At 44.6% G+C, this 144,179-nt stretch overlaps 1 pseudogene; it reads left to right on the top strand.

The window, feature by feature from the left end:
* The first annotated feature begins 24,357 nt into the window (after window positions 1-24,357).
* Window positions 24,358-24,475, top strand: LOC126109968 (5S ribosomal RNA; annotated as a pseudogene).
* Window positions 24,476-144,179: the final 119,704 nt, after the last annotated feature.

The following is a 144,179-nucleotide window of genomic DNA, read 5'->3' as shown; positions in this document are numbered from 1 at the left end:
CTACTAGCTGACAATCGCGGCATTTCCAGATGTATTGATTTTGTCAATTTTCTATTAGAAACTAAAACTAACAGTGTTTGTAGTGAAGTATCGAGAAAGTTTAATTTTCATGTATTCACGAAAAAACCTTTGAAAATAACGAGAGGTGCACGAAATGTGTTACCATTTTGTTTTTGAATATAAACTTTATTGTCAATACAATCTGAAAGGAACATATACTAGAATGAAGAGCCGTCCATGGAGATCTGTTCTAACTCAGCACTTGCTCAATATGTCCACCATTTCGTTTCCTAACTTCCTTCAAACGAACACTGAAGTTAGTGATTACCCTACGGCACATGTCTTCCGTAATTTCACTGCAAGCTTGAAGAATAAGTCTTCTGAGCTCCATTAAATCACGTGGACGTTCCGGGAAAAATTTTTCTTTTAGGTACCCCTAAAGAAAAAAGTCACATGGATTGAGGTCTGGGCTATTGGGGAACCGATTTTGTGAGTCATTGAAACGACCTGGAAACCTGGGTGAAATGATCCGCATGTCGAAATCTTGTGTAAAAATTCCAACGCAGTGTTTGCAGTATGTCGCCTTGCTCCATTTTGCATGAACCACTGCTTGTTGAACGGCAAGGCAGTAGCAAGAAGCTGTGGAATGAAGCTATTGCGAAGCATGCTCAAATAACGCTCGCTGTTCACAGTTTCTTCAAAGAAAAAGGGTCCAATAAGTCCGTGACTGGAAATTGCTGCCCACGCTGTAATCCTCCGAGTATAATGTTGTCGTTCATGAAGCACTTGTGGGTTTTCAGTGGCCCAAAAGCGTACATTTTGTTTGTTAACCACACCGTCTAAATGAAAATGCGTCTCGTCTGGAAACCAAATGTTGTTGAGAGTTTCTTCCCTGTCCTCCGCCCACTGCTGCTTGTGTTCTTCAGTGAGCTTCTGTGCACAGGTCATCTTGTATGGGTACATATGGAGGTCACTTTTAAGAATACGTTGAACGGAGCGTCTGGATATTCCCAGTTGCACTGCTGCCTTTCTACACGATTTAGCGGGACTTCTCTGTACCGCAACTCGTACCGCTTCAATATTCTCTGGCGAACAAACAGGCTTAAGCCGAGGTCGCTTCGCTTCCAATACTGTTCCTTCCTGTACAAATTTATCGTACAACCTGTGGATGGTCTTCTTGCAAGGGGCCCATCGTGTGTTAAACTGTTGTCGAAAACGTCTGAGTCACAACAAGGCTTTTCGTTTCATGAAAAAGTAACACAATGGCCGATCGTTGCTGTGTCGTCAGTCTTCCATTATCAGCCATTGCTGCTTAGTAGTCTCCTAGTGGCAGTATCGTGAATTACACGTCATTTTGTAACTCATTTGTTTTTCCAAGCTCTGCTGGTACTGCTGTAGAGATCCCAGCGGGATATCTAATGTGCGTCGTAAATTGTGAAAGAAACAATTGGTAACACATTTCGTGCGCCACCCTGTATGAAACAGTCTCACAACGAAAAATGCACACTGTAAAAATATAGAACTGCAGTATCCAGATTGAGAAACATGCTTCGCGCGTCTACAACGTGATTTTGTCAACGTCTCTACGGCAACGCATCTTCGTAAGTCTATAAACGGCTATACGTTTTCGCTTACAGCGACTCGCACTCCGCAGTTGAAAGCTATCAGAGATTTCCTTAATTCGACTGTAGGAGTGTCTTAGTAGTAATGAATGAATGTATTAAACCTTAATGCACTATGCGGCGTTTTTTCACGTATCTCGCTGTTTATGACGCCGTATGCCCTGAAGTATGAGTGGTACCATGATACACTTTTGTAGGTGCTGTTAGCGGGATGTGCACATATCTATCTCACGAATTTTACTGCGAGTACAGTTAACAGCAAAGAAGTAATACGTTTCAACTTCACGCATTATGCGGCAGTTTTTCACTTATCGCAGTGTTTATGACGTCCTATCTCCTGAGCTATGTTAGCTAGGTGGTTCATAACCTGACAGCTATTGTCGCCTGACAATAGAGGATGGGAGTACAAAATTTGATGGAAATCGGTTAAGTGGTTATGAGGTGTGGAAAACCCACACCTACATATCGCATTCATAGGAAACAAGGCTTTACCTCCATCTTCACCTCTGGCGATCGTGGCAATCAGTCGCGATCACTGAATAACAAACAACATTGCGAGACGTTCCGCCTACGGCTCGTCAGTGTAGAGATGGGCAAACTCGTACATTCCTGGAAACTAGTTCATTGCTGATCGTTCTTTTTTGGGAACCGTTCATTTTTACTCGTTCACCGTTCACTTGTGCTTGGTATATGGTTCTTATGAAAAACTGAAAACTAGCAGTGTAGGTGACTGAAGGATGGAGGGAACAAACAGGGGGCACTTGTCTCCTCCCTGGAGTATAGAGTTTTTATTCATTACAGAACTCTTACACAATTTTAGAAGTAATTTCTGTGATTCTGCAGAACCTCTCGTTTAGCCAACTGTAGCCTTGTGTGGCTGATCGCAGGGAAATAATATAGGGTGGTGCACGGAAAACCGGCCCCGAGTACAAACTGCTCGCCAATTACGGACAATGTGTTGCCCTTTACGAGCAGGTACAACAAACAGACAAACATGTAATAATTAGGCAGTGAAGAAATAACAAGCTAATGCAAGCAACAATTGCGAAACAATCGATGACGATCTGTAGAGAGCTGGAGAATAGAACATGAAAATCTCACGCGACGCGCATGGGCAATAGCTCATGTAGTCCTGTAAACCTGTCGGTGACTGTTTCCCAACTTAATAGACCACAAGTGTCTTGTGTAAAATTCTTCCACTACATATCTGTGCTACGTTGTAAACAATAATCGTTTACATCCTTTATATACTTCACGTTGTCTCTGAGTTCGTAGTCGAAGTAGAGACTTTGTGGAAGCATAAAATAAAATGTAGTTTTCTCATACTTGCGTCACACGCTTAGTAAAAATTAGGTTTTTATCTTGCATTATTAAAGTTAATGCAGCAATAATAATAATAATAATAATAATAATAATAATAATAATAATAATAATAATAATTCGCAGTAATATAGTTTCTGGTTTGGAAGCTCTTTCTGAACAAATGTGTTTGAGATAATAAGTAAATACGATTTTATGGCAATCTATGTCTTTTCAACCCCCCCCCCCCCCCCCCCCCCCCATGAACCATGGATCTTGCCGTTGGTTGGGAGGCTTGCGTGCCTCAGCGATACAGATAGCCGTACCGTAGGTACAACCACAACGGAGCGGTATCTGTTGAGAGGCCAGACAAACGTGTGTTTCCTGAAGAGGGGCAGCAGCCTTTTCAGTAGTTGCGAGGGAATGATTGACTGATCTGGCCTTGTAACAATAACCAAAACGGCCTTGCTGTGCTGGTACTGCGAACGGCTGAAAGCAAGGGGAAACTACGGCCGTAATTTTTCCCGAGGGCATGCAGCTTTACTGTATGATTAAATTATGATGGCGTCCTCTTGGGTAAAATATTCCGGAGGTAAAATAGTCCCCCATTCGGATCTCCGGGCGGGGACTACTCAAGAGGATGTCGTTATCAGCAGAAAGAAAACTGGCGTTCTACGGATCGGGGCGTGGAATGTCAGATCCCTTAATCGAGCAGGTAGGTTAGAAAATTTAAAAAGGGAAATGGATAGGTTAAAGTTAGATATAGTGGGAATTTGTGAAGTTCGGTGGCAGGAGGAACAAGACTTCTGGTCAGGTGACTACAGGGTTATAAACACAAAGTCAAATAGGGGTAATGCAGGAGTAGGTTTAATAATGAATAGGAAAATAGGAGTGCGGGTAAGCTACTACAAACAGCATAGTGAACGCATTATTGTGGCCAAGATAGATACGAAGCCCACACCTACTGCAGTAGTACAAGTTTATATGCCAACTAGCTCTGCAGATGACGAAGAAATTGAAGAAATGTATGATGAAATAAAAGAAATTATTCAGATAGTGAAGGGAGACGAAAATTTAATAGTCATGGGTGACTGGAATTCGAGTGTAGGAAAAGGGAGAGAAGGAAACGTAGTAGGTGAATATGGATTGGGGCTAAGAAATGAAAGAGGGAGCCGCCTGGAAGAATTTTGCACAGAGCACAACCTAATCATAGCTAACACTTGGTTTAAGAATCATGATAGAACGTTGTATACATGGAAGAACCCTGGAGATACTAAACGGTATCAGATAGATTATATAATGGTAAGACAGAGATTTAGGAACCAGGTTTTAAATTGTAAGACATTTCCATGGGCAGATGTGGACTCTGACCACAATCTATTGGTTATGACCTGCAGATTAAAACTGAAGAAACTGCAAAAAGGTGGGAATTTAAGGAGATGGGACCTGGATAAACTGAAAGAACCAGAGGTCGTACAGAGTTTCAGGGAGAGCATAAGAGAACAATTGACAGGAATGGGGGAAAGAAATACAGTAGAAGAAGAATGGGTAGCTTTGAGGGATGAAGTAGTGAAGGCAGCAGAGGATCGAGTAGGTAAAAAGACGAGGGCTAGTAGAAATCCCTGGGTAACAGAAGATATATTGAATTTAATTGACGAAAGGAGAAAATATAAAAATGCAGTAAATGAAGCAGGCAAAAAGGAATACAAACGTCTCAAAAATGAGATCAACAGGAAGTGCAAAATGGCTAAGCAGGGATGGCTAGAGGACAAATGTAAGGATGTAGAGGCTTATCTCACGAGGAGTAAGATAGATACTGCCTACAGGAAAATCAAAGAGACCTTTGGAGAAAAGAGAACCACTTGTATGAACATCAAGAGCTCAGATGTAAACCCAGTTCTAAGCAAAGAAGAGAAAGCAGAAAGGTGGAAGGAGTATATAGAGGTTCTATACAAGGGCGATGTACTCGAGGACAATATTATGGAAATGGAAGAGGATGTAGATGAAGATGAAATAGGAGATACGATACTGCGTGAAGAGTTTGACAGAGCACTGAAAGACCTGAGGCGAAACAAGGCCCCCGGAGTAGACAACATTCCATTGGAACTACTGACTGCCTTGGGAGAGCCAGTCCTGACAAAACTCTACCATCTGGTGAGCAAGATGTATGAAACAGGCGAAATACCCTCAGACTTCAAGAAGAATATAATAATTCCAATCCCAAAGAAAGCAGATGTTGACAGATGTGAAAATTACCGAACAATCAGTTTAATAAGCCACAGCTGCAAAATACTAACACGAATTCTTTACAGACGAATGCAAAAACTAGTAGAAGCCGACCTCGGGGAAGATCAGTTTGGATTCCGTAGAAATACTGGAACACGTGAGGCAATACTGACCTTACGACTTATCTTAGAAGAAAGATTAAGGAAAGGCAAAACTACGTTTCTAGCATTTGTAGACTTAGAGAAAGCTTTTGACAATGTTGACTGGAATACTCTCTTTCAAATTCTAAAGATGGCAGGGGTAAAATACAGGGAGCGAAAGGCTATTTACAATTTGTACAGATACCAGATGGTAGTTATAAGAGTCGAGGGACATGAAAGAGAAGCAGTGGTTGCGAAGGGAGTAAGACAGGGTTGTAGCCTCTCCCCGATGTTATTCAATCTGTATATTGAGCAAGCAGTAAAGGAAACAAAAGAAAAATTCGGAGTAGGTATTAAAATCCATGGAGAAGAAATAAAAACTTTGAAGTTCGCCGATGACATTCTAATTCTGTCAGAGACAGCAAAGGACTTGGAAGAGCAGTTGAACGGAATGGATGGTGTCTTGAAGGGAGGATATAAGATGAACATCAACAAAAGCAAAACGAGGATAATGGAATGTAGTCGAATTAAGTCGGGTGATGTTGAGGGTATTAGATTAGGAAATGAGACACTTAAAGTAGTAAAGGAGTTTTGCTATTTGGGGAGCAAAATAACTGACGATGGTCGAAGTAGAGAGGATATAAAATGTAGACTGGCAATGGCAAGGAAAGCGTTTCTGAAGAAGAGAAATTTGTTAACATCGAGTATTGATTTAAGTGTCAGGAAGTCGTTTCTGAAAGTATTTGTATGGAGTGTAGCCATGTATGGAAGTGAAACGTGGACGATAAATAGTTTCGACAGGAAGAGAATAGAAGCTTTCGAAATGTGGTGCTACAGAAGAATGCTCAAGATTAGATCGGTAGATCACATAACTAATGAGGAAGTATTGAATAGGATTGGGGAGAAGAGAAGTTTGTGGCACAACTTGACGAGAAGAAGGGATCGGTTGGTAGGACATGTTCTGAGGAATCAAGGGATCACTCATTTAGTATTGGAGGGCAGCGTGGAGGGTAAAAATCGTAGAGGGAGACCAAGAGATGAATACACTAAGCAGATTCAGAAGGATGTAGGTTGCAGTAGGTACTGGGAGATGAAGAAGCTTGCACAGGATAGAGTAGCATAGAGAGCTGCATGAAACCAGTCTCAGGACTGAAGACCACAACAACAACAACAACAACATGTCTTTTCAAATGGAGAGGTACCGCTTTTCCTACTGAGTCAAAATGACCCACAACCCGCTTTTTTTTCCAAAGAAACCAAACTATCAGGTGACGCAAATTGGAAACAACCAAACTTAAAAATAATTAGAGCCTTCCTAAATGTAATGTCTTGTATATGAAAGATACACGAAAATAGTTTTATACGAATTTTCTTACAACAAAAATTAAGCAAATTATTGAAAGTTAGCTGCTAAATCCAGTCTATGAAACCAAAAAATACATAAATAACAAAATAACTTGCCTTATGTCTTCTGCTGTTCATCGATATAATGAAGTGAGCTGATATGCCCTTTTGTTACCTGAAAAGACGTACCTATTACATACAACGTAATATTTATGTAATTTATGTAACTATAAAATACTGGACGCTGAATAGCCAGAAGCAAGTGCAAGAACAGTTTGGAACACATGTAAAATTGGCGAGGGCAGTGAACGAACGAACAACTGGATACTTAACTAACTAGAAGCAGTCGGCAGTGGAACTGAGACAGGTGGTCATGCGAAGAACGACGAGTGCGGCCGAGGGAGACCGAGACTGAGACGAGCACGCGACCGAGGCTGGAACGAGAACTGCCGAAGTGACCGCCGCACCCGAAGTGAACTAGTGAACTATGAACCGATCGTTCCTCGTTCCCGGGAAGTGTAAGTAAACTGCCGCGACCGAAGTGAACTATGAACCGATCGTTCCTCGTTCCCAGGAACTACTGTAAGTAGACCACTGTGACCGAAGTGAACTATGAACCAATGGTTCCTTGGAATTCGTTCCTCGGTCCTTTCGTTCATCTTGGTGAACCATTCCTTTGCACCCGTTCGTTCGCGAACTACCAATCTCTACGTCAGTGTACAAGTCACATTTGCTGCCGAAGGGGTGGCCTAGTTGCAGGCGCTGGCGCCTATACCTTCGACACTCTGTAGCGTCGTTGGATGATGTTTCCGGACACGGATTGCTATCCTCTATTTGTTCCTCAAGACATCCTCTACAACCTCTCCAAGTTTGTCACAACATTTCTTGTACATCCTGTGTAGTGACAGGCCACGTAACATTCTTGTAAGAAGAAGCGAAGTAGAGAGGAACGAGTCGGGAGGTTTCAGTGTCCCCTGGACGAGTGCATACTTTTACTAAGGCACGCAAAAGCTAGGAAATAACCCGAGGCAGTTTCGCGGAATGCAGCAGTCGCCGTTGAACTTGAAAGCGGGTCACAGCCGTCCCTCGCACGTTATTTGCGGCTCCGCCGAGTGATATTTTCCGCTAAGTAACGGCGCCGTAGCGTTGCGCTGCATTAGCGTCGCGGATCGGAAGTAAATCTCGTCCTGGCTCTGCCGTATCGACCATCAGCTATTACCGGCTGCGATGTGACTGCTCCAACCTCGGGGCCCCCCCATAACAGGCAATTCTCGTTATCGTTACAGGTCGTACTACTGTCAGTAGCAGGCACAAATCTTCTGACGATCTAACTTACCTCTTTCTCCTCTTTTCTTTCCTTTTGCTTTCTTAACTCCTCGCTCTTTACTTATCTCAGATGTACGTGTGTTATTTCTGTTACCCGCAACTACGCGGAAGAAAGGAGTGGCAACGGAAACGCACATGAAATCGATGCACAGTGTCTAGGCCAACATCGTTGACGTTAATCTGCTGCACAATCGTACGACACTTTTTACGCTCAAGTTCAACGACCTTTTTGGAGAACGAAAATATTTCTCCTATAAATAATCCACAAACAGGGATGTGGCGAAGCTCTGGCCGTGCATCAGTTACACATTGCCGTAGGGAACAGCGACCGAGTTGATGCTGCACCCCCAGTCAGCACGTATGCATTCGATACTGTTCGGCACTGCCATTTAGTGAATAAAATACCAGCTTACCGAGTGTCGGACCACATTTGTTACTGTACTCCGTAGTTCCTGACTCATGCAACTCGAGGGGTTGTTCTCAACGATATGTAATCGGCAGATGTGAAGGTATTTTCTGGACGTGACCAGGCAAGTTGTAGACCGCCCTCTCTGTTTGCAGTATGAAGAGTGTTTCTCTACTATAGGAAAGTACGAGAGGAGCGAGTAGCGTATAATAAAGGAAGCAAATAATCCTAATACGCGTAAGTCCGGATATGAAATCTGCGTGTGGCATATTTGGCAGAGAATCCTCATCTGTGGAATTCGGCCCGGCGGCTTGGGCGCAAATAATAACACAACTGAATACAACACAACACACACACACACACACACACACACACACACACACACACATATATATATATATATATATATATATATATATATATATATATATATATATATATATATATACTTAGGAAACATAAGCACATAGAGTTAGCCTAATTTACAAAGTACGCCTAACTATACGAATGTAAAGCAGAAAACAACTGTGCAACATATCCATACCTGACGAAAAAGGTCTTCGACTACTCATATCACGCAATTTCATGTGATGGTGCACTCAAAATCGCTAGCCATTCATCAAAACAAAACAAAAATTATGGTTTCTGAAGAGCACCACTGAAGCGTACACACTACACATGAAGAGAGACTTATTTACAGAAGACCTAATTAATGAAACCAATAATCGTCGTCCATGGAAGTCAATGAAAAAACTACACTCCTGGAAATTGAAATAAGAACACCGTGAATTCATTGTCCCAGGAAGGGGAAACTTTATTGACACATTCCTGGGGTCAGATACATCACATGATCACACTGACAGAACCACAGGCACATAGACACAGGCAACAGAGCATGCACAATGTCGGCACTAGTACAGTGTATATCCACCTTTCGCAGCAATGCAGGCTGCTATTCTCCCTTGGAGACGATCGTAGAGATGCTGGATGTAGTCCTGTGGAACGGCTTGCCATGCCATTTCCACCTGGCGCCTCACTTGGACCAGCGTTCGTGCTGGACGTGCAGACCGCGTGAGACGACGCTTCATCCAGTCCCAAACATGCTCAATGGGGGACAGATCCGGAGATCTTGCTGGCCAGGGTAGTTGACTTACACCTTCTAGAGCACGTTGGGTGGCACGGGATATATGCGGACGTGCATTGTCCTGTTGGAACAGCAAGTTCCCTTGCCGGTCTAGGAATGGTAGAACGATGGGTTCGATGACGGTTTGGATGTACCGTGCACTATTCAGTGTCCCCTCGACGATCACCAGTGGTGTACGGCCAGTGTAGGAGATCGCTCCCCACACCATGATGCCGGGTGTTGGCCCTGTGTGCCTCGGTCGTATGCAGTTCTGATTGTGGCGCTCACCTGCACGGCGCCAAACACGCATACGACCATCATTGGCACCAAGGCAGAAGCGACTCTCATCGCTGAAGACGACACGTCTCCATTCGTCCCTCCATTCACGCCTGTCGCGATACGACTGGAGGCGGGCTGCACGATGTTGGGGCGTGAGCGGAAGACGGCCTAACGGTGTGCGGGACCGTAGCCCAGCTTCATGGAGACGGTTGCGAATGGTCCTCGCCGATACCCCAGGAGCAACAGAGTCCCTAATTTGCTGGGAAGTGGCGGTGCGGTCCCCTACGGCACTGCGTAGGATCCTACGGTCTTGGCGTGCATCCGTGCGTCGCTGCGGTCCGGTCCCAGGTCGACGGGCACGTGCACCTTCCGCCGACCACTGGCGACAACATCGATGTACTGTGGAGACCTCACGCCCCACGTGTTGAGCAATTCGGCGGTACGTCCACCCGGCCTCCCGCATGCCCACTATACGCCCTCGCTCAAAGTCCGTCAACTGCACATACGGTTCACGTCCACGCTGTCGCGGCATGCTACTAGTGTTGAAGGCTGCGATGGAGCTCCGTATGCCACGGCAAACTGGCTGACACTGACGGCGGCGGTGCACAAATGCTGCGCAGCTAGCGCCATTCGACGGCCAACACCGCTGTTCCTGGTGTGTCCGCTGTGCCGTGCGTGTGATCATTGCTTGTACAGCCCTCTCGCAGTGTCCAGAGCAAGTATGGTGGGTCTGACACACCGGTGTCAATGTGTTCTTTTTTCCATTTCCAGGAGTGTATTTAATATGTTTCCGTGCCAGTCTGCGTCTTATCTGACAAAACTAAGCTTGTTAAGGAAGCCACTCTTTCGGATGGAACTGAAGGGGCTTAGCATATAAAGTATTTTTGACCAATTTCTGACAAAGCACCTGTGATATTTGTGGCTACCGATTCAGATATTTACGAGATCACACTTCCATCCGAAATGTGGTTCATCGAGGTACTGTTGTAGCTCGTTGGTCGGAAAAGCTTTTCTTGATCCAAACACTCAGGGAGTAAGGAGAACGTACATTCCGCCTCATACTTGGGAGCAGGGAGTGGTAATTTCCACCATTCTCATACAGTGCTGTCACCAAACGTGTTCGTTTTGCACCTCCTACCTAACACTTGGAGTAGTAGAAATGACACTCGGAAGTGACAAGCTTTCAGGAATATGCAGTATAAATACGCTCCTCTTCAAATCTTGAACTCAGTTGTAGTACTGGATACAAAATTAAATGAAGTCCACTGTAAGACGCTTATTGGAGGATTGTGGAAACTGGTAGAAGCTGGAATGGGCAGAGTATCTGCTGATGAGAACTGTAGAGCGTATGATGCAATGAAAGACAGATAATAAAATATATCGCTTCCGATATTCTCTATTTAATTTCAGTTACTCACGGTAATGGTAACTGTCGTAAACATCGACGAGATGTATCGATATTTATAGGAAATAATATCGAAATTTTGGTATATCGATATTTTATGCACCTCCCTATCGCACAACTTATCACGTAGTCCGTGCAAGTCCATACTGCACTTGAGGAGAAACACACTGCAACAAGTGTTCCACATGGACAACGTTCATGTGAGGGAAGGCTTCTGGATATCTCCTCATCAAAGCCTGCACACCTTCAAAAATCCCAGGCGTGTTGCGAATGCAATGCCAACCATCCACAATGTGTTCCTGTAGTTAATCGGCACTATCGACAGGGTTGGAATACACTAAAGCTATTAAGTATCAATGGTTCAAATGGCTCTGAGCACTATGGGTCTTAACATCAGTGGTCATCAGTCCCCTAGAACTTAGAACTACTTAAACCTAACTAACCTAATGACATCACACACATCCATGCCCGAGGCAGGATTCGAACGTGCGTCTGCAGCGGTCACGCGGTTCCAGACTGAAGCCCCTAGAACCGCACGGCCACACCGGCCGGCCTGTTAAGTATCGACGGCCGTTGTGGCCGAGCGGTTGTAGGTGCTTCAGTCCGGAACCGCACTGCTGCTACGGTCGCAGGTTCGAATCCTGCCTCGGACATGGATGTGTGTGATGTCCTTAGGTTAGTTAGGTTTAAGTAGTTCTAAGTCTAGGGGACTGATGACCTCCTCAGATGTTAAGTCCCATAGGGCTTAGAGCCATTTTTGAAGTTCCGCTGGTTGGTGCTTAATTAGTTTGTTGTGTGACATATGCCTCAGAAAATTTCGCAGATTGTACAAAATATTAGTGTGTGGTATGTCAAAGCCATCTCCAAATATTACGTTAAGAACTTTTGTGCGATGTATCAAGTGTTTCAATGTAAGGGAAATAAATGTGTTCTGATACTGATTTTTTATACTTCTTTCCATATTGCCATGCTGATAAAATCATTCTAAAATTAAATTTTTAATCCTAAAAATCCTAGATTCACATGAAAACACGGGTATAGTTAAGTACATGTTCCATTTCATCAATACTCAAAATCGGTCAGTTTAAAATATGTTTTCATGTTGAAAGTGTAGTATAGAAGACAGAATTTTCCCTTTTATTTTTCAAGTATAGACTAAATTAATTTGGACCATGAAACGGTTAAAAAAAAGCAGGGAACAGCTCGGGAGAAAATCTTGCGAGATGCCTGCATCCGGAAGAGTAAGTCTGTCAATCTTGCCGGCAGGTATTGCCATTGCTGCTCTAGCTGTGTCGACCGTAAAGCTCTCCTTGACGCCGGTACCACAACTGACCCACGTTTCATCGAAAGTGAAACCATTCCGTCGTTCTTCAGCACATGGATCTGTCTGAAAAATCAGCATCCTCCCACAGTTGTGTATACTTTCTCCCTCAACAGCACGCAGCGGTGAAAATATCTGCGGTGGAAGCTCAGGTTGTACATTACGGCAAGTAAGCAAGTGCGACTGTCTTTAAAGACTTGCTTCCTTAACAGTGACGTTATTTGCAGGCTGTCTGAACTTCCCTTGCCGGCCGCGGTGGTCTAGCGGTTCTGGCGCTGCAGTCCGGAACCGCGGGACTGCTACGGTCGCAGGTTCGAATCCTGCCTCGGGCATGGGTGTGTGTGATGTCCTTAGGTTAGTTAGGTTTAAGTAGTTCTGAGTTCTAGGGGACTTATGACCTAAGATGTTGAGTCCCATAGTGCTCAGAGCCATTTGAACCATTTGAGCTTCCCTCTTGTGACAATAACTATAAACACGGTGATCCGCTTGTCCATATAATATTTCTTTTCCGGAGTTTGAAACTTCGATAATTTTCCTCCTCCCTCTTGTTTCTTCAAGATTTCTGTTTCCGTCTTCACAGGAATTCTTTTTTATATTAAAACTCGCAGCAGTTCTTTCGATCACCTTGTTTACGGAAAGAACTAGTCCTCCATTTAGTTTTCCTCCCTGCAAGAAGGCGACAAAACGACGCAATCCGTTGGCCACGAGGGTGACGGTCAACTATTCCACTGAGTAACACTGGACTGACTTGCTTCTCACATTGTCCAGTATCACACAACTTTCAGGAAAATAAAATATTAACTGCCGCAACCGCGAGAAGTACCCTTGTCTGCGTACTTGACGCTACTTCTGCTCGCTGAAGGTGGTAGTGCCACGTTTTTATCGTCCGACCACAGAATCAGATAATTCAGTAGCGTTAAAGTAAGTTTTCTAAATGATCCTGGCGCCAAAGGATTATGTATGTAGCTATCTATGTGTATACTGTGGTGAGAACGCCCTTTGGGCAGCTTGAGAAAGAATCCAAAATGAATGTAGCGTAGGCGTTCTCTGAAGGGATCGCGGAACGGATTTAGACAGCCACTTATGGATAACGCCAACGGTCACTTCACAACTCCTTTTCAATTTACCGAGTCAGGCTTCGTACTTCGGGCAATACGGATTGTTAGAGACCGGTTATGGCTGTAAAGAAGTTGTGTATTGATACAAAGTTGCATAACTTCGATTCTGTTTAACAAGGCATCTTCTTTGATTAGCACTAATATCATATCCTCAATTCTTTAAGGAATCAAACTCCAGTGTATAAAACAGCTTGATGTCGAAGTTGTACACTACGAACAAAAAATATTTAGAAACCGATAAAATATTTTCTTTTGATTGTTCTGTGGAGCTGTGACCGAGAAAAAGTTTACAAAACATCTGAAATTATGAAACTTCCTGGCAGATTATAACTGTGTACCCGACCGAGACCCGAACTCGGGACCTTTGCCTTTCGCGGGCAAGTGCTCTACCATCTGAGCTACCCAAGCACGACTCACGCCCGGTACTCACAGCCTTACTTCTGCCAGTACCTCGTCTCCTACCTTACAAACTTTAGAGAAGGTCTCCTGCACTCGATATTGCCCATTTGATATCGATTTATCAGGGAAAAGTGTAGCCGTTATATATAATGATATAAAACTTCCTGGCAGATTAAAACTGTGTGCCCGACCGAGACTCGAACTCAGGACCTTTGCGAAAGGCAAAGGTCCTGAATTCGAGTCTCGGTCTGGCAAACAGTTTTAATCTGTCAGGAAGTTTCATATCAGCGCACACTCCGCTGCAGAGTGAAAATCTCATTCGAGATCTGAAATTATGTTTTAAGTTTGTTGGAAATCGCTAAATACTCTTAATCTCAAGTACAGTATGAATATAGTCTGCGTGATTTGCGTATCAAAAGTTACGCTACCTCAAGAGATGCACTCAGTTTCTAACTTAAATACTTGTCTAATGGGGTTAAACCTTCTAGGAGATCATGACAGCATTTTAAAGTTTTACATTATGTCAATAACCACATGAAATACTGAAAAATCACCGTTTGTTGTTCCTCTAAATTGTGAGGCAGATAGTCTGCAATGGGAACATGGTTATCAGGTGAGCACCTTGGCCGTTTAATAATACAGGTTTGTGGCTGTCACAACGTGGTCCATGCAGTGTTTTTATAGGTTTTAAATAATCGTATTTCATATAGAGGGCGTAACGTGTGTAAGTGCAGATATTTCTATTGGCACCTGCCAATGGTGTATTACTGAACAACATTACATCATCAGTATTAATTTAATTCTAGGCTAATAGCTATAGCTATTTGCAGAAGCACGTCTGTAGATGAGTCAATAGCTCCCAATACATGTGGAAAGAGCAAGCCATTAGTGATTGCTTTCCTCTGAGCAGCAGGTCAGCTGTTAAAATTCTGATGCATGGATGCAAAATGGTCAGTCTAAACTGTCAGGCGTATTCCAGTTTCTGTGCAGTTACGGCCATGCAGAAAACATCAGATCATAAAGTTTATGACGTGTTTGTGGGAAGACTGTTCGACACAGAAAATACAACCAATGCACATATAGAAATACCTGCACTTTACACACTTTACATCCTGCATAAATTCCCAATCTACAGCATTCCTGTCTCTGCCAAGCATCTCAAGGCAAATAGTGGGATCGTCCCTCTGAGCGCGGTCGATTTCCGCCTCCAACCGTCCCCAACCCAAGCTTGTGGCCCATCACAAAAGACACTGTCGTCGACGGGTAGGCAGACCCCCGATCTTTGTTTGGCTCTCGCCTCTCAGTGCTATGTACCGTCGTCGCACTCTGGTTAGCACCTGTAGGTGCTGTCAAAGCAGCCTACAAGAACAGTAACGAAGATTCTGCGCCAGTCCCCGTCATCAGTGAGGCAAAAGAGAACGAGCTCTTCAGCAAATATTTCGGTATCTGATACCGGTTGGTCACAGCCGTGTGACATAAACTTAGGGGTGATTTTCGATAGCAAATTTAGATCGCTGTTGCGATACTATCGACCACTGGGCACCCACTAGCAGCACGGGCTCGTTCCCTGGTGCTTGAAATGCAGTTACCCCCTTTATCTGGCCGTATTTAAGAGCTGACACGGAATCCCGGGGGTACCGTCCCGCGTTGTTTCTTTTTTGTTTTCCCGGCCTCCACTTTGCGCAGAGTTACGCCAGCACGAGAGCTGATTACTCAGCGGACGTTAATGGAGCCGGCGCGTCGCACTCTGCAATTACTGTCGCCATTTCTGCCCCCGGCTAATCCCGCGATCTGCGCCGCTGGCGCCAGCAGAAGCCGCCAGTAAATCCGGCGCCGGCCATTAACACCCCGGCGTCCAGCCGCCCCCCGCCGTCTGACCACCGGAGGCGTCCGGAATCTGGCTGCGCCGCGATGGACGCCGATCCCTCGGCACAGCCGCCCCCCTGCCGGACGTTCCAGTAAAGCCTCTCCTTTCCCTCCCGCACCCTCACCCTTTATCTCCGCAGGCTCTCGGTGTATTCATAGCTGCACAATGGATCTGTTGTTTGCTTGCCCCCTCGTGCGCGCGCCCCGTCCCTCCCCCGCCAATCATACTGCGTGCTCCCATCTCTCGACATACTGCCTCCCACTCCACACCATGGGAGCCGGGCATCAAGCATTTTGGAGAAGATACTGCGATAGATTCGTTCCAGCAGTGGAAAGAGGCATCCATGGCAGACATCAATTTGCTACTAAAGCGATGATGAACTTTTTTCCGCTCGGGGACTGGATGTTGTGTTATCCTCACTTCTGTATCGTCATAACTGACATTCCACGATTAAGATGGCTGTATAGGCACATGTAGAAAGTCAGAAAAAATGACAATAAAAATTTGAACCAAAATGGTATGTAGGAATAACAAGAAGCGAAAACAGTAGATAGAAAATAAATAAAGGAATTAGCACATGTAATGCGTAAAATGAAACATAGAAAATACCGGGCAGCGACGGAATTAACACAGAGCTGATTAAATACCCATCTCCCACAGTGAAATCCAAGTTCCATAACTATATTAACAGATGCTGGACAAATAAAAGTACGAGGCGTCTTTTTTAAGTGAGTACCGTTTTGAAATTAAAAAAAGAGGTGCTAAGATATCTCAATAATTTTACTTTTACGTGAAAGCCTGTACCTTAATCTACGCACTGACGCCATTACAGTCTGATTCTTCCTTGTTTACGTTGTGTACTGAGTGTTTAAGATGCCTCCGATAATCGTGAGTCCCGCCGACTGTGAAGTACGGGCTGTTATAAGATTTCTTAGTGCTAAAGGCCTAAAAGCGATCGATATTCATCGCCAGATCTGTGCAGTTTACGGAGAAAACATTATGCGTGATGGAATGCTAAGAAAGTGGGTGAAAGCATTTAAAGATGGCCGCACAAATGTGCATGATGAGCAATGGAATGGACGTCATTCGGTCGTTAATGAAAGTTTGGTGCAGGAAGAGGACAATAACGTGAGAGGAAACAGACGCTTTACTATTTCCTCCTTGAAGGATGACTTTCCTAATGTTTCTCGTAGTGTTTTGTTCAAAATGTTCAAATGTGTGTGAAATCTTATGGGACTTTTAATGCTAAGGTCATCAGTCCCTAAGCTTACACACTACTTAATCTAAACTATCCTAAGGACAAACACACACACACACACCCATGCCCGGGGAAGGACTCGAACCTCCGCCGGGATCAGCTGCACAGTCCATGACTGCAGCGCCTGAGACCGCTCGGCTAAACCCGCGCAGCTAGTGTTTTGTATGGCATTGTGACTGAGCACTTGAATTACCGAAAATTGTCCGCTCGTTCGGTAGCGAAGATGTTGACGGATGCGCACAAAACCAAACGTTTAGACAGTGCATTGACTTTCCACAACAACGGTGATAATTTCTTAAGCCAAACTGTTACGGCGATGAAACATGGGTGGCCTACGTCACACCAGAATCAAAGCAACGGTCCATGGAAGTTGAGCAAGGGCATCGTTTTGCTGCAAGACGATGTCCATCCGCATGTGGCGAATCAGACCAAAGATCTCATCACATCTTTTCGATGGGAAACTCTAGATCATCCTCCGTACAGACCCGATCTTGCGCCCAGTGACTACCATCTGTTCCTGCACTTGAAGAAACACCTGAAGACGATGACGAAGTCGAAACAGTGGTGATGCAGTGGTTAACAAGTCAAGCGGCAGACTTCTACGAGGACGGTATTCAAAAACTGGTACAACGTTATGACAAGTGCCTCAATATTGACGGAAATTATGTAGAAAAGTAGATTAAGGTACAGGCCATCATGTAAAAATAAAATTGAGATATCTTAGCACGTCTTTTTTTTAAATTTCAAAACGGCACTTACTTAAAAAACACGCCTCGTACCAAAGGACTGGAAATTAAGCAAGGTTAGTGTTTAACGTCACGTCCACAACAAGGTTTTTAGAGACGGAGCACAAGCTCAGATTAGGGAAGGATAGGGACGGAAATCGACATTACTCTTTCAAAGGAAGTCGGCAAGACTCAGCACAACCAGGAGCACCTCCGAAGATGTCCAACGTAGCTTTGGACGAAACGCCAGAAAGAGAAGAGTTCCATGGACCACGGGCATACAACCCGGAAGAACTCTTGGCAGGTGAAACATCCGGTCGTGAAAGCCTTCACTGTGTGATTAAAGGAACCATCCCGGCATTTGCCTGAAGCGATATAGGGAAATCACGGGAAACCGAAATCAGGATGGTCGGACGTGGGCTTCAAACGTCGTCCTCTGGAATGCTAACCACTGCGCCACCTCTCTTAGTGTGTAGGGACTGGCAGTTGACCATGGAAGTAAATAGCAGTAGTGCACTACGTGTAAATAGTCGAAGAGATGCCGACTGTTCGATAACGGTGTTGGTGAAAATCACCGGAAACAGTAACAGCCGTAAAATACACCATCTGATCAAAATGTCTGTAAAGGGAATTTTCCAGTACGAGGGACGCTGAATGAGTAATGCAATACTTTTCTCGGCCAGTTTCGGTTCAAAATATGAGGTACTTATTGTGGGACATCGTGGAATATTTCCGCTTGAGCCACTATAGTTTCTTGAAGTTCCGATGGGTGGCGGCACTATACGCAGCGTGCACAGTGGCGTCCGTAACGGAGGTGTGTTCCAAGGAGAGTGCTGTCGTTCAATTCCTTTTCGCGAGAAACCAGAGCGGCACAGATATTAATCGGCCCTTGCAGACTTTCTACGGAGACCTGGCAGCGTACAAAAGCACGGTGAGTCGTTGGGCGAGGTGTCTGTCGTTATCGCAACAAGGTCGCACACATGTGTCTGATCATCCCCGTCCTTGCCGGCCGCACGCCGCTGTAAATCCTGTGATGTTGGAACGCAAGGACACACTCATCCGGTATGGTCGACGTATCACGATCAAACACCTTGCTGCACAACTGGACGTCTGGGTTGGTAGCGCTGACACACTCGTCTGCCAGTTTGGGTACTCAAAGGTGTATGCCCGCTGGTTTCCTTGCCGCCTAACAGCAAACCTTTAAGAGTAACGAATGGCCATCTGTGCGGAGTTTCTTGCACGTTACGAAGTTTATTGTGACTGTTTCTTGTCGAACATCGTCACAAGCGATGAAACACCTGTTCATGTCTTCGAACTGGAAACAAAATAGCGTCCATGGAGTGACGGTATACCACTCCTCTTTCGGAGAAAATTTTTAAGCTGCACCTTGAGCTGGTAAAGTACTGGCGACGATGTTCTGGGCTACTGAAGTGGGTATTGTGTTTCGTTTTCTCCGTCATGGGGCAACGATCAGCTCTGAAGTATACCGTGCTACTCTCAGGACACTGGAGGTACTATTTCACTTTATTTATCGTCACAAGAATGCAAACGAATTTCACGCAAGGCGCTGAGAGGCGCTGAGAAGAGTTCACAAAATATCGCTGGGATGTTCTCCCTCATCCACCCTATAGCCGGGATCTCCCATCTGTCTCGCCCAATGAAGTGTGTACTCCGCGAGAAGTAGTACGTCGATGATGGGGTGGTTACCGATGCTACAAGACGAACTGTGGAGTGGTACCATGCGGGTATGCAGGCCCTCCAAGCAAGGTGGCATAAGGCCGTCGCATTCAAAGGGGTTATATTGAGAAATACGGTTTATTGTCCAAAAGAGCGGGGAATAATATGGTGTATTGGAATCCTGAATAAAACCAACCCGCTTTCAGAAAATAAAAGAATGTGTTTTATTACTTGTTGAGCACTCCTCGTACATGCCACGAGAGGCGGACCTAACAGCATAAAACGAAGCGGGGAGTGTTGTGTTGTCAGTAGAGAAGCAGGAACAGAACTGTGGGTAGACCACTGGAGTTCTGCGATTTCGAACGTCATTGGATGACACCTGAGTAAATAATCCAACAACTTTTCTAAAAGGTTCGCAGGAGAGCTTCTGTAAAGTTTGGAAGGTAGGAGACGAGGTACTGACAGAAGTAAAGCTGTGAGTACCGGACGTGAGTCGTGCTTCGGTAGCTCAGATGGTAGAGCACTTGCCCGCGAAAGGCAAAGGTCCCGAGTTCGAGTCTCGGTCGGGCACACAGTTTTAATCTGCCAGGAAGTTTCAACTCTTCTAAAGTTGACCGAGTCGGCTGTTGGTGATGTGGAGTCGGGTGGAAACGCTAAGGAACAAACCACAGCTAAACCTAGGGCAGGGACCATCGAGCATTGCGCAGGTTGGTTGTAAGAAAAAGTCACATGAAATCTGCATAGGGATCACTCGTCAGTGCCAAAACGTTACCAGCTGTGCAGCTAGCAAAGTGACTGTGCGTAGGGAATTAAAAAACAGTGGGGTACAATGGTCAAGCAGCACCTCCTCCGAGATGCTACTGCAGGCGGGTGTAAAAATAAACCTGCGCAACGGAGAATAACAAACGCTAAAATGAAGATTTGGCCCTGTCTGACTACCCCCTGAAGCAGATCTTAGGATCTCTTAATGGACGTTAACATATAAATTACAACCTAAACATAAATGAATGATTAAGGCATCTAATACTACTAAATGAAAAACGTTGTCCCTGCTTGTATATTTATTGTAGATTTAAAAAAAACCTTTATATTACAAAGTTTACATTTCCTAAATAAAATTACTAATCAATTGCCCAACTCTGCCCCTTGTTATGACTGCCACATGTAATATCAATAACGGGAAACGAGTGACATCATCCACGTACCAAACACTAGAAGACACCACTTTCAAAGATAATCTACGGTGGTGTGGAACGTCAGTGGAAATAAACTAACGTGCTCGCAGCTGTTTAGCTTTTATAGCCCTAATAAGCCGAAGCAATTTGCGATATCGCCATATGTACTGCGTCCGATGCGTAGAAGTGATGGATCTCGTTCTCGTCTGTGACGATGGAAGAACTCCAGCCACAAATAAACTCTTTCAAACACTAGGACGGCAGAAGGCGGCCCTCTGACTAATATATTCTAATACTGCCCTCTCTTCTAGTGTTCTACAGACGAGAAACGCGAACTCCCCACCACAAGGACGGAGTTCAGATAACGTCTGAACGTAAGGACAGGCAGAGGAAGTGCTCTCAATTAATGAACGCTGCGTACTCAACGACGACTTCCAACCCGGACATGAAGTCCAGAAACGTATAGGTCCGCAACAGCAGAGTTCCTAACCATTCTAACTATAAAATCTCCTGAGAGGAAAGAAGAGCTAGTCAGTCTGTACCAACAAAAACTGATACTGAGCGACTGTCAGACCCGGGCGCTCAAAACGGAAGACCTCTTCTCTCCACCGCTGGTTTCCCAGCAAATCTTGGCTCCTCTGCCTCGTAACTCACAAGGCGAATCATATTTTCGAAACAATGGAATATTCTCCCTCTCTAGAGATTCTTCCGAACGCCGACCAACCATATTTTAGTCTTTTGTCGTCCAGAGCGGAGAGTTTGCGAGGAAAAACCTATACTCGTACAATGGTACGCTTCTGAGTAAAAATCCAAGAAAATAACCCAGCCTGCGTGGTTTCCGAGGTTCCGCTTTGTTGAGTGGTACTTAAGTAAATAAATTAGTGAAATCAAAGTGAAGTAGAAATTAGAATATAAATGAAAAACTTGGTTTAATTTAGAGAGTTACATACTGGCATTCAGCGGGCAGAACAGCAGAACAGAAGAGAGAATGACCGTGAAGTCAGCAAGTTCCACATAAGCGGGCGCTGTCAATTTAGCCGTCAGGGCATCGCCCGACCGGCTCACGTGTTTCTCAGTTGTCGCATGTGAGCAAAGGCCCTCGCCTACATCCCAAGAGCCAATGACCGACGTTAAGAAGAATCTTCGAGAAGCTCTTCAACGTGACAGAAGAGGCAATGGCCGTGAAGTCGTTCACCTCCAGTGAACTGAAGTGAATAAATACGCGAGACGCGGTGGGCCCGACAGATGAAGACGAAGACGAACGAAGACGAGAGACGAAGAAGACGAAGAATTGAAGAAGCGTAGCAGTAGTTTTCAGTCAGTTTCGATGCTGAAGACCGTCATGCAAGAAGAGACTGCATCATACACAGACGCACCAAGTCCGCCGCTGTAATGGAATACCAAGCAGCAGCCTCGGCGCCAGAAGACAGAAGTTAAAAGGTATTTGAAGTCTGATTTTTACGTACCCGGGTGACTCGTGAGGACGGGAAGGAGACGGCCTCACATCAGCAGTCACCTGTGAGCTGGGATGAAGACCTGACAGCCGAAGACTGGCAAGCGGGAGTCCGTTGTTCGAGTCCGGGACACTGGCCTTCCCCCGCCGCGCCACACACGCGGCCGCTTAGAGAAGAGAAACACTGGGACGCCACATCCAAGGTATCACCATCCGATGCACGACTTCGCTCGCAATAATTAAACGGGCCACCTCGCGCTGCGCGTCTCCAGTCAGCTGGGCGAGACGGCGACACGAGATACACACCGCTACGCGTAATCAGACGCCGCTGCCGCCGCCGCTGCCGCAGCAGAAGGCTTCGCAAACGACACAGCTGCCGTTCTCCGAGCCAGAACATCGAGTAAGGAAGCAGTTGTACGAAACTTGAAATAAAAGTTATCTTATGCAAAATGCTCTTTCATTCTACCTCATACCCGAGCCAAGGAAGAACCCACCCTGCCCACATGCTGTTAACAGAGAAATGTTAATTTATTTAATATTTTCACCCTGACAGAATGCTTTAGAATGCTCATCCTGACAATTGACAGCATCAAAAGAGAAAACCCAGTTACATTTAGTGTCACAACTGTTACAGCTTCTTCGTTCCTCTCACCTGCGTCCAAGATTTTCAGCGTTCGGAAGTATTAACCGGTTATCCTTCCGGCCCCTACTACAATAGCGGCCGGCCGCCACCCCACTGTGCTCCAGAGCTCAGGTGCCACGGCGACCGTCTAGCTACTTGCAGTGTTTAATCAGAACCAACACCTGTGCGGGCCTTCCACCTAGAGCTTGAGTTCTGCCTGCCGTTTCATCTCCACTGGCGTTCCAACCTCTACTAGGATAGGCCATCATTCATTACGCCGTTTTTGTAATAAAGACACTCCGTCACCTATTATGCAATAAGCGTTAACAATTATTTACAAGACGTACGTGACAATGTCAGTCTGCTTTATATATTCATATATACGATGTACAGCCTATCACATGATACCTAATTGTGTTTGTAGATTACGGCAAAGTATGTGGATGAGTTCCTGTAAGGTGCAAAATTATAGCCACCTTACACTTGTAAGCCTCAGATTTTTACAATCAGTTCTAAACAACGCCTTATGTGCTGTACTGAGCGGCGGTGTTTTGCGGTGCGGTGCGGTGACTGGAAATGAGTCACTTATTAACGAAACTCTGAGTAGGGTAGCATATGAGAACATTTTACAGCAATGTGTACAACAGAGGAACACCTCACAGTGCACCCTGTCGTAGCGCATAGTCATCGTGCGAAAGATGAGCTAAATATGTGATCCGTTTGTTGCATCCTTCCGCTGCAGAAGCTGGTGGCAGTTGGGAGAGAGAAGGGGGGCAGGGTGCTGGATAGAGGTGTTGTGTTTCGCGATTAGCAAGTATATTGCGCCGCAGCAGTAATGATATAATATCCATTTCGCAACGCGTGTCAATGCTTTACGCAAATAGATAACGTTACTACTTGTTGTTCATTTCGCTAATGGGGAGCTGCATTATCCATTTGTACTAAACAGGACTAAACACGTAATGCTTCTCTGCTAACGCCAGCGGGACATATTTCTAGAGCCGGCCCACCGCCGAGCCTGACAACGCCAGAATAGGATTGACTGAAATACGCTCGCACGTGCGCTAACAGTAGCAATATACGTGACGTAGGACCCTTCCGACGTTTCCCCCGGCGGGGAGTATGAATGTCTGGAGCCACTTCTGCTCCAGCAATAACAGCAACGCCCACCCGGCGGTAGAGCTCTTATATCGTTAGGCGGGCGGCGGCCGCTATTAATCTTGGTTAAGGAATTTCCTGCCAGTGGGTGTGAGTAATGGGGTTGGTCGGCCGCCATAACAGGGGGAAGGGAAGGGGGGGAGGGGATGACTTAGGGTGCAGCTGGCGCCCGTGGGGACGTCGCACCGACTGGGGGGAGTGGGGAAGGGTTGCGCTCCATCACTGGCTGCCAGCAAACCAAACAGTTCAGCGCTCACGAAAAAGGAACCTCCATTTCAATCGCTATCGCTGGAATTAGGCTGTAGAATGATGTACTGTCCCGGTGAGTGAGTCTACGAACGCTGTCTTCCTGTAACATTGAGCGATGTGTATAGATATACTGCCAACAGATTTGCCGCAGTGGTAACAGCGGTCGGCAACGGCCTTGCCGCAGTGGATACGCCGGTTCCCGTCAGGTCACCGAAGTTAAGCGATGTCGGGCGTGGCCGGCACTTGGTTGGGTGACCATCTGGGCCGCCATGCGCTGTTGCCATTTTTCGGGGTGCACTCAGCCTCGTGACGCCAATTGAGGAGCTACTCGACCGAATAGTAGCGGCTCCGGTCAAAGAAAACCATCGTAACGACCAGGAGAGCGGTGTGCTGACTGCACGCCGCTCCTATCCGCATCCTTATCTGAGGATGACACGGCGGTCGGATGGTCCCGATGGGCCACTTGTGGCCCGAAGACGGAGTGCGTTTTTAACAGCGGTCCCCGTCACACCACCGAAGGGAGTCGGGCATGGCTAGTACTTTGATGGGTGACCGACTGGGTCTGCTGGCAGGTGTGGCAAGCAGGGTGCAATCATCCACTGTGACGCCGCCTGAGGAGCTGCAATTAAGACTACAGCTATGAAAACTGACAATGGCTGGCAGAGCAGTGTGCTCACCACATGCCCCTCCGTATCTGCACACGGTGACGCCTATGGCCTGAGGATGACACGGCGGCCGGTCGGTTCTGTTGAGCCTATCGAGGCCCGTACGGAAGGAATATATGTACACTACACCACGGTATATCTACACTGAAATCGAGGAAGGTTTTGAATCTTAAACCATTAGTGTCCTGCGTTGCACCGGAGGGCAAGTGACAGGACTGGAATTTACTAATTTTTCTGACAATAATAAACTACTGTATTCTCTATGCGCTCATTTTAGGATTATTCAACATCTGCCCTTTCAGTTTTGTGTTAGTAGATGTGAGAAGCAGACCACTACCGATAACAACTGTTGGTTTAAATGAAACATCTTTTCTACTCTCAAACTCTCATCACACCATGTATAACAGTTGAAATAATTTGTCATTTAGGTTAAAAAACTGTAAATAGTTCCTTAATAAATCAAGTATACATGTCATTTATTGATATTTATAGAAATTATTTGGTTCACAGGGAAATGTGTTATAAGTTTAGCGTTACATGAAAGGAACGCTAAATACTAATGAGAGCATTTCAATTATTTTTACTTCAGTTTCGACAACTTATTTCCAACTTTTAATTTTATAATTTTTCTTAGAGAACACTGGGACGGGGAGAGAAAATCGTATCCTACAGAACTGTAGGAGTAGATTAGTGTTTAACGTCCCGTCGACAACGAGGTCATTAGAGACGGAGCGCAAGCTCGGGTGAGGGAAGGATGGGGAAGGAAATCGGCCGTGACCTTTCAAAGGAACCATCCCGGCATTTGCCTGAAGCGATTTAGGGAAATCACGGAAAACCTAAATCAGGATGGTCCGAGACGGGATTCAACCGTCGTCCTCCCGAATGCGAGCAGTGTGCTAACCACTACAGAACTGCCCCTTTGAAAGAGGGAAAAGAAAATAGGGAAAGATGAAAGAGGGGCTAGTTATTTTCTGCCACACAAATGAAAAATGGTAGGTTTCTGTGTAAATGGTACGGTAAGTCCCTTGTTTCTGCATCACCAAATACAACTTGTGTAAACAAAGTAACAAATATTAAAAGACAATCTCAATGGTCAAAGAGACACAACGAAGGTTCTCGACCTTCCAGCCTGACAGCATAGAAGAAGGATGTGCGTGGAACTGATTGAATGGATCAAAATGTGAACCAGCACAAGATAGATATCCATAACACGAAGCGATGCTGCGCTCATACCAGTTGGTTACTCCTCGCAATGCCAGGATTCTTTACCGCAGAAATGGAAATACAGTGTTTCACGCATATTTTACAGGAGAAACTGTACAAGTGTACTTCAGGACACATGCGACAGCGCCAAAGGGACCTGGACGAACACTGCAGGTGAGCTCCAGATTCTTGAAACGAACCATCCGATTGTAAAAATTCAGCAGTTCAAATGAAGACGATATTTTGGAATAAACTGCATGACGTTAGCACGTACCTAGGGCAAGAAACGTAGTGTGGGGCTCTGGTTGAATGTTTTGGGACTTATTTTACCAAGTAATTTATTGCTTTTGTTTCTGATTCCTAATCTGTACTCGAGTTTAATTTATTTCATTCTGTACAAAAATATGTAAACTTTGCACATAAATGCACGAGGTTTTGCTCTCAATAGTGCTTACCATTACATTTATGGTACGCTACATTATATAAAATTAGAAAGTAAACACTGCTTTTCCATTTTAAACGCTTCCTTTTCAATATAACGAACAAGGCGAATGCAATAAATGAACAAAAATTTAATTTGAGCAGTAACGAGTCAAATAACCGAGGGCACTTTTTGTGCCGTAGATTATGAAACTATGAGATAGAGGATAGAGCGAGATGCATTTGACAGAGCACTGCGAGACCTGGGTCGAAACAAGGCTTCTGGAGTAAACGAAATTCCATCAGAACTACTGATGTCCTTGGGAGAGCCATCCGTGACCAAACTATTCTATCTTGTGTGTACGGTTTGTCAGACAGGCGAAATACCCTCAGACTTCAAGAAAAATGTATTAATCCCAATTCCAAAGAAGGCAGATGCTGGCAAGTGTCAGTACTACCGAACTATCAGTTTCATTAGTCGTGGATGCAAAATACTAACACAGATTCTTTACAGAAGAATGGAGAAACTGGTAGAAGCCGACCTCGGGAAAGATCACTTTAGATTCCACAGAATTGTAGGAACACACGAGGCAGTACTGACTCTATGACGTTTCTTAGAAGATAGGTTAAGGAAAGGGTAGCCATGTTTGAGGGGAGAGTGAGACAAGTGTGTGTCGTATCCTCGATGTTATACGGTCTGTACTTTCAGTATGCAGTAAAGGAAACCAAAGAAAATTTTGGAGTAGGAATTAAAGTTCAGGGAGGAGAAATAAAAACTTTGAGCTTTCCCGATGACATTGTTGTTCTGTCAGAGACAGCAAATACTTGGAAGAGCATTTGAAAGGAATGGACAGTGTTTTGAAAAAAAGATATAAGATGAAAGTCAGGAAAAACAAAACAATGGTAATGGAATGTGGTCCAGTTAAATCAGGGGATGCTGAGGGAATAAGATTAGGAAACGAGACGTTACAAGTAGTAGACGAGTCGTGTTATTTAGGTAGTAAAACGACTGAATATCGCCAAAGAGAAAAGGACATAAAAAGTAGACTTGCAATGCCAAGAAAAGCGTATGTGAAGAAGAGAGACTTGTTAACATTGGATAGAGACTTAACTGTTACGAAGTCTTTTCTGGAGGGATTGGTCTGGAGTGTAGCCTTGAGTGAAAATGCAACATAGACGATAAAGAATTCAGATAAGAAGAGACCGAAGCTTTTGAAATTTGATGCTACAGAAGAATGCTGAAGACCATATGGTTAGATCACGTAACTAATAAGAAACTACTGAATAGAAATGAGAAGAAGAGAAATGTGTGGCACTAACTGACTAGAAGAAAGGGCTAATTAATAGCGCACGTTCTAAGACATCAAGGGATCACCAATTTAGTACTGAAGGGAAATGTGGTGGGTAAATATCGTAGACAGAGTGTACGAGATGAATATACTAAGCAGATTCAGAAGAATGTAGGTTGCAGAAGTTACTCGAAGATGAAGAGCCTTACACAGGATAGAGTAGCACGGAGAGCTGCTTAAAAACAGTCTTCGGATTGAATGCAACCACCACCACGTCCACCACCAACATCAACAACAACAACTCATTAGACTGTTGATTCCATTCAACAGGTCTCGTAATTTTTCCTCACTTTCACTGAGGATAGCAATGTCATCAACGAAACCACTTATAATCTCTAGATCCTGAATCTTAGATCTGCTCCTGAACCACTGTCTTAGTCTCGTCGTTGCTTCTTCGATGTACAGAGCGAATAGCATGGGAGAGCTACTGCTTCCTTGTCCAAAAAGCTTTCGAATCCCAGCACATCTTTATTGCTCTTTCGTCCGTTCTTTAGTCTCTCTTCCCTTTGGTTCTTATATATATATATATATATATATATATATATATATATATATATATCACCATACCTTGCACCAATTTATCTGAGAATTATATTTCTAACGCATTTTTAGTGGGAATGTCACGGATTTTGATAAATTCCCCTATATTATCAAGACCATCGTTAGAAGTGTTTCCTAAAGCCAAAGTGCTAGTCATTTAACGGATGCCTACTCGTGGTTTAGCTTACAAGATTTAAAATCTGTAGAATTTAAGAAGTCTGAGGTAGCGAAACTTTTACTTCAGTCATTTCATGTGAAACAGCTTAATTTCCCAACATTTTCCTGTACGACTCATGGATTTCTGTGAAATTTTATGTGAACATTCGCACATGACCCCGATGAAGAACTGATAAAGTTTTCACGTTCGTGGAAGTATTACAAACCGAGATACAGTCGTCCGTTTAACTCCATGTTCGACTTTGCGCTGAGTGTATCTCGAGCAATATTTTGTTGAAAAATATGGAATTTTGCGTCCAGTACAACTTTAGGCGTTCTCTTAAGAATACCAAAGAAAATAATTTGTCCGCAGCTCGTGGTCGTGCGGTAGCGTTCTCGCTTCCCGCTTCCGGTTCCCGGGTTCGATTCCCGGCGGGGTCAGGGATTTTCTCTGCCTCGTGAAGACTGGGTGTTGTGTGATGTCCTTAGGTTAGTTAGGTTTAAGTAGTTCTAAGTTCTAGGGGACTGATGACCATCTATGTCAAGTCCCATAGCGCTCAGAGCCATTTTTGAAAATAATTTCGAAGCTGGGCTTCTTATACCTCAGGGACTCACGGTGCATCGTTAGCCCATGTTTGAAATTAAACCCACTGTTTTGTGGGGGAGGGGGGGGGGCTTAAAATACGTTGCTTCGAATGAGACTGGTTTTGAAGCTTCCGTGGAAAGCGGTATCTGTAAAAGAAAGGTCGAGAGTACTCTGTTTTCATCTTTTCACAAAAGTCACGTTTTCGACGAATTTGTAGATTATTGGAACAAGTAGGCGAACGTAATTTTTCATTCTACATCCTTCTGCTACCGAGCTATTGAATATTAAGTTTCATGATAAGCATGCTTTTTATCCTCAAGATGTAAGAATCCGATGGTTATATTTTTTCGTTTCCAACTTTCATTCAAACTGTTCAGTACTATTGTTAGCCCGCGTTGGATAATCAAATACGCTCTTTTTTGTATTTAACACTATGATCTTTTTGATAATCCTAATTCGAAAAGTTTTATAAAATATGGTTCTGTACAAAATCAGGTCGAAAATATCGTCTCGCATTTTTTACTCATTTACAAAATCGTCAACTTTCCACTTAATTTATTCACTATTAAAAAGCAGTACCTAAATTAAACTTTATATCTGGTATCCTTGTCTTGTTAGGTTACTCTCGAAAAGTGTCACGTTCGCAATACGTTTAGTCCCTGAGACATAAGAATCCAAAGTTTCAAATTATTTGGGTGGTGATTGTTTGGGGCTATCTTGTCTAATCTTTTCTGACTAAAAATGGCTTGTAAAATTCTTTTCATTACTATTCTTAAGAATGCGCATAAAGTTGTACAATAACGCAATATTTCATTTCTTTCAATAAAATATTGTCAGAGATATAAGAGCTCAAAGTCGCCTGAAATTCACGTTCGCACTGTGCCAAGTGGCGCGTGGAGTCAATCAGTTGACTATATCTCAGCCGGTATGGCTTCAACGAACGTAAACCTTTAGCATTGTTCATCAGGGTCATGTGCAAATGTTAACATAAAATCTGAACGAAATCTGATATGGTCGAGTAGGGAGGCCTAGACTGAGTTGACATCGACGGCCGTTTATTTTATAACTGGTATCGATCTATACGGCCATCACCAAATACGTCCAGAGAAATACTGAAGAGATGTTTCTCTGGACATACCTCATGATACTACTGTACATGAAAACTGGTACTACAGCAAAAAGGAGCCTGTGATCGAGACATTCCAAAATTTCCAAATTTTACATCTTGGATTGCTGTCCATACAGTGTGTGATTGTGTCCCATTCACGAAGAAGGCTTGCTACCAGATCCAACATGTCTACAGGGGCTCAAAAGGTTCAAATGGCTCTGAGCACTACGGGACTTAACATCTGAGATCATCAGTCCCCTAGACTCAGAACTACTTAAACCTAACTAACCTAAGGACATCACACACATCCATGCCCGAGGCAGGATTCGAACCTGCGACAGTAGCAGCAGCGCGGTTCCGGACTGAAGCGCCAAGAGCCGCTCGGCCACAGCAGCCGGCTGTCTACAGGGGGAGCTGCAGCAAGTGATCCTAGACGTGGTGTCATCTAAGACACTGAAGTATGGTCTGGTGTGTCCCAGTGGAGCATAAAAGGACTGACTGTTGCCCGTTCAGTTACACAGTACAGGCCTTCCACAACCGACTATTTTCTGTAGTTCAAGAAATAGCCCATTACTCAGTAGTTTATTAATTCTAGCGTGATGCGAGATAGCGCCTCAACTTCGTATCTTTTGACCATCGCACGAAACATGAAAACGCTAGCACAGTAACGAAGGTCAGAACTGCGATATATTGAATAGGAAAAAACTGTGAGGTCGTGCTCGTGAGCTGATTTTGTATTATATCTGATGCCATTTACTTTAGCGGCACGACTGTGTTTCTTGCAGCGGGTGCGAGGGATCCTGTTTCTAATACTTGGAGTACTTAGGTGAGGCAATGCATCGACATCCACAGGTGTACCTCTGTGAATAACTAGAAACTCGTAGCAGACTGCAAGGTACTGGAATTTGTTCTCGTTACATTCACAGATTGAGTGCAGAAAGAATAACTGCTTGTACGTCTGTGTGATGGCTGTTACTGATTTAATATTATCTTCACCGTTTCTTACCGAGCGAGGTGGCGCAGTGGTTAAACACTGGACTCGCATTCGGGAGGACGACGGTTCAATCCCGCGTCCGGCCATCTTGCTTTAGGTTTTCCGTGATTTCCCTAAATCGCTCCAGGCAAATGCCGGGATGGTTCCTTTCAAAGGGCACGGCCGACTTCCTTCCCTGTCCTTTCCTAATCTGATGAGGCCGATGACCTCGCTGTCTGATCTCTTTCCCCAAAACAACCCTCACCGTTTCTATGGGATAGACAGAGCAGCTCAAAATTACTCCTAGTTTTTACCCCGAAAAGTAGTTCTTGAGGTTTTCACTGCGTTTTTCCTTGGGTGTCTGCCATATTTTTCACTGTTTCTGTCACAGTCCCTCTCTGCTCAAATAAGCATGTGACCACGTGCTTCGACCTCGTTTATTCATTTGCCTTACGTTGTCTTTCAGTATGGACTGGCATCTACATCTAGATACATAATATACAAGCCTCCATGCGGTGCATGGTGGAGGGAACTTTGTACCAATACAAGTCATTCCCCCGCCTGTTCCTCTAGAAAACAGAGCAAAGCAAAAAGACTATCTATATGCTTCCGTAAGAGCTCTAGTTTCTTTTACATTTTCCGTGCGGTCCTTTCGCGTGAAGTATGTTGGTGGCAGTGAGCCGCAAATGCCGATTTTCTAAATTTTCCAGATAGCGTTTCGCGAACGTCTTTCCTCCAGGGATTCCCATTTGATTTCACGGAGCAGTTCCGTAATACTCATATGTTTACCAAACTTACCGGTAACAAATCTAGCAGCACGCCTCTGAAATGATTCGGTGTGTTCTTTTAATCCGACCTAGTAGGAATCCCAAACACTCGATCGATACTCAAGAACGGGTCGCACAATTGCTCTATACGCGGTCTCTTTTCACTTTCCTAGAATTCTCCCACTAAACACAGGCTTTGGAGTGTTGCGCCTAAATATTTAATGGACAAGGCTGTGCCAAGCAGTACATCGCTTATACTGTTGTTGCCGTTGTTGTTGTTGCCGTTGTTGTTGTTGTTGTTGTTGTTGTCGTCTTCAGTCCAGAGACTGGTTTGATGCAGCTCTCCATGCTACTCTATCTTGTGCAAGCTTCACTATCTCCGATTAACTACTGCAACGTACATCCCTCTGAATCTGCTTAGTGTATTATTCTCTTGGTCTCCCTCTGCAGTTTTTAACCTCCACGCGTCTATCCAATTCTCAATCGGTGATCCCTTGATGAATCAGAAAGTGTCCTACCAACCGATTCCTTCTTTTAGTCAGATTGTGTCACAAATTCCTCTTCTCCCCACTTCTTTTCAGTACCTCCTCATACTGATACTACGAGTGTAAATCAATTATTACCCGCAATTTAGTTATATTTCTGTTTACTTTGGTAGTAATGTCGTTTTATGTTGATGACGCATGCTTTGTCGTTATCGCTGACGTACTGTTAATCATAGCTGCTCCGTTGTCTATTTGCACCAAAGAAGAGCAACTTTGAGTGATCCTTTTTCTGTGGTCGGAAGGCATATTAGAGGCATAAATTCATCAAAGACTTTCGATACTGTACAGGAACAGTGTTTCGCCATAACGGAGTGTCAGCGAATGGATTGAAAAATTCCTAAATGGTCGCGTAAGTGTTACGCACAATGAAGGTGCTGGTTGACCGTTTACCGCCACAAGTGAAGAAACCATTGAGCGTTCACGTGAAGTGATTCACTTGGACGATTAACTATTGACGAAGTGGCACATCGTCTGCAAATTAGTCACGGTTCTGCCTACGAAATCATCCACAACAGACTTGGGTTTCACAAATTTTGTGCAAGACGGGTCCCAAAACAACTGTCTCAGTTGCATAAACAAACGCGCTTGGGCATCTGCATAAAATATTTGGATTGCTACGGTTACGAAGGGGTCAACTTCATAGACAGGATCATTAGTGGTGACGAGACATGGATCCATCATTACGAGCCGGAGAGTAAACGGCAGAGTATGGAAAGGAAACATCCTAATTCGCCGTGCAAGAAAAAGTTCAAGACCCAACTACCCGCAAGAAAACTGATGCTTGAGGTGTTCTGAAATGCACAAGGTCCAGTACGGAACATTATGGGGAAAGGGGCACACAGTGAGATGCTTACTGCCATGCTAAAGCCTGCAATTCGAAGCAAACGACGCGGATTGCTGTCAAAATGTGTTGTGTTGTTGCACGACAATGCACGTCCGCATACTGCTGCCCACACTGCTGAAAGACTCCAGAAACATAAATGTGGAGGACTGGATCATCCTCCATGTAGCCCCGATTTTTCCCCGTCTATCACTTGTTTGGTCAACTCAAACAGGCATTAAGGGGCCGTCGGTTTGCCTCGGAGGAAGCAGTGAAAGAAGCGGTGCATTCCTGGCTAGCAGCTCAACCGAGAACCTACTTTTATGAGGGCATCAGGTAGTAACGATGGACCAAGTGCGTTCAAACGCAAGGAGACTATGTCGAAAAATGATATTCTTGTAAGTGTCCTATTTGATTAAAATAAAGTTTTGTAACTATTTTACGGATAATAATAGTCTTACCCTCGTGTATTCGAACATAACAGGACGGTTTTTCCAACGTATCTGCATAAATTTACATTTTTGTACATTTAGAACAACCTGTCTTTCATCACATCAAATACAAATTCTAGATCTACACCATAGGCCGCAAGCCACCTAATGGTGTGTAGCGGAGGGTGTTTCTGGTACCACTAACCAATCCCCCAATCACGTTCCGCTCGCGAATGGCGCGTGGGAACTATGTCGGTATGTCTCTGCATTGGCTCTAATTTCTCCTATTTTCTCATCGTGGTCAATATGCGAGTTGTATGTGGGAGGTAGTAATATGTTGTCCCACTTTTTCCGGAAAGCTCTCTTTCGAAATTTCAACCACTTGATAAGGAACCCAGACTGACTAACGGTTCTCAAGAATGGGTCGGTTGTGAGTCACTTCCTTTGTCGATGAGTTACACTTTCCCAAGAATCTACCTATGAATCTAAGTCCGATATCTGCATTCCCTACTATTTATTTTATGTGGTCATTCCCCTTTAAGTCGCTCTGGATAGTAGGTCTCTGAAATTTTACCGTAGATACTGACTGTTTCCAGCAGTTTCTCATCAGCAGTGTAATTGCACAGTAGTAGCTTTCATATCGTAGGTATTCGCAATATGTGTCGATTATTTACGTTTAGGGTCAAGTGCCAGAGCCTCTTCGGAAATATTGTTCTTGTTTCCAGTACTAATCCCGTGAACTGAATCACAGAACTGAAAGAGCGATATGGTTCTTATGACAAATTTTGTTTTTGTTGTAGTCTTCAGTCTCAAGACTATTTTCATGTATCTCTACATGATACTCTATCTCGTACCATCCTTCATCTCCGAATAATTACTCCATTCTTCATCCATTTGAACCTGCTTCAGCCTGTCCATTTCCCTCTTTAAATCCTATAACGTTTGAATGACCTTACACACCACTCTCCGATCTGTACAGTTCCAGGTTTGTTTTTTCTGATGACGATATTGTACAGAGCAGTCCCCTCCCAGAGATCTGAATGAGTGACTACTTTACCTCCGTGATATTTTTAACCAAGAGGCTATCATCGTCATTTAACCATACAGAAGAGATGCGTTGCCTCCTCCTGTAGTTTCCCCTCATTTTTAGCCATTCGAAATACCAGCTTATGAAAGCCATGTTGGGTGGTATTGCAAGACCAGGTAAGTCTACCATCCAGTCTGAAAAGACATCTGCCCTCCTCAGGAACAATAAGTTTGTCTGGCGTCTCAGTAGATACCCTTCCGTTGTGGTCGCACCTAATATATCGCTGTCGGTATCGCAGCAGAGCTAAAGCCACCCCACCATTGCTTCACGGGAGGACAAATTTCGTTAAAGAATATATGCACTGAGCTGACGAAGATCATGGAACAGCGATATGCACGGGTACAGATGCCGACATTATCGCGTACACTATGTGTGAAAGGGCACTGCACCGTCGGAAATGTCATTTATACTTAGATAATACACATGAAAAGGTTTTCGACGTGATTATAGCCACATAACAGGAATTAACAGACTTTTAGTTAGAGATAGACGCGTGGGACATTCCATTTGGAAGTCGTTAAAGAGTTCAACATTCCACGATTCACAGTGTCAAGTGTGTGCCGACATACCACATTTCGGGCATTACCTCTCACCACAGAGAACACAGTGACCGACAGCCTTCACTAAACGACCGGGATCAGCTGCGCTTGCGTAGAGTTGTCAGTGCTAACAGACAAGTAACCCCGTGTAAAATAACTGCAGATATCAATGTGGGACGTAATATGAACGTATCGCTAAGGACAGTGCCACGAAATATGGTTTTAATGGGCTATGGCAGAGGACCACCGACTTGAGTGCCTTTGCTAACTGCACGACATCTATCAGTAGGCTGTTTAGGTTTTTATGTTGGTAACGCCACTTAGTGCTCCGTATGAAAATCGTTGACTGCGCTGTGTGCAGTCTGTGGCTGTCTGGACTCATTGTTGGAATATTCGCTAGTGTAGCGTTGGGCAGTTGGATGGTAATAGCCAGTAGCGTTGGGCAGTTGGAGGTGAGCCGCCAGCAGTGGTGGATGTGAGGGGAGAGATGGCGGAGTTTTGAGAGCGGATGATCTGCAAGTGTGTCCGCCAGAAAAAGGAAATGTGTAAAGATGGATGTCCTGAACTGATACATATATTATGACTTTTGAACACTATTAAGGTAAATACATTGTTTGTTCTCTATCCAAATCTTTCATTTGCTAACTATGCCTATTAGTAGTTGGTGCCTTCAGTAGTTAGAATATTTTATTTAGCTGGCAGTATTCGCGCTCGCTGTACTGCAGTAGTTCGAGTAACGAAGATTTTTGTGAGGTAAGTGATCCATGAAAGGTATAGGTTATTGTTAGTCAGGGCCATTCTTCTGTAGGAATTATTGAAAGTCAGATTGCGTTGCGCTAGAAATATTGTGTCAGTTTAGTGATGATCAAAGTAAGTAAAGAGAGAACTGAGTAAGTTCAGTTTTGCTCAGCTGTTTGAAAATCAAATAACGTAAGAGTTTTTCCAGCACTGCCATTCGTTACATACAAAGTGGAAGTTTCACATCGCCTGCAGCGCCTCTCCTGGGTTCTTGACCATATCGGTTGGACCCTACACTACTGGAAAATTTGGACTGGTCATATGAGTCCCGATTTCAGTTGGTAACACCTGATGGTAGGGTTCGAGTGTGACGTCGGAGCCATTGACCAAGACGTCAACAATGCACTGTGCAATCTGGTGATCGCTCCATGGAAGGGACTGGGTTCTCGGGTACGACTGAAGTGATCATTGACTGCAAATGGTTATGTTAGGCTACTAGGAGAACATCTACAGCCGTTCAATAACTTCATTTTTATGGAAGTCAATTCACCATGTCACTGGGCTACAGTTATTCGCGAATGGTATGAAGAACATTTTGACAGTTCGAGCGAGTGAATTCGCCTCCTACATCACCCGTTATGAAACCCACAGAACTTTTATGGGACGCAATCGAGAGTTCAGATGGTGCACAGCATACTACAACGGCAACTGTTGCGCCATTATGGACGACCACAGAGACAGCACGACTCAATATTTCTGCAGAGGGTTTCCAGAGACTTGTTGGGTCTATGCTACGTCGATATGCTGTCTGCGATGCGTGAAAGGAGGTCTAACACAATGCTAAGAGGTATCCCGTAACTTTTGTCACGTCATCGTGTGGTGGATAGCAGTAGTTAGTTTGCAAAGGCATTTCAGCAGGCTTGTACAAGGTGTCTTAGGTTTTTATCCCCCCAAAAATTCCTGTAATAGTGTTATGGACCTGGTGTTTGGCTCGATGAGTAATTTCAAAGTGTGAATGTTAGGCATGGGGGATTACTGCTTCGAGCCGAGGGGCCAGGAAACGAAATCCTCTCGTCGTCGTTACACACTGCGAAGTCGTGCAAGCTGTTGTTCATCGGTTTTGTAGATGGCGTCTTTTCCGAGGATGAATAACCAATTTCGACAGAGCTATGAACAGGCACTGGAGGTTTTCAAACAATAATTGTCTTGGACGGTTCAGCTGCCGATCTCGTTTGTGTGTGTGTGTGTCCAGAGACCGCACATTACTCATCTAGACGCCGGTGTACGGCCTACACAGTCTCTGGGTTATTCGATGGTCGGTGAAAACGTAGATACAAACTTCAATGTGGCAGCCTTTTCGCAATCAAGACAAACGTAAAAACGCACTATGTTTTCTTTTTTTTCGCGTGCTTGTGCATGCAGAACGTACAGTAATACGCCGTATCTTGCAGCGTGACAGGGTGACTTACTACTAAAGTGCAAGAGGCGCCCGTAATGCATACTGTGCTCTCGAGATGCAAAGAGTTCTCTACGACAGTTGTTACACCTAAAGTCTGCTCCGTAAAATCCATCTTTCCGTCGCACAATACTGAACGTCAGAGAGTAGAGACTTAACGCATGCAAGTTCTACGTCGTACGCAGAATGTGTTGAGTCGTTCTGTCGTAGTCTTCACCTTGAGGTGTTATTCTTTTGTGCTTAGGAATGGCCCGCATTCGCGATGCTCTGTTACGCATATTAAAGCACTGAGAGACCAGCAAATTGCAACCAGTGTTGCTATATGAGAGTAATGTCGTGAGATGTTGCCAGTAGCCTCGTACAGCACAAAGAACTCAAATTCCGTGCGATCTCTAGAGTCCATATGGAAGAGCGGGACGTATGACAAGGTCGCGTGGTTTGCTTGATTCTGTGGGAACAGTAATGTACGGTGATCAGCGCCAGTGTATTGCATGAAGTGAGATAAAATGACGGGGACAAACATTTACAACTGGTAGAATCATATCTAGTTGTAAATGATAGCAAAATAAAGCAAGCTAGCGAAAATACGATTGTAAAAGGTAGCGACTGTTCTCGTGAGTGTCTGAGCTAAGCAACTTAACGTGTGATGTTTTGTTTCGGGTCCAGAGGACTGTCGCAACGTCGTGATGATATGAATGAAAGGTGATTCCTGTAAACGAGCAAGTTGGTGCCCCCAAGCCAAGCAGGCATCTCTGCATGGAGCTATTAAATATCATGAACTCCCTCTCAAGGATATGATACCAGTGTTCAAAATACGACTGGCCTCGGACTGGCAAGAAAAATGGTTGGTTCAAATGGCTCTGAGCACTATGGGTCTTGACATCTGAGGTCATCAGTCCCCTAGAACTTAGAACTACTTAAACCTAACTAACATAAGCACATCACACACATCCATGCCCGAGGCAGGATTCGAACCTGCGACCGTAGCGGTCGCGTGGTTATAGACTGTAGCGCCTAGAACCGCGCGGGCACTATGGCCGGCGGACTGGCAAGAGAAATGGCTGCGGATATCTAAAACGAAAGACAGTCACCATGCACTAGTTCACGATTCCAAGAGTACCACGGCATAAAAAGGCAGAAGCATCAAGAATCTTCATAGCAGTTATACCCTGAAAATCCAAAGAAACTGGTACACATGTCTAACGTCGTGTGGGGCCCACGTGAGCACGCAGAAGAGCCGCAACACAACGTGGCATGGACTCTTCTGATGTCTGAAGTAGTGCTGTACGGAATTGACACCACGAATCCGGCAGGGCTGTCCATAAATCCGTAAGAGTATGAGGGGGAGATCTCTTCTGAACAGCACATTGCAAGGCATCCCAGATACGCTCAGTATTGTTCATTCCTGGGGAGTCTGGTGGCTAGCGGAAGTGTTTAAACTCAGGAGAGTGTTCCTCGAGCTACCCTGTAGCAATTGTGGACGTGTGGGGTGGCGCATTGTCCTGCTGGAATTCCCCAAGTCCGTCGGAATGCACGATGGACATGAATGGGTGCAGGTCAACAGAAACGATGCTTACGTACGTGTCACCTGTCAGAATCGTATCTAGACGTATCAGGGGTCCCATACGACTCCAACTGCACACGCTCCATACTGTTATACTGTTAGAGAGCCTCCACCAGCTTCAACAGTCCCTTTCTGACATGCAGGGTCCATGAATTCATGAGGCTGTATCCATACCCATCCACGTCCATCCGCTCTGTACAATTTGAAACGACACTCGTCCGACCAGGCAACATGTTCCCAGTCATCAACAGCCCAATGTCGGTGTTGACGGGCTCAGGCAAGGCGTCGTGCAGTCATCAAGGGTACACGACTGGGCCTATGGCTCCGGAAGCCCATATTGATGATGTTCCGATGAATGATTCGCACGCTCACACTTGTTTATGGCACAGCATTGAAATCTGAAGCAATTTGCGGAAAGGTTGGACTTGTCACATTGAACCATTCTCTTCATTCGTCGTTGGTCCCGTTCTTGCAGGATCTTTTTTCGACCGCAGCGATGTCGGAGATCTGATGTTTTACCGGATTTTTGATACTCACGGTACACACGTGGAATGGTCGTACGGGAAAATCCTCACTTCATCGCTACCTCGGAGATGGCTGTGTTTCACCTCTCGTGCGCTGCCTGTAACACGACGTTCAAACTCACTTAAATCTGAATAACCTGCCACTGTAGCAGCAGTAACCGATCTAACAAATGCGCCAGGCACTTGTTGTCTTATATAGGCGTTGCTGACGGCACCGCCGTGTTCTGCCAGTTTACATGTCTCTGTATTTCAATACGCATGCCTGTACCAGTTTCTTTGGCGCCTCAGTGTAGCACGGCTGAAACTTAATCATTGGAAGTTCAACAGACACCTCTATCGACTAAACCTAAACGCCACCAATCTGTCTGCGTAGAGGAAGAAGACCCTAAGCGCATATACCTGCTATGTCTCCAGAACACGTATCACATAATCGGTCTTAGAAGTACCCTTCGCGCTCTTCGTCACCAGTTCCCAAGCTGCGTCCAAACGTTGTTAGCATCCATCAATAAAAGAACCTATAGGGTACTGTACGACTTCGTCATCATTGCCAACGTCATGATATAGCTCCCTGCACTGCTAATCTAAGGCTCTTGCTACTCAGAATGCCTGAGGAATACCAAAGCTCAGTTAACTAGCTACATTCACACGCAGCGGAATATGAAACACTTAACCTCTAAATGTATGCCGCTATGTACCTCTTTTATGTTCTTGCACGTGTCTGAATACTGGTGTATCTATACGTAAGTCTGTAATAGCCGAATCTGGCTCTCTTAAGCTCTTCACCTGTTCTGTCTAGATGGTACTTTTAAGCCTCAGTAAATTTTAAATTCTCTGTCCGCAGCTTTCGAAACAATTCTTGCAGGACATACGAAAGAACATGTTTCTGTTAATTTAGATGTGTAGTCGTTAGTCTGGATTAAATTGGGAAGATCCGAAATGTGTACCAAGGGCGATTTATGATTTCTTATTGTGTTACCAGCACGATTTTTGTAGCGTACTAGCTCTGGGCATCATGTGTTACATTTTCGTCTTGTTTACTCGTTTCAGAATACTATAGCTGAAAAACTTGTTTCATGTCGGAATCAGTGCCTTGTTAAGCCTACGAAACCTAGTACCAGTGTACGACTTAAACGAACGTCTACTTTCAATTACGTATTAAAACAAACTGTAACCTGTAATATAACATTTTCACTGTTGAGGCGGCGATGCGGGTACGTTCCGAGAGCAAATTTAAAAAAAAAAAGCTCAGTTGAATACAGATGCGGTTCCTTTGAAAATAAAACACACACACACACACACACACACACACACACACACACACACACGCACGCACACACACACACACACACACACACACACACACACACACACAAAGAGGGAAAACAGACAAAACACCAAAAATCTTTCTCCTTTTTCCTGGCTTTTATTCCGGATTTTCGCGGATGTTCGTTTTCTGATTTGTCAATGTTAGTGGGTCGCCGGACCCACTTCCTGTCGCCAACCTTTTCCTCCCCTAGACGGAATTTGTGTGGCCCAGATGTCTCAGAATCCTGCGTGAAAGTGTGCGAACGTTTTCTAAATATTTGCAAAGAAGTTTACAAAAATGTTCATGCACTGTGCGGAATATTTAAGTACGTGCCGCCCTAGTCGCCCTAGCGGTTACTGAGGCGGGATGGCGGTAGCAGTGGAATATTCACATAGTGGGATGTGGGAAACCTCGTAAAAACCACATCCAAGCCTCCAGGCACACAAGCCCTCGTCGTTGATCCACCGGGCGGATCCGATCAGGGGCCAGTGCGACTCCCAGAATGACGCAAGCCGATGGTAACGCACATGGCTATCCTGGCGGGTCCCTAACAAATATCAATAAAACACGAAATGTGGGAAGTGAAACTTAAAAAGGAACTAGAGAAGCCATTCATGATAAATAGCCACTGGAATCCGGCCTGCAAGCAATGTACGAAGAAGTTCAGGCACTATGCGTAATTTTCAAGTACGTGCCGACCTAGTCATGTTATCAGTTACAATGCAGAAAGTATAACATACTTCGTTCCATGGATATTCGCATGTAATCCACAGCTTTTACATGACTTGAGTCCTTGAGCCACTGCACCTTGACGGAAATTCTCGCAGCAATCTTTTGCAAAGTATTCCTGTACAGCTTCTACCAACTGGCTTGGTGCGTTGTCGTCTTGAACAGACGCGTACTGCATTGCCAGATACAAACACGGCTGAAAAGGCACTGCTATACCATCATGTAATCATGTTTTCCCCTATGCACTCCCTGAAGTCCTATTGCTTAGCTGCCAACATGTCTCACTCCATGCGACTGCCTACACCTGCGGAAGCTATCAATATAATGTGTGAACAGTCCCGATTCTCGTGTTAATAGCATCAAACACACATACAGCAACCAACCACGGGTAGAGTCGAGCGTTTTTTCAAGAACAACGCATTACCAAAAGCGCATATAAAGGTCGTTTTATGCGACCCGCAATTCTATATCTGACCCTCAAATACCACGTGCGAGATTTTCATATTCTCTAACTTGCCTCGCGTAAACTATTACTCCCACAGCACATTTTTATAGGAAATTTAATGTTGTTAAATTTTGTACTGAGATTCGTTTTCGCTGGAGGCCACGGTTTTTGAGTTATTCAAGAGGAACACAACCATAACCTCCGACCGCACCTCCACTGCCCTCACTCATCGCCCACCAGGCAGGATTTATAGTATGTTGTTCGTGGCACTCACTCCTACCACTATACAAAAATTTTCGACTGCATGAACTATTCGCGACATTTGACCTTTTTTGGTCTGTCTTCATTGGGGTACTACACTCCAGCGTAATCGGCTATTTCGTTAACACTATAAATTTAAACATACCTGTAAGGGTAATCAACGAAAACACACTTCCGTAAACCTTACTCTAAAGCTAATTACGTTGACAATTCGAGCCAAAATTAACCCTTACAAGCACAGTAGATTCATAGTCAGAAGGCCCGTACGTCGTTAAAATTCGCGAAATTGTTTGGTAAAATTTAGACTAGCGTCAATTTTGCAATTTGTAAGAGCTCGATTAAGCCAGTGGCGTAATGAATACTAGAAATCCTGACCGGTAGGGGCTGAATATTGGGGTGGGGCTGCGTTTGAAGGTGACTTTTGTACGTTTTTGTTTAAAAGATCTACAACTATGGCCTCTAGCGAAAACCATATCCCAGCACAAAATTTAACAACATCAAATTTCGTACAAAAAGGTCCTGTTCATTTTTTCTACAGGGCTAACATTTTCACACACAGCAAACCGAAAACCTCGTGCGTGGTTTTTGGAGGCCAGATACAGATGAGTGGGTTCCATGAAACGACATCGACAGAGCTAGCTGAATCACACTGTATAGAGACGCCATAGAGATTTTACAAAAATCACAATAATTTTAATAAAAAATAACAAGGTGTTAAGTTAAATAAAATGTAGAAGGGACTTTATGGCAATAAAATGACAGTCGAATGGAGCAACCAGCATCACGTGACGAACAGTTGTGCTCTCTGTCCAGCTCTATGAACGCGGGGACCCTCGGAGCCGGTGAAACAGTTGCAGTTTTGGCTCCCTGTCAGCTCGGATGTGTTTAGCTGAAGTTTGAAACAACATATACAAGAACTGAAAGACGACCAGGCTTCGTGAGTACATCAACTACATTCATTTGCTCGTGTCATCTTGTACACTGTTACCCGAAACATACAAGCTGGTCAGACTTAGTAATAGGTGATGGTCAAGCAAGTTATTACAATAACACACAGCTAGAAAGTACTATTTAGCCGCGCTCATAGGCACAAAGGTGTTTTTAAGCTGTGTCATGTTGAACTGTGACTAATACCGTGATGTTAACATATAGTATACGCTGTCTCAAGACTCATCAACACTTTTCACTGCAACTGCACTCCACAGTTTCGGAACATAGACGTTACGTGAAGACAGAAATAGATCTCATTAATAAGACACGTTCATCTAGCAAATTACATGCTTCAGGAAAAACGCGCAAAATAACACGGGAACATCGATTGTAAGAAACATAAAAAATAAAAGGTCCAGTGTTGAAAGTTAGCGAAAGCTAACTGGAACAACATTTAATAATTAACACGTCCATCTGTACTTCATCTATGTTACAAAATAAGACAAAACCTTCTGATGATGCTGATCTATCGGGCAATCTAGTTGGCGGAGAGCAAGCAAAGTGGGCCCGCAATTTCTGTATTAAATTTATTACAACTCGTTTCCTTTCAACGATTGTCACACATATTAACTGGCGAATTGTTGGCTGCAGACTACACAGCAGAAAAGAAATGTACACGTCAGCTATGCGTCTAATGACGCAGGGTTGTTGTCTAAGCAACTTTTATCGCATAGTGTCTGTCTTAATCAAAGATCAGAACTCAATAATATCTTCTACGTGTAAGCATTTTTGTTATAGCTCTCGTGGATACTATAATATATGTTTATTCCTCCAGCTGGAGGAATTTCTTCATTTTTAATATAAATTTATACCAGCTGACGTCCCACTGTCCTCCATTTCAACTATGGGTGTACGAAGATATATGTATCAGCATGGATTTTTCCACTCACCGTCAATGGATGAAGGCATTCCAGAGATCAGCGACTTACCTGAAACAGAAAGAAATACTAATTAGAAGTCCTGTTTTATTGGAGAAAGATTTCTGACTGTAAAGGGTCATTTATTAGAGAATACCAGTTTTATCGTTAACCTTGGTGTACTGAATGGAGTAAACCGTTGCGTCAAAAGAATGCAGACTTGAAATTTTTTCAGGATTCCTTGATATAACTGCCGTCAAAAATGTTGTCATTGAAGGTTGTGGGTACTGAGAATGCGTAACATTTCCCAGAAGAATCAACGCGACGTTCTTTTATAGGGACTAGGGAGAACTCATGAAATACTTCGGAACTTGAGCAGAATGCGAATCTGAAACCTTACCCGCCTGGACGCAGATCTCAATATACGTACGCACAATATCCTCGACAGAGCCTTTTACTCGGCATGCATATATATATATATATATATATATATATATATATATATATATATATATATATATATATATATATATATAAGCGCGCTATCAAAAACCTGTGAAATCGGCTAGAACCTCAAATATTTACACAGATAGGAGAATACCAAGGAGGGTTCAGAAAGAGAAGATCATCTAGTGAATAGTTCTGGTGCCTAAGAACAATATTGACAACAAAGAAGTCGAGGAACACCACGATAACATTCGTAGACTTCAAGAAGGCCTACGAATCCATAGATGAACACTCTTCTACACTGGAAGACATGAAGGTGGGCAACAAAACCAGAGAGCTAATCCAGGAAACGTTAACAAAAACAGCATCCAACATGAAGTTTATGGCACAGATCACGGAACCATTCGAAATCAAGGCAGGAGTGAAGCAGAAAATGGCCTGTCACCCATTCTCTTTCAACTCGGTTTTGGAGAAAATAATCAGGATATGGGACAAAGGGGGTAAAGATGGGGAGGCACAGAGATAGAACTGTCAACATAAAATGTCTGGCCTTTGTTGATGGTGCAGCCGTCATAGAAAATAGCAGAAAAGAAGTCAAGGAAGGTATAGACACATCTCACTCAAAGAGGACTACGAATCTCTCACCAAAAAATGGATACGAAACCCACAGACAGGCAAAGTATGGAAAGATAATACAAGTAAATAGTTTCAAATACCTGGGGGACATTGTACAGAAACAGGAATGAACGCAACACCCAATGAAGAAAGGATCACAAAACTACAAAAAGCATACAAACTTACATGGAATCATTGCAGGATAAAGAGTATTGCCATCAATGTCAAATCAAGATACAACAGTACAGTAGTCTGACGAGATGCCTTGTATGTCTCAAAAACGACAGTATTCAAGGGAAGACCCAAAATTAAGGTGATGGAACAAGAGGGGAAAATACTGAGAAAGATCTACGTGTATGGGCCAGTTCAGAAGAGGGTATCTGGAAAAATGGACCGACAAAAGAATTGTGTGAAATGACAGACGATTATAAACAACATCAGGAGAAGAAGGGCAAAGATCTGTGGACACATGCATAAGATGAACGAAAATAGATTGACCAAGAAAATTGTTAACACAGTGACAACTAATAAAATGAAAACCAACTGTGTAAAGGAAACCGTGGAAGACCTCAAAAACCGAACATCTCAACAGGGGACGCGATACGAAAAATACAGAGACAGAATGAGGAAACAGAAATTTAAGCAAATGCTCAAAGAGAACAGGAAAGAAGTGGACAGAAGAGAGGAAGAAGAAACACGGTGAAAATATGAGAAATTTTTGATAAGAAAAAAAAGAGACGTAAAAATACCATTGAGTTTTAGCACTCTCCTTAATGGGGAATTAAAGTTAACAATACATATATATTCGGTCAACAGATGTGTTCTGCACCTCTAGTGAATCTCCTACTGTTGAAGTGGTACCTTCATCTACCGTCATGCTGTCATTTCGCAAATTACAGACTTCCAACGAAGAGAAACTATCAATCTACTAGGCATACTGTTGTGTACATAGTTCCGCGTAGCCAGCGCGTACACAACTTTCCCACTAGAGCCCGCCCCGCTAAGCACAACAGCGCAGGCGCAGCGCTCGTCCGTCTCCGCACTACGAGATGGCGCTGTTTTAGAGACGGACCAAATTCTGCTTCCGCCGATCCGTGTATTAATATGTAACGCAGCCAATGAGATTACTGCTAACGTAGAACCTTTTCTCCTCGCGGATCACACTCGTGCAGTGATACCTGAACGCGCGAGGTATTATAACGAGTGTACAGACTTCCGATCAGTCAGTATGCACCAGTCTGCATTAGTCTGTAGTCAAGTTTCAGTCTGCGCCTAATAAGATTATCGTATTTCTGTACATAGCCATGAAGATAAATGAATAGACACTTTGTCAACTATCAGAGATATGCGAGAATAAGATTAACGTGCCTAGACCAATGGAACTTCAGATTGTCAATTGTAAATAGCATCCAGAACCAAGTTAAGTTATTTTTATGCTTGTTATTTTAATAAATGTGTGTGAAAATTAATCTAGTTCTGTTTAAAGTTGGTCACCGTCAATCTGCTACTCTAAGCGTGCAAGTGGCATTTCTTTCGTCTGACCTAATGGCAGAAGATAAACACGCCACGATAGGACCACGAGACATATTGCTGACACTCGCCTACTTCGGTAGAGCGACAAGTCAAATAATCTGCTGGTGTGTGTACCGAAGGTCTTACAGTATGCACACCACACATACACTATCCAGTCAAAAGAATAGAAAGTATGAAGACACCTGTTACTACACATTAATGTGGTGTGTGCCCATCCCATGCGTTTATGATGCCTTGAACTTCGCTGGCGACACTTTCAATGATGTCGTTGAACGTCTGTGAAGGAACTGCAGTCAGTATTATTCTCAGGAGCAGAAACCAGGGAAGGTAGTGTTGTTGTTTACATTAGCAGGTGGAAAAAACAGCAGACAACTAACATAAACAACAACAAATGTAGCATAAATGTGAACAGCGGTTCGAAGATTGATGTGTCGCTTCGACACTGGTGTCGGCGATACTTGTGTACATAATTAGCATCATTAACAGTAGGTTGTTGCTGTTTTCTTCTTTGCCAAATCAACTTGTATTTCGAAGACGGCCACAGTCGCAAAATTTTGAGTTTTCGACTGAGTAGCAGGAACAATGTTTTTGTTCCGAGTCCCATTAACCCTGAGGCACTAACTTTTATTTGTGGTAAGACAAGCACAGAAATACAACATTAGCTTTTTAAATAGTAGAACTGTAATCTGCAAAATCCACATCTGATATCTTTTTAATTTGGAACTCCAGAGGGAAACACAGAGTGGCAGAAAGACCGTGCGCCATCTACTAATGCATGTTTGAAAGACTTTCTTTCAGTTTCGGCACCAGGATCAAGTCTAGGGACATGCTGCAGAGTCAAGAGCTGCTATGCCTAGGGGCAAGGGGGTGTCGCAGCCCTGACCCCCTACCTCTCGGCAAAATGATACCTGCAGTGTAGTCAGCTGGTCTGCTTTCAAGTGAATAATTTAAAAGTCAGTATTATCAGGCTTTTAACAGGTCCGGAACTGGAATCACTTTGTGGCTATCTACAAGTCGTCACTTGTCTTCCAAAATATTAAAAATACTAAATACTCCACTGGTTTCGCTCCCCCCTTCCTACAAATCAGTGCATGGGCGCCCTTCAACAGAATACCGCACTGGAAAAGTGTTTTGTGGAAGTAACTGCGCTCGGACCTTTTCCCATCTGCACTCTTAAATTGTTACTGTCTTCCAATATTTCTCGAAGACTTGGGACTATCTGATTGGGGAAAGGTAACAAAAACGGACTATCGAGGAATAACATGCATGGATACCCATGAGAGTTCAGACACTATTCAGATGTGAAGGCTAAACTAGATCACACATATTGAGTGTCCATTTTATTTTGTAAAATTATTGTGTATTTCGCTAAACTTAATCGCAAGAGTATCGAAGCCGGATCTGAATGTAGTAGTTACTTCATTTACAAAATTAAAAAAATTGAAAAAAAAGCTTTGCGTCAGCAGTGAGGCACTGACGGTTATCCACACGTGCTCATTACAACGTACATCAAAGGATGGCTGCAAAAAAAAAAAAAAAAAAAAAAAAAAAAAGTTATCGATAAAGAAGTCTCGTGCGGGTGACCATTACGTCCGCAGCAGACGCCCGATATTAAAAGCAATATATATATCGCCGTGTGTAATTCACGCTCGTAAAGCGATACCCGTAACTGGAGCGCCATATCTTGCACATCGGCCTTTTTTATTTGCTAAGTTATTGGCGTGATTACAAAGCAGGCCTCTGACCGGCTGGCGCGTCTGTGGCGAGCGCGGTTATTAAAAGTCGTTTACCACGGGAGGATTGGCGACCCTGCCAGGACACTCTGCCTAGCTAGCTGGCTGGCTGGCTGGCTGGCCCGCCAGCCGACCGACTGCAGCGCCGCACTCCGGCGATTTATCCAGAGAGGAATCGACAGCGAAATGAATCTCGCCGCTTATTAGATTTTGATTCCCGGTTAATTGGCTGGCGCCCCCGTACGGCCGCAGTGCCGCCTTCGTTCCCCGCGCGGGCTGCCGCCGTTAATTAAATAATAAATTCCTTTCTTGCTGGGCGGGACTTGCGGTGGCAGCGGCCAGGAAATACGTGGGACTCGTCCGTCTCTGTTCTCTTGCCCTTTCTTTCTTTCTTTTTACCTCTGACTCTCCTGTTCTGTCGGTGGTTCTTTTTCATTAGTATCCTGCCGTTCGCCTCCTCGCTTTGTTTTAATAACGAGTGCGTGAGTTACGCACAGGGCGAGGTTCGTGTTGTGTCCAGCCGAGTAGGCAGGAGACCTCTGACGAGGTGGTAGCGTGGCACTGTTAGTGGCGGGCCACTCCCTCGTCCAGAAAATGCAGCGAGACAGCAAGTGGATGACGCTGTCTCTTGAACCCTCACACCTGAAGCATGATTTACACCAGTGCATATACTAACGAACAGGCGTCGAACGAGCTTTCTCACAGGTAGGCAACAGTGAACCAACAGCATTTGGTAGTGATCGGTTGGCATTCGAAGGTGGTCTATCGCATACCTCTGGTTGTCGGACTTGCAGCGAACCATCTGGCATGATGTAACATGAAAGGTTGACAGAAAAAAAAGACAAAAATGATACAAGAATGTTAGCTTTAAGTATTGTAACTAAGGCAGAGGCCCACAGCACAAGCCACTCTCGTCAGTCGATTAAGAGGCAATTCACATTGAGATACCGCTTAACCCACCAGGGTAGCCGAGAGCGCTAACGCGCTGCTTCCTCGACTCGGGCAGGAGCGCCGGCCCCGGATCGAATCCGCCCGGCGTATTAACGACGGCGGCCGGTGTGCCGGCCAGCCTGGATATGGTTTTTAGGCGGTTTTCCACATCCCACTAGGTGAATACTGGGCTGGTCCCCACGTCCCACCTTACACGACTCGTAGACATTTGGAACTCATTCACACTATTTCCCAATTTACACTAGACACAGACAGCTGGGATACACTACTTCCGTCCCGGAGGGTACAGGGTGGCGGCAGGAAGGGCATCCGGCCACCCCTTAAAATTAACCGTGCCACTTCCGTCCTTAACCCTGCCGACCGTGCCCACAATGCGGGATAAAGGCAGTAGCAAAAGAAAGAAAGAAAGAAAGAAAGAACACATTGAGCCACTGCTTACTTCATGGGCACTGATTGAGGCTTGGAGGTAAGAAGCGACGCAGCCACGTATGATCTAAAAGGAAACAGCCTCAAACGCCCCATATAGAGGCCCTCAGACTCCAAGCAAGGCAGAGTTCTGCAATTCCAGCCATCGACGGCAGCCTCGGATGGACGAGCCTACAGCAATGCCACGTACGTGAACGGTGAGACTCAGGTAGTTTTGTGAACTGAGGACGACTTGCAAAGCCTGCCTGTGTGTACCTCTGAGTCAGAGTTACTGCTTTCCACGGTACATTTCTCCCCGCCATATCCTTTCTTTCAGGAGTGGTAGTTCTGCAAGGTTCGCAGGAGAGCTTCTGTAAAGTTTGGAAGGTAGGAGACCAGGTACTGGCAGGTGTGAAGCTGTGAGGACGGGGCGTGAGTCATGCTTGGGTAGCTCAGACGGTAGAGCACCTGCCCGCGAAAGGCAAAGGTCCCGAGTCCGGCAAACAGTTTTCATCTGCCAGGAAGTTTCTTGAATCTTTCTTTTACTTCCGTCATTGCTTCTTCGATGCATAAATTGAACAGTAGGGGCGAAAGATAACATCCGTGTCTTACGTCCTTTTCAATTCGAACACTTCGTTCTTGGTCTTCCACGCTTATTGTACCCTCTTGTTTCTTGTACATATTGTACCCGTCTTTTTCTACAGTTGACCCTTCTTTTTCTCAGAATTTCGAACACCTCGCACCATACTACACTGTCGAACGCCTTTTCCAGGTCCACCTATGCTCTGAACGTATCTTGCCTTATCACCCCTCCTGCCTTATTTGTTCTCAAATTGTCCAAAGCTCTTTTATATCCTGCTTGTAATACTGGATGCGCAATCTCTTCTTTGTCGACTCCTGTTATTTCTTCTATCACTTGATCAGATAAGTCTTCCCCCTGACAGAGGCCCTCCATGTACATTTTCCATGTATCCGCTGTGTCCTCTGCCCTTAACACTGACATTCTCATTACATTCTTAATTTTCCGCCCTTGTTTTCAATTTTACTAAAGTTTGTTTCGACTTTTCTACATGCTGATTCTCTCCTTCCAACAGTCATTTCTTTTTTGATTTCTTTACATTTTTTATGCAGCCATTTCCTCTTAGCTTCCTTGCACTTCCTATATATTTCGTTCGTAAGTGACTTGTATTTCTGTTTCTGAATTTTCCTACACATTTTGTACTTGCTTCTTTGGTCGATCAATTGAAGTTTTTCTTCTATTACCCACAGATTCTTCGCAGTTACCCTTCTTGTACCTACATTTTTCTTTCCACCTTCTGTGCCCTTTTTCGTGATTTCCACCACTCTGCAACTGAACGGCCTACTCAGCTATTCCTTATCACTGTGTCTATATCCTCATATAACTTCAACCATATCTCTTCATTCCTTAGTACCTTCACTTCTTGGCGCATTACGTCTTCCTGACTAGTCTGTTACATTTCAGCCTGGTCTTCATCGTTACTAAATTGTGATCTGAGTCTATATCTGTTCTTGGGTACGCCTAACAATCTAATATCTGATTTCAAAATGATTGCCAGTCGCTGACACTTTCCTCAATGACCTATTCAGCAATTCGCAGACTGCACACATTTTTCAACACTGTCGGGCACCTCCATTGCGACCTCACGTGGCAGCTATTTTACCTGGATCCCTGTGTAGTAGACGGATCTACAGGGTGTTACAAAAAGGTACGGCCAAACTTTCAGGAAACATTCCTCACACACAAATAAAGAAATGCCTCTGAACACTATGGGACTTAACATCTATGGTCGTCAGTCCCCTAGAACTACTTAAACCTAACTAACCTAAGGACATCACGCAACACCCAGTCATCACGAGGCAGAGAAAATCCCTGACCCCGGTGGGAACACAAATAAAGAAAAGATGTTATGTGGACATGTGTCCATGTTAGAGCACATTTTAGTTTGTTCTTCCACCTACGCTGAATGGAGCACGTTATCATGATTTCATACGGGATACTCTACCTGTGCTGCTGGAACATGTGCCTTTAGAAGTACAACACAACATGTGGTTCATGCACGATGGAGCTCCTGCACATTTCAGTCGAAGTGTTCGTACGCTTCTCAACAACAGATTCGGTGACCGATGCATTTGTAGAGGCGGACCAATTCCATGGCCTTCACGCTCTCCTGACCTCAGCCCTCTTGACTTTCATTTATGAGGGCATTTTAAAGCTCTTGTCTACGCAACCCCGGTACCAAATGTAGAGACTCTTCGTGCTCGTATTGTGGACGGCTGTGATATAATACGCCATTCTCCAGGGCTGCATCAGCGCATCAGGGATTCCATGCGACGGTTGGTGGATGCATGTATCCGCGCTAACGGAGGACATTTTGAACATTTCCTGTAGGAAAGTGTTTGAAGTCACGCTGGTACGTTCTGTTGCTGTGTGTTTCCATTCCAAGATTAATGTGATTTGAAGTGAAGTAATAAAATGAGCTCTAACATGGAAAGTAAGCGTTTTCGGACACATGTCCACATAACATATTTTCTTTCTGTGTGTGTGAGGAATGTTTCCTGAAAGTTTGTCCGTACCTTTTTGTAACACCCTGTATATTGTTATAATTTAGACCGTAAACATGACTTCTGCAAGAGATTAAAAACGATGCAGTGATTTTAAATACTGATACTGCAGTTCTATTTTTTTTTTGGAGGGAGGGGGGGGGGAGATGAGTCCTAACTTCGCTGGCATCTCCTCCGCCACTTGGATCCTAACCTGTAGACCTGTAATGAGGAGCCGGCCGGGGTGGCCAAGCTACAGTCTGGAACCGCGCAATACGGTCGCAGGTTCGAATCCTGCCTCGGGCATGGATGTGTGTGATGTCCTTAGGTTAGTTAGGTTTAAGTAGTTCTAAGTTCCAGGGGACTGATGACCTTAGAAGTTACGTCCCATAGCGCTCAGAGCAATTTGAACCATTTTTGAGGAGTAATAGAAAGATGAGACGGGTAAGGTGTGTCGGAAGTAGTAAGGGGAACGAGGACGTGTGTGCCCAGATGGTTGGATGGAGTTGGCGGAGAGTGGGATGGTGGGTGAGGTTGGGGGCAGGACATCTTGAGGGCTTTGGGGGGCGGGGGCAGGAGCCGCGCCGCAGCAGAAGTCGCGCGGAGGCTAGAGGCGTGGTGCGGCGCGGCGGTGAGGAACGGTTCCATTTTAAAAGCTTTATTCGGCCGGGCGGCGCCGCGAGATTGGATTGGACAACAGATTTACTGCAAACTGCGCGTATGGAGATTAGTGGCGGGCGCCCGGCGGCGCGGAGGAGCACGGAGGCGGTGGCAGCAGCAGCAGCGGCGGCGGCGAAGGGTGGGAGGTTTGGGCGGCGGGGGCGGCACGGGGTCTGAGGGGCAGAGCGCGCGCCGGGATGAAGTCCTTATTTTTGAGCCTCAGCGCCGCGCCGGAGACAGGCGCCGGCTTTCAATCGTCGCGGCCGGAGATTGGATTCCAGCGACGCCGGCCGCCAGGGAGACACGCCTCCAGAGGCGGCCACGCACGCACGCACGCGCTCACTCAACCAGACAGCGTCTGAGTCCGCCCCCCGCAGACGATTCCCTCGCTTGCATTCTACTGGATCGTGGGCTCGCTCCAGTAATACAGGCAAGACATAAGAAAAATCGAGACACTTCAGTAGAACCACAGCAACACCATCTATACGCCGGAAGCCACGTTACGGTGTATGGTGGAGGGTACACTGTGTACCAGCGTAATTTCCGCCCTTTTCCTGGTCCAGTCTCGGATGGTCCACGGGCAGAACGTTTGTCGGCAACCCTCTGTGTCAGCTCCAGTCTCTCTACTTTTACGCTGAAACGTCTCCTTAGAAAACTTTATGAATTATTGTGCTGGTAAACCCCCTTACGTTATTTGCTTTTCAAACAGATGAGCAAAACCGAACGCACTCAGGCATTTCTAGCTTTACTTATTCTGATCATCACTAACCTGACACACAATATTTTTAGCGCTACGCAATCTGACTTTCAATAATCCCTACAAAGGAATGGCCCTGACTAACAATAACCTATACCTTTCAAGAATCACTTACCTCATAAAAATCTTCGTTACTCGAACTACTGCAATACAGCGAGCGCCAATACTGCCAGCTAAATAAAAGATTCTAACTACTGAAGGTACTAACTACTGATAGGCACAGTTAGCAAATGTACGATTTTGATAGACAACAATGTATTTACCTTAATAGTGTTCAAAGGTCATTTTATATATATATATATATATATATATATATATATATATATATATATATATACAGGGTGAGTCACCTAACGTTACCGCTGGATATATTTCGTAAACCACATCAAATACTGACGAATCGATTCCACAGACCGAACGTGAGGAGAGGGGCTAGTGTAATTGGTTAATACAAACCATACAAAAAATGCACGGAAGTATGTTTTTTAACACAAACCTACGTTTTTTTTAAATGGAACCCCGTTGGTTTTGTTAGCACATCTGAACATATAAACAAATACGTAATCAATGCCATTTGTTGCATTGTGAAATGTTAATTACATCCGGAGATATTGTAACCTAAAGTTGACGCTTGACTACCACTCCTCCGCTGTTCGATCGTGTGTATCGGAGAGCACCGAATTACGTAGGGATCCAAAGGGGACGGTGATGGACATTAGGTACAGAAGTGACTGGAACAGCACATTACGTCCACATGCTAACACCTTTTTATTGGTCTTTTTCACTGACGCACATGTACATTACCAGGAGGGGTGAGGTACACGTTCGACGGGCGATTCATAGGACGTGGAGGACGCATAAATTGGCCAGCCCGTTCTCCTGATCTTACACCTCTGGACTTCTTTCTGTGGGGTACCTTAAAGGAGAATGTGTACCGTGATGTGCCTACAACCCCAGAGGATATGAAACAACGTATTGTAGCAGCCTGCGGTGACATTACACCAGATGTACTGCGGCGTGTATGACATTCATTACGGCAGAGATTGCAATTGTGTGCAGCAAATGATGGCCACGACATTGAACATCTATTGGCCTGACATGTCGGGACACACTCTATTCCTCTCCGTAATTGAAAACAGAAACCACGTGTGTACGTGTACCTCACCCCTCATGGTAATGTACATGTGCGTCAGTGAAAAAGACCAATAAAAAGGTGTTAGCATGTGGACGTAATGTGCTGTTCCAGCCTCCTCTGTACCTAAGGTCCATCACCGTTCCCTTTGGATCCCTACGTAATTCGGTGCTCTCCGATACACACGATCGAACAGCGGAGGAGTGATACTCAAGCGTCAACTTTAGGTTACAATATCTCCGGATGTAATTAACATTTTACAATGCAACTAACGGCACTGATTACGTATTTGTTTATATGTTCAGATGTGCTAACAAAACTAACGGGGTTCCACTTAAAAAAACATGGGTTGTGTTAAAAAACATACTTCCGTGCATTTTTGTATGGTTTGTATTAACCAATTACACTAGCCCCTCTCCTCACGTTCGGTCTGTGGAATCGATTCGTCAGTATTTGATGTGGTTTACGAAATATATCCAGCGGTAACGTTAGGTGACTCACCCTGTATATATATATATATCAGTTCATGACATCCAGTCTTACAAATTTCGTTTTCCTGACAGAGACACGTCCAGATCGTCCGCTCTTAAAATTCTGCCATCTCTCTCCCAACATCCACCACTGCTGGCGTCTCACCTCCAACTGCGCAATGCTACGTGCTGTTCACATCCAACTGGCCAACACTACAATAGCAAATATTTCAACTATGCAAACCAGCCACAGACTGCAAACAGCGCAGCCGCTGATTTTCATACAGACCACTACGTCGCGTCACCAACAAAAAACCTAAACAGCCTACTTACAACGTGTCGGTCTCTCCTCGAGATATTCGGTCATGGAAAAAAGTATTCATACACCATTATTCACAGAGTATTGGAACCAATGGTCACAGCCAGAAATTTTATTTGGCACACTAACAGTATTGAGTTTATGTCCTAATACGTTCACAGAAAACGGTTAAATAATTAGCCTTCGGCAAAACGTAATTAAATATTATGTACCAGTTGGTGTCACACGGGGAGGGAAAAGATATTCATACATGCAAACAGAATTGCACTGCACATTAATAAAACGTTTAAGGATGAATAACAAGTACCGTTTTTGTTTTATTGAGTTTTGTTTATTTCAAATTATTTTTCGGCTTACTGGGCCAGCTTCAAGAAATAAGTTTCTAGCGTCTGGAAGGGGGACTAGTTGCTAAATAACCAAACACTGTAAGCAAAGATACAATCCTTTTGCACAGTGTGTTGTGCGTCAAACTCATTTCTTAAGAGGAGGCTTCTGTGAAGTTTGGAAAGCAGGAGACGAGGTATTGGCGGAAGTAAAGCTCTGAGGACGGGGCGTGAGTCGTACTTGTGTAGCTCAGATGGTAGAGCAATTGCCCGCGAAAGGCAAAATTCCCGAGTTCGAGTCTCAGTCCGGCACACAGTTGCAATCTGCCAGTAAGCTTCATTTGTTAATGTTGATATTACACTTTACCCAATGGACAATATCAAGCAGGATAAATAATTAAACTACCCAGTATTAAAGATCTCTTCATTTATGTTGTGCAACAAACATTTTTATAACACTGTAAATTAAATTTTAGGAAGTGGACGATATTATACGAAATAATTAAAATACACAATATTGTACACAATGATTGGCTATAATATTGTGCGTTGTGTGAAGTTTAATCTACGTTGTGCAACATAAGTGAAGAGTGCTGAGTTAAACAGTTTCTCATTCTCTGTCAACACCACACGAACTTTAAAATTATAACCATGTAGCCTGTAATACTGTGTAATTTTATTGCTTGTTGCGCATAATTTTCTCCCTTGGGTAAATGCAATTTCAACGTTAAGAAACAAGTCTGACGCACAAGACACTGTGCGAGTGGATTGTGTCTTTGCTTACACTGTTTGGTTATCTAAGAAGTAGTCTGGCTTCTAGACGCTAGCCAGTTCTTCCTTGAAGATCGCCCAACAGACGAAAAAATATTTTGAAGTAAACAAAAACCATTAGAACAAATATGGTGCACTCGTTATTCGTCGTTAAATATGGAAGTGTCCTACCAAGAAGTAACGGAACAATCCTTAAATAAGGTAAAGATAATGATGATGTCCGTACTTTGTAAGCATTACTCTTCTATGTATCAGTTCTGTTAACCTCTTTGGCATGAACTGAACCTTTTTCGGTAGTCTCTGTGGTAATATTTCGCCATTCGTGGTGTAGACATTGTTTCAGAGCAGTCTCACTTCGCACTTCACGTTTCGCGACCATTCTTTCCAGCGTACTCCAGAGATGTTCAGGGGGATTAAGAGTTGGGCTCAGTACTGGAGTCTTTAGAACGTGGGGAGTATGGTACAACAAGCACAGACGAACAATTTCCACAGTATGCTCAGGGTCGTTGTGTTATTGAAACTAGTAACCTGTGCCTAAACTCAATTTAGCAACACTTCTTTTGGAGATTTGGCTTTAAGATATTTAAATACTGACATCTACCCACGTGATCTTCAACAGAAACAAGTTGCCCAACACCAGATATAGCATACAGCCTGATACCCTAACTCCTCCAACACTGTACTTTACTGCGGGTTGAACGTGTTTCGGATCCATCACAGTATTTCCTCGTCTCCACATCGTTTACTATTAATTAGTAAGGATGGAGTACAATGCTGTTGTAGGCACAAGCGTTTCGGAACACACCATTCAGCACGCACGCTTGAACATAGGGCTCCGCAGCAGACAAACCGTGCGTATTACCATGTTCAATCAACAACATCGTCAATTACGATAGCAGCGGGCACTGATTTATCGAGACTGTATGTGCATCAATGCAAATGAGCCGCTTGGTAAGGTCTGTGTGTGTTCTTACTCTAGATACATACTCATATCCAGATATGTCATTTATCCAGGCAAATGGCTCTTCGAAACACACGCTGCACCACTGAAACAGCTCGGTGGGGGTAGTATTATGGTATGAGGGACACTCATCTACCCTTCTGTGGGACGTGTGGCAGTAATCGAAGCCACCTTGACAGCTATTGGTTACGCCAACATTATTTCTGACCGAATCATTCCTTCGTTTTGTACTTCGTGTCTTCCACCAAGCCATGACATCTCACGGAACTCCCTTCTAACAGGACTCGAGAAGCAGTATGGTAGCAGCTCTGGTCACGAAAATTGACAGTGACCGGGAGGGCAGTGCGCTGACCGCATGCTTTTCCATATCCACATCCAGTGACGCCTAATGTCGGAGGATCACACGGTGGTCGGTCGGGACCACTGGGCAAAGCCATGCCATCTTCCAGCAGAATAACTCTCCGTGTGACTGAGCCAGAATCGTACTACGGTTGCTTTTGGAGCATGACAGTGGAATCGTGTTGATGTCTTGGCCACTAAATCTCCGGATCTGATCCCAAATGAAGACACCTCAGAAGGCTCTCGGGCGCCAGATAGGCGCCTAAAATCCACCAGCGTGCGTAGAGATCCGGTACCACATACCCCAGGAAACCGACCAAGCACTTGTGAAACCATCCCAAACATAATCGCTGCTATAATGCGTTCCAGAGGTGTACCTGGTCAAGATGCAGTGCGCGTTACAATATTACCAACACACGTTTGTGTGCTATCTTTTACCGGAAGAGTTGACACAGAACAGGGATTCAGCGATCATACAGCGGTTACAGCATCAGTGATTTCATCCGTAAAATCACAAAACAGATTTCAGAGTATTTGACGGCTCAACACAACAGTTTTATCAAGTACAGAGATTGTTGAGGATCAGGGGACAAAGTTCAAACGCATCGTACAATATGCATTAGATGAGTATGTGCCAAGCAAGATCGTAAGAGATGGAAAAGAGCCACCGTGATACAACAACCGAGTTAGAAAACTGCTACGGAAGCAAAGAGAACTTCACAGCAAACATAAACATAGATAAAGCCTTGCAGACAAACAAAAATTACACGAAGCGAAATGTAGTGTGAGGAGGGCTATGCCAGAAGCGTTGAACGAATTCCAAAGTAAAGTGCAATGTACTGACTTGGCAGAAAATCCTAAGAAATTTTGGTCTTACGTCAAAGCGGGAGGTGGATCAAAACAAAATGTCCAGGCACTCTGTGACCAAAATGGTTCTGAAACAGAAAATGGGAGACTAAAGGCCGAAATACTAAATGTCTTTTTCCAAAGCTGTTTCACAGAGGAAGACTGCACTGTGGTTCCTTTTCTAGATTGTCGCACAGATGACAAAGTGGTAGATATCGAAATAGATGACGCAGGGATAGAAAAACAATTGAAATCGCTCAAAAGAGGAAAGACCGCTGGACCTGATTTGGGATACCAGTTCGATTTTACACTGAGTACGCGAAGTAACTTGCCCCCCTTCTTGCAGCGGTGTACCGTAGGGCTCTAGAAGAGTGTAGCGTTCCAAAGGATTGGAAAAGGGCACAGGTTATCCCCGTTTTCAAGAAGGGATGTCGAACAGATGTGCAGAACTATAGACCTATATCTCTAACGTCAATCAGTTGTAGAATTTTGGAACATGTATTGTGTTCGAGTATAATGACTTTTCTGGAGACTAGAAATCTACTCTATAGGAATCAGCACGGGGTTTCGAAAAAGACGATCGTGTGAAACCCAGCTCGCGCTATTCGTCCACAATACTCAGAGGGCCGTAGACACCGGTTCCCAGGTAGATGCCTTGTTTCTTGACTTCCGCAAGGCGTTCGATACAGTTCCCCACAGTCGTTTAATGAACAAAGTAAGAGCATATGGACTATCAGACCAATTGTGTGATTGGACTGAAAAATTCCTAGATAACAGAACGCAGCATGTCATTCTCAATGGAGAGAAGTCTTCTGAAGGAAGATTTCAGGTGTGCCGCAGGGAGGTGCTATTCACAATATAAATGACCTTGTGGATAACATCGGAAGTTCACTGAGGCATTTTGCGGATGATGCTGTAGTATATCGAGAGGTTGTAACAATGGAAAATTGTACTGAAATGCAGGAGGATCTGCAACGAATTGACCCGTGGTGCAGGGAATGGCAACTGCATCTCAATGTAGATAAGTGTAATGTGCTGCGAATACACAGAAAGAAAGATCCTTTATCATTTACCTACAATATTGCAGGTCAGCAACTGGAAGCAGTTAATTCCATAAATTATCTGGGAGTACGCATTAGGAGTGATTTAAAATGGAATGACCATATAAAAATAATCGTCGGTAAAGCTGATGCCGGACTGAGATTCACTGGAAGAATCCTAAGGAAATGCAGTCCAAAAACAAAGGAAGTAGGTTACAGTACACTTGTTTGCCCACTGCATGAATACTGGTCACTGGTGTGACATCCGTACCAGATAGGGTCGATAGAAGGGAAAGAGAAAATCCAACGGTGAGCAGCGCGCTTCGTTACAGGATCATTTAGTAATCGCGAAAGCGTTAAGGAGATGATAAACTCCAGTGGAGGACTCTGCAGGAGAGACGCTCAGTAGCTCGGTACGGTCTTTTGTTGAAGTTTCGAGAACGTACCTTCACCGAGGAGTCAAGCAGTATATTGCTCCCTCCTACGTATATCTCAAGAAGAGACCATCAGGATAAAATCAGAGAGATTAGAGCCCACACAGAGGCATGCCGACAATCTATCTTTCCACGAACAATACGAGACTGGCATAGAAGGGAGAACCGATAGAGGTACTCAAGGTACCCTCCGCCACACACCGTCAGGTGGCTTGCGGAGTATGGATATAGATGTAGAAACTAAGGTTCGACACGTAGAACAGCTAAACTGCTCATGAAATATTCCAGATGAGAAAATGTTTCATTATGTACGAGGGGGTACCCGGAAAGAAAAGAGAGAGAAAAAAAACGGAATAAAATTGCCGTGGGCGGAGCTTGTGTTGTATGCTAGGCGTGTGTAGCGCCACTCATTGGCAGTTCAGTGTCGCCTGTTTTGTCAACTTGGCTTGTTCTGTTCATCTGCTGTGATTGTTTTTGCTAGCGCTGTTTTGCTTTTGTTTCGTATTTTATGGTAGCGAGTTTAAGTGAACAACGAACAGCTATGAAACTCTGTTTTATACTCGGTAAAAAATGCTGCTCAGACTGTTTTATTGCTGAAAACAGCTTACCATAATGACGCTATGGGAAAAACAAATGCACTAGTGGTTTTCTCGATTTAGAAAAGGCGACATATCGATTGGTGACAAACCTCGTTCTGAACGTCTATCAGCTGCCGGTATAGACGAAAATATTGAAAAAATTCGAGATATTGTTCCTTACAGACCGTCGACAGACAATTGATCAACTGTCAGAGATTAGTGGGTCATCTTGGAGCTCGAATTTGTGGCAGAACGGAGACTGCTTCTTCCACCACGACAACGCACTTGCACACACAGCCGTCTATCCCTGTTAGTTTTTGGATAAAAATGCCACGGTTCCACTGCCCCACGCACATTACTCGCCTGACTGGCTTCAGGCGACTTTTTCTTATTTCCGCTCACGAGAAGGGGCATGAAAGGACACCGATTTGACAACTCTGAAGAATGAAGGGAAAAAAAACGAGTGAGGAGCTGTCAGCCATTTCTAAAGATGACTACAAAAAATGTTTCGAATAGCGGAAGCACCGGTAGTACACATGTAGGAGTTGTAATGGAGAGTATTTTGAAGGAGACAAGACTTTTTTTGTAAACGATTTGAAAATAAATAGCTAATAAAAAATAATTCCTTTTCTTGGGTACCCCCTCGTATTATGGATGTTAGCAGTCAAGGTACAGGCATTGTGATAATTGGTACCTCAATGCCTGTATGTGCCAACTTTATTGTTTAATTTTTTTTTCGTCCTTTTGTCAGCCATCACACAAACACATCAATTTACTACTCGCTTTTATCTGCAAGATCGTAGCTGCAAACTGGACTACGCCTATCAGTCTACACTTCCCGTTTGCTACATTCACCAACGCTTCAATATCTCACCTGCGACCATGTGAAAAACTTTAATGGCTTACTAGTGCCATGCATACTAACCAACCTCAAACATACTACTCGTAATAGTTATAACTACACTAGTAAACAAATTTAAACTTTCTGCATACGGTTTGTAAATGGGTGGGTTTATCTAATTATGGGATGCTGAATTCATTGGGGATGTCAGCTTCTCTCTGTGACGTCACGTTTCCTAGAAACACAACAGAATCAAAAACAGTACTTGTGAACAGTGACAGAATTAAAACAAACAAGAAATATATTTCAGAAGTTTGGAATTGAATACTAAGTGATATATATGTATGAACATGACGCTAATAGAAGGCCTAATTAGTTCAGATTATAGCTTTAACATTAATCTTCTTGTGTATTCGAAAAAGGTGACAACGACACTTCTCTTTTGTTCGCCGTTTCTTTACCAGACCTGCTGTCTAGCGACGAGTTTTTGATCTTCTAGCACTGTTATACCAAAAACAGGCAAAATTTAAAAATCAGACACATGGACAATAGAATAGTAAATACTGAAATACTGAAAATAAACAACAAAAGACCTTGAAAACCGAAAAAAATCTTCTGTGCTACGTTTTCAAAGGTAGATTCGGATTCTACTCACCAAAATATATACTAACTGATATATCACAGGCTATATGCAAAATGACTATTAAGTACTATTATTGGTCTGAAGATGAATTAAATACGGATGTAATGTTGTTCAATAGGTTGTCCCGAATCATCAATACAAATATCTGCACTCAGACCCCTAACACCATGTATATACATGAACAGAAAACTTTTTGTAAGTCGAAAAATGCAAATGCAGTTCAATAAAAAGCTTAAGCTTGCTTGTTAGCTACAAATGTTGTCTCCTCCCATTAAAGATATCCTGCAACAATTATCGGACTAATTTTACGTAGTAGTTTTATCAGCTAGAAGATTTATAATGGAAGACTACGATTCAAAGATTATCTGACTTCAGAATACAATGCACGACAGTTCGCGTTTTTGTTAGAACGTTTGTCACACCATATTACTGATAACTGCGGAATGAAAAATATTTATTAGTACCCACATGTGTGCTACTTCTTGAAGTCGTCTCCAGTTTTTCACTAATGATCTGTTTTTCTAAACAAATAACACATTTATTGGTCACACTAACGTAAGTATCACATATCATGAATGCTGCTTCACCATCGTTCCGTCCGTGCTTAACGTTGTGGGGAAAGCAAACCGGAGACTGCGATTTATTGCCAGACCACTTAGAAAATGCAGCAGGTCTACCAACGAGAGTGCTTACACTACGCTTGTCCGCCGTGTTCTGGAGTTGTACTGTGCGCTGTGGGACCCGCGTACGATAGGATTGACGGAGGACATCGAAAAAGTTGAAAGAAGGGCAGCTCGAGTTGTACTTTCGCGAAACAGGAGTGAGTGCCACTGATATGATACGCGAATAGGGGTGGCAATCACTATAGTAAAGGCGACTTTCGTTGCGACAGGATCTTCGTACAAAATTTCGATCACCAACTTTGCCCTCAGCGTGCCGATAATTTTCCGAGCAATGATCATCACAATAAAATAAGACAAACCAGAGCTGGCACGGAAGATTTAATTGCTCCTTCTTACGGTGCGCTGTTCGAGTGTGGAACGATAGAGGAATAGCTTGAAGATGGTTCGATGAACCCTCTGCCGGGCACAAAACTGTGAATTGCAGAGTGATCATGTAGATTTAGATGTAAAAAAAAAATATTTCAGTTAAAATTAATTGAAAAACTATTTTTAGTCGTAAGAAGTGTCATATTTACTTGGGTGTCAACAGATGCGTAATCAAATAAAGAAGGGGTTTATACCACTACATACACAATTCGATGTGCTTGAAAATTTCATCAGAGCCACTAAAGGAAAGGCCCACTTCCGGTGCGAAATCATGACGTTAACAACAAATACCGGTTATTAACAGTACGCTACTGCTCAGGCGCAAATCGAAATTGTAAGCAATGGTTATCGGTACCCAACTACCATTTCCTTACAGTGTCAGGCGATAATGGATGTCACAAACTCGATTACTGATTTTATGGAAGAGAAACAACTCATATCGTACGGAAATATGGGAAGGATGTCAGAAGAGAGATTGCCACAATGGATCATGGCATAGATACTACCAAAAGGAAGGAACGGGGGAGACCACGGATCGCATAGATAGCATTCAGACATAAATTAGAAGAAGAAATACTCAACAAAATTTATAGACAGCTAAGCACAAACGGGGATCGATAGTTAAATTTGGTGTAGGTTCACGGAAACTGTAAATACAGTGTAAAACCGGGAATAATGGTAACTCTCAAAATAGTGACAATGACAGAATACGGAACACTATGTGAAAAATAAAAATGTCTGCAAGACGCAGCATACTTATTACAATGCCTGGATAATCAGGCAAAATACGAACGGGTGGGAAGGGGCCATTTCACGTGGTAGCTGCGGCCCGGGTCCATCTTTCCGGGAGCAGCGGACCGTAGAGAGAGAGAGGGGCAGCCACTGTGCACCAGGGCTGCCAACTCCCCGGCGACAACCGCCTTATCTGGCTGAGTTACGCCCCGGACAGTTACTCTGTTACGGTGTATGCATATGTTTCCGCAGAAAACATGGCACCACAGTTTGTTCTCGCGAGGACACATCAAAGCTCAGCAGGGAGACATTTGGGCAACATAGTATGCAGCTTTTCTGTGCTCAGAAAAAATCTCAAATATCGTGAGAGCGTCAAATGCCAATGTATGTAGTGGTGAGAAATTTGATGCCGTAATTCGACATCCACCTAAATAGGTACGATACCCTGATAAGCTCTTCCTCCACATGTTGTGGTTTTCAGTCGAAAGACTGGTTTTACGCATCTCTCCATTCTACTCTATACTGTGCAAGCCTCTTCATCTCCGAATAACGCCTGCAACTTACATCTTTCTGAATCTGCTGAGTGTATTCAACTCTTGCTCTCTCTCAACAACCCCCACCGCACCCCACGCACTTACTTCCAGTACTAAACTAGTGATCCCTTCATGTCTCAGAATGTCAGAACGGTTTGTCAATCTATCTCCCCTTCTGGTTCGGTTGTGCCACAAGTTACTTTTCTTCCCGATTCTGTACATTAACTCCTCATTAGTTACGAGATCTACCCTAATATTCAGCATTCTTGTGCAGCACCATATTTCGGACGCTCCTACTCTCTCCTGGTATAAACTATTTATGGCTCTGAGCAGTATGGGACTTAACTACTGTGGTCATCAGTCCCCTAGAACTTAGAACTACTTAAACCTAACTAACCTAAGGACATCACACACATCCATGCCCGAGGCAGGATTCGAACCTGCGACCGTAGCGGTCACGCGGTTCCAGACTGTAGTGCCTATAACCGCACGGCCACTCCGGCCGGCTAAACTATTTATATCCCATGTTTCAGTTCAGGGCATGGCTACACTCCACACAAATACCTTCAGAAAATACCTCCGAAAACTTATATCTATATTCGATACTAACGAATTTCTCTTCTTCGGCAACATTTTTCTTGCCATAGCCAGTGTAGATTTTATATCCTCTCTACATCGGCCATCAACAGTTATTTTGCTGTTCAAATAACGAAACTCATCTACTACTGTAAGTACTTCGTTTCCTAATCTAATCCCCTCACCATCATCTGATTTCTTTCGACTACATTTCGTTATCCTCGTTTTGCTTTTGTTCATATTCGTCTTATAACCACCTTTCAAGACGCTGTGCATGCCTTTGAACTGCTCCTCTAAGTCATTTGCTGTCTGTGGTTGAATTATAGTGTTACCGGCAAACCTCAAAGTTTTCATTTCTTCTCCCTGGACTCAATCCCTACTCTGAATTTCCTTTTGTTTCCTTTACTGCTTCCTTAGCGTACAGATTGAATAACATGGAGAATAGGCTACAATCCCGTCACACTCCCTTCTCAACCGCTGCTTTCCTTCCATGCCCCTTGACGCTTGTAAGTGCTATCTGGTTATTGTACAAGTTGTGAATAGGCTTTAGTTGGCTGTATTTTACCCCTGCTACTCTCAGAATTTCAAAGAGAGCATTACAATCAACGCTGTCAAAACCTTCCTCTAATTCTACAAATACTATAACCGAAGGTTTGCCTTTCCTTTACCTGCCTTGTAAGATAAGTTGTAGGCTCAGTATTGCCTCACGTGTTGCTACATTCCTCCTGAATCCAAAGTAATCTTCCCCGAGGTCGGCTTCTACCAGTTTTTCCATTCTCCGTGTTAGCGTTTTGGAACCATTGCTTACTAAGCTGATAGATCGGCTCCTCCACTTATCTATTTCTTCCAACTTCCATGGAACAACCAGAAGTTATGAGTGAAACACTAATTACAGATACTCTTGCCATAGCCAGTTTAAACTAAGACACTTTTAATAATTCAGTGCGAAGAGTAAAGAACTATTCCAAAGCTGGAAGGGCTACTTACCACAGAGAGAAAATTTCGTGTACCGATGGACACGTTTCGGTTGTTTACTCTCTTAACTGCTCTTCTTCTCTACAGAAGTTTCCCTCAGTGGTCTTACCCATACTATCACACGGAAGGAGTCCTTTACTGTGTGGAAGATATATCACAGTCTGCTTTTCTTCGTGCTCATCTGTCTTCTGACTGGCAGATGCAGCCTGACACGTTTCCTGTCCTGCGCCAACCTCTTTATATCAGAGCGGCAATTGCCCCCAACATTCCCAAGTATCTGTTGTATCCATTTCGGTCTGTGTGTACACCCCAAAATTTCGTTGAAAATCTTTTCCGAGGCTTTAATACACACCATATCGTCATTTTCCTAATTCTAGTTAGTTTCTCATATTACCCTTACTTCGCTGATTATAAAGATACTCTCCTGAATTCTTAGAATCAGCCCAGGTAATTTTCGGCATTCTTCTGTTGCACTGTCTGCCCCGATATCTGAGTGGTCAGCGTGACGGGTTGGCGTCCTACGGGCCCGGGTTAGATTCCCCGCTGGGTGGGAGATTTTCTCCGCTGAGGAACTGGGTGTTGTGTTGTCTTCATCATCATTTCATCCCCATCCGGCGAGCAGGTCGCCCAGTGTGTCGTCTAATGTAGTAAGACCTGCACCAAGGCGGCCGGACCTGCCCCGCACGAGGCCTCCCGGCCAATGACACCAAACGCTCATTTCCATTTTTTTCTATAGCACTGTTTCTCTTTTTTTCGAATTTCCCACAGTCCATGATTCAGAGCAACATAATGGTGTGCACCAAACGTATATTCCCAGAAATCTCTTTCACAAATTATGGCCGACGTTTGCCACTAGTAGACATCTTCAGACCCGGAATTCCGTGTTTCCCAGTTTCTTCTTATATCCTTCCTGCTTCGGCAACCGTGTTGTACTATGCTTCTGAGGTAGCGGTTTTTCTTCGCTTCATCTATTACGTGGCCTCCATCTCTTACGTAAAATCCATCACTTATCTGATTTCTACTGCACCCCAATGTTCTCTTCTTTGATTTACTTTTAATCCATATTGTGTTTTCATCACACTTTTCATTCTGTCCAACAGGTCCTTTGTTCTTCTAATTTACCGAGAAGAGCTATGTCATGTGCGAATCTGAAAGTGAACATTTAATAAAAACAAACATGCTTTAACGGCTGTGGGCGATAAGCATATACCAGGTGACTGTAATTCAAGTGTAGTCACTCACACTCATGCAGCGTGGGCTGTAATTATCGTATCACAGCGAAACGTGGTAGATATTCTAACTCGTTAATGTGGAACTGACTTACGCTGGAAAAAAATTGGTTCCAATTTTGGCCACCAGGTGCCAATCTGTCGCTGTGAATGCGAGAAAGACGTGTAGAAACGTTTCCATATCTAATGCATTAGGAATCGGGGATGGGAAGAAAATGGCAAACTAGTGAGAAAGATATAGTGTTGATATTATTAACGCCCGCTTACACAGTTTGAGCACTGGAGATGTCTACGAGAGGTTGCATCCGTGAAGCGACGTGATCAACAGTTGCTCGCAGCAGTTCCGGTGCAATCTGACCAAAGTGTTCCTGTGTACTGGCCTTCAGATTAGGTAGTGGCCGAACGTGTCACGTGTAAACGCGTTCCTTTAGACAACCCCAGAGCCCAAAGTCACATGGATACACATCAAGAAATGTAGCAGGCCACTTGTCTGGGGAACTGTCACGTTCGTGGAAGGCTGCATTAAGCAGATCCTTCGCTGTGCCAGAGACATCAGGCGTTGCCTCACCTTGCCCGAAAACAGTGGTTCCACGCAGTTGTGCTCTCCCAAACCAGGAATCACACGCTGCACAAGGACGTCTCGACAACGTGTAGACGCCGCGGTGTACCTGACGGCCTCTCTAGGTGCATTCCCTTTAAAGCAGAACGGACCGAAAATAAAGGTGGTTGTGAATCCAGACCACACAGCCATATACGGGGAGTGGAATCGCTCTTCGTGCACAGCACGCGGTTTTAACAGTACCCCAAATTTCACAGATCTGTGTACCCACTGCACCTTGTGGTGTATAATGTGCCTCGTCATCTCACAGAATATTTCCCGGTCACCTGTCATTAACCTTGATCCGTGTCGAAAACCGAAGTGTAAATGCAGAAGGATGCTGTGGATAATGAGGTCTCGAACGGGTATTAGTGTAAAATAGACCACAGAACTTTCTGTGCTGTTGACCAAGGAGTGGAAAATTCTTGTGATACTGTACGAGTACTAGAACCAGCCGGGGCACGCATCATACACAGCAACGTTTGCTGCATAATCAGTTACAGCAACAGCAATCTCCTCACTAATTTCCAGCTGGTTGGGACGCTTGCCTCATCCAGGGACCACACCATACTTACCCGTGTTTTCGAATTTGATCGTCGTCTTCTTTAAACCATTTAATGACATCAGTCCTCTCTTCATACATTTGAGTTGGCGATGCTCTCTCAATGCAGCACTGTAATTGCTGCTGTATACATAAAACAGTTTCACTAAGAATGCACCGTCTCTCCACTTGATAGCAATACTGTTCACTCACGTTACGGCTTGTCAAATGACAGAGTGGATGTCATACTGTTATAGAGACGAGTATAGGACCAGATTTCCATCTCGTGGCCACCACTGGAAGTGAAGTTTTTTCCAGCGTAAATTGGTTCCGCATTAACACATTAGCATATCCACCAAGTTTGGTGGCCGTACGGTAACCACAGCTCACACTAGACCTTTGGGGGTGGCTGCATTTTAATCAGAACCATCCGTTAGCTTTCAGACCCAATGCCAAGAGTGTGGTTAGACACTAACAAAATTTGAAGTGACACATACCTTGTAAAGTGGCTATGATTTCGCACCTTACAAGCATCTACATACTTTGCGTGATTCACAACCGCAATTAGATATCATTTGATAGGTTCAATATCGTAGATATGAATATGTAGAGAAGACTGACGTTGTCACGTACACACTGTAAACAGTTGTTAACGCTTATTGCATGGAAGGTGACGGAGTGTCTTTATTATCAAAATGGCGTAATGAATGATTGCCTATCCTAACTGAGACTGGAACGCCAGTGGAAATGAAACGGCAGGCGCAGCTCGTGCCCTCGGTGGAAAAGCCTGCACAGGTGCGTTGGCCCTGCTTCACACAGGAAGTAACCCAAGGCGGACAGTCGGGGCACCTGAGTGCAGAAGCACAATATAGTGACGGCCGGCCGAGTTGTAGTGGAGCCGGAAGGATAACCGGATAATACTTCGGAAATTCTGAAAATCTTGGACGCAGCAGAAAAGAACGAGGAAGCGTTACATCGGAAATCACGCAGGCCGAGTTATTTCCAAGGATTTTTACTCTAAGGAGCGTACCACTGTAGAATTCCTAATTAATGGGTATAGGTATTTCATCGTAAACTTTCTCTGCTGGACGAAAAAAGTCTAAAATATGGTTGGTTCGGAAGAATCTGTAGAGAGGGAGAATATTCCGTGGTTTCGAGAATATGTTCGCCTTCTGAGTTACGAAGGAGGAGGGCCAAGCTTTGCTGGGAAGGCAACGATGGAGAGAAGAAGGCCTTCCGTTTTGAGCGTCTGTGTCTGACAGTCGCTCAGTATCAGCCTTTGTTGTTTCAAATGGTTCAAATGGCTCTGAGCATTATGGGACTTCACTGCTGAGGTCATCAGTCCCCTAGAACTTAAAACTACTTAAACCTAACTAACCTAAGGACATCACACATATCCATGCCCGAGGCAGGGTTCGAACCTGCGACCGTACCGGTCGCGCGGCTCCAGACTGTAGCGCCTAGAACCGCTCGGCAACTCCGGCCAGCCCTTTGTTGCTACAGACGGATTTTCTGTCTTTGCTCGTAGGAGATTTTATAGTTAGAACGGTTAGGCACTGTACTGTTGCGAACTTATACGATTCTGGACGTCTCCTCCGGGTAGGGAGTCGTCGTTGAGTACTCAGCGTTCAGTGACTGAGAGCACTTCTTCTGCCTATACTCACGTAGAGAAGTTATCTGTATTCCGTCCTTGTGGTAGGGAGTCGCGTTTCTTATCTGTAGAATACAGATAGCTGAAGTCAGTATTAGGTTATAATAGTCAGAGGACCGCCTTCTGCCGTGCTAGTGTTTGAAAGAGTTTATTTTGTGGCTGGCGTCTTTCCATCGTCGCAGACGTGTACGAGAACCATCACTTCGACGAACCGGACGCAGTACATGAGATGATTCTGCTAATCGCTGTGGCTTATTAGGGCTATAAAGCTTAACAGCTGTGATTACGTAAATTTTATTTCCACTGAGGTTGCACACCACTGTAGATCATCTTTGAAAGTAGTGTCTTCTAGTGTTTGGTACGTAGGTGATGTCAGTCATCTCCCGTTATTTATATTACATGGCGTAGATTTGGATAATTGATCAATCATATTAGTTAGGAAATCCATTTGTATCTCTTTATGTCCATTGCACATTGATATATAAACATTTGTAATTGTATAAAGGGGTTTCAACCTACAATAAATGTATTAGCAGAAATAACATTTATCATTTAGTAGTAGTTCCCTTAATCATTGATTTGTGTTTATGTTGTAATTTATATATTAAAGAGCAAGAAGGAGGAGGAGGTAATTCACCATTAAGAGATTCGAAGATCTACTTCAGGGGGCAGTCAAACAGGGCCAAATCTTCATTTTCGCGTTCAGTATTTTCCGTTGCTCACATTCATTTTACACCCGCCTGGAGTAGCATCTTGGAACCTCCCTCAAAAGTGGGAGTTATTATATTAAAGCTTTAGTGGCCGGTACTAGAGAAATATTGTTTTCAGAACTAATTAATACAAACTGCACCGTAGGATATTTTTTCTTACATATGTTTATTGTCCCTCCACTAGATGCAGTACTTTTGGAGCAACCTGCGTTTAAATGATAGACAAAATGGGCCTTATCTATGTATGGAGAATAGAGAAATTCCTGATGGACTCTATTTGTCACGGAAGCAAACTATTTTACAAACGTTGCAAGTTTGATACTACCGTGCGACTGTCCATTTTGCCCCGAAACAAAATTAAATACGCGGTTCGCATTCGAGGATGACATTTTGTTCGAAGAATAAAAATGTTACACTTCTGGATCGTAAGCATTTTATTTTAGTAACAGAACGGCGGTAAATAAGTTCTTCGTTCGGAAAATATGGTATTCTGATTAATATTAAACAGGATACTTGAATATCCCGACTCTGAAGGAAAAAAGAAGAGGAGGAAAAAGAGAAATGTGGTGGTCGAAATTCTTGTCACTGCCTTTTGGTGAGGACCACATGGTGAGCTGGGAAACACGGAAGATCAGACCACCTATAACGTGTCGGCTGAAGGAGAGATAGGCGGCTGCAGTGATGAACAGCGGGAACGAGCCGTAAAGAGGAGAAATTGCTGTGTCCGAAGACCAGAGTCGGAACAGAAGCAGGTGGGACGGGGCACAGAGCTGGTTTCCTGGAAAGGCAACGGCCTGATGTCACGTCCACAGCAAGCGATCGGTTCAGTATTTCGTTGTCATTGAGGTAATTAGCAACGGGAGCGAAACGGAAAGAGGCGGGGAGAAAATCACAGAAGGAATCGTGGTTAATCTTTGACTATTGGAGAAAGCACTTCTACAGTGTCTGAGTACACAGATCGCGTTACTGCGCTGAAGACGTGCAGTGTCTCTTACTATAGAGAACTGACGCTATGCTATATACATATTGTCCATAATGTATACATGAGGCGTTTCTGCTAAGGTGGTGGCAAGTTCCTGTGGGACCAAACTGCAGAGATCATCGGTCCCTCGGCTTACACACTACTTAATCTGACTTAAACTAATTTACGATATGGACGACACACACACCGATGCCCGAGGGAGGACTCGAACCCCTGACGGGGGGAGCCACGCGGACCGTGGTAAGGCGCCATAGACCTCACGGTTTTCTGCTAAGAAATTCGTCGATGGAGTAAGACCATTTGGTCACTAATAAACCCTTCAGCTTTTTTTCTAAGTTCTACTAGATCAGTAGCACAGCATTTTATGGTTGTTTCTGACAGCTAGTGTCTCTCAAGAGTATACATCTTTTTCGACGAAGGTGCCTTTAACACCTTTTGTTTTTACACATGCTACCGATTCCATAAACTGAACAGTTTAAAAGACAGAGATTGTGGGAGGGAGTGGTAGGGAGTGTTTCCGGCAAATTTTGATCCATTGTCATCATCAGACACTATAGACAACGATTTGTTAGTGTAGCCATCCGCCTCTCCACCTTTATCATTTGGTTGTACTCGGCGCAGTTCATTCAGTTGATAGAAAGAAATTTCTTATACGCTGTCCTGTGCTTGCCTCTTGGTTTTTTCCAGCATTCTTCCGTCTCGTTTATTCTCTGATGAGTATCTTATGTCGAATTAGGTACAGAATCAATTTAGTTTTTCTGAGTAATGTTAATCAGTGTCTTCTTTTCTTTAATCTCTCTTTTGTTGTTGTTGTTGTGGTCTTCAGTCCGGAGACTGGTTTGATCCAGCTCTCCATGCTACTCTATCCCGTGAAAGCTTCTTCAGCTCGCAGTACCTACTGCAACCTACATCCTTCTGAATCTGCTTAGTGTGTTCATTTCTTGGTCTCCACGTTGCCCTCGAATACTAAATTGGTGACCGCTTGATGCCTCAGAACATGCCCTACCAATCGATCCCTTCTTCTAATCAAGTTGTGCCACAAATTTCTCTTCTCCCCAATTCTATTCAACACCTCCTCAATAGTTACGTGATCTACCCATCTAATCTAATTTCCTTACTAGTGTTTCTTTCAATCCAGGGTCTTTTAGGGCTCTTCTCGACACATGCACATCTCTATTCGCTCTATTTTTCCTTTACCTGTTTGCTCACAGTCCACACTTCATAACCTTGCCTATAAATTCTACAAATGTATCTATCGATAATTTCTTTCTTGTTTCTGTATTGAGGTGGCTGGTTGTTAAAAAATCACTCTTATTGATGAAGGATTGTTTGGTCACTGATATTCTTCTCTCAATAGTCATTATATTTTGCACTTCCCAAGCAGCAAAATTCACTCACTTGCATTTGTATTATATTTCATATCTTACTGTTTGCCCTTACTTGTCTTCATGACTTGTCTAGCACCATTACTTTAGCCCTGTTTGTCTTCATGATCTTCATACTGTTGTCCAAGGCACCAGACACAATTTTGAAGATGTTTATCATGTCTCTTCCCGAATCTGCAAAGGCTAATATATCACAAATAAATGTGAAACACAAGGAATAAATGTACTGAGATTCTATCAGTAGTACACTTCTTGCTCAGGCTTTTGCAGGCAATTCGGAAGTTACACCACAATTGATTGTTCTTGCACGTTTTTGAACTCTGAAACCTTTAGCCTGGTTTAAAGAGTTACCACGAAATGTCCCTTCTGAGATATCAAAAATTGTTAAAATGGCGCTGAGCACTATGGGTCTTCTAAGGTCATCAGTCCCCTAGAACTTGGAACTACTTAAACCTAACTAACCTAAGGACATCACACACATCCATGCCCGAGGCAGGATTCGAACCTGCGACCGTAGCGGTCACGCGGTTCCAGGCTGTAGCGCCTAGAACCGCTCGGCCACTCCGGCCGGCCCTTGTGAGATATCAATTGCAGTTATTTCCCACTCGGAAGAAAATGGCTACAGAACTTTTTTCCATTCGCAACCTTTGTTTCCTGTTGGAGATACTGTATGTGACTTAAACCATTTCTCAGAATTTCCTCTGATGCCACGAAACTAAGTGTGAGAATTAATACAACATACAAAATGAAACTTCCTGGCAGATTAAAACTGAGTGCCCGACCGAGACTCGAACTCGGGACCTTTGCCTTTCGCGGGCAAGTGCTCTACCATCTGAGCTACCGAAGCACGACTCACGCCCGGTACTCACAGCTTTACTTCTGCCAGTACCTCGTCTCCTACCTTCCAAACTTCTGCAAAGTTCTGCAAGGTTCGCAGGAGAGCTTCTGTAAAGTTTGGAAGGTAGGAGACGAGGTACTGGCAGAAGTAAAGCTGTGAGTACCGGACGTGAGTCGTGCTTCGGTAACTCAGATGGTAGAGCACTTGCCCGCGAAAGGCAAAGGTCCCGAGTTCGAGTCTCGGTCGGGCACTCAGTTTTAATCTGCCAGAAAGTTTCATATCAGCGCACACTCCGCTGCAGAGTGAAAATCTCATTCTGGAAACATACAAAATGCTACAGTTATGGACAAGTAAGATGAGAAACCGTATTCAGGTACGTGCTACGTACTGATATGTGTCAGAAATAGCCGTGGAGAAGCCAAACACATACCGCTGCAGCCTCTAGACGAACGTCGGCAAAAGCCACTGGGTCACATGAATCATTTAGCAGTGTCCATATTGTAGCGCACGCACACAGATGCCCATAAGGGCGGCATGTGTGGCCTCGTCTGACTGGGAATGAGGTACGAAACGCAGGGACAATACATCTGGGCGGTAAATTACAGCGACAGAGGTACAAACACGCTATCGTGGCGACATTGTAAGCATCTGCGGTGCGCGGTGATCCAACGCGTCTCGCCTACCACGGTGTCGTGAAACGGCCGCTGGCTGATTTAGAGCCACTCTGAGCCGGAGAAACAGCTGGGCGTAGTACAGGCTGTTCTGTACGCACACTCCTTTCTGGTCCTCCAGCAGCGTGGGAAGTCGCGACAGATGGCCCGCGTGATGTTAAGGTAGGCGGGCGATTTACTGGAATAACCCTAAGGAAATATAATTCATGCGAGAAAGAAATCGCTTAAAAAACACCGGTTCGAACAGTAGTTGAGTACTTTTAGTCCGTCTGGGATCTTTGCCATGGTTTATTTATTTATTTATTCATTTACACGTCAAGTTCCGTAGGACCAAATTGAGGAGCAAATCTCCAAGGTCATGGAACGTGTCAGTACATGAAATTGCAACATAAAAGCAATAACAGTTAAAAATAAATGTTTATGGACCCGAAAAAAGTCAGTCAATAAGTTTAAGTAAACACAGTCAACAATACAATAAGAATCAGCTTAATTTTTCAATGAACTCGTAGACAGAATAGAAGGAGTGAGCCATGAGGAAACTCTTCAGTTTCGATGTGAAAGCGCGTGGATTACTGCTAAGATATTCGAATTCTAGTGGTAGCTTATTGAAAATGGATGCAGCAGTATACTGCACACCTTTTTTCACAAGAGTTAAGGAAGTCCATTCCAAATGCAGGTTTGATTTCTGCCGAGTATTAACCGAGTGAAAGCTCGTTATTTTTGGGAATAAGCTAATATTGTTAAAAAGAAATGACAGTAAGGAATATATATATATTGACAGGCCAATGTCAAAATACCCAGACTCGTGAACAGGGGTCGACAAGAGCTTTGGGAACTTACACCACTTATTGCCCGAACCGCCCGTTTCTGAGCCAAAAATATCATTTTAGAATGGGAAGAGTTACCCCAAAATATAATACTATACGATATAAGCGAATGAAACTAAGCAAATTTATAATTAAGACTAATTTTCGTGTCGAACGATCACTCAGTTCTGATACCGTTTTAAGACGTCGTTGTCTCCTGGCCTTCATTGCTTACATATTCCGCCCTCACAATCATATTCCGCACATCAAGACGCTTCATTCGAACCCAAACTCAATAAGATAAAGTCAATGCTGTATGAATTCATGTAAACGATATGCAAATAAATAGTAAATCGCAAATGCGCTCCAAGATTGAAATACTCGAGGCTGGCATACACACACACACATTCCAGATACGATGGTCACAGAGGCTTTTAGTTCGGGAGACGCAAACCGCACGCCGGGGTCCCTTCAGAAGACGAGTCAACGCGAAACGCCGAGGTGACCGCCCATGGAGCGGACAGCATTTGACCGAGTGAAAGGAAGAACGACCCCGTGTTAGGCTTAAAAGCAAATTCTGCTACATTGTGTGGGAGCGCCCACCCTACGCATTCTTTGCAACATAGCACGCAGTTTCAGAGATTTTCACAGGGAGACAGCAAACGCCAAACGCCGAAGCTACAGATTTCGAGATTGGTCGCCTTAAACGAAACGTCATTCTTCCTTTTTAGAAGAGTAATTGTGATTGGCAGAAGATATTCCTGACGCCTTGAGCTGAAGGAGTAATGGAAGAGACCGAAAGATATACCCCTTCACGTCTGGCATGGAGAGGGGCTGTTCCGTTGTCGCTCTTGGAGTGAGAACACGTAACAAGAGCATGTGCGCTCGTACGTGTACTCAAAAATCAAGGAACAAGTCCTCCTCAGTACTTCACTGGGAGAGCACCTCTGTCGAGAGCTAATCGGAGTGTGACTCTGTATTGAGTCCTTGTGATTAAGCGTTGTTCACTGTGTTGGCCGCCACACTTCTTGTGCGGTGTGAATGGACAGAGGTATAGTTAAATGACTGAGAGCAAATTGAGTGGCATCGCGATGGACTGGTTATCTGACCGGTGTACCACGCCATTAGTTAGACTAGGGGCGAATAGAAGTGCTTGACTTCATCAAGGTGTAGGGAGAGTTTGATTGGTGAAGGTCAATCCAGATTGAACGACAGTTACCTTATTTGTCAGCAGTGAGTGGCGCAGACAGCAGTCATTGCAGCTTATGTTACTGTGCGCTACAGCTCTTGCGAGCCCTACATTTCCTCCAAAACAGTACACTTCACTGCATTTCACACATGACAGCCTCGGCCGTACCTAGCAACATTCTAATGGATAATTATTCAAGTTGAGTAGGCACGGCTCTCAGCCATTCTGCCAAGTCAATAACAATCTTAAACTTTGTATAGAAATTTCATTTGCGAATCCTATCTTTAACAGATAACTTCACATTCCGAAAGGACCCCTGAAATAACTTGTTCAGTTCATAACTAAAAATGCCATTGTGATTTCTCAGCATTTTTGCAAAATAAATAATAATTTTCGTTAGTTTCATGTTTTTCTTACGCTAACTAGCACTACTCCAGTACCCAAGTATCCCACTAGTTATGTAAGGAATTTTGTGAATTTTTGTGTCATTTCCTTACAGTGGACGACTCCAGAAGATATTTATTGCTGAAAGTTTTTCGGGCATTTCTCTTTAGAACGTTAGGAGCGTCTGTCTGACTTCTGTAGTAGTGTGGGGGTGGAAATCGCATCTTGCGGGAGCCACAGGGTAAAGGGTACATCTGAGATTAATCCGTTGCGCAGAATGACAGAATAGCACCCCACGCCGCTCACACCGTTCGAATAGTGAAAATGGAAGTATTAAGTCTTTGAACAAGATCCTGAACGTGGGATTTCCACGACACATTACTATATCTCAACACCTAGAAATTTGAACTGTTCAGTTTCACTAATCACATGCCCATTCTGTGAAATTAGAACATCAGGTTTTGTTAAATTGTGTGTTAGAAACTGTAAAAACTGAGTCTTACTGTGATTTAGTGTTAGTTTATTTCCTACAAGCCATGAACTTAGGTCATGTACTGCACTAATTGAAACCGAACCAATATTGCACACAACATCCTTTGCTACCAAGCCAGTGTAATCAGCAAACAAATATCTTAGGGTTACCTGTAACACTAGAGGGCATATCAAATACATAAATAAGGAACAGGAGTGGCCATAACACTGATCCCTGTGGCACCGCCAACTTGACACTCAGACCCCCACATCACAGCCGTTATCATCATTGTGAATAATGACCTCTTGCTGCCTGTTGCTAAAGTAAGAGGTGAACCAATTGTGAGCTACTCCCCGTATTCCGTAATGGTCCAATTTCTGGAGCAATATTTTGTGATGAACAAAATCTAATGCCTTAGTTCAATCAAAAAACATGCCAAGCGATCGAAATCTTTTGTTTAGCCCATCCAGTACCTCACATAGAAAAGAGAATATAGCATTTTCGGTTGCTAAACGGCTTCTAAAGCAGAACTGTACATTTGATAGCAAATAGTGTGATATAAAATGATCAATTACCTTTACACAAACAGCCTTTTCAATAACTTTTGCAGTCACTGATATCATAGAAATAGGTCCAAAATTGTATACATTATCCCTTCCTCCTTTTTTATAAAGCAGCTTTACTAATGAGTACTTTCATCGCTCGGGAAACTGACCATTCCTAAAGGAAAAATTACAAACATGGCTGAATACAGGGCTAACATGTGCAGCACAGTACTTTAATATTCTTCTACACACTCCATCATAACCATGAGAGACCTTAGTCTTCAGTGATTTAATTACTGACTGAATCTCCCTCTTGTCTGTATCACAGAGGAGTATTTCAGACATCAATCTCGCAAAGGTATTAGCTAAGATAGTTATATGATTACCTGTAGAAACTAATTTTTTATTTAATTCACCAACAGTGCTGAGAAAATGATTGATGAATACTGTACATATATCTGATTTATCAGTAACAGAAATATTTTTACTGAGAACTGACTTAATATCGTCGACCTTCTGCTGCTGACCAGACACTTCCTTAAGAAGTGACCGTATGGTTTTAATTTTATCGTGTGAATTAGCTATTCTATTTGCATACCACAATCTTTGCCTTCATAATAACATTTTAAGCACCTTACATTACTGTTTGCGATGGGCTACTGTTGATTAACGGATAACGTAAAGACGATATAAAGAGGAGCTGGAAGATTCACCATCGGTCTGTTTAGTCAGAGTGAGGAAAAAAATGGTGGGTCCTAAAAACCAACCTTATAGGACACCAAATGCAATTACTTCCCAGCCTGAGGAAGGCGACAACAGAAGTCTTTCCTATTATCAACCTTCCTTTCCTGTTACAGAGAGTGAAGTTCTCATCAAATTCGCAACGAATTTTAATGGCAGATGTTACAATAAAGGCGTTGAACACCACGGAACCAAATAAATTCCAAGGGCACTTGTCGCACATTTAGTTAAGAAACTTATTTGTACCTTTAGTTGACACTGAGGAGACAAAAAAATCAAGGGATAGCGACATGCACATATACATATGGCAAAAGTATCGCGTGCAAAAGGTATAAAATGGCAGCGCATTGGCGTAACTGTCATTTGCACTCAGATGATTCATGTAAAATGTTTTCCGACGTGACTATGGCCGCACGGCGGACATCAACAGACTCTGAACCCGCAATGGTACCGGCCAGTGTGGCCGAGCGGTTCTAGGCAGAGCCGTATTCTGCCTGTTTACGTATCTCTGTATTTGAAAACGTATGCCTATACCAGATTCTTTGGTGCTTTAGTGTATAATGTTAGCGGGACTAAACATGTCTCTTTCAGAGACATAAGTTACGTCTAATAAATGGAGCACGTTCGGAAAAGTACAACTCAAAATTACACTACTGGATACTATTAGAGAGTTGATCTATCTTGGCCCATTTGTAAATATGATGGGACACTTAAGTTCGGGCATGTTTCGATACTTGAAGCTAGACTTTCAAGCATTTAGAAGACACTGAACTATCTTCAGCTGAAACACGACAGAAAAAATGAAAAAAAATTGTTCTTGAGTGTCCCCTCCTCATTTCGACTTACAACTGTGAGGCCTGGACTTTTCACGAATATACTCGTACAAGATGGAAAGTTGGAACTGCGCAGCGAGGCATTGAACGGTCTGTTTTGGGACTTGTGGGGTAAGACAAAACGGACGCAAGATGCCAGGCACATCCTGGACTGAAGAGCGACTATACGTTCCGCCTCGGTAGCTACGGGGCCAACACGTCAGGTTGCTAACCTAAGGGGTCCGGGTTGGATTCCGCACCAGGTAGGAGGGGGTTGGGTTGTTTGAGGAAGGAGACCAGACAGCGAGGTCATCGGCCTCATCGGATTAGGGAAGGACGGGGAAGGAAGTCGGATGTGCCCTTTGAATGGAACCATCCCGGCATTTGCCTGGAGCGATTTTAGGGAAATCACGGAAAACCTAAATCAACATGGCCGGACGCGGGATTGAACCGTTGTCCGCCCGAATGCGAGTCCAGTGTCTAAACACTGCGTCACCTCGCTCGGTCGCCGGGTAGGAGATTATCTCCGTTCGGAGGGTGGGTGTTGTGTTGTCCACACGTTCGTATAGCCATAACTGAACGACAGTTGCCAGCATGGTGTCACGTGACAAGTGTTAGCTTACGTAACTTCGTACTAGGGTGCGGCTTGGCCCTAAGAAATATTATTTATTGTCGAAACACACTGTCGTATCTTCCACTGTCGAAATGGATGTACGGGAACGACATTCAATTAAAAATACATTAAAAAACAAAACAAAAAAACAGCAAGAGGCAACGGATCCGGCAATATTGCCAGAAGAAACAATGAGATATTGACAGATTGATGAATATGATATTATACGTATTTGTTTTTTTTCCCTTTTGACAGCATTGCATTCATCATATACTGTGTTCGGAAATTCCCTTAATTAGCTTCTAGGATTTGTAAGGGGGGGGTGGGGGGTTGTGAGGACATAATATTTTGAATACGAATCCATGTCAGAAAATGTACCGTTTCGGCACTATAGTCGTTGGATAACTAGTTCCTAGGTTGGTATGGAACAGGGTAGTCGTGATGGGGGTTGGTTACGTGGGATCGGTTGATGTCCTTTGACGTCTGTCCTAAGTCTCTCATCTGGTTCGAGCCTCATTCACGCGTCTGAGAGCTTTGGAGCAACATGGCTGACAACACGTTTGCAGAATAAACCGACATGATCTTTCTGTATGGCGAAGTTCACGGTAATGGATGAACTGCTCATCGTCCTTGTGAAGATCGTTCTCAACAGCGTCCAACTTCATCGCATACCCTTTTCGCCACAATTACCCAATGGCTTCGACAAAGGGTACCTTCCGCGTTAGTAGGCGTGGCTATGGAGCAAAGAGACGCAGCGCACCAGAATCGGAAGAGGCCGTACTGTAAACCATAGTGTTTGTGAAATTTTATGAGGTTTTCTTTTTGTTTCTTTCCATATTAGTAAGTGAAAGCCTGAAACAATGGTGTACTGGATGGCGCCGAATAAATTACTCGAAGAAGTAGTCGTGCTACCAACATGTTTCCAAATGGTTTTAGCACGGAAAGGGTACGTCTCCGTGGTATTTTCTACTCAGTCCCCTCTATAAGTCTGAGAAGTTTGTAACGGGATTTTCCGAACCACCTATATAACATCGATGTTGAAAACTTCCATGTCCTGGGCTCGATAATCAAAGCCGTCGACGTTTACACGTTGGAGGTGAAATCAAAACCAGCGTCGATGATTCAACAACGTCGCACGTTCCTCCCGCCAGCCTCAGGTACATACACTACTGGCCATTAAAATTGCTACACCAAGAAGAAATGCAGATGATAAACGGGTATTCATTGGACAGATATATTATACCAGAAATGACATGTCATTACATTATCACACAATTTGGGTGCATAGATCCTGAGAAATCAGTACCCAGAACAACCACCTCTGGCCGTAATAACGGCCTTGATACGCCTCGGCATTGAGTCAAACAGAGCTTGGATGGCGTGTACAGGTACAGCTGCGCATGCAGCGTCAACACGATACCACAGTTCATCAAGAGTAGTGACTGGCGTATTGTGAAGAGCGAGTTGCTCGGCCACCATTGACCAGACGTTTTCAATTGGTCAATTTTGGAGATTGTGCTGGCCACGGCAGCAGTCGAACATTTTCTATATCCAAAACGGCCCGTACAGGACCTGCAAATTGCGGTCGCGCATTATCCTGCTGAAATGTAGGGTTTCGCAGGGATCGAATGAAGGGTAGAGCCGCGTGTCGTAACACATCCGAAATGTAACGTCCACTGTTCAAGGTGCCGTTAATGCGAACAAGAGGTAACCGAGACGTGTAATCAATGGCACCCCATACCATCACGCCGGGTGATACGCCAGTATCGCGATGACGAAAACACGCTTCCAATGTGCGTTCACCGCAATGTCGCCAAATACGGATACGACCATCACGGTGCTGTAAACAGAACCTGGATTCATCCGGAAAAAACGACGTTTTGTCATTCGTGCCCCGAGGTTCGTCGTTGAGTGCGCCACCGCAGGCGCTCCTGTCTGTAATGCAGCGTGAAGGGTAACCGCAGCCATGGTCTCGGTGCTGATAGCCTATGCTGCTGCAAACGTCGTCCAACTGTTCGTGCAGATGGTTGTTGTCTTGCAAACGTCCCCATCTGTTGAGTCAGGGATCGAGACGTGGCTGCACGATCCGTTACAGCCATGCGGATAAGATGCCTGTTATCTCGACTGCTAGTGATACGAGGCCGTTGGTATCCAGCTCGGCGTTCCGTATTACCCTCCTGAACCAACCGATACCATATTCTACTAACAGTCATTGGATCTCAACCAACGCGAGCAGAAATGTCGCGATACGATAAACCGCAATCGCGATAGGCTACAATCCGACCTTTATCAAAGTCGGAAACGTGATGGTACGCATTTCTCCTCCTTACACCAGGCATCACAACAACGTTTCACCAGGCAACGCCGGTCAACTGCTGTCTGTGTTGAAGAAATCGGTTGGAAACTTTTCCATGTCAGCAGGTTGTAGGTGTCGCCAAAGGCGCCAACCTTGTGTTTGTATGGCACAGCATCTTGTTCCTGTCGGTTAAATTTCGCGTCTGTAGCACGTCATCTTAGTGGTGTAGCAATTTTAATGTCCAGTAGCGTATTTGGTTTCCATCCGGAAGTTAAACCTAACACGTTTTGCTATCTTCATACAGGTATTCTACAAGGTACAGCCTGGTGAAATCTTTTTTAAACAGTTCGTACACTTTTAACGCGTCTAGCAGTTTACAACGTGTCTGCGGAGCGCTGTTTCAGACATACTACGCGCACACCTGTTGCGTTTTTTGCCAGCTCGGCGAAACGCGCCCAAAGAAATGCTACTGGCGAAGCGCGGCGAATAAAAGTTTTACACGCGTAATTTCGCGAGCGGCGCAAGCACCTGGGTCGTTTAGGCGGGAGACCGCGCCGCTGAGTGCCCCATTGGGCGTCGGCGGCACGTTTCGGCGCCGAGCGCACCTTCAGGCGGACGTTAACAGCGCCGCTACGGCCGTGTTTACCTCGTCAGTCGCGCAATTATCACCGCCGTCACACGCGCGCCCGGCCGTTAGGCGCTCGCTTTGCATGCGCCCACTAACATACCTCAGCCGGAGCCCACTGCCTCCTGTCTTAATACGATCCCCCCCCTCCCCTCCCCTCCCCCCAGGATGATAAGCCCCCTTCCAGCTGGTCTTCCAGGCACTCCATAACACTCCCAGCAGAGTTCTCTAAGCGCGTCGATAACAACTTCTATCTCACACGTAACGTGTCTGTGCCTGTGTGGGCGTACACGCAGGGATGAATAGCGACTGCGGCCGCAGCGCGGATATAAACGCCACCTTACCTGACAAAAAGGGTCCCGGGATGAAATATCGCCCTCGGGACACTAAAACTATTTACGCGGAGTGGCGTAACTTCTACGCCGGGCCGTTGTCGACGCGCGGGACTGGAAATACGCGGCGAAGCAGCTCTTTATTTATCGCGAGCGGGCGCCGAACACGGCCCCTGGTCTCGGCCGTATAGCTGCCATCGCCGCCATCTGCGCCGGAGCAGGGGAGGAAGCGGCGGCCGGCCGGCCACCCCGGCCGAGGTGACGTCTCACTCGGCGCGGTTTATTTCGGCCTGCTGGAGGCGGCGGGGCCGCCGACGGGCGCGAGCGGGGGCGTGGACGGAGGAACGCGACAGTCTGGGGAAGCGTGGCAGCGGGTTGAAGAGGTAGACTGCGGTGAACGAGTGCGACGATAGGTAAGGCACCTTCCACGAATAGTATCGTTATCGTGCTGAACAGGAGAATGCGACAGTCAAGGGATGTAGAGTAGATATCGGAAATGAGGTCTGGACACTCACTTTAAGTGTATCAACGGTACCATGACGGCATCTCCAAACTCATCATCTCTGTATGCTCTGAGACTCGCGTCACCCACCTCCACTGCTTCCCATGGGCTGAAAAGACGTCACTCCAGTGTATACTCTGGTACCCGAGTACTATGTTACCAAAGAAAAGAGAGCGAGGACACGAGCTCGCAAGTATCGCGCCACTGCCACCACATACACAACTGCTGGGCATAATGATTATTATTTACCAATATACTGACCTATCGTTCAAATATATATATATATATATATATATATATATATGTGTGTGTGTGTGTGTGTGTGTGTGTGTGTGTGTGTGTGTTTTCTACGTATGATATGTATACAAGTATCCATATATTTCAATAAGTGTGTGTGTGTGTGTGTGTGTGTGTGTATTTATATATCTATGCATACAAGTATACATATATGCCAATGGAGAGTTGCATCAAACCAGTCTCTGGACTGAAGACTATATATAGGGCGAAAAGTATTTACACCGCCAAACTCTGGGAGGTTGTAGGGGACATCAGAATAAATATTTTTCCCTAATGTCATTTTTTTCTATGAGGAGTATTTAAACCAATAGAGGAAGATTTCTCTGGCAGCAAATTACTTAAACCATTTTTTCTTTTTTTATGACCAAGAGACAACACATTAACACAACCCAATTTCAGTTACAGTAGATTTTCAAAAATGCCTCCATTCACACGTAAACAACGGTTCCACCGTAGGATCGTGTTCTGTCTGACACGAGTAAAAACCCCCAGGAGTATCCGCATCTCTTCCCACACAAAAAAGTCCAGAGGGGGCATATCTGGGGATCGAGCAGACCATGGTACAGGACCACCTCTGCCAATACACGTTTCTGGGAACCGTCGGTCCATGAATCGAAGCACACGACGACTGAAATGTGCCGGCGCCCCGTCATGTTGGAACCCCATGCGTTGTCTTGTAGGGAGCGGGACGTCTTCCAGCAATTGTGGCAATGCTCTGGCGAGGAAATTGTAATAGCGCCTGCCATTTAATGTCCTAGGTAGCAGATACGGCCCAATTGAACAGTACCCAGCAACACCGACCCACACATTAACGAAGAACCGCACTTGATGAGCGCTAGTAACTGTGGCATGTGGGTTATCCTCACTCCAAACATGCGAATTGTGCATGTTGAAGACTCCATCACGCCCGAACGTTGCTTCATCGGTAAACAACACAGAGGACGGACATGTAGCGTGCATTTCACACTGTTCCAGGTACCACTGCAAATACTGTGCTCTGGGTGGATAATCAACTGGTTCCAGGTTGAAGAATACGGCGATTAGGATGTTGTTGTTGATAAACCCGCTGTGCAGGTCGTCCGTTGTGGTGCGCTACGTAGTACGCACCACCATATCAGTGAACTCACTCCAGGTGTATCGCTCTATTAGTAAACAGAGACAATGCACTACTACACTGGCGGACAGCAGTTGCCTACAACTGAAGAGCGTAATACGCCCTCGAACAACTGAAGATCGTAATACGGCCTCCACCAGTTTAAGTAATCCTCATTGGAAAAAAATGTCATTTGGGAAAAATATTTGTTTTGATGTCCCATAGAACCTCCAAGACTTTGTTGGCTTAAATACTTTCCAGTGTGTGTGTGTGTGTGTGTGTGTGTGTGTGTGTGTGGTGAATCACCTAAAACTTGCACCCGAAATATGTGGATATGAAAGTGCTACAGATGTCAAGTTATCATAAAACGGATTCGTAGTCAGGGTTCTAAAATGGTTCAAATGGCTCTGAGCACTATGGGACTCAACTGCTGAGGTCATTAGTCCCCTAGAACTTAGAACTAGTTAAACCTAACTAACCTAAGGACATCACAAACATCCATGCCCGAGGCAGGATTCGAACCTGCGACCGTAGCGGTCTTGCGGTTCCTTTAACCGCACGCCCACTTCGGCTGGCCGTAGTCAGGGCCTCGTACTGTTAAGCGATCAACACATAGTAATAATAGTTAGAAAGTTTATTTTTTGTGCAAACGTTCATTTTTCTGAATGGAACAACACGTATTGACATTAAAAAGCTAAAACTAGGATAAAGCAGAATGTCATTGGTGTTCGTTGCAGGACTCTAGTGCGTATTTCCACACTGACACTTGTTTGTGTCATTCAAGCTGCGTAATAGCTAGGTACGACGTTGTTATGTTTGCTTTCAATGTGCTTGTGTGTTCCTGGAGTGCACTACGACTTGCTAATCACTTAGTGTGCTACAGGCCAAGCAGAAGGTTGTGAGTGGACGATGGGGTTTACCAATGCAGGGAAAACTTAGTTGGTCATGGCGTATGGAACGTGTAGGGAAAATGCAATTCGTTCTTGTACCATTGTGTGGCAAGATATCCCAATGGACGTCTACAATCTCAGCAATTATTTATCAGCCTCCTGAACCAGTTATGTGACAGAGATAATGTACTACGTAGACGACATGTTGTTGTTGTGGTCTTCATTCCAGAGACTGGTTTGATGCAGCTCTCCATGCTACTCTATCCTGTGCAAGCTTCTTCATCTCCCAGTACCTACTGCAACCTACATTCTTCTGAATCTGCTTCGTGTATTCATCTCTTGGGCTCCCTCTACGATTTTTACCCTCCACGCTGCCCTCCAACACTAAATTGGTGAGCCCTTGATGCCTCAGAACATGCCCTACCAACCGATCCCTTCTTCTAGTCAAGTTGTGCCACAAACTTCTCTTCTCGCCAATCCTATTCAACACCTCCTCATTAGTTATGTGATCCACCCATCTAATCTTCAGCATTCTTCTGTAGCACCACATTTCGAAAGCTTCAATTCTCTTCTTGTCTAAACTATTTATCGTCCATGTTTCACTTCCATACATGGCTACACTCCAACAAATACTTTCAGAAACGACTTCCTGACATTTAAATCTATACTCAATGTTAACAAATTTCTCTTCTTCAGAAACGGTTTCCTTGCTATTGCTAGTATACATTTTATATCCTCTCTACCTCGACCATCATCAGTTATTTTGTTCCCCACGTAGCAAAACTCCTTTACTACTTTAGGTGTCCCACTTCCTAATCTAATTCCCTCAGCATCACCCGATTTAATTCGACTACATTCCATTATCCTCGTTTTGCTTTTGTTGGTGTTCATCTTATATCCTCCTTTCAAGACACTGCCCATTCCTTTCAGTTGCTCTTCCAGGTCCTTTGCTGTGTTTGACAGAACTACAATGTCATCGGCGAACCTCAAAGTTTTCCTTTCTTCTCCATGGATTTTAATACCTACTCCGAATTTTTCTTTTGTTTCCTTTACTGCTTGCTCAATATACAGATTGAATAACGTCGGGGATAGGCTACAAACCTGTCTCACTCCCTTCCCAACCACTGCTTCTTTTTCATGCCCCTCAACAGAAGGAAACAACTGATGACAGAAGAGGAGGCAATTAATGTTCTTGCTGCTGTTGCAGTTGATCCGCATATTAGCTCCCGCACAGTAGCACGAGGAAGTGACATGAGTCACTCAAGAGTACTACAACCCACCTACATAGGTCCCATCCCTGTTACATCTCTCTCCAACAAGAACTGGGTCGAAATGATTATGAGAAATCTGTACATGGTCATTAATATAGTATAAATCGACCGTATCATTTATCTTGTTTAATAATGAAACTGTATTACCAATCACAGCCACGTAAACGCAGTTGATATCCGTCTGACCTATGGCAGCACCATCCAGCACGCCAGCCATAGCGCCATTTGGTTTCCCCCTACATGCTAGACGAGTTTCGTTCTTTGCAGTTGTTTCGTTTGATGCTTATTTCGAGAGATATTTGTCCCAGTCGCTATCAATGGACCACCCTGTACACAGTGTATGCACTTGTATATTTGTATGTATGTACAGTCGTGCACAAAACGAGCGAGACCCCTCGACCTTTCGTTATGCTGAACCGCACGGCTTTAAAGTCTGCCACACAGCATAACAGGCAAGGCGACCAAGTGCTACCAACATACTATGCACAGGCGTGAAATTGACAAACTATCCGAATTTTCTCATACTGTTTTCAATCGTGTTTATGACTATATTAATGCTGATTAGTGTGTTACACACAACACGTAAATGTAAGATATAAATGAAAGAAGAAACGCTAATTAGTATAAACTGTACTAACAAAAATGAATTTCAGCTTATCGAGGTAACATAACTGTTTTAGTAAGACGAAGTACGCCAGATCGTTAAGAATTAGCAAAACGGGTTTTAAGGGATGGATAGACAGATAGACGGTCAGGAAAGTGAGACTTATAGGGTTCCATTTTTACCGATTTAGGTGACGAAATCCGAACAACGAAAATACCTACAACAGTTACTGAAGATGAGGGCCGCATAAATAATTCCCCCTACTCTTTATTGGAAATGTTCTAGTTGCAGTCGATACATCAGCATATTACTCTTAGCTATGCTTTAGATCTAAACCACGTTTACAGAAATGCAAATAAAATCCGTTTGCCTATACACGTGGTAATTCAGATACCACTATTAATGCAACCGCGTTTTAGATAGGATGGAGGATATTAGTGTTTAACGTCCCGTCGACAACAAGATCATTAGAGACGGAGCGCAAGCTCGGGTGAGGGAAGGATGGGGAAGGAAATCGGCCGTGCCCTTTCAAAGGAACCATCCCGGCATTTGCTTGAAGCGATTTAGGGAAATCACGGAAAACCTAAATCAGGATGGCCGGAGACGGGATTGAACCGTCGTCCTCCCGAATGCGAGTCCAGTGTGCTAACCACTGCGCCACCGCGTTTTAGATGTGCGAGCATTCCCATTGCTAGCTACCTTAAGGAACACTTCGGCTAATGAACGTTTTCTGGCTGTGGCACGTCTAATGGAGAATTCGGAACACTGTAGAATACGTTTGGCAGCTTCGTCGCCTTCTATTTCCTGGGGTGGTGCAGAATTATCCTACTAAATTTACTCGCTAATAACAGTATTTTGTTATTTCGATAAACATCCCGAATGATTGACACATAAGCGGTGACATAAAGATAGAAAATTCTTGTTTTTTAGTACAAAAAGCTCTATGCAACAGAAATTGCAGATCATTTTGCCATTTTCATTGCGAAATTGCCGACATATTCAAGTGTAGGGTAATAATAGAGTGCTGTTTGCCTGGGTTGTCAGCTAGCGTAGTGAAAGGTGTTTGCTACTGGAAGGGAGGTCTGGTTGGCTTTTCGGTTCTAATCTCGATGGAGGCAAATAGACTATCAGTAAAGGAATTTTAAGAAACTATCGCGCCCCCGATACGTTTTATTGCTACCTTTATTCTGTGCCGGCGCCCTGTGGATGCAAATATGAAGATCTTGTAGAATTTCATACCTCTTACTGATTACCTTTTCCGCTTCTGTCAATAATTGAACTGACTTACGTGTGGCACTGAATGATTCTTAACTGAATTTCGTTACGAATCTTCACGCATTGCTAATTTTCATGGTAGGTCAGCAACGGTAATCCAGTATGACTGGTCTGAACGTTGACACAGACCGTTTTGCAGCCAAGTACGCATAATATTTTGCTAATTCGTAACGATCTGGGGTACTTTGTCTTACTAAAACAGTTACGTTATCTCGATAAGCTGAAATTCATTTTGATTAGTACAGTTCATACTAATTAGCATTTCTTCTTTCATTTACATCCTATATTTACGTGTTGTGTTTAACACACTGCCGGTCTGGGTGGCCGTGCGGTACAGTCTGGAACCGCGCGACCGCTACGGTCGCAGGTTCGAATCCTGCCTCGAGCATGAATGTGTGTGATGTCCTTAGGTTAGTTAGGTTCAAGTAGTTCTAAGCTCTAGGGGACTGATGACCTCAGAAGTTAAGTCCCATAGTGCTCAGAGCCATTTGAACCATTTTTTAACACACTAATCAGCATTAATATAGTCATACACATGACTGAAAACAGTCTGACAAAGTTCGGATAGTTTCTCAATTTCACGCCTGTGCATAGTATGTTGGTAGCACTTCGTCGCCTTGCCTGTTATGCTGTGTAGCAGATATTAAAGCTGTGCATAACGAAAAGGCGTGGGGTCTCGCTCGTTTTGTCCACGACTGTACATGTATAGATATGTGTATAGATGTATTAATGTATATATACAGTATATACATACACATACAGTATATGTGGGTGTATAAAAATTTGGAAAACTGCTGTAAATTTGTTGTTTGTTTGTTTTAGACGAACTTTGTAATTCTTCCAAACGACACTCATACTCTTTTGAAGCGAACTTGCACTTGTATACACTGCATCACATTTCTTTTCTTCCCCCCCCCCACCCCCTCCAACGCGCAATCTCACAAAAAACAGCTTCGTTAGAGCCCATCTCTTCATCTCATCCCCAGAGTCTGTCATTTTCACCGTGGCACTGCTGCTTTACACGACGAAAATCGTGCATTCAGCTTCCGTTCTACGCCACGGCTTTACACTCTTCCTCGCTTTATTAACAGTCGCCCTGAATAAAGCGACTGCAGCGCCATATCTTTATGCAGGAGGAACTACAGCAAGAAGAAAGAAAGCCAGTATAGCAGTGACTTAATAGTGGTACCTTTATTTACTAGTATAGTGTAACAGCTGTCATCATTCAACGAGTACTCGCAACGTTTCTACCCTCTAATCTAGAAGCAGATTCAAGAGGTGCCTGCAGCTGAGGTGGTGCTACCGCGGGCAGACTGCAGTGAACGAGTGGGACAACAGATACTACTTTATGATGTGAAACTCACAAAACAGTAACACAGGCGTTCTGACTATGAGAATGCTACGCTATGGGAATGTAAAGAGAGATTTCGTGATTGGGGGAGGATGGCAGTGTGTTGAAGAGGTGCTGCTGCGGCCGGACTGTGGTAAGAGAGAGTGCCAACATACAGATTCGGCATGGTGTGGCAGACAGTTGAAGACATGCTACAACTGGGTGACGGAAGTGAGACAGTGAGCGAATAGACCAAAAAATTTGAATTTTCAAATTGAAACTCCAGAAAAAATACCATTAGCGTACACATAACGAGATGACTTGAAGATCAGGTTTAAGGAACCCGCGAAGAAAAGAATTTAAAGAATCTAGGACACTTTAAGGGCTTGAAATAGATAGGACAATATACTGACGGAAATTATTGCAGCGCAGCAAGTAGTGGATTTGTTAATCTTCATCTTCGAGTGCCCTCAACTACTTCTCGAATATGTTCTCAAATCTGTCTTCCCCTACAGTTTTTTCCCGCCTCCCTCCCTCTCTCCCACAGACCTGTTTTCTGAGAAAAGCGCGGACCAACTCGAACCCACCATCCCGCTGGCCTCACTGCCTGGAGAAGTGTGGAATATTTACAGTGGCGCCAACATCGTATTTCTGCCGTTTTGGCCGGTTGTTCCCCAACTTTCCGGACGGGACATAATTCTCCACAGTATTTTTTTTTTCTTCTTCCTGTTCTCCACTCTTTTCTGCCTCCCCTCGCCAGGGCTGTTTTGCGTGCTTGCACGCACGAGAGATGCCGAAATAGATTTCCGTGCAGCTCGGCCGACAGAGTAGAAGCGGCTTGTACAATTAGTCTCTGTTGTCCGGCTCGCCGCCGACCGCGGTGACATTTAGTTTACGTTCAGGCGCGTATGTAGGACCGTATCTCACTCGGCCGTTGTTATCTCGAGCTCAATCCGATGAGAGTAAGACACACATCAGGCAGCTATCTGCCATCTCCCGAAGGTTGGTATGTGTGTAAAAAGAAACTGCTGTACGCCGGGGTCTTCTGGCATCAATTAGCCGGCCGCGGTGGCCGTGCGATTCTAGCCGCTTCAGTCCGGAACCGCAGGACTGCTACGGTCGCAGGTTCGAATCCTGCCTCGGGCATGGATGAGTGTGATGTCCTTAGGTTAGTCAGGTTTAAGTAGTCTAAGTTCTAGGGGACTGATGACCTCAGATGTTAAGTCCCATAGTGCTCAGTGCCATTTGAACCATTTTTTTTTTGGCATCAATTGATTTTATCTCATTTGCTGAAACCTGTAGTCCACTTGAGGAAACTGAGAAGTAGAAATCTCACGAAGACAGGGGGGATCTTTCAGCTATGCAACACAAAATGAATTGTCGGAGTAAATACACTAACATGAAAAGAATCCGGACACTCCCTAAAACATACGTTTTCAATATTAGGTGCATTGCGCTGCCACCTACTGCCAGGTACTCCATATCAGCGACCTCAGTAGTCATTAGACATCGTGAGAGAGCAGAATGGAGCGCTCCGCGGAACTCACGGACTTCGAACGTCGTCAGGTGATCGGGTGTCACGTGTGTCATACGCCTGCACGCGAGATTTACACACTCCTAACATCCACTGTTTCCGATGTGATAGTGAAGTGGAAACGCGAAGGGACACGTAAAGCACAAAAGCGTATATGCAGACCTCGTCCGTTGACTGACAGAGACCGACAGTTGAAGAGCGTCATCATCTGTAACAGTAGGCATCTATCCAGACCATCACACAGGAATTCCATACTGCATCAGGATCCACTGCAAGTACTACGACAGTTAGGCGGGATCTGAGAAAACTTGGATTTCATGGTCGACTTGCTGCTAATAAGCTACACATCACGCCGGTAAATGTCAAAAGACGCTTCGCTTGGTGTAAGGAGCGTAAACATTGGACGATTGAACAGTGTAAAAACGTTGCGTAGAGTGGTGAATCACGGTAGACAATGTGGCGGTCCGATGGCAGGGTGTGGGTATGGCGAATGCCTGGTGAACGTCATCTGACAGCGTGTGTAGTGCGAACAGTAAAATTCGGAGGCGGTGGCGTTATGGTGTGGTCGTGTTTTTCATCGAGGGGGCTTGCATCCCTTATTGTTTTGCGTGGCACTATCGCAGCGCAAAAAAATGGCTCTGAGCACTATGGGACTCAACTTCTGAGGTCATTAGTCCCCTAGAACTTGGAACTAGTTAAACCTAACTAACCTACGGACAACACACACATCCATGCCCGAGGCAGGATTCGAACCTGCGACCGTAGCGGTCTCGCGGTTCCAGACGGCAGCGCTTAGAACCGCACGGCCACTTCGACCGGCATCACAGCACAGGCCTACACTGATGTTGTAAGCACCTTATTGCTTCTCATTGTTGATGAGCAATTCGGGGATGGCGATTGCATCTTTCAACACGATGGAGCACCTGTTCATAATTCACGGTCTGTGGCGGAGTGGTTACACGACAGTAACATTCCTGCAATGCACTGGTCTGCATAGAGTCCTGACCTAAATCCTATAGGACACCTTTGAGATGTTTTGGAAAGCCAACTTCGTGCCATGACTCACCGACCGACATCGATACCTCTGCTCAGTGCAGCACTCCGTGAAGGATGGGGTGCCATTCCCCAAGAAAGCTGCCAGCACCTGACTGAACGTATGCCTGCGAGAGTGGAAGGTGTCATCAAGGATAAGGGTGGGCCAACACCATATTGAATCCCAGAATTACCGATGTTGGGCGCCACGAACTTTTAAGTTGTTTTCAGCCAGGTGTCCTGATACTTTTGATCACACAGTGTAGCACCGAAGCAAGTGAAGAATCAGGGAACAGTAGCGCAGAGGAACATTACGACAGGGCATTCATAATCATCATTATCACCACCATCATTAGCCGTTTGATACGTGTGTACCCAACAGGGGCGATAGGGGTTGTTAGGGTCAGCTCCATCACCCTACTAGGAAGGGAAAAAAAAATCGCAGAAATGGTTGAAATGGCTCTAAGCACTATGGGACTTAACATCTGTGGTCATCAGTCCCCTAGAACTTAGAACTACTTAAACCTAACTAACCTAAGGACAGCACGCACATCCATGCCTGAGGCAGGATTCGAACCTGCGACCGTAGCGGTCGCGCGGTTCTAGACTGAAGCGCCTAGAACCGCTCGGCCACAACGGCCGGCAGATTTTCACACATCGAACTTACATCCTGCCAAGCCACACAGACAGGCATGGGAATTCAGTATCATTCTGAAGAAAGCCACAGTCTTTTGGACTATATTTGAGTCATCAGTCTTCTGACTGGTTTGTTGCTGCCAACCTCTTAATTTATGTCTTGTGCACATCCCTTCATTTCAAAGTGACGCTTGTACACTACATCATCAATTATTTGTTGTATGTACTCCAGTATCTGTCTTTTCCTACAATTTTAGCCGCTACAGCTCCCATTAGTAGCATAGAACTTGGTCCCTGAAGTAACCCATGTCCCATTATCCTGTCTCTCCTTTTCGTCAGTGTTTTCCATGTATTCCTTTCTTTGCCCATTCTGCGGAGAACCACCTTATTTCTTACCTTATCAGTTCGTCCCATTCTTCTGTAGCTAGGATCTAAACTGTACAACAGCGCCTTTTTCCGTTGTTGTTATTTCACCCCCACCCCTCCTGCCCACCATATGGGCGGAAAGGTGGGAAGGGGGGGGTGGTGGGGAATGGATTGTCAGCGGTATAGGCAACCCGCTCTTCAGGCAATAGGCAATAAAAAAGCAAAGTAGATGAAAAAAAAGATATAAACTGAGTTTAAAACTCTTTAAAGGTGAAAAATAAAATGAAAGTTTTGACATATACGATGGATGACTCTTTGCATTGGCAACTAAAACCAGTAATACGAGTAATAAAAGGTAAGGGCACATTGAAAACGTGTTGCCAAAACACTGCTATGCGAAAGAAGCACTTTCCTGTCACTAGAAACTGGAAGGCCCTGCCATGGGGGTAGGGAGTCAGTTGTTCAAGGGGAAAAGGTTAGTTGGTGAAGAGGGCAAGAATGTAGTGGTGTAAGGGTGGAGGACTGGTGGACTGCAGTGACGGAGTACGAGTGACTGTTGTGACAAAAGAGGGGGTGGAGTAGAGGGGGGAGTTGTTGACACAAACAAATGTAGGAAAAAAGGGGGATGGAGAAATAAACTAAAATGGGAAAAAATGTGGAGAGGAGAGGGAGATGAAGTCCTCATGAGGAGGATTGTGTGGGGTGAACCTATAGCTTGTAGGATAGGTAAATGTTGGGACGGAATTCATGAGATGGGAGGGAGACGTGGTTGAAGTTTCGTTAGAAGAGCATGTGGAGGTTGTATAAGTGGAGGGTTAGTTTATTGTGTTGATAAAGACGGGGCAGCGTATGATGATTGGAAAGTAGAGGTAAAAGGTTATTGGAGTCGAATTTGCGGATGGTGTAGAGTGTCCGGTGGAGTTCAGCGTGAATGAGGAGCAGCGGGAATGAGATAAGTTGGCATAGGCTCCTTGTGGAGAGGGTAAACAGATGCGGAATGTGAGGCGGAGTGCATGACGTAAATAACGCCGTCACGTCCACCGGCTTTATTTTCGACAGCTGTGAATCACCTCTGCAATCAGCTTCTGCAACCTGCATTTACGAGTAACAAATCCACAGGATGGACTGCGGGCCGTCCGCGCTATCAGATGCTCAGCTCTGCAGCCGCGCCTGCAGATAGTGACGCACGATTGCCCGTGGCCCTCGAGGCGTGCAAGTGTGTTCGCGCCATCCGTGAAAAACGGCCCGAGAGCGTGCGACTGTAATAAAATGTGCACCGCACATCGCACTTCATTTTGCACTCTCTTACCCGGGCCACCAAAAGAACAAGGCCACCTTAGTTTTGCCCTCTGACACCATAGGATCTTCAGCTAGTGGGAGCGGCCTTTGGCGCAGTGCTGAATGCTGATAGCGTGTTAAATTAGCAAAGACTGTAATTGCCGGCGTCCCGATTGCGGGACAAATTTTCTCCTCGGTGCTAAACTAATAGGTACCCTTGCCTCTGTTCCGACAGCAGTGTTAAATGGTAAGGGTCTCCATACACATCCCCCAGAGCCATTCTCCTATTATCTCCGTAACGTCTACTAAGGCTATACCGGCTACGTCTTCTAACGAGAGAACACGGCAAGTGCCGCGACCCGACTTCCCAGGACCTTCGCGTGGTGGAAGAGGATTCAAAATAAGCGAAAATACGCGAACACGTGCTTAGGCTTATCCGTAGATATTAAAGCGTTTCTGAAAAACGACGCTGCTTCTTAACTTTATTTTATTTTTATAGTTTTCATTTATCTACCCATTTCCATACAAGGTTACTAAACCAATGTTTGCTACCAAATACAGGCTTTTTCAAAAATGACCGGTATATCTGAAACGGCAATAAAAACTAAACGAGCAGCGATAGAAATACACCGTTTGTTGCAATATGCTTGGGACAACAGTACATTTTCAGGCGGACAAACTTTCGAAATTACAGTAGTTACAATTTTCAACAACAGATGGCGCTGCAAGTGATGTGAAAGATATAGAAGACAACGCAGTCTGTGGGTGCGCCATTCTGTACGTCGTCTTTCTGCTGTAAGCGTGTGCTGTTCACAACGTGCAAGTGTGCTGTAGACAACATGGTTTATTCCTTAGAACAGAGGATTTTTCTGGTGTTGGAATTCCACCGCCTAGAACACAGTGTTGTTGCAACTAGACGAAGTTTTCAACGGAGGTTTAATGTAACCAAAGGACTGAAAAGTGATACAATAAAGGATCTGTTTGAAAAATTTCAACGGACTGGGAACGTGACGGCTGAACATGCTGGAAAGGTAGGGCGACCGCATATGGCAACCACAGAGGGCAACGCGCAGCTAGTGCAGCAGGTGATCCGACAGCGGCCTCGGGTTTCCGTTCGCCGTGTTGCAGCTGCGGTCCAAATGACGCCAACGTCCACGTATCGTCTCATGCGCCAGAGTTTACACGTCTATCCATACAAAATTCAAACGCAGCAACCCCTCAGCGCCGCTACCATTGCTGCACGAGAGACATTCGCTAACGATATAGTGCACAGGATTGATGACGGCGATATGCATGTGGGCAGCATTTGGTTTACTGACGAAGCTTATTTTTACCTGGACAGCTTCGTCAATAAACAGAACTGGCGCATATGGGGAACCGAAAAGCCCCATGTTGCAGTCCCATCGTCCCTGCATCCTCAAAAAGTACTGGTCTGAGCCGCCATTTCTTCCAAAGGAATCATTGGCTAATTTTTCAGATCCGAAACGTTTACTGCATCACGCTATCTGGACATTCTTCGTGAATTTGTGGCGGTACAAACTGCCTTACACGACACTGCGAACACCTCGTGGTTTATGCAAGATGGTGCCCGGCCACATCGCACGGCCGACGTCTTTAATTTCCTGAATGAATATTTCGATGATCGTGTGATTGCTTTGGGCTATCCGAAACATACAGGAGGCGGCGTGGATTGGCCTCCCTATTCGCCAGACACGAACCCCTGTGACTTCTTTCTGTGGGGACACTTGAAAGACCAGGTGTACCGCCAGAATCCAGAAACAATTGAACAGCTGAAGCAGTACATCTCATCTGCATGTGAAGCCATTCCGCCAGACACGTTGTCAAAGGTTTCCGGTAATTTCATTCAGAGACTACGCCATATTATTGCTACGCATGGTGGATGTGTGGAAAATATCGTACTATAGAGTTACCCAGACCGCAGCGCCATCTGTTGTTGAAAATTGTAACTACTGTAATTTCGAAAGTTTGTCTGCCTGAAAATGTACTGTTGTCCCAAGTATATTGCAACAAACGGTGTATTTCCATCGCTGCTCGTTTAGTTTTTATTGCCGTTTCAAATATACCGGTCATTTTTGAAACACCCTGTATATTAAGTGTAAAATTACGTCTGTATTTCACAGTAAGTATCACATATTTATTATGTAATATATGTGTATATGGTATTTAGTGGGGTTTCAGTCATTTTAAATTCACATATTCTGATATTCTCTCATCAGTTCTTAAAATAATTCTTCAATTTTCCAGAAATTCCCTCGGATGATACCGATCATAGAAAAATTCGAAAAACTGCTTCCAGTCGTCTCGAAATGGATAAATACAGATCTCGCATTGTTTTCAAGGCAGTCTTATAACATACTTCCTGCAACATGGTGGAAAGATCAGGTAGCGAAAATGGTGGCGGAAAGTGACCACGCAACTTCTCTCCAAAGTAGACCGTGAAGGCTCAATAACACAGCATCTGCACTGGGGACCAAACACTGCGCTAAGCGATGGGCATAACCAGCCATAATAGTCCACATAAACCTTGAAAATAATTCCAGACAAATGGGCCCACGGAATATCACGGCACAGCTATCGAAATCGCCACCGAAATCACGCCATGTTGCACTTCTCAGGCGTGAACTCGACCGGAACTGGGAAACAGTGTTCAACAATACTCAGCTGGCCAAATGTCTTTCATCCACTGCTGCACAGTCCATATTTTACGACTTCGGCACCTCGTTTTCCTGTTACGTGCATTTGCATGAGTGGTTTAGGAATTCCATCCTCACATGCAACTGCCAGCTCCCTTCGTGTCGTTTTAGTACTGAAAGGTCTCGCGGATGCAACATTAACTCGTGTAGTTCTCTTACTTTTGGTCACAATCCTCCTCAATGCCTGTTCGTCACCATCACTCAACACAGACCTTCGTCCACGTTCTGATTTGCCGGATGTTGTTTTCCCACTTCCTCTGTATGCGGTATAAATGTTGAATACGGTGCCTCTTGAAACACCGGACACTTTCACTACCTTGGTTACGGAAGCCTCCACCATACGAGTATCAACAACTTGCCGAAGCTGGAATCCACTTAGTTCCGCCATAATGCACTCGGAACTACACGGAATACTTGCAACGTATTTGAGGGTATTGTGTAAGTAGGCTGTTTAGGTTTTTATGTTGGTAACGCCACGTAGCGCTCTGTATGAAAATCACTGACTGTGCTGTGTGCAATTGGTGGCTGGTTGGTATTGTTGGAATACTCGCTATTGTAGTGTTGGGCAGCTGGATGTGAACAGCACGTAGCGTTGTGCAGTTGAAGGTGAGCCGCCAGCAGTGGTGATTGTGAAGAGAGAGATGGCAGAGTTTTGAGCGGACGATCTGGACGTGTGTCCGTCAGAAAAAGGAAATTTGCTCAATTGGATGTCACAAAATTATAAGTTCTAGGGGACTGATGACCTCAGATGTTAAGTCCCATAGTGTTCCGAGCCATTTTTGAACTTTTGAACGCTCTTAAGGTAAATACATTGTTTGTTCTCTATCAAATTCTTTCATTTGCTAACTATGCCTATCAGTAGTTAGTGCCTTCAGTAGTTAGAATCTTTTATTTAGCTGGCAGTATTGGCGCTCTCTATATTGCAGTAGTTCGAGTAACGAAGATTTTTGTGAGGTAAGTGATTCATGAAAGGTATAGGTTATTGTTAGTCAGGGTCATTCTTTTGTAAGGATTTTTGAAAATCTGATTGCGTTGCGCTAAAAAGTATTGTGTGTCAGTTTAGTGATGATCAGAATAAGTAAAGAGAAAACTGTTTGAGTACGTTGAGTTTTACTCAGCTGTCTTCGTATCAAATAACGTGGAAGTTCACCAGCACAGTCATTCATAATTTTTCTAAGGGGACGTTGCATATTTCATAATTTTTTCTAAGGGGACGTTTCACTTAAGAAAGGCAACTCAGTCTGCATCATCCGTACTCCAGGTGATCGTTTATCTTCATGTTTATAGGTAGAAATCATACTGGCCAACGAATGGATCGCTGGTACCGCATCGATCAAGATGCAAGGTAAGAGCATTTCACAAGCGCCTCTGCAGAGAAAGTAGCCTCCCCCACGAGCCAACTAGAGTCCGACATACTCCAACCCCGCTTCACATTGAATGGACATCTCTTTGAAAACATATTTCTACATTGCCCTGACGATGGCAGCAAAGTTTCGGCAGCGAACCGCTGTACGCGAAGAGTCTCTCTCTGTCCCTCCTCCGCGCGCCGCGCACAAGAATTTGCCAAGTGTTCCCGGGGAACGCGCACGATTTGTGGACTGGGGTCGTGCGCAGGCATTATTTCTCCCGCCGATGACGTGCCGCGGGATTTACAAACTGGCCGCCGTCGTAATTTGAATACGATTTAAAGAACACGAAATGGCCGTCCGGCAACTTTTTAAACTTAGTTCAGGAATAAATTTCACCCGCTGACCTTTTTCTTGTTTGGGTCTGCCGTGGGTGCCAGTGCTCTCCCCGCTCCCCTCTCTCTCTCTCTCTCTCTCTCTCTCTCTGTCTCTCTCTCTCTCTCGCTCCCTCTCTGAGCTACGTGGCGTTGTCGCGTCTGTAGCTCATCACACAGTTTACTGTCGGCTGCCGACTCGGTCTAGCACGCCAGAGTTTTTGCCCGTACCGCGGCGCCAGGACACAGTCCCCCGGGACGATTACCAAGCTGTTTCTTCCTCCCACGCGCCGCCTGCTTCGACATCTGAAGAGTGGCACGCGCCTCCCTGCACGTGGTACTTCTGGCGTGTCCCAAGCACTTGGGCCGTCTGCAACACTGTGTATCTCTGTCCAGACGCTCAGACACAGGAGTTAAATATTCTGCTGGCCACAAAGCGGTCTCGCGCTTTTCATACGGTACGCCAAGTCACTTGTCGGCAGTTGAGGGATGAACAGTTTTCAAGCTACACAAGTCAAAAAAAGGTTTCGCATCACGCCTGTTCTTAGAACTCTGGGCGACAAACGTTGACTGTGGATACTGTATCACAGACACAGTCCCTTTAACTGTTCAGAGATGCCACTCAACCCGCGCAAATATGTAAACAATCATGCATGAGCAGCGCCTATTACACGGACAGGGTCCTACAGCCGATCAGTTCCAGCAACACCGACTCAAAGGAAAGCCTCGGCGCTTGTTGGTTACGTCACGTCAGCTAGGCACGGCGAACGCCAGGTCTGTTACAGGCAGAAACGCCTGGGCGTGCTTATCACTATAAATCTCTTATTTTTGGACAAATTGTTTGGTATTGTTTTGGATTCTGCAGTTTTATTTAGATGAAAGATTTTCTTACTATTGTAAACCTACAAATGAAGATCATAGTTATGTATTACTGAATCCTGTCGAAACAAACGTAGATCAATATGAGAAGATGCTTTGCCCCATTGCAAGCTTCGGAAATTTTACGTTCAAGTAACTATATTTACTTGATCCATTTTGCTATCGAAACTTACCCCAACCCCCTTACAATTAACTCGTTTCTTCTATTTATTTACTTCTTTTCGTTTGACATCTTCACCGGAAATGTGAACTAATTTACATGCTTAAATGTCCAACGCCATCTCTGTTCCACCAGGTGCCTATCATTAAGTTATGTGGTTGCGCGCAGGTCTTTGTTTGGGGAGCCGCTGCTTTGTTTGGGCTCGAAGATTCTTTTCATTTCCTTATGTCACAAGTGTCGCGTCCTAGCACAGCCAAACTATACGAGAATGAAGTAAGTGCGAACTGCGTAGCGTAATCGGAACGTTAACGACAATGGGTTAGTTATAAATTGCTGACAGCCTTTGTATCAGAGATGAGAGGGAGAGAATCTCCTTGGAAATAAGTTCCATGGAAATAGGTTACAGAATTGCAATAGGCAGAAAATATTAGTTAGTTTCTATCAAGTTTATTCTCACATATACTTATATGAAGTGTTGGACCATAAACCCCTTAGTAAGATTCGGTCTATTTATTCGGACTTGCTACTTCAAAGCTAATTGCCGGTACATATAAGAACCAAGTACAAAGCAACCACTTGTTCTTGGTTGGCACTGAAATCTCTCTAAGTAATTGAGACAAAGACTGACAGCCTCTGTTCAACGCTATTCCAATGAAACTCTAAAAATCCTGCTTGACCTGCAGTTCCTGAGTGTCCACCAGAGTCTGTCACCGTCTCCTCGTAGTTGAAGTCTTTATCAGCTGTATCGGCTGCTATGGGCCTACTCTGCCCCGCTGGCGTCTCGCTGCAGAATCTCCAAACTGCCGGCACTGGCTATGAATCTGCATCTGAATCTCTGCCCCTGGCTATTCCGCTGCCAGGCCTTTTATTTCGTTTCTCATGTACTTGGGTGCATACGAGTTAATTTGTTTCACACGACCCTTTCATTTCTAAGTGATCGGATTGCACAACAATGCCTATGGTTCCACATGACACTTTCGTTTCTAATTGGTCGGCTTGCGCAACAATGTCTTCGGTCCGCACGACACTTTCGTTTCTAGCTGCACACAACTTAATTTGGTTCCACACGAGTCTTTTCCGCACGTGACTAAGAGTCTCAAAAATGGTTCAAATGGCTCTGAGCGCTATGGGACTTAACATCTGAGGCCATCAGTCCCCTAGCATATAGAACTACTTAAACCTAACTAACCTAAGGGCATCACACACACCCATGCCCAAAGCAGGATTCGAACCTGCGACCGTAGCGGTCGCGCGGTTCGAGTGACTGACACTCTCCCTTGCTGTATTATCGTCCTGGTGTTTGCATCTTCCATTGAGCAAGTTTGATTCATGCTGCTTCCTCTGGCAGGAAGTCAAACACTTAAGTTATTTGATCAACAAGCCATACTTGGCAGCCCCCGCTGCTTAGTTTGTCCCTGTGTCCTGGTGGACTATTTCTTAATGTCGGCTGGCTGCTGCCTATGGAGCCTGGACTCTTATTACGGTCACAAAAGCAAGAATAAAAATTAAAATTGTTACGGTCACAACACCAGAAACAGTACAGGACAGCAAGGGTTGGTGTTGTTTACGAGAGAATTCATAACGAGCAGTCAGAGACGCACGTAAGGCTACCAGCTCAATTTTGTGATTTTGCCTTACAGCATGTGGTACACATATACCGTATTGGTGAACCTTCCATGCTGTACGAAAAAGTCACACGACGGTGCGATCACCACAGTTCATCACATTTTTCAATTCGAGTACCTACGTTACTTGGCAGTGAAGAGTAACGCAAAACTGTCTTTCGTGCTTAACTTTTCAACAGCAGTGTAGTTGCAGGAACAGCACGTGTCAGACAGTGCCCTCAGAAAAACAACAGCAGTTCTATTTTAAAAGAACGCAAGCCTCTGACGAAAAAAGAACCCTCTATGCAGGACTGTAAGCAATGCAATCGCACTGCCGGTCCGTACCATTACGACATGGTTCGGCTATTCGCTCGTACGTCTGTCCCGCTAAGCCGAGAACTTTTTGCTGTTGCCACGCCTGATATCAGTATGCAAGCCGCTAACGGAAACGGCGCGCGATCCATTCCCAGTCGCTGCGATGCGATACGCCGGCAGCCGCCGAGCGAGATAACCCCCGTCCGAGCGAGCCTTTGTATTTTTCCCACCAAAAACGTCGCCGCATCTTCGAGCCGATGAAAACCTACCCCCCCCCCCTCCCCCCACCTCACCGCTCACTTATCGAGACGGCTTTTGAAATATATATACGATCGGCGCGCGAGGAGGCAGTCAGTCGCTTTTTCAATTTCTTTGTCCCGCTGGAAATGTAAATCGCTCGCGAATCCTCCCTGCTGCGCCGCACCCGTTGTTTTTGCCGCCATAACTCCGCGTGGGTCGCATTGTCCTGCCACGTCACGGCAGCTAGCTAGGCGTCCTTCTTCTTTGTCCCGGAGGATCGCAGCATCCCTCTGCCGCGACGCCAGAGCTCTTGTTTGATGTACTGGGCCGGTTATGCGCGCTGATTTAGCCACACACACACACACACACACACACACACACACACGGCACATCCAGCTTTGTTTTATTAATACTCGCCGCCTTCGCTGATCGGCGTGCAATCTCGCCCCCGAATCGGTGGCCGCGCGGCGCGGCCTTTCGAAATATATCGGCGCGCGCGCGTCGTAACATGAGTTGAAAAATTTATTTAACAAGACGGACGGTTATAGGCGCCGGCAGCGTTATTGCTATTGTATCTCAGACGCGAGCGCGCATTTCCGAACACTGGCGTCTCCCTTCGCCGCCGACTGGGTTGTAATTTTTGTGTCGCTGCCGTCCCGCTTAAAAGTTGCCGTGTTAAAGATTTGAGTGCTGCGATGCGCTACGGCAGACCTGCAGTAACTCGTACGCTTGAAAACGCAACCGGTTTCCCCCTAAGTGCTTCGCGTCTGGTACAGCTTTGTGGAGGTGAGTTCGCACTTACCTCACACGCGTACGCAAACGCGATGGATGAGCGCCACTTGCGCAACACGTTAACTTCGTCATCCGTCTCAACTGCTGCACCTCGGAGTGCAGTTCACTGTCATCTCGACAGCATTGTAACATGGGAGTGGATATCCTTAAAGTGTAACTGAACGGTGAATCACCCATCGCAGTATGAAGCATTTACAAGGTGATTCAAATGGCTCTGAGCACTATGGGACGTAACATCTGAGGTCATCAGCCCCTAGACTGAGAACTACTTACATCTAACTAACCTAAGGACATCGCACACGTCCATGCCCGAGGCAAGATTCGATCCTGCGACCGTACCAGCAGCACGGTTCCGGACAGAAGCGCCTAGAACGGCTCGGGCAGAACGGCGAGCCGACAAGGTGAGATAGTCGTGTGTTGAAGATGAAGATATAACACATCCAAACAACCATGGTTAGTTCTAACCGTCTCCTACTCGTGTCCTGTTGTATTAAATCGCAATAGTGGAGGTTCGTCGGAACGAGTGACTGAACAAATGTAGGTTTCTCATCCTATGTAAATCGAGAGGCGCTCCCCATGGAAATTGCTACACCAGGAAGTAATGCAGATGACAAACGGGTATTCATTGGACAAATATATTATACTAGAACTGACATCTGATTACATTTTCACGCAATTTGGCTGCATAGGTCCTGAGAAATCAGTACCTAGAACAACCACCTTTGGCCGTAATAACGGCCTTGATACGCCTGGGCACTGAGTCACACAGAGCTTGGATGGCGTGTACAGGTACAGCTGCCCATGCAGCTTCAATACTATACCACAGTTCATCAAGTAGTGACTGGCGTATTGTGACGAGCCAGTTGCTCGGCCACCATTGACCAGACGTTTTCAATTGGTGAGAGGTCTGGAGAATGTGCTGGACAGGGCAGCAGTCGAACTTTTTCTGTATCCAGAAAGGCCTGTACAGGACCTGCAACATGCGGTCGTGCATTATCCTGCTGAAATGTAGGGTTTTGCAGGGATCGAATGAATGGTAGAACCACGGGTCGTAACACATCTGAAATGTAACGTCCACTGTTCAAAGTTCCATCAATGCGAACAAGAGGTAACAGAGACGTGTAACCAATGGCACCCTATACCATCACGCCGGGTGATACGCCAGTATGGCAATGACGAATACACGCTTCCAATGTGAGTTCACCGCGATGTCGCCAAACACGGATGCGACCATCATGATGCTGTAAACAGAACCTGGATTCATCCGAAAAAATCACGTTTCGACATTCGTGCACCTAGGTTCGTCGTTGGGTACACCATGTCAGGCGCTCCTGTGTGTGATACAGTGTCAAAGGTAACCGCAGCCACGTTCTTCGAGCTGATGGTCCATGCTGCTGCAAACGTCGTCAAACTGTTCCTGCATATGGTTATTGTCTTGCAAACGTCCCCATCTGTTGACTCAGGGATCGAGACGTGGCTGCACGATCCGTTACAGCCATGCGGATGTCAGTCATCTCGACTGCTAGTGATACTAGGCCGTTCGGATCCAGCACGGCATTCCGTATTACCCTCCTGAACGTACCAATTCCATATTCTGCTAACAGTCATTGGATCTCGACAAACGCGAGCAGAAATGTCGTTATACGATAAACCTCAATCGCGATAGGCTACAATCCGACGTCTATCAAAGTCGGAAACCTGATGTTACGCATTTCTCCTCCTTACACGAGGCTTCACAACAACGTTTCACCAGGCAATGCCGGTTAACTGCTGTTTGTGTATGAGAAATCGGTTGGAAGTTTTCCTTATGTCAGCACGTTGTAGGTGTCGCCACAGGCGCCAACCTTGTGTGGATGCTCTGAAAAAGTAATCATTTGCATATCACAGCATTTTCTTCCTGTCGATTAAATTTGGAGTCTGTAACAGGTCATTTTCGTGGTGTACCCATTTTAATGGCCAGTAGTGTAAGTAACATGCATCATAGGTTGTGGATGTATTTAAAATTGAATTAAAAGTATATTTTATGGAGGAAACAAGAGATGGCAATTTGGCTTAGATATGATGTGACAGTTCTTCCCCTTCTACCTTCTGCGTATATGGTTACACCTGTTACATATTTTGCCTTGGCAATGGTAATACTTGATTTAATGTACTGATTAGGTAGGCTATAATGTGTTTCCGAACTTGAGATAACATTGGAGATTGAGAGTTGATTTAAAATGTCATAGTCAGCTGCATCAGATACGAGAGTTCGGTAAAACTTCGAGCCAGTCACAAGTGATGCAGTGAAAGAAGAAGAAATGTCACTTCTTCAGATAGTGTTACATGCTACGAAATGGTATAAAAACAGCTACACAGAGAGCTACATTATCAGACTGATTCGATGTAATGTTGTAGAACCTCCGCTTACTTTTACTATGTTTGTATATTTATCTCATCTTCATTTCTGTGTGTGATACAGCACCCAATTCCGTGTTGGATTTCCTTTTGCCCGTCGTTGTGCAGCAAATCGATATGGCATGGACTCAATAAGTCGTTGGAAGTACGCTCCAAAAATATTGAGACTTGCCTAAATTTCCGTTCACCTCTTCGTAAGTTTTGTAAGGCTCTCCTACGTTTTCTGCTATTGCAAAAAATTCACCTTTACCGTACTGGGACGAAGCTAAATGGGGGCACTGCATGAGTACTGAATCAGATCTTTGACCCTGCGTTTAACTTATCTATGGTTGACTTACTGGTCAGTATGTTGTGCATCGCTGTGGCATTCTTATTTGAGTCACAGTAGCGAGTCGTTGAGCTTTTCAGAGCAACAGGACTCACTTGTGAATTGAGAGAAACTATGTGTAATGCATTAGTATGGAGATTAAAACTCATTTATAATAATTTCTTGTTCCTTATATTGATGGAGAAGATTTTGGAGGAATTTTAAAGGTGTGTTTGTAAAAATTTGTAATTGTTACAGTCTTCTAATATTATGTAATCTCTCTCAGAATAATACGAGTTTTATTTCTCAACAATTATTTCCTTTTGAGTAAAATCCATTTACATGATTCAAAGTAGTAAATATTTTGTCATCTGTGCATTTCACCATACGCCACACGAAGTCGCAGATTGTTTATGACAACAAAAAGAATTTAGAGTAGATTATTGATCTTCAGCTGCTACGTCAGTACTCCAGACACATTCTTGGCAGACTGCGTGTAGTCAAGGTTGTCAGGTGTCGTGCTAGCGAGCACACGAATTTTCACTAAAGGGCACTGGTAATTTCTAGTAGTTGATTTCGTCCGAGCAGACTAATCTGTTTTCGTGGATGTTCCAAGTGAAAAGCGGCACTTCATATCACTTATGTACTTCGGTACTGAGTTTTCGTTACACGATTTTCAGTGAGCACATAATTAGTTTATTTTTAGCATTTAATTAGATTCATTTTCCTTATTTCAGATTAGCATTTCACGAAGTTCGAACTTTTATTTCACGGCGTCGTTCGCATACGTAACACAGGGCCAACCAACAGTCAGTTCTGTTCATCAGTCTCACAAAGTATACAAACTACACGCTGCATGAGGATAAAATTTTTGGAATCTATATATTCAGTTTTCTCACATAGACTTTTTTTATTTTATTTATTTATTTATTTATTTTTATAGAAAGCCTACAACATTGCCAATGCAAGATTTTGCGCACGAAGTGACCTCTTGATTACGTCTCATGAATGGTTCAAATGGCTCTGAGCACTACTGGACTTAACTGCTGAGGTCATCAGTCCCCTAGAACTTACAACTACTTAAATCTAACTAAGCTAAGGATATCACACACATCCATGCCCGAGGCAGGATTCGAACCTGCGACCGTAGCAGTCGCGCGTTTCCGGACTGTAGCGCCTCGAACCGCTCGGCCGCCTCGGCCGGCGTCTCATAAATGTTCGATGCGATTTATGTCGAGAGACGTGGGTGGCCAAATTTTGATCTTCTAACCAATGGTGAACAACTGTGGCCCAGTGACTTGGTTCATTGTCATCCATAAAAATTCCATCGTTGTTTGGGAACATGAAGTCCATGGATGGCTGCAAATGGTCTCCAAATAGCCGACCATAACTTTTTCCAGTCAATTACTGGTTTACCTGAACCAGAATACGCAGTCCATTTCATGCAAAGAACAGTCCCCTTCAGTATGCAGCTACCACCAGCTTGCACAGTGCCTCGCTGACAACTTGTGTCCATGGCTTCGTTTGGTCTGCGCCACACTCGAGCCCCACCATCATCCCTTACCAACTGAAATCGAAATTCATCTGACCAGGCCGCGGTTTTCCAGTCATCAAAAGTCCAACAGGTGTGGTCCCCAACACAGGAGAGGCGCTGCAGGCGATGTCGTGCAGTTAGCAAAGGCCCTCGCGTAGGTCGCCTGCTGCCGCAGCCCATTAACGCCGAATTTCGTCGCACTGTCCTAACGGATAAGTTCGTCGTACGTCCCACACTGGTACCTGTAGCTGTTTCAGGCAGTGTTGCTTGTCTGTCAGCACCGACAACTCTACGCAAACACCGCTGCTCTCGGTCGTTAAGTGAAGGTCGTCGGCCACTGTGGTGAGATAATGCCTCGAGTGTGATATTATTGACACTCTTTCGACAGTGAGGACCTCAGAATATAGAATTCGCTAAGGGTTTCCGAAATGGAATGTTCCATACCTATAGCTCCAGTGTCCACTCGGTGTTCAAAGTGGGGAAACCTTTTCCCGTGAATCACCTAAGTACAAAGGACTGTTCCGCCAATGCACGGCCGTTTTATAGCTTGTGCACGCGGTACTTCCTGCATCTCTATGCGGGCCTATCGCTACCACGTGACTCTCGTCACCTGAGTACAGACCAGCTTTATCTTTCGTGACGACTTACTGCTGCCGTCCTACCACGTCAGAGGTTGAAGAACAGGGATTCCGCAGTGCTGTCTACGGCCGCAGTCCGTGGCGCGGTCCGCTGACCTCTGGCCCTCCAGCGCCCTTACAGCCCCGCGCCGCCATATTTCCGCGCCGAGCGTCCTCCTGGTGACGTAGTGCGACGCCTGGCGCCGACGCGGGTCCTGATTTACCTGGCGGCGCTCCTAAATCTGTCCGCGCGTGACGCACGGGCCGCGCTTTTCAAGAGCTCCCGCCGTCGGGCCGAAAATTCCTGCCGGCGACAAGTGCTCGACGCCCGGCGGGGAAAAGACCGCACAGTGGTCTCTCTGGCTCGGGATCGGATGTCGGAAAACACCTGTGACGGGTTAGAGACAGCCGCTGTGTTGGGCTGAGGACGCTCCTCTCTGCAGAGCATATGGAACACTTACAGCTCTCACGCGGTTGAGATGGCGTCACAACGTGTACTGGTCATTGGCGTGACAACCAAGAACAGGGTAGGTGAGACGTGTGGCGTCAGTTGCATTCGAACGTGGTGGGATCGTTGTCACCTTCACACGGGAACAGTCGAAGTCACAGACACACCTCGAACGAGCAACGAAACGTAATGGTTATGACACTAGACACGTTTTCGGAGGAAAATGGGTTCATATACCCATCTGCCCCTCCTGAATTTGGAGCTCTGTCTCTTCCGTGTCATCGTTTCAACATCTTACACGTCATCTTGTGGTCTAACACATTACTCCTTCGTATCACCGAGACTTCCAAACGGCATGTGACTCAGTATCGTTCCAAAGCTTCATCTATATCTACATCAGTACTCCACAAACCACTATATGGTGCATGACGGAGAGAACCTTATACCACTACAAGTCCTTCCCTTTCCTGTTCCCCCCCACAAATGTAGAGACGGAAAAACGACTCTAGTACGTGGTGCATGGTGGAGAGAATCTTATACCACTACAATTCCTTCTCTTTACTGTTCCACCAACAACTGACAGGGGGAAAAACGACTGTCCTTATGCCTTCGTACTACCTCTTATTTATTTGCTCTTGTTTCTGCAGTCCTTATAGGAGATGTATATACAACCGTTCTGCAGTCATTCGCAAGTGCCGGTTCTCTGAACTCCGTCAACAGTGTTTCGCGAAATGAACGTCTTCTACCCGCAGGGATTACTATTTGAATTCGTGAGGCATCTCTCCAATACTCGCCTGTTGATAGACCGTACCTACAACAAACCCAACAGCATGCCTCCTAACTGCTTCGACGTCTTCCTTTAACCCCACCTGCTTTCGGGATCTCAAGCACTCTATCTGTTCTCAAGAATCGATCGTACACGTGTTCCGTACGCAGTCTCGTATACAGATGAGCTACACTTTGCTAGAGTTCTTTCAACAAAGTGCGATCGACCTGTCTTCTTCCCCTGTATCGACCGTTACATGTTCGTTCCATGTCACGTCGCTTTGCAGTGTTACGCTTCGACATTTAATCCAAGTAACTTTGACAAACACATACTGTATTCCAACATTACCGTATTGTTTTCCGTGCTCATCATCATTGATTTATTGGCTAAAGTACCATCTGCGGTAACAAATGAAGTTTACCACTGTATTCAACACTTATGACTCAGCGGTACGCAGCATGTTCTGGATGCAGAGTCGTTGACAGATGTAGAAATATCTTCAGGGGTATCCCAGGAGTTCTAGGCGCTTCAGTCCGGAATAACGGGGCTGCTACGGTCACAGGTTGGAATACTGCCTCGGGCATGGATGTGTGTGACGGCCTTAGATTAGTTAGGTTTAAGTAGGTCTAAGTCCCAGGGGACTGATGGCCTCAGATGTCAAGTCCATAGTGCTCAGAGCCATTTGAACCATTTTTGATATCCCAGGGCAGTGTTGTAAATATAACGATCTGGCAGCACGATCGTTCTGTAGGCTGTTGTAAATGTGAGTTATTTAAACTTTCTCAACAGTGTTTCACGAAAGGAACATCTCCTTACCTCAACGGATTCGCATTTGTGTTGAATGTCTGGCAGACAATTGTAACATGGTTGTAATTCCCGCTTCGCCTGTCATATACTGTTTGTAAAGCCCCAGTCAGACTGCAACCACGGCTTTTATCAATGATCCGAGTAACATAATGCGCAGACAGCCGCCACTCACACTATTTCTATCAATATTGACGCAGCTCTTCAGTGACGTGTTTACTCCTAACCTGTTTCTCTTCCGTAACATCACTTCGAATCTTGTAAGTACGTGACGGCAGGTTTATTCTAAATACTTTTGTTCCATTATTACGTTTTTCCTAGCACGTTGTATTATATTTTTGTAGATACTTGACAGTGGTATGTAAGTGGTAATCTACGTATGACAAACAGAGTCGGAAGTACAAAATGACGTACGAAACAACAATAATAATTACCTTCTCAGAAAGCTACCTACAGCAGATGTTTCGGAAACTACTTCATGATGAAACTATATTAGATTTTACGACAGCAATAAAACCCGATTTGAGTGAGGACGTCCACATCGAAAAGGATATCACTGATCAAGAGGTACTTGTAGCCATTATGATACCACAGCAGAAAAGGCATCTAAAATAATTAGCAACATTTACATGTTCAGTAAATTAGGTAAAAACACTGTTGTTGCTGTTGTTGTTGTTGTTGTTGTTGTTGTTGTTATTACGATCTTCATTCCGTAGACTGGTCTGTCGCAGCACTCCATGCTACATTATCTTCTGCAAGCCTTTTCATCTCCAAGTAACTACTGCACCCTACAGCCTTTTCACTTTGCTTACTGTATTTATCTCTTGGTCTCTCTCTATGATTCCCCCCGATTCCTCCGACTCCACCTCCCCCCCCTTGATATCTCTGAATGCACCCTATCTACCGATCCCTTCTTCTAGTCATAGCCGCGTGGTCTAACGCTCTGCTTCCCGAGCGGGAAGGCGTGCCGGTCCCCGGCACGAATCCGCCCGGCGGATTAGTATCGAGGTCCGGCGTGCCGGCCAGCCTGTGGATGGTTTTCAGGCGGTTTTCCATCCGCCTCGGCGAATGCAGGCTGGTTCTCTTTATTCCGCCTCAGTTACACTATGTCGGCGATTGCTACGCAAACACTATCTCCACATCTCCACGTACACGTAAATCATAATTACTCTACCACGCAAACATTTGTGGTACACTCGTCTGGTATGAGACGTTCCGGTGGGGGAGGGGGGGGGGGAGGGGCGAACCGCAGAATAACCCTGGGTTCGGTATGGGGCGGCGGTAGGGTGGGTGGACTGCTGTGTTGTTGCGAACCACTGAGGGCTACGGGGGGACGAAGCCTCTCCGTCCTTTCCAGGTCCCCGGTTCAATACATGCATACACACACCACCTCATTACTTACATGATCTACCCAACTAATTTTGAGCATTATTCTGCAGAACCACTTCTTGTCTAAGCTGTTTATCGTCCATGTTGGACTGTCATACATATCTACATTCCCCATAAATAATTTCGGAGAAGACTTCGTGACGAATCTATAAACGCTTTACTTGCCATTGCCCGTCTACATTTTGTGTCCTCTGTACTTCGGCCAACATCAGTTTTTTGCTGCCCAAGTATAAAAATACATTGACGACTTTAAGTGTCTCTTTTCCTATTCTAATTCCCTCAGCATCACTTGATTTAATTCGACTACTATCGATTGTCCTTGTTTTGATTTGGTTGATGATCATGTATCCTTCTTTCAAGAGACTGTGCATTCCGATCAGCTGCCCTTCGAAGTCCTTTGCTGTCTCTGACAGAACGTCATCCGTAAACCACCAAGCTCTTATTTCTTCATTTAGTTCCTACTGCAGATTTTTCTTTGTTTTCCTTTACTGCTTGCTCAATGTACAATTAAAACATCGGGGCTAGGCTACACTAGGACTGTTGATAAAATATCGATAAATCGTTATATCTTTCCAAAAAATTATATATAATTCAGCTAATCCTCTTCACTGATATATCTATATCGAAGCGGTAAAATGAATTCCCATTATTTTTATTTTATATTATATTTCCTCCGCAATTTTCGAGAACTATTTGAAGCTGTCCTTTTGAAATTATAGTAGAAGATAATTGTACTTTCCATGTGAAGCGGTCATACTACTTTTTGAGCTTTCATCACTTCTAGTCTTTCTCTTTGACTGCGTGAAGCAAGTATTAACGGCATAAAGAAGACGTCGGATTGGCCTGGAGGGTGGCGGTGTGTATGGTATAACAAGACACGCGACGTAAAGAAATAGCTCGCCATTTGTGTTAAAAAAAAAGTTAACCCAACTAGTGTGCTATTTCCTTACATCGGCGTTCTTCAGAAACAGTTGCTGGAACTGACAAACAAATATCTAAGTGTCAAGACTGGCCTTTTCGGAGGACGCAGACGTGTGAGGGTATATGCTTACGTAATCGGCGCTACCAACGGAAACTGCAACGTCTGACTTCACCAGGCAATTTTGACACTGTAGTTGCTAGGTCGCTGGCGTTTGCAGAAACGAAAAAAGAGGGAAGTGGAAATGAAATGTGGCAGACAAATCCGATATGTGACGAAACCGAGCGACGGTGCCACCGGACACCTTTTGTTACATGCAGTTACCATTATTAGCAAAGTGGTTATCGCCAAGTGTGAATGTGCGTCGTTTTCCTTTCAATCCTTGATCAAAGGGGGATAGGCAGGCTTCTGGTTTGCTGAATAGCTAATATTAAACCAATACTTAAATTGCCGCTCTAAAACTAGCAGTATATTTACAATGTGCAGCTGATGTGTTTTTAAACGGTACGTCGATATATTTCCGTCGATATATGGATAATTTTTTTGATATATCGAGGGCCGGTAACGATATTTTTTCATACAGCGATATATCGGATATTCGATAATTTAAAAAATATAGACAGTCCTAGCTACAACTCTGTCTCCTTCCCCACTAAGCCAAGGATTTTCTTTCATATACCTGAACTCTTATGGCGGCCTTCTGGTTTCTCACAAGTCGTAAATAGCCTTTCGCTGCCTCATTTTTTCACTGTTAGTTTCAGCATTTGCAAGAACGCATTCCTGTCACCATTATCAAGTCTACAAATGGTATGATCGTAGGTTTGCCTCTTCGTAACGTATCTTCTGAGAGATTTAAGTCAGTATTTCCTCACGTGTTCCTACATTTTTGCAAACTTCAAACAGATCTTCCCAGTGGCCAGCTTCTTCAAATGTTCAAATGTGAGTGAAATCTTATGGGACTTAACTGCTAAGGTCATCAGTCCCGAAGCTTACACACTACTTGAGCTAAATTACCCTAAGGACAAACACACACACCCATGCCCGAGGGAGGACTCGAACCTCCGCCGGGACCAGTCGCACAGTCCATGACTGCAGCGCCCAAGACCGCTCGGTTAATTACGCGCGGCCCAGCTTCTTCAAATTTTTCGATTGTTCTCTAAGGAATTTGTGTTAGTTTTCTGCAGCCTCGACTTACTGAATTGGTAGTTGGGTAATATTCACACCTGTGAGACTATGGCTGCTTTGGATTTGGACTTACTACATTCTCCTTGAAGTCAGGGGGGGGGGGGGTATTTCGCCTGTCTCGTAAATCCTGCACGCCAGATGGAATAGTTTTGTCGTGGCTGGCTCTGTCAGTATATGAGCAGTTCTGACAGAATGTCGTCTATTCTGTTTCACGTAATGTGTGATGCAATCGCATGTTTCAGTAAGCAATGTTTTCCTGATGTTTCTTCCATTATCCCCTTTCGTCACACGACCGCACAAATGCAAGTACACACACACACACACACACACACACACACAGAGAGAGAGAGAGAGAATCTTCAAGATATCGTAAGAACGCCGATGAACCTTCGACGTCTGCGGCGGCCGCCGGGGAACAAAAGGGCCGCTGGAAAGCTAAAAGGGAAGGGACGAGTGAGAAAAATAAGAGAGTTAGGAGTGGCGCTTTAAATAAGCGCTGTAGGAATTGTACATGAAATAGCAACCGGCAGGTAGGCGCCTATTCAGAAGTCAGAGCCTCTGCCGGCTGACGCTTATTGAAACATTTATCGAGCCGCGCTTTCAGGGAGGCCCTGTCCCCCGCCCCCCTTCCTACTTCCAGGGCTTTTCCAGCTCCGCCGCATCGACAGCGACAGGTGGAAAAAAAGCCTCGCCGCGGTGCAGCCCGGCCCAGCTCACCGCCGCCGAGGATGCATTAAACATGGCGGCGGCCGCGCATGCGCGATAACAGCCCCGCTGGCTGCGGATCCTCTTTCAGCCTCAGGATTCTCCCCTCCCCTCCCCCCCCTTCCCAACGCATCCTCTGACGTCCCGGCGGCTGTTCATGAGCCGCAGAAAGCCGCTTTGTTTCAGGGCTCAGCGCCTCCACCTTCACTCGGCTCCCCATTCTCATGTCCCTCTTCCTCAACAGCAGTCACATGGCATCTGCACAGAAACAGCGGTCCTAGGGGAGGATTGCTGGCGATGGATTTACTGCCGAAGGAATTCACTATTGTTCTTCCACGCACGTAAGGACAGAATCCGCAAAGACCTGAAAAAGACGGAAATTTTTCTAGGCAGAAAAACGGGCGAGGTAAAGACCCGTCACAAAATATCTTTTTATGATGCCGATGGGAGGATGTAGCCTGTTTTGGCTACTCACCGACTACATCTCTTAGCAGCCTCACAAGAAGTTACGTGAAACGTTGTAATATTATTGGGATTTCCGTCGTATGAAAGCTGTGAGTACCCTTGGAAAGGCATTCACCTATCTGCATATTAAATGATCAACTTATGAGATGAGACCTATTCTTTGAAAGACATTTGTTTTATATAATTTACGTAACTGTAAAGATGCGCATCTAGCGCGGACGCTAATACATCGATTGCGCAGTCAAAGAAACATTTTAACAGAAGCTGAACTGAACGTTCCCCTTCGATCTAAATAAAAGATGACAGTAACAACTTTTGTAGATCTTCAGATTTTATCGTACTTCTGCTTGTAATGTGAAAGCGTAAAGAAGGTCGTCTTTAAGCCATGAAAGTGAGCGGTCTTGCCGGCGTGCAGACAACAGTTATTAATTAATAAAATTCGAGTAATTTCTGTTCGATACCGTAAACCGGCAAGTTATTGATATGAAGGTGTTGAACGGTGAAAGAATTTTCTTTGAGGAAGGAGAAAAGTAATGGCTGTAATTTGTGTCAAAAACGTGAACCAAGGACAGGCTGAAATCTGAACGCACAATACAGTTAGAAAAATACTTATGTAAGTGATACTGTTTACAAATAAGCCCTAATTGCTTGTGAGAATTGTTTGAATGTATTTAGTGTTTACGAGATATTTTATTCTACTCTTTTAGTATATTTTATTTACCTCCATGTCACATTATTTTTATAAATGTGAAACAGCCTTTACTACAGCAGAGAATACTGCAGCATCCTGGTCGTAGACAGAATGCCGCTCCTTGTCTTCTGTACAACTCATAGCTGCCCCATTTATTAATGATTTCATTTGCTAATGCAATTTTTTTATTCTTCATTGTTAAAGGTCCCTTAGGTGATTATAAATTTCATACTGATTAGGTAAAGAAATCAAGGTTGTTCTTTTCCAAATAATAGAAGCCTTTGTGTAAGACGTCTTCGACCGCTTTCGTGTTCCTTCTGCAAAAGCTGTGCCAAACTGGGAACACAACATTCTAGTATGAAACACTATATATATATAATCAGATTAAAACTGAAGAAAATGCAAATATATTTAACTAATTTTTTTTGCTTTTATCATACTAGAACGTCGCAAAAGTGACATAGCAGTATTTGTAAGAACTTTACTCCCTTTGTACAGCTAACTCTGCATTTATTATGTCTCTCGACCATTTACACAGATTTACTCTCGTTTCCAACCTTTATTCCATCTACAGAATCCGATCCTGCACTCAGATCCCGTTGCACTCCACCCCACTTCTCCCTTAACTCAGGACGTTCACCTTTATCTACGCGCATTGAGCGAATGCATGTTTCCATATTCCGATAGGGAAGGTATTGTTTACTTGCGAACACAGTCGTTAGTGGCATCTATACGTTTTCATTACTTGAATGCCATATTGAAGATGGATATCATCTACATTGCGAATACCAATAAGCAGCGTCGACTGGTGACGCCACAGAATAAGCACCGTACAATCTGCTTCATTAAACTCAGAAAAACTGGTTGATGGATGATGAAAGATCTTGTGCCACATAAACAGTATGACGTATAGCTGTAGTAATTTAGTGCAATTAAATCAGGCAATGCTCAGGGATAGAGTTTAGAAAAATGGGATACTAAATGCAATAGTAAGATTTTTCCTATTTCACAGAAAAATAAGAGACGATGACAAAAGTTGAGATGATATTTAATAGTGGAAATCAGTATAAAGGCACGGATAATTGGGGGGAAAATAAATAATGTCGGTTACATTAGTAGCGCACAATGTACATTTAATAGTGTGAAATCCAGTATACCGACAAATGTAGCAAAAAAATATCGCATTTGATGTCAGCAGTACAGTATGCAAAAGACATCAACGATTCAGGTGGTAGAGGGTGGAACTCAGTATGAAGGCCGAGCGGTTCTAGCCGCTACAGTATGCAACTGCGCGACCGCTACGGTCGCAGGTTCGAATCCTGCCTCGGGCATGGATGTGTGTGATGTCCTTAGGTTAGTTAGGTTTAAGTAGTTCTAAGTTCTAGGGTACTGATGACCTCAGATGTCAAGTCCCATAGTGCTCAGAGCAATTTGAACCATTTGAATCGGTATGAAGGCAGTCGGCTATGTGGTGTGTTGGTGTATGCGTACGAGCCTACACTGCGGATATGGAGCAGAGGCCGTTAGTGACAGTGAATATTGTGTACATAAATGACGATTGTGACAATGTCACGCGATAAACAGTTATCAGGTGATGAAACAGCGAAAATCCGTACGTACGAGGAAATGTGGCTCTCTTAATCCTCAAATTGCCAAGAAGATGAACTGTTCAGGCACAGTGATCGATAATCTCATTAGAGTGGACGCAGGGTGCGGACAGAACAGACAGATAATGTTCAAATGTGTGTGAATTCCGAAGGGACCAAACTGCGGAGGTAATCGGTCCCTAGACTTATACACTACTTTAAGCTAACTTAAAATGACTTACGCTAAGGACAACGCACACACCCATGCCCTAGGGAGGACCTGAACCTCCGGCGGGAACGGCTGCGCAGTCCGTGACATAGCTCCTCAAACCGTGCGGCAAAACGGAAAGTATGGGCATAGTAGAAAATCATCTGAGGCATAGAAAGGGTTACCTTTCATACAAAGCAAGGGTAACAAACCGTTATTCTTCCCAAATTATTGCTGATTTAATCCCGCCAGTAACTCCCACACTTGTACAACAAATTTTGTTTCATGACAAACACCTTTCAGTCAAGAAACAATTGCAGATTTCGCATTAATACACAAACATTAACAGGCTAGATTGGAGTTTGTTGAAAAACATTGGTTATGGATTTCAGAATAGGATACACAGATCTTCAGTGACGAGAACTTTAATTTAGATGGGCCTGATGGATTTCAATATTACTGGCATAGTCTCAGAACAGTGGACAAATTTTAGTGGTGGAAGTATGATTTGGGCAGCGTTCTGCAGTCAAGGTAAATGTGGCATCATGTGGCTGAACACTACAACATACTCTGTGAACACCGATATGCTAGAAGCAGAGTTGATTAGAATGGGGACGAAAGTCTAATGTTTCAGCGAGATGATGCATCTGTGTATGGTTCTCCTAGAACCAAACCGTTTTTTGAAAATAAAGATTATCGATGCCTTGCTCTGGCCTCCACGTAGCGCGGATTTTTGAACCCCTGTGCTAAGCCGTTGGGGAATACTTGCAAGGCGTGTTTATCGCAATGGAAGGCGGTCTAAGGTCGTACGTGAGCTGGAAAGAGCGATACGAGAACAGTGCGCCACAATTTCACTGCAAGAACTACAAACCCTAACAAAATCAGTGCCGAAGAGAATTTTTCAGATAATTAAGAAGAACGGAGACTGGACAATGCAGTAACACAACGAGACAGTGAGTGCCTTTATACCTGTTGCTATCCAGGAAATGCAAACAGCGTATTTTGTTACTCGTGTTATGAAAGAAACTTTGTAATAGCATCATGTCTATAAGTGTCTTACGTATATGTATTATGTTTATAGTAAAGTCGATATATGTATGCTTCAGACATTGTATTGTTACTTTCGTAGAACCCTGCCTTTATACTGATTGGCTCAAATGGCTCTGAGCACTACGGGACTTAACATCTGAGGTCATCAGTCTCCTAGAACTTAGAACTACTGAAACCTAACTAACCTAAGGACATCACACACATCGATGCCCGAGGCAGGATTGGAACCTGTGACCGTAGCGGTCGCGCGGTTCCAGACTGTAGCGCCTAGAACCGCTCGGCCACCCCGGCCTGCCCTTTATACTTATTTCCACTACTGTATATTCATCAAAAAAGTCCAATACAAGAAAAAAAGTCCAGTAAACATGAACTCTAAAATGCGTACGTAAAGAACTATGAGGCATGCTGTTTCGTCATGTCTACTGTAAACCGCATCTCTTCTACTGAACATGGCTTTGAAAAGAACAGAGCTGCATGAAAATGCAACTAATTGTTGAATGGCCGTCGATTTTTTGGACTCGCAGGTATGGTCCATTGATTGCTGAAAGAGCCATGCTAGCTTCGGACACTTTAAAGGTCATCTAACTGCTGAAGTAGAAGATAGACTTGCTGCCAGAGAAGACAGACATTGTCGTAATACCCGGACGAATGACTACAAAACTACAGGTGCTGGATGTGGACATGTAGAAGCCGTTCAAGGGTAATCTCACAGAAATGAGTTCAGATTGGCCCCTGGAAGAAGACCGTGCCCTTACACCGTCTGGTAACGTTAAGAAGCGATCAGTCACCCTTCTGTGCGAGTGGATTCTTGCTTCGTGGTTCTCCATATCATCATCAGGAGTCTACCATCAAGGTGTTCAAGGATTGTCTTGATTGTAGCAAAGATAAACGAGGAAATGGGAATACCAAAGACCCATGTGGGGGGCAAAAAAGAACAACAGGGCTCAAGTGGACTGCCTAGCCTTTGGAGACGACATAGCAACAGCGAGACGGAAGAAGACGCAATCACAACTCGACAGCTTAAGTAAGGTAGCCAGAAAGGTGGGACTGAGGATTGCCTATAACAAGACAAAGACATTAAACACCACTGCAGACTGGGAAACACCGAAAGGCACTGTGCAAATGGTGGACAAATTTAAATACCTGGGAGAATTTATAACAGGAAGGAACAGGAGCAAGGAGGGAATAACAGGGAGGATGAAAATGATGAGGTCAGCCTTCTGCATGAGGAGAGAGATATACAATAAAAAGAATATATCCACAGAGGCAAAGATAAGCCACTACAAGGCAACGGTGAGGAATGCAGTATTATATGCTGCTGAGACGATGACACTAGGAAGAAATGAGGCAGAACAGCTAGAGAAAGAAGAGAGAAAAATACTGAAAAAAATTCTAGGTCACAAAAGAGGTGGAGAGAGGTGGATGCGAAGATCTAGGGAAGAAATGTACCGGAACATGAGAACAATATTCGGGGAAATCAGACTCAAAAGGGCAAGGTTTGCTGGGCATGAAGTTAGGATGAGTGTGGACAGAATGACGAAGAGAGTGTGGGAAACAACAGGGAGGACAAGGGGAAAGACAGGAACCAAGTGGGTAGTTGAACTTCGGAAGAACTGATTGGAATTGGGGATCAGGGTCGAAGGAAAGGAAAATTGGAGGAACAAATACAGGGTGTCCGAAAAGTTTTCCCTGATTACATAAATTGATAACTCTGGATACAGATATGAGACTTGTGTCGAATTGTTTACAACTATCAAAGTTTTTTCCTGTCTTAGGTTCGCAGTACGTAAGTAGTGGATGAGGTGCAGTGCACCAGAGGCAGTCCAAAGGTGAATGTTTGGTGCGCGCTATTGCACGATCGAATTATCGGGCCATTCTTCTTCGCTGAGGCTACCGTCACATCTGCAGTGTATCTGGACATGTTGCAACTGTATGCTGTTCCCCAGCTGCTGCAGTATCACCCCGATGCCATGTTTCAGCAAGACGGTGCACCGCCTCATTGGGGTTTGGACGTCCGTGCCTATCTAGATATGACCTTTCCTGGGCGATGGATTGGTCGTGATGGGCCAACGGTTTGGCCTCCACGCTCTCCTGACATAACCCCATTAGACTTCTTTTAATGGGGTTATGTCAAGGACGAGGTCTACCGAACACGTGTGCCAGATCTCGAAACCGTGCGGCAACGGATAACCACAGTCGTTGAATCGATCCCTCCAGTGATGTTGGCTAATGTGTGGACGGAAACTGAATATCGCGTAGATGTGCTACGTACTACCAAGGGTGCTCATGTGGAAGTTTACTGATGTGTGAAAAAAACTTTGATAGTTTGTAAACAATTAGACACCAGTTTCATATTTGTATCTTACTTCTAGCCTGAGTTATCGATTTATATAATCAGGGAAAGACTTTTCGGACACCCTGTATACACCGACCAATATGCCGGAGATCGATGAGAGAGAAGAACACAGGAAAAGATTAGAGTGTCACCAGTGTAGTCGACAGGAGAAGATAGAAGATCTCGGAAGAAGAGCGGGAGAGAAGAAAGAACGAAGAGGTTCTGGGAGAAGAAGAGGAAAATGCGGTCCACGAAGGGGCTACCTGTGGTCCTACAGAGGCCGTAACGCAAGAAGAAGAAGAAGAAGAAGAAGAAGAAAGATGCCGCATTGTGGGACAGTGGTGACAGTGATAAGTGATGAAGTGAATACCGTTACTCATAGTGATGACTGTCAATAAGATAAAATAAGTACCGGTATGTTATGTGGTCATGTGACATCATTTCTCAGACAAATATTTATGGTACACACCTACGTCTTACATTTGAGTACAAGCAAATTTCGGGAAAATTTTCTCCTTTCAGTCAGTGTGCGGCTTACTTTCGGCAATTTTCTTTGTTTTTTTTTTGTTTTTTTTTTATTTCTTCCTCGAAATCTAGGGGTGCCGCTTATATGAGGCAGCGGCTTGTTATCGGGCCAATACAGTCCTTTGTAGTCTCTGCCAGCTCCTTCAATTCGTGCTCTACCCTTTGAGTCCCCGTGATACCTGCACAATATCAGAAATTTTGTCGATAGATTCCGGACTCATCCTCCATGAACGTCAAGACACTTTACAGTACGTAGCTCATCACCTGCTGAAGCCGGCGTCCGATTTGTAATCTTCGCCAGGGGCAGACAATTCCGGAGGAGGAGTACTTTGTGGAAACTGCTATTTTCCCGTCGGTTAAACCGCACCTGCTGCCGAGCTTTAGTCTAGACCCTAGGGAAGCGAGATATCTGAGTGATAAGGGAGCAAGCAAGCCTCGGCTAGCAGTCGACGCCTGCGTCTCGGCGCCTCTGCCCGCAGCGCAGCGCGCGCTGACGTCACGGGCAGCAGGTGGGCGGCCTGCGGCGAGGGCGACACGCGCTCCTGGCGCCACGTGTGGACCACGGCACGTCGCAGCTGCGCGAGTGCGTGCTGCTGCGTGCTGCGTGCCGCAACTGCGCCGCTACGTGGCCGCGGCCGCTCCTCTCGCACCAGGGGCGTCACTGACGTACCCACCTGCCACCGAGACGCCGTCTGCGACGTCGATTTGAACCTGGCCTCTGTGCCACGGACCAATAGTACTGCCGTCAGTACTACCCGGCGATGCTTTACGCACAACTGATTTCAATCGCACTTAAAGAGAATGCAGAAAATTGTCCTGAATAATTCCAATAATTTTGGAGGAGGAGGAGGATATTGGTGTTTAACGTCCCGTCGACGACGAGGTCATTAGAGACGGAGAACCAGATCGGATTAGGGAAGGATGGGGAAGGAAGTCGGCCGTGCCCTTTCAAAGGAACTATCCCGGAATTTGCCTGGAGTGATCTAGGGAAATCACGGAAAACCTAAATCAGGATGGTCGGACGCGGGATTGAACCGTCGTCCTCCCGAATGCGAGTCCAGTGTGCTAACCACTGCGCCACCTCGCTCGGTAACAATTTTGGAAGGAGAAATTGTAGTGACCGGAGAAATCACAAAGGGAGCCCCATAGGGTTCAATTTTTGGTCCACTCCTATTACTCCTATTACTTCCTCACAGTACCTTACGCTCTAAGAAAGGTAGTGGTGACTGGTTTGTGGGGCGCTCAACTGCACGGTTATTACCGTCCGTACAAATTCCCAACCTTGCTCAGTCCAAACTCGCCACTTTCATGAATGATGACGAAATGATGAGGACAACACAAACACCCAGTCATCCCGTGGCAGGTGAAAATCCCTGACCCTGCCGGGAATGGAACCTGGGACCCCGTGCTAGGGAAGCGAGTACGCGACCGCGAGACCACGAGCTGCGGACACTAAAATAATTAAAGTTTCAGAAATACTGGATGATTTAATCAAGAGAAAAAGCTTCACAAATTGAACATGTCATTAATGCGTTGGTCAACCACTGGCTCTTCTGCAAGCGGTTATTCGGCTTGACATTGATTAGCAGAGTTGTTGGCTCTCCTCATGGGGAATATCGTGTCAAATGCTGTTGAACTGTCACGTCAGATCTTCAAAATCTCGAGCTGGTTTGAGAACCCTGCCCGTAAAGCTCCATACGTTCTCAGCTGCGGGCAGTTCCGGCGATCTTATAGGCCAAGGTAGAGTTTGCCAAGCAAGAAGACAAGTAGTAGTAACTCTCGCTGTGTGCGGGTGGGCATTATCGTGTTGAAATCTAAGACCAGGATAGGCAACAATACATGGCATACAATACCGTCAACGTTCTACTGTGCCATGAAATGGTGCTGCAGACGACAATCAAAAGGTTCCCGCTAAGAAAATAAATGGCACCCCTAGACCACCACATCAGGCGGTCAATGCCGTTTGGCGGGCGCAGTGACGTTGGTATCCCACCAGTAGCCTGGGCGTATCCAGGCCTGTCTTCGCTGATCATCGGGACTCAGTTGGAAGCAGGACTCATCACTGAAGACAATTGTACTGTAGTCAAAGAGGTTCCAGGCCGAAGATGTGCCTGGACAGTGGTGGGATACCAACCTGACTGTCACCCGCCATACTGCCCGACAATCAGAAGTGATGGTTTAGGTTCAAATGGTTCAAATGGCTCTGAGCACTACGGGACTTAACATCTGAGGTCATCAGTCCCATAGGACTTAGAACTACTTAAACCTAACTAACCTAAGGACATCACACACAACCATGCCCGAGGCAGGATTCGAACCTGCGACCTTAGCGGTCACGCGGTTCCAGACTGAAGCACCTAGAACCGCTCGGTCACACCGGCCGGCTGATAGTCTAGGGAGCCATTTCTTTTTATAACAGGACCCACTTGGTTCTCACCTGCTGCACCCTTACAGCACGGCAATACTTCGACGGTATTCTACACCCCCTTTTTTTTGCCCTTCTTTACAAGCCATCCTGTGTTTGCATTTCTACACGATAATGTCCACCCGCACAGGGCGAGAGTTTTTACTGATCGTCTTCGTGCCTGTCAAACACTATCTTGGCCAGCTGCACCCGATAGCGTCCCATTCGTCCTCCATCGGGTTCACATCCGGCAAAATCAGTGACCAAGACATCAGCGGTAGTGCACTACCATGCTCCTCGAACGACTGTACAACGTTCATGTCCATATGACACGGACATAGGCCTGTATCCTGCTGGAAGAGGCCACCGCCACCAAGGTAAACATCATCTGTCAGTGTTCACTTATTCCACAACTGTCATGGTGCCTTTGATTACCACCAAGAGTTCTGTGGAAGTCCAGCTGATTGTCCTCGTCCCGTTCCCCACAGCGTAGTACTGCCTGCACACGTCTGTGTCGCCGCACGAGGTAGCCGCGCAGTTTGAGGCGTCTTGTCACGGTTCGCACGGCTCCCCCCAGCGGAGGTTCGAGGCCTCCTCGGGCATGGGTGTATGTGTTGTTCTTAGCGTAAGATAGTTTTAGTTACATTAATTAGTGTGTAAGCCTAGGGACCTATGACCTCACAAGTTTGGTCCCACAGAACCTTAAATAAACTTCAATAAAAGATAACCTGACTTCACATAATTAATTCAAAAGAATGGCCCTAACTATAAAGAAATTTTAACAATAACCTATACATTTCATTAAGCACTTACCTCACAAAAATCTTAATTACGCGAACTAATGTCATACAATGAGCATCAGTACTGCCAGCTAAATAAAAGATTCTAACTACAGGAATGGGGGAAAGAAATACAGTAGAAGAATGGGTAGCTTTGACGGATGAAATAGTGAAGGCAGCAGAGGATCAAATAGGTAAAAACATGAGGGCTAGTAGAAACCCTTGGGTAACAGAAGAATTATTGAATTTAATTGATGAAAGGAAAAAATATAAAAATGCAGTAAATGAAGCAGGCAAAAATGAGATCGACAGGAAGTGCAAAATGGCAAAGCAGGGATGGCTAGAGGACAAATGTAAGGATGTAGAGGCTTATGTCACTAAGGGTAAGATAGATACTGCCTACAGGAAAATTAAAGAGACCTTTGGAGAAAAGAGAACCACTTGCATGAATATCAAGAGCTTTTATGGAAACCCAGTTCTAAGCAAAGAAGGGAAAGCAGAAAGGTGGAAGGAGTATATAGAGGGTCTATACAAGGGCAATGTACTTGAGGACAATATTATGTAAATGGAAGAGCATGTAGACGAAGATGAAATGGGAGATATGATACTGCGTGAAGAGTTTGACAGAGCACTGAAAGACCTGAGTTGAAACAAGATCCCGGGAGTAGACAACATTCCATTAGAACTACTGATAGCCTTGGGAGAGCCAGTCCTGACGAAACTCTACCATCTGGTGAGCAACATGTATGAGACAGGCGAAATACCCTCAGACTTCAAGAAGAATATAAGAATTCCAATCCCAAAGAAAGCAGGTGTTGACAGATGTGAAATTTACCGAACTATCAGTTTAATAAGTCACAGCTGCAAAATACTAACACGAATTATTTACAGGCGAATGGAAAAACTGGTAGAAGCCGACCTCGGTGAAGATGAGATTGGATTCCGTAGAAATATTGGAACACGTGAGGCAATACTGACCCTACGACTTATCTTAAAAAATAGATTAAGGAAAGGCAAACCTACGTTTCTAGCATTTGTAGACTTAGAAAAAGCTTTTGACAATGTTTATTGGACTGCTCTCTTTCAAATTCTGACGGTGGCAGGGGTAAAATACAGGGAGCGAAAGACTATTTACAATTTGTACAGAAACCAGATGGCAGTTATAAGAGCCGAGGGACATGAGCAGTGGTTGGGAAGGGAGTGAGACAGGGTTGTAGTCTATCCCCGATGTTATTCAATCTGTATATTGAGCAAGCAGTAAAGGAAACAAAAGACTTGGAAGAGCAGTTGAACGGAATGGACAGTGTCTTGAAAGGAGGGTGTAAGATGAACATCAACAAAAGCAAAACGAGGATAATGGAATGTAGTCGAATTAAGTCGGGTGATGCTGAGGGAATTAGATTAGGAAAGGAGACACTTGAAGTAGTAAATGTCTCCAGGTCTGTCGCAAAACGACTATTCCGTTTTACGGAGCGAGAAAACCTTCGACTTTCACGTTCTCTTTTGAGGTGTGGACGTCCACCACCTTGTGGCGTACCCGTGGTTTCACCACCCCTCAACTATCTTTCACAGATACTCACGAAAGCATCACGCTAACAGCCAGCCGTAATTTTTAGGTCTATCACTGCTTAAGTTCTCCCACTTTTCGCTGTATCACTCAAGACAGGTGTCAAAATGGATCCTTTGCCAAGGCCGTACGCGATTTCTTCCTCACACATCGCTCCAGCCTTGCCCAACAGGACTTTTCTTCTTTTTTTTCTTTTTTGAACTTATGGGACTTAACTGTTAAGGTCATCAGTCCCTAAGCTTACACACTACTTCACCTAAATTATCCTAAGGACAAACACACACACCCATGCCCAAGGGACGACTCGAACCTCCGCCGGGACCAGCTGTTTACTTGTAATCCTCATCTTGTTCCTCCCGCCGCCTTCTTCATGTAGCAGCGCGATCCACTGGATACGACCTCGTATGGAGCCAGATTGCTACTGACAGGAGCTCATTACACTGTTCCAGTTTCGCTGTAGTCCCAGAGAGTAAAAAGCACCTGCAGCGCTTTTAGTGAACACTCCCGAGCTTCATTCTAGGCAGAGGAGTTCACGTTACATTAGGGAAGTTTAATACGGAGCACGTGCACCCGTGGTAAATTACAAGTGATGGACTCCGGCAAGGTGCTCCACTTGAAATAATTGGATAGCAGCAGAGAAGGAGAAAAAAAAGGAATGAGGTCGATTCTGAAAAGAGTTGGCCCGAGTTTCCTTGGCGCGGCGATTACTTAAAGAGGCAATCTTGACAGGCGGACGCTGGACTAATGGCAGGGCCGAGAGATTTAGGGCGGCACTTTGTGAGGATGGACTGCTCCTTCTGGTCCACCCGGCCGGAAGGCCGCAGCGCCCTCCGCACGCCCACCTTCGGCCCTTCGCCGCTGGCGACGTCGATCAATAGCGCATACGAAACCCGATTACCGGAGTACCTCTTTCGATTTACATTTAATTGCACATCGGGACTTGTTTACGATACCTACTGGGTACGCAGCGCGGCAGTAAATCCTAACTGATTTAGGGCTCTTTTGATTTAGCTTCTCGATCGTTTCTCAGACCGTGTTGCTTCATTACCATCTCTCTCTCTCGCCTGTCACTGCAATCTCTTCCACTTGTTTTATGGGGCGTCCCTACGGACTGCTCATATACGGCCGAGTATTGGCCACCCACTTTTCAAGATGCAGTATGATTTGCAGCCCGATTGATAGCGACCTGCCAATACGAGCTTTAAGTTCTATGCAGTCACTTGACGATGCAACCAGGCATTCACCGATTAAAACTACTTGATACTTAACGTCTGTCAGTTGCCGACACAGTGTTGCCACATCGGCTGCCGGTTACCGCTCGCCGGCCGTTGCGGTCGAGCGGTTCTAGGCTCTTCAGTCCGGAACCGTGCTGCTGCCACAGTCGCAGGTTCGAATCCTGCCTCGGGCATGGATGTGTGTGATGTCCTTAGGTCAGTTCGGTTTAAGTAGTTTTAAGTTCTAGGGGACTGATGACCTCAGAAGTTAAGTCCCATAGTGCTCAGAGCCATTTGAGTCATTTTGAACCGCTTACCGCTCGGTTATAGGTGACGCACAAACGCGGCGGGTCACTTCACAAATGCTGTCGCGAAGCAATGTTGGAAGCGGCCGCCACGGTGTATGACGGAAACGCCTTGTGCTGTGTCGACAGCTGATTTTAACTGATCAGTGACTGATCTGCAGCAAGCGACAGATTTTGTAACGCTGAATTTAAACTCATGTCCTACCTCGTGATGTGGAACGTATCCTTGAAAACGGCGCTTAACAACCTGTGGCAGAACTAAAATCATGATCGCTTTGTTCATGGCGTTTACGACTACCCTCCACGAGCAATCTCATGACAGGAAAATTTCATAGTATGTTTGTCTGCATAGTTATCTTCCGCAGCAAAATTTCACTATTAGCGGTGAAAGCAAACTGTAAATTCCAGAATGAGATTTTCACTCTGCAGCGGAGTGTGCGCTGTTATGAAACTTTCCTGGCAGATTGAAACTGTGTGCCGGACCGAGACTCGAACTCGGGACCTTTGCCTTTCGCGGGCAAGTGCTTGTAGATGGTAGAGCACCTGCCCGCGAAAGGCAAAGATCCCGAGTTCGAGTCTCGGTCCGACACACAGTTTTAATCTGCCAGGAAAGTTTCAAACTGTAATATATCGCTGTCAATCGTTACCTGAAACTTTTCACACATTGGCTACACGGAATACAGCGTTACCAAACGATGAGCAGTCCTCCATGGCATTTGGCTGCAGATTATGGGCGACACACGCAGATATCAAACGAAAAATGAACGACAGAATGAAAAATAAGAGCAAATAAGGAAGTCAATATTGTTGCGGCGTGAAGTCAAGCGTCGGCACGCCAGTCGGCAACGACAAGGAAGAGACGGCTGTGAGAAGTCAGCGAATCGCACGCTGACTGGACCTCCCTGCAGGACGACAACGCGACAGCTGCGGACCCTATGGGAAGAGGACATAAGCGTCACGACCGACAGATGACGTCCCAGTTCAAAAGCAGCTTTAAGACTAGTGACTTGGCCGGCCGCTGTGGAAGAGCGGTTCTAGGCGCTTTAGTCCTTAACCGGGCTGCTGCTACGGTCGCAGGTTCGAATCCTGCCTCGGACATGGATGTGTGTGATGTCCTTAGGTTAGTTAGGTTTAAGTAGTTCTAAGACTAGGGGACTGATGGCCTCAGATGTTAAGTCCCATAGTGCCTAGAAGCAACTAGTGACTTGTATACTGTATGTAGGAAAGACTTGGGATTGTCTATACCCAAGAAGATTCATTATTTGGTATGCCGCCCTTTGCTTGCGACACACATGTGTAATTGCAAATGTATTGTAATTTTGTGTTTGGAATAAAACTCATTAATACGATTTGTTTGAATGTTTGTCGAGCGAACCGAGTGTGCAGGCTTGCTAGACACCACAAACATGAAGATGAAAATGACACGGCAAATTATTAGAAACAAAAAATTACATTTAAACTGAGTAACTGAATAAAAATTATAATCAAAGTCTTTTCATTAGACTACGAAAACGAAAAAACTCGCTTCATTGGATGAGACTCGAACCTTAGGCCTCCTATGCGTGATGTTCATACGCTAACCACTACACTAGACCATTACTCTGCAAAACGCTATTGAATTTATCACTCTGGTGTCCCAGTCACAACCATTAATTGACGGCCTTCAAAAATCCAGCTTCACGTAATGTCGGACGAATCTTATCCAATGTAAACCGACCTCTGTGGTTATAGTAACTACATAAATCACGCTGAATCGCCTCTTGTGCGGAAGGAACCAGTTGTGTTTGGTTAGTACTGTGTACGAAACGTGTGTATTCCGTTCACGTAGTTTGTGTGTGTGTGTGGAGGGGGGGGGGGGAGGGGGAGTGATCCGTTAATTTCGTAAAAATTACTGGTGAGTTGGTCATGCAGTTAAAAACCCATGTTTGAAAATTTACCTGCATCTAAGAGAAGGAAAATATTTTGTGGTGAGAGGATGCTAAATTTTTTTTAAAACCGAGATTGTCAGTAGTGAATAGTCATTAGTAGCGTGATTAATGGTTGTACAATACTACTATGTGGAATGGTGTAAGACGGCACTTCCTTACAAGTGTGGCAGCAAGGCAACCGGAGGTTGGAAAGAGTAGAAGCGGCTCGCACAAGCGACTAACACGGACTAACAGGCTGGCGGAATTTTACCAGCTGTCGGCGGAATTCTTATTAACGTCCTGCCTTTCAACAGCTGTGGGTTCCCAGAGTGTAAAATACTTTGTTAACATCACACCACACTTCCTGCAAACTAGTGGCAAGTTTAGGTAACGATGAAGGAAGCAGATAGCGGTCAGGCACCCTTGTCGCCAAAATAGACTACAAACGCTCAGTAGTATTAAGCTGTGGTGACTGGTGGACGGAGGAGGTGCGACAGTTCGTTTCCCTGTTCACAAAGTCTTGTACAATACGAAATGTCTCAACAGGGAATCCATCGCCTTCGAACACAGTTTCAACTTCATCGTTAGGGAACAAACATTGTACCGTGGAATGGTCTTCATCAGGCAAAATGGTCAGGTAGCCCTGGACAGTAACGCGAGCTTGCAGCGTAGCCATGGCTCACTTAGAATATAAGGATTCTATATACACATAAGAAACTAAAGTCTGCCCGAACACGCCATGAAAGCCCAACAGTACCGACCGGTTGCCGTGTCATCCTCAGACTACACGTGTCGCCGGATGCGTATATGGAGGCCCATGTGGTCAGCACACCGCTCTCCCAGCCGCCATGTTAGTTTTCGTGACCGGAGCCGCAACTTCTCAATCAAGCAGCTCCACAGTTTGCCTCACAAGGGCTGAGTGCCACCCCACCCATGGATGGTCACCCATCCAAGTACTAGCCCAGCCCGACAGTGCTTAATATCGGTGTGATCTGACGGGGACCGCTGTTATGATTACACAATCATCATCAAAACTCAGTCATGGATCACTCCTGAAACAAACTCGACCACAAGTTAGTTACAATGTGAAACAACGTCCATGCAACCAAATGACACTGTTACATTGCTCAGTAGACCTGGTTGTATCTTTCGGCACCACAGTTTCCCTTTATGGACACTTGCAACCCAGAAGTGTGGTTTTGGAATTCTAGTTCGCCCTGCAGTCGCTTGGTTACGGAATTCCCTTCGTGTCATTTTGGTGCTGACAGGGTTCTCGAGAGTGACACTGTTCTGTAGCGACCTTTTCAGCTGTCGTCCTGTTATTTTCCGTCAAAGTGCTCTTCAATGACCGTCCGACGCCATCACTCAACACGTATTTTCGTATGCGTTGTGACTTAGCACATTATGTTCTCTAGCTTTCCCTGTGTGAGGCATAAATTTTCGATACGGTGCCGGTTGGATCACGCAACACTTCGACTACCTTGGTTGCGGAAGCACTCAGCACACGAGTGTCAATTGTTTCCTCAATTTCGAATTCTCGTGTCACCCACATAACGGACGGACCATTTCATACAGTGTACTGAACCCTATTGACACTTCCAACGTACTGAGCATATTGCACGGGCGCTTTTCGTGGTCACATACAACAGCACAGCGTACAAGCTTAGGGTGACATTTTCACTCGGCAGCGGAGTGTGCGCTGATATGAAACTTCCTGGCAGATTAAAACTGTGTGCCGGTCCGAGACACGAACTCGGGACCTTTGCCTTTCGCGGGCAAGTGCTCTTAGATGGTAGAGCACTTGCCCGCGAAAGGCAAAGGTCCCGAGTTCGCGTCTCGGTCCGGCACACAGTTTTAATCTGATAGGAAGTTTCATACAAGCTTAGCTAACAACAGGGTATTTCCATATTTTCGCCGACTCACTGTATGAACATTTAGTTTTGCTGATCATGTTTGAGACACTACCTACATTCACTTTGACTTTAAGTTCCAGCTCTGATGATATCCCACGGATTTGAAGGCGAAACGTTAGGTGGAGAATCGTGCTTTGGAAAGGTCTACATCTGCATCTACATGACTACTGTACAATCCACAGTTAAGTGTCTGGCAGAGGGTACATCGAACGACCTTCAAGCGTGTGAAAAACGAACAGAAATCTTTCTGTGCGAGCTCTGATTTCACTTATTTTACACACATCAAAAAAGTTTTGCATCACCCCGAATCCCGGAACTCCTGAAGAAAGACGTTGACTGTGGATATTGTATCATAGACACAGTCCCTTTGACTTGTTCAGAGATGTCACTAAACCCGCCCAAATATGTAAACAACCATGCACGAGCAGCGCCTATTAAACGGAGGGGGTCCGACAGCCGATCGGTTCCCGTCATTCGACCAGGAAAGTACACAGGTCGTGTTATCTGTAGTTCAACCACGCCTAGACGCTCAATGCCGCGGTTCAATCGTGTCCGCATTGTTACGTTGTGCCAGGAACTGTTCTCAACAAGCGAAGTGTCCAGGCGTCTAGCAGTGAATCAAAGCGAAGTTTTTCGGACATGGAGGAGATACAGAGAGAGGACCTGTCGATGACATGCGTCGCTCAGGCCGCCCGAGGGCTACTACTGCAGTGGATGACCACTATCTACGGATTATGACTCTGAGGAACCCTGACAGCCACGCCACCATATTGAATAATGCTTTTCGTGCAGCGACAGGACGTCGTGTTACGACTCAAAATGTGCGCAATAGGGTGCATGTTGGGCAACTTCACTCCCGACTTCCATGACGAGGTCCACCTTTGCAACCACAACAGAATCCAGCGCGGTACAGATGGACCCAACAATATGCCGAATGGACCGCTTAGGATTGGCATCACGTTCTCTTCACCTATGAGTGTCGCATATGCCTTCAACAAGACAATCGTCGGATACATGATTGGAGGCAATCCGGTCAGGCTGAACACCTTACACCACACACTTTCCAGCGAGTGCAGCAAGGTGCAGGTTCCCGGCTGTTTTCGGGTGGCACTATGCTGGCCCGACGTATGCCGCTGGTGGTAATGGAAGGCGCCGTAACGGCTTTACGATACGTGAATGCCATTCTCCGACCGATAGTGCAAGCATATTGGTGAGGCATTCGTCTTCATGGACGACAGTTCGCGCCCCCATCGTTAACATCTTGTGAATGACTTCCTTCAGGATAACGACATCGCTCGACATCGCCAGACTTGAACCCTATCGAACATGCCTGGGATAGATTGATTTTTTTTTTGTTGGGGTTTAAGGGTGCTCAACTACTGAGGGCATTAGCGCCCAGTCACAGTTATTAGAGGACAGGGAATCTAGTAAAACTCAAGGGGAGGGGGGACACCAGAAAGGCGAGACAAAGATGCAGATAAAATAAGTAAAAAAGTTAGATGTCTTTGGACAAGCCAGTCAAAGTTATAAAACGCAGAACACGAGCAGCTGCTCGAGCGTCATCAGCTAAAATATCCGGTAAAGTAGATGGCAGGGAGAGGACAACACGAGATTGACTAAAGCGGGGACACGACAATAAAACATGGCGCACTGTTAATGCCTGACCACAAGGGCACTGCGGGGCTGGGTCACCGGAGAGCAGGTATCGGTGGCTAAACCGGCAATGCCCAATCCGCAACCTGGTCAGAAGGACCTCCTCTCGCCGAGATGGTCGGGAGGAGGTTGTCCAAGCAGTTGGGAGCGGTTTTACTGCCCGGAGCTTGTTTCCTTGGAGGGATGACCAAGCATCCCACCACAACGACACAAGCCTCTTACAAACATCCCCACGAATGTCAGAAGAAGGGACACAATGGGAGGCTGGCCGAGGCAGGAGGACTGCAGCCTTGGCCGCAGCATCCGCAGCCTCATTCTCAGGCACTCCTACATGTCCGGGATAGATTGAAAAGGGCTGTTTATGGACGACGTGACCCACCAACCACTCTGAGGGATATATGCCGAATGGCCGTTGAGGAATCGGACAATATGGACCAACATTGCCTTGATGAACTTGTGCATAGTATGCCACGACGAATACAGGCATGCATCAATGCAACAGGCCGAGCTACTGTGTGTTAGAGGTAAAGGTGTGTACAACAGTCAGGACCATCACTTGTGAAGGTCTTGCTGTATGGTGGTACAATATGCCATGTGTGATTCTCATGAACAATAAAATGGGCGGAAATGATGTTTATGTTGATCTCTATTCCAATTTTCTGTACAGGTTCTGGAACTCTCGGAACCGAGGTAATGCAAAACTTTTTTTTGTATGTATTATGATGGTCATTTGTCCCTATGTAGGTGGCCACCATGAAAGTATTTTCAGGTACTGAGGAGAAAGTTGCAGACTGAAACTGCATGAGAAGATCCTGTTGCAACAAGAACAAACAACGCCTTTGTTTAAATGATTTCCAGCCCATTCCACGTATGATATCCGTGGCGCACTCTCCACCATTTCGTGATAATACAAAACGAGCTGCCCTTCTTTGAACTTCTCCGATGTCTTCCGTCAGTCCTATTTGCTGCGAATCCCATACCACACGTCAATACACCAGAAGAGGGCTGAACAATAGAATTGCAGGCAGTCGCTTTAACAAACCTGTTGCATTTTCTCAGTGTTCTGCCAATAAATCGTAGCCTTAGGTTTGTTTTATACACAACATTATCTATGCGATCGTTGCAACTTAAGTCATTCGTGACTCTAGTCCGCAAGTATTTAGTTTAATTTACAGCCTTTAGATTTATTGTGTAATGGAAATTCAGCGCATTCGTGTTGGAACTCATGTGGACGACTTCACACTTATTATTTAGAGTCAATTGCCACTTTTCGCACCACATCTTGTCTAAATCGTTTTGCAGTTGGCTTACATCATCTGATGACTTCGTGAGACGGTAAATGACAGCAACATCTGCGAACCATCTAAGAGTGCTACTCAGACTGCCCCCGAAATCGTTGTTGTAGATCAGGAGCAGTAGAGGACCTGTAACACTTCCTTGGGGAACACCAGATATTACAGTACTCGATGACCTTCCGTCAATGACTACAAACTGTGACCTCCCTGACAGGAAAAAAGAAATGTCGGCAATTACCAAACACCGGCTTTAAAAGGCCTCATAGTACGATGTTACTGTGTGTTTGACGAGGTTTTCCCCTGTTGCCTTACACCACAGCACCAGCATACGGAGTGGGGCGCAACCTGGACCATGTGGTAGAGACGCCGCAAAAGCAAGAGGCTGTACGGCCGCGTGATTCACGCCCCGTACACCAGGGCGTCATTTGCTCTTCTGTCGCGGTTCTTTTTCAAGAGGCGTGCACTGGACTGGACCGGCCTTGTATTCTTTCTCTCTCTCTCTCTCTCTCTCTCTCTCTCTCTCTCTCTCTCTCACACACACACACACACACACACTTGCCTCTCTCCGAGGTGGCAGATCTCGCGTCTGGCGGTACACACACACACACACACACACACACACACACACACTAGAGTGCTCACACCTGTACTTAGGGCGATAAGGCCATCTCCAGGTCGGTGTCGGCAGCTCTTTTTGGTGGACTCAGGGCATCCCTCTCGTTTCCTCCTCCCTTAGCCGCGAGGGCCGGAGTCAATGACCTCGCAAGTTCGAGAACCTGTGTAAGCTTTCCCTTCGAAGTTCTCACCTTTCTGGATCATTCTGTCCTCCACAGCAGATTTATGCCGATGTTAATCAGAAACACCACAACATTATTTAAGGTAGACTGTTTTTACAATGCCACAACTGGATTCGTTCAACGATCATCATCATCATCATCATCATCATCAGGTGACTGAAAATTCGCTAACAGTGTTCGTGACTGAGTGAGTTAATTACGAAGACTGTTGACGAATTTCGTTGTTTAATGTAACAAACTGCGCAGTGTTTATTGTCCTACACGAAACACTTGTTTAATGAAGAACACGATACGCTCTATTGCCATGTTTATATTATTACTAGTGAAACTGACAATGTTTCGCAATTGGTACACATGTACGGGAGTAAAAATATGTCACAGTTTGGGGTATCGCTGGAAACTGTTCAAAATGGTTCAAATGGCTCTAAGCACTATGCGACTTAACATCTGAGGTCATCAGTCCCCTAGACTTAGAACTACTTAAACCTAACTAACCTAATAACATCACACATATCCATGCCCGAGGCAGGATTCGAACCTTCGACCGTAACAGTCTCGCGGTTCCAGACTGTAGCGCCTAGAACCTCTCGGTCACCACGGCTGGCTTGGAAACTGTGTTGCAACGCAAATTTCGACTCTTCGCTGCGACTTCGGCCACTGTGAACGAACGTAACTCGAAATTTTAATGAATCATATAGGATATGAAAGAATTGTCGTTCCTGGTTGCTACTGATTTAAGGTTTTTTATTTTTTATACACAATACAATCATGAAACTTCAGAACATGTAACTTTTTTTTAGTACTGTGTGGTAAGGGTGTGTACTGGCTTTTTGAACTACCAGTACGTGAAAGGGCGCCATGCGACAGGGCATGCTAAAAACACTGATTGTAAATAAATTCCGATGTATTTTGATATCAGACCATCAGCCTTTTTTAATGTTACTGCAAATGAAACGTCGACTCCCTTCCACTGAATACGCTAATCGGATGGATATTTTCCAGGCTCACTTACAAGCGAAACAAAGGGTGACCGTTAACAAAACATTTCCTGATTGGAAATGGAGGAAAAGAGCCCCTACGAACGGTGTGCACGCAACGACGACAAATTCCCAGAACACAGTACTGAGTTGCATCGCTTCCACTTCACAGCAGATCCTCAAAGTTGCCTGCTTGGAATGTAAACTGATAATGCCAGTTCTGTTACAGGTTGCTTCGGTCGGTAAAGAAGGCTGACGACAGAAGTCTCATAATTGTGATGGTCTTTTACAGAAACCATCGGCAAAATCCTTCCCGTAGAGGTAAATCTGCTGGTGATGATCCCTGCACTCATTGCAGGTGGTAGTGGTTGTCATGCAGGGCACACATACTCGTACTTTGGCTTACACCATGTTGGCGGACCACTTGCCTTGTACCACGATTCGTCTCAGTACCCTGTAGAACGTTGCCCTCCAAATCTGGTGTACCCACAGTCCGCCACCTGCCTGCACTTTCGTCTGTCTGAAAGGTCACACAGACCCCCAAAAACGGCTTGATATGTTGTGTAATGTGGTTGGTGTTCTGAGCGTGCTTGTTTTGGCATAGCCGTGCTGCCTCTCTACCGTACCGATCTGTTTGGCCGTAGACAGACACCATCCCGTCTGATTCCCGATACGAATATCCGACCATTCCTCTGCTTACAGTAAGCTGCATCAAATACACAGCATGCAACACACACACACACACACACACACACACACACACACACGGCACGTGGTCAAAGGAACTGTCATTCGTAAGAGGCCATCTACTGTGCCAACGATGCATTTCCGGACACATGTTGATACGACCTTGACTCCTCCGTTTCTAGTCTGGAATCCACCCGGCAGTTTCTCGGTTTTATTAATGCTCATCCTGTGGATCGAACTCGCGACTTTCACGGAGAGAAACCTCTAGTAGGGCTGAGAAGCGGCCGTAACATGTAAAACGACCTGTTAGCCTATCTCATGTGTTTAACAAAGTCGAAATATTTTAACAGTATGAAGAGAAACCTGTGTCTTGTTTGTGCTGTTGCGTCAATCGCACCGCTAGTATCAGAGCTGTAAAGAGCCACTAATTTTGTGACCGTGTTCCAGGACCAATGAGCACATCCCACAGTTGAACAACACAGAGATAACGTCTCAGGATTCAGATGAAACTGCAGGATGAAATTCGCCTCACATATAGATAGAAAACATCAAACAACAAGTACAACAAATACTGGAACAAAATAATGTGCAATCAGAAGAAGAAGATAATACAGTAATCCCAGAGCAAACAAACAAAGACCAACACGCATCAATTAAACAATCAGAGGAAAACGAAATCTTAAGCCAGCCACCAGAACAAGCACAAATAGAACACGAAGAGACACACGTGTTAGATATAGAAGAGAAATTTCAGCGGACATATATAGAATACAAAGACACAAATACAGACATTAGACCATTCTTGCAAAGACCGCCAAATAACCCACAAGTCGAAACAACAATAAAAACTATCAACACAATCATACACAGCAAAATAAATGAAAATACAAATATGGAAGAGTTACAACTACTGGTTTATATAGGAGCACTCACTACACTAAATATACACACTAGGCAGAGATCAGAACAAACCAACACACAGAAGAAACCCACAAAACCAGTATGGCAACACAGGCTACAGATCAGAATAGAAAAACTCAGAAAAGACATCGGACAGCTAACACAATTTATAAGAAATGAAATATCAGACAGAAAACGAAAACGTTTTGGTAAAATCTCACAACAAGAAGCAATAGAGCAATCAGATGAAAAGAAGCAGAAATTACAAGCATTGGCCAAACGACTTAGAAGATACAAAAAAAGTGAAAATAGAAGGAAACAAACCAAAAGAAATTTTACCAGACAATAGATAACACACACATTAAAATAGACAATCCACCAAACATAACAGACATGGAACACTTCTGGAGCAACATATGGTCAAACCCAGTACAACATAACAGGCATGCACGGTGGACACAAGCAGAAACAGACTCATACAAGATGATAACACAAATGCCTGAAGTGATAATTTTGCAACATGAAGTCACCTGAGCAATTAATTCTATGCACAATTGGAAAGCCCCTGGAAATGATAAAATAGCAAATTACTGGCAAAGAAGTTCACCTCAACACATTCACATCTAACTAAATTATTTAACAGTTACATTGCAGACCCATACACATTCCCTGATACACTTGCACATGGAATAACCTATCTGAAATCTAAAGATCAAGCAGACACAGCAAACCCAGCTAAATATCGCCCCATAACATGCCTACCAACAATCTACAAAATATTAACTTCAGTCATTAGACAGAAATTAATGACACATACAACACAGAACAAAATTATAAATGAAGAACAAAAAGGCTGCTGCAAAGGAGCACGAGGATGTAAAGAGCAACTGATAATAGATACAGAGGTGACATATCAAGCTAAAACTAAACCAAGGTCACTACACTACACATACATTGATTACCAAAAAGCCTTTGATAGTGTACCCCACTCATGGTTACTACAGATATTGGAAATATACAAAATAGATCCTAAATTGATACAGTTTCTAAACATAGTAATGAAAAACTGGAAAACCACAATTAATATCCAAAGAAATTCAGATAACATCACATCACAGCCAATACAGATTAAGCGTGGAATATACCAAGGAGACTCATTAAGTCCTTTCTGGTTCTGTCTTGCTCTGAACCCACTATACAATATGCTAAATAATACAAATTATGGATATAATTTTACTGGAACATACCCACACAAAATCACACATTTGCTATATATGGATGATCTAAAACTACTGGCAGCAACCAATCAACAACTCAACCAATTACTAAAGATAACAGAAGTATTCAGCAACGATATAAATATGGCTTTTGGAACAGACAAATGTAAGAAAAATAGCATAGTCAAGGGAAAACACACTAGACAAGAAGATTACATATTGAATAACCACAGTGACTCCACAGAAGCGATGGAAAAAACAGATGCCTATAAATATCTAGGATACAGACAAAAAATAGGAATAGATAACACGAAAATTAAAGAAGAACTAAGACAAAGACTAACAAAAATACTGAAAACAGAATTGACAGCAAGAAACAAGACAAAAGCTATAAATACTTATGCTATACCAATATTGACCTACTCATTTGGAGTAATGAAATGGAGTAACACAGACCTAGAAGCACTCAATACACTTACACGATCACAATGCCACAAATATAGAATACATCACATACATTCAGCAACCGAAAGATTCACATTAAGCAGAAAGGAAGGAGGAAGGGGGTTCATCGACATAAAAAAAAACCTACATTATGGACAGGTAGACAATTTAAGAAAATTCTTTCTAGAACGAGCAGAAACTAGCAAAATACACAAAGCAATCACTCATATAAATACATCGGCTACACCACTGCAATTTCATAACCACTTCTACAACCCTTTAGATCACATAACATCAACAGATAGGAAGAAAGTAAATTGGAAAAAGAAAACACTACATGGCAAGCACCCGTATCAACTAACACAGCCACACATCGATCAAGACGCATCCAACACATGGCTAAGAAAAGGCAATATATACAGTGAGACAGAAGGATTCATGATTGCAATACAGGATCGAACAATAAACACCAGGTATTACAGCAAGCATATTATTAAAGATCCCAATACCACAACAGATAAATGCAGACTTTGCAAACAACAAATAGAAACCGTAGATCACATCACAAGTGGATGTACAATACTAGCAAATACAGAATACCCCAGAAGACATGACAATGTAGCAAAAATAATACATCAACAGCTTGCCTTACAACATAAACTTATAAAACAACACGTTCCCACATACAAGTATGCACCGCAAAATGTACTGGAGAATGATGAATACAAATTTTACTGGAACAGAACCATTATAACAGATAAAACAACACCACATAACAAACCTGACATCATACTCACCAATTGTTGTTGTTGTTGTGGTCTTCAGTCCTGAGACTGGTTTGATGCAGCTCTCCATGCTACTCTATCCTGTGCAAGCTTCTTCATCTCCCAGTACCTACTGCAAACTACATCCTTCTGAATCTGCTTAGTGTATTCATCTCTTGGTCTCCCTCTACGATTTTTACCCTCCACGCTGCCCTCCAATGCTAAAATTGTGATCCCTCGATGCCTCAGAACATGTCCTACCAACCGATCCCTTCTTCTAGTCAAGTTGTGCCACAAACTTCTCTTCTCCCCAATCCTATTCAATACCTCCTCATTAGTTACGTGATCTACCCACCTTATCTTCAGCATTCTTCTGTAGCACCACATTTCGAAAGCTTCTATTCTCTTCTTGTCCAAACTAGTTATCGTCCATGTCTCACTTCCATACATGGCTACACTCCATACAAATACTTTCAGAAACGACTTCCTGACACCTAAATCTATATTCGATGTTAACAAATTTCTCTTCTTGAGAAACGCTTTCCTTGCCATTGCCAGTCTACATTTTATATCCTCTCTACTTCGACCATCATCGGTTATTTTACTCCCTAAATAGCAAAACTCCTTTACTACTTTAAGTGTCTCATTTCCTAATCTAATTCCCTCAGCATCACCTGACTTAATTTGACTACATTCCATTATCCTCGTTTTGCTTTTGTTGATGTTCATCTTATATCCTCCTTTCAAGACACTGTCCATTCCGTTCAACTGCTCTTCCAAGTCCTTTGCTGTCTCTGACAGAATTACAATGTCATCGGCGAACCTCAAAGTTTTTACTTCTTCTCCATGAATTTTAATACCTACTCCGAATTTTTCTTTTGTTTCCATTACTGCTTGCTCAATATACAGATTGAATAACATCGGGGAGAGGCTACAACCCTGTCTCACTCCTTTCCCAACCACTGCTTCCCTTTCATGCCCCTCGACTCTTATAACTGCCATCTGGTTTCTGTACAAATTGTAAATAGCCTTTCGCTCCCTGTATTTTACCCCTGCCACCTTCAGAATTTGAAAGAGAGTATTCCAGTCAACATTGTAAAAAGCTTTCTCTAAGTCTACAAATGCTAGAAACGTAGGTTTGCCTTTTCTTAATCTTTCTTCCAAGATAAGTCGTAAGGGCAGTATTGCCTCACGTGTTCCAACATTTCTACGGAATCCAAACTGATCTTCCCCGAGGTCGGCTTCTACCAGTTTTTCCATTCGTCTGTAAAGAATTCGCGTTAGTATTTTGCAGCTGTGACTTATTAAACTGATTGTTCGGTAATTTTCACATCTGTCAACACCTGCTTTCTTTGGGATTGGAATTATTTTATTCTTCTTGAAGTATGAGGGTATTTCGCCTGTCTCATACATCGTGCTCACCAGATGGTAGAGTTTTGTCATGACTGGCTCTCCCAAGGCCATCAGTAGTTCTAATGGAATGTTGTCTACTCCCGGGGCCTTGTTTTGACTCAGGTCTTTCAGTGCTCTGTCAAACTCTTCACGCAGTATCTTATCTCCCATTTCATCTTCATCTACATCCTCTTCCATTTCCATAATATTGTCCTCAAGTACATCGCCCTTGTATAGACCCTCTATATACTCCTTCCACCTTTCTGCTTTCCCTTCTTTGCTTAGAACTGGGTTGCCATCTGAGCTCTTGATATTCATACAAGTGGTTCTCTTCTCTCCAAAGGTCTCTTTAATTTTCCTGTAGGCAGTATCTATCTTACCCCTAGTGAGACAAGCCTCTACATCCTTACATTTGTCCTCTAGCCATCCCTGCTTTGCCATTTTGCACTTCCTGTCGATTTCATTTTTGAGACGTTTGTATTCCTTTTCGCCTGCTTCATTTACTGCATTTTTATATTTTCTCCTTTCATCAATTAAATTCAATATTTCTTCTGTTACCCAAGGATTTCTATTAGCCCGCGTCTTTTTACCTACTTGATCCTCTGCTGCCTTCACTACTTCATCCCTCAGAGTTACCCATTCTTCTTCTACTGTATTTCTTTCCCCCATTCCTGTCAATTGTTCCCTAATGCTCTCCCTGAAACTCTCTACAACCTCTGGTTCTTTCAGTTTATCCAGGTCCCATCTCCTTAAATTCCCACCTTTTTGCAGTTTCTTCAGTTTCAATCTGCAGTTCATAACCAATAGATTGTGGTCAGAATCTACATCTGCCCCAGGAAATGTCTTACAATTTAAAACCTGGTTCCTAAATCTCTGTCTTACCATTATATAATCTATCTGAAACCTGTCAGTATCTCCAGGCTTCTTCCATGTATACAGCCTCCTTTCATGATTCTTGAACCAAGTGTTAGCTATGATTAAGTTATGATCTGTGCAAAATTCTACAAGGCGGCTTCCTCTTTCATTCCTTCCCCCCAATCCATATTCACCTACTATGTTTCCTTCTCTCCCTTTTCCTACTGACGAATTCCAGTCACCCATCACTATTAAATTTTCGTCTCCCTTCACTACCTGAATAATTTCTTTTATCTCGTCATACATTTCATCTATTTCTTCATCATCTGCAGAGCTAGTTGGCATATAAACTTGTACTACTGTAGTAGGCATGGGCTTTGTGTCTATCTTGGCAACAATAATGCGTTCACTATGCTGTTTGTAGTAGCTTACCCGCACTCCTATTTTTTTATTCATTATTAAACCTACTCCTGCATTACCCCTATTTGATTTTGTATTTATAACCCTGTATTCACCTGACCAGAAGTCTTGTTCCTCCTGCCACCGAACTTCACTAATTCCCACTATATCTAACTTTAACCTATCCATCTCCCTTTTTAAATTTTCTAACCTACCTGCCCGATTAAGGGATCTGACATTCCACGCTCCGATCCGTAGAACGCCAGTTTTCTTTCTCCTGATAACGACGTCCTCCTGAGTAGTCCCCGCCCGGAGATCCGAATGGGGGACTATTTTACCTCCGGAATATTT

Source organism: Schistocerca cancellata, chromosome 12 (assembly GCF_023864275.1).
Source record: "Schistocerca cancellata isolate TAMUIC-IGC-003103 chromosome 12, iqSchCanc2.1, whole genome shotgun sequence".
Classification (NCBI taxonomy): domain Eukaryota; kingdom Metazoa; phylum Arthropoda; class Insecta; order Orthoptera; family Acrididae; genus Schistocerca; species Schistocerca cancellata.
The sequence above is the reverse complement of the archived record's forward strand: the minus strand, read 5'-3'. Positions and strand labels throughout refer to the sequence as shown.